At 46.9% G+C, this 121,896-nt stretch overlaps 3 protein-coding genes and 1 pseudogene across 9 annotated transcripts; 3 read left to right on the top strand and 1 right to left on the bottom strand.

Moving 5' to 3' along the window:
- The first annotated feature begins 679 nt into the window (after window positions 1–679).
- Window positions 680–6,353, top strand: HSBP1L1 (heat shock factor binding protein 1 like 1). The gene is made up of 4 exons (XM_008013701.3): window positions 680–884; window positions 2,652–2,718; window positions 4,167–4,261; window positions 6,004–6,353. The coding sequence occupies exons 1-4, from the start codon at window positions 834–836 to the stop codon at window positions 6,013–6,015; spliced, it is 225 nt and encodes a 74-aa protein (XP_008011892.1). The 5' UTR covers window positions 680–833; the 3' UTR covers window positions 6,016–6,353.
- Window positions 6,354–8,894: 2,541 nt separating this feature from the next.
- Window positions 8,895–61,102, bottom strand: TXNL4A (thioredoxin like 4A). 3 transcript variants are annotated; one of them, XM_073006228.1, is made up of 4 exons: window positions 61,024–61,102; window positions 59,860–59,951; window positions 13,430–13,533; window positions 8,895–9,342 (listed from the first exon to the last, which is right to left on the bottom strand). In XM_073006228.1, exons 3-4 carry the CDS (start codon window positions 13,471–13,473, stop codon window positions 9,171–9,173), a joined length of 216 nt encoding a protein of 71 aa, XP_072862329.1. In that variant the 5' UTR covers window positions 13,474–13,533; window positions 59,860–59,951; window positions 61,024–61,102; the 3' UTR covers window positions 8,895–9,170. The 3 variants fall into 3 exon arrangements, with proteins under 3 accessions (XP_072862329.1, XP_008011891.1, XP_072862328.1); XM_008013700.3 differs by lacking the exons at window positions 59,860–59,951; window positions 61,024–61,102 and adding an exon at window positions 23,835–24,174; XM_073006227.1 differs by lacking the exons at window positions 59,860–59,951; window positions 61,024–61,102 and adding an exon at window positions 22,200–22,340.
- Window positions 41,507–43,706, top strand: LOC103244012 (INO80 complex subunit C pseudogene; annotated as a pseudogene).
- A 319-nt stretch (window positions 61,103–61,421) lies between the features above and the next one.
- Window positions 61,422–73,100, top strand: RBFA (ribosome binding factor A). Of its 5 annotated transcripts, none has more exons than XM_037988034.2 (7): window positions 61,422–61,636; window positions 63,627–63,669; window positions 64,294–64,470; window positions 65,422–65,561; window positions 68,824–68,908; window positions 70,898–70,986; window positions 72,469–73,100. In XM_037988034.2, exons 1-7 carry the CDS (start codon window positions 61,479–61,481, stop codon window positions 72,848–72,850), a joined length of 1,074 nt encoding a protein of 357 aa, XP_037843962.2. In that variant the 5' UTR covers window positions 61,422–61,478; the 3' UTR covers window positions 72,851–73,100. The 5 variants fall into 5 exon arrangements, with proteins under 5 accessions (XP_037843962.2, XP_008011886.3, XP_037843963.2 ...); XM_008013695.3 differs by having other exon boundaries at window positions 61,423–61,636; window positions 65,449–65,561; window positions 70,898–70,971; XM_037988035.2 differs by having other exon boundaries at window positions 61,423–61,636; window positions 70,898–70,971.
- Window positions 73,101–121,896: the final 48,796 nt, after the last annotated feature.

Genomic DNA, 121,896 nt, shown 5'->3' with positions numbered 1-121,896 from the left:
GTGTGGTCACTGGGCTGGGCCCTGGGGATGCTGGGGTAACCCAGACACAGCCCTGCTCCCACAGCGCTGCACAGGGGCACAGACACCGCAACAAGACCGGTAACCCTAAAACACTGTCCGGGGAGGGGAGGTCACAAGGTGACTCATGCGCCACAACTCAGGTGTGAAAGAGGCCAGGGAAGGCCGGGCGCGGTGGCCCAGCGCTGTGGGAGGCCGAGGCGGAAGGATCACTTGAGCCCAGGAATTCGAGACCAGCCTGGGCAACATAGTAAGATCCGGTCTTTACAAAAAATAAAAAAGATTAGCCGGACCCGGTGGCGCGCGCCCGTGGTCCCAGCTGCTGGGCAGGCCGAGGCAGGAGGATCGCTTGGGCCCGAGAAGTCGAGGCTGTGGGGAGCCGTGGTCGCCCCTGCACTCCAGCCTGGGCCACAGAGCGAACCCCGTCTCTGAAAAACGCAGCAGCGGTGACCGAGGCCCATGCATCGCCCGTGCGGAGCGTTTTGGGGGTGTCGGTGGCGCCCACGGGCCCTCCGGAGTCACGCGGCTCGGTCCGGGCCGTCCCGGGGCCTCGGCTCGGTTCGGCTCGGGAAGGCGCGGAGCCTGGGGGCGCGGACGAGTCCTCCCAGGCGGCCCCTCAGTGACATTGAGTCCCGGCAGGTGCAGCGCCCGCCTCCCCGCTCCGGCTCCGCCTCCGCCTCCGCCCTGGAACGCAGCGCGCTCCGCCCGAGGCCTCCCGGCGACCCGCACAGGAATCGCGGAGCTCAGCTGCCGCCACCTCGCGCCGGGTCCGCGCGGCCCACGGGACCCCGCTGAAGCTCCCGGCCACGGTCCACATGGACGCGCGGGGCCCTGAAGCCCCCGGCGGGCGCGCGCTGCGGGATGCGGTGAGCCCCTCCCCCACTCCTGCTCCTCCCTGGCTGGGGGCGCCCCTGCAGTTCTGGAGGGTTTTGAGGTCCTGGTAGGGGAGCCTGCGGTGCTGGGGGTGCCCTGCGGTCTTCCTGGGGCCCTGAGGTCCTGGGGAGGCTGCGGTCCTGACCAGTCCTGTGGTCCTGAGGAGTCCTGAGTGCCTGGGAGGCCCGTGGTCCCGCGGGGGGAGCTGAAGACGTGGGGGACCCTGCGGTCTTGGGGGGTCCTGAGGTCCTGGGGGGAGCCCTGCAGTTCTGGGGGGCATTGAGGTCGGGGTCGGTGGGGAAACAGCTGGGCAAAGGGTGCCCGAAGGCCCCTTCAGAGGCGACCCACGAGTGTCGCAGCGCCCAGGGCTCCAGCCTCTTCCCGGAAATCCTCCCGCCCCCCGGGCTTTCCTACTTGCCAAGAGAGTTCCAGGCCCACAAGAAGACTGGCTATGAGGAAGAGAGCTGGAATTTGCAGGAATGCGTTGGGCGTTGTGCAAACCCTCACGTAAATTTCCTGACAAGGGTAGAAAGCCCTGGCATGGTTCAGAGGTGGCGCCTCTTCCTATGTCCACGGGATTCTAGATTCACACCGCGGTACGTGGGGCTCCCTGGGATCTTGAACCCCCAGCTGGGAGAATTTTGTGCTTCTCAGCCTCACTGTTCTCATCTCACCCCGGACACAGTCGCAGGGTGTGAGGAGTGGATTACACCGTGAATGGTGTGGGACACCAGTCTGTAAACTACAAATCGGTATATAAACAGGAAACGCTTTAAGTAGCAAGGGTGATATTTCTGTATAACCTGGTAAGTGATTTTAGAAGAATTCTTAAGCGCAGGGTCACGAGATTTTCACCTGCGTCCTCCTCTGCATGCTTTATGGTCTGGCTCTGGGCCAAGGTGTGATCCTCCTGCATTCATGGTGTGTGGGGTGAGGAGGGGGATGGGTCCCTGCCCAGTCTGCACCTGGCCCTCATGATTCCGGCGCTACTTTTTGAAAAGACTTTCCGGCCGGGCGCGGTAGCTCACGCCTGTAACCCCAGCACTTTGGGAGGCCGAGACGGGCGGATCACGAGGTCAGGAAATCGAGACCATCCTGGTTAACACGGTGAAACCCCGTCTCTACTACAAATACAAAAAAAATTAGCCGGGCGCGGTGGCGGCGCCTGTGGTCCCAGCTACTCGGGAGGCTGAGGCAGGAGAATGGCAGGAACCCGGGAGGCGGAGCTTGCAGTGAGCCGAGATTGCACCACTGCACTCCAGCCTGGGAAACAGAGCAAGACTCTGTCTCAAAAAAAAAAAAAAAAAAAAAAGACTTGCCCTCTGAATCCAAAGACCTTGGCACCTTTGTCTGAAGTCAACAGATTTATGGAAGGGTTTATCCCATGATATTTAAAATGTCATATGTGGGCCGGGTGTGGTGGCTTATGCCTGTGATCCCAGCACTTTGGGAGGTCAAGGTAGGCAGATCACCTGAGGTCATGAGTTCAAGAACAGCCTGGTCAACATGGTGAAACTCCGTCTCTACTAAAAGTACAAAAATCAGCTGGGTGTGGTGGCACACGCTTGTAATCCCAGCTACTCGGGAGGCTGAAGTGGGAGAATCACTTGAATCCAGGAGGCGGAGGTTGTAGTGAGCTAAGATCGCACCATTGCACTCCAACCTGGGCAACAGAGCAAGACCTCGTCTCAAAAAAAAAAAAAAAAGGTCATATGCCAATAGTAAATATTTATTCAATCGTCTTATGGTTTATTTTTCAGGCAGAAAATCTGTTTCAGGAACTTCAGGAACATTTTCAAGCTCTGACTGCAACATTAAACCTCAGAAATATCCTTTTCTACCTTTAACAAATGCCTTGACTCTTTCGGACCGGTAGATGGTCATGGAGTATCTTTTTGTTGTCTGCTAGTAGTAGGTAATAGTTTACTTACAGGATTTCCCAGTATTTACTTCTGTACTTTGATGGTGGCTTCCTGATGTGTTAATTACCCCTCACCTGTAGCCAAAGCTCTGCCTCCGGCTGCGGTGGCTCACGCCTGCAATCCCAGCACTTGGGGAGGCCGAGGCGGGCAGATCACGAGGTCAGGAGATCGAGACCATCCTGGCCAACATGGTGAAACCCCGTCTGTACTAAAAATACAAAAAAATTAGCCGGGCGTGGTGGTGGCCTGTAGTCCCAGCTACTCGGGAGGCTGAGGCAGGAGAATGGCGGGAACCCGGAAGGCAGAGCTTGCAGTGAGCCAAGATCACGCCACTGCACTCCAGCCTGGGCGACAGAGTGAGAGTCCCTCTAAAAAAAAAGCTTTACCTCCTGCTTGACTGGCAACACAGGGTGTCTTGTGTGGCAGGTATAAAGGACAAGAACCCAAACAGGCAACACTTCCCAGTGGGGCTTCCATCAGTCCCCAGTCGGACAGTGCACCCTAGACCACAGGCCCTCAGACGGAATCAGACCCCACAGAGGGTAACACTGAAGGCTCCAGGGCAGGATCCGAGATACGGCTCTCCCGAGCTTAGTTTCGTTTAGTGTAACTTCATCAACTCACTGTTTTGTCTTAGAAACATGAAATCAAACAGAATGAGAATAGATTTTTTTTTGGAGTTGGAGCAAATCTAGACTAAAGGTAACAACTGCCCCAAGACTCGCCCAATTTGAGCTCATGCTACACAACTAAATGTATTCCTTCAATATTGTGTGCTTGTGACTTTTGATTTTGTAAATGGGTTCCCACAGAACAAAAATGAGTCTTAAACATAAAATTAAACCATATGAATGCTAGTTTTTTCAAGAGTTAATTTCAGCTGGGTGGTAGTCTGTAGTCCCAGCTACTCAAGAGGCTGAGGCAGAAGGATCGCTTGAGCCCAGGAGTTCAGGGCTGCAGTGAGCTGTGATCACACCACTGCACTCCAGCCTAGGGACAGGGCAAGACCCTATGAACAGACAAAAAAGAGTTAATTTCCATTATATTTATTTTTACACACCCAGAGTTTGACTAAAATATACCGATCTCCTGTCCCCAAATCCATGTCCAAGCAAAGGGAGCCACGTTTTCTAAGCTCACGGTTTAAAGGTTAAAGGGACACACCGAGGAAAACTCAGGGAAAGAAGCTGATTTGCAGACACTAGGCCTGTCATTGATTCCCTCGTTTTAAAAGTTGCATCTGCTGTGGCTTTGCCATGAGCATGGTGACGGCAGGTGCCATGGGAGGCGGGGTCTCTGAGGACATCCTGGCTGTGCCCCCATGGCTCTACACAGAACTCCTTAACACTGCACTGGAAGAAATGGGAAACCGCATCGAGGACTTACAGAAGAATGTCAGTGACTTAATGGTGCAAGCTGGCATTGAAAATTCTATTAAACAACAAATGGTAAGGTTATTAGGAAACTATGTCAACCTTTTGCATATCTTTTGACTGCTTTCATTTTGAAACATACAATTCCGTATTTGTTCACTATGGGAATTGCTGCCTCTGTGCTGCATGAAAACTGCCAGGAATAAATTTCCAAATGCTCTTTTCTTTTTTTGAGGTGGAGTCTTGCTCTGTCACCCAGGCTGGATTGCAATGGCATGACTTTGGCTCACTGCAACCTCCACCTCCCGGGTTCAAGCCATTCTCCTGCCTCAGCCTCCCAGGTAGCTGGGACGACAGACATGCGCCACCACACCCAGCTAATTTTTGCATTTTTAGTACAGACGGGGGTTTCACTATGTTGGCCAGGCTGATCTCAAACTCCCAACCTCGGGTGATCTACCCGCTTTGGCCTCCCAGTGCTGGGATTACAGGCGTGAGCCACCATGCCAGGCCACACCCAGCTAATTTTTGTATTTTTAGTAGAGACGGAGTTTTACCACATTGGCCAGGCTGGTCTTGAACTCCTGATCTCAGGTGATCCACCCGCCTCGGCCTCCCAAAGTGCCTCCTCTGCAGTGCATCTCAGGCCACCCAGTGCAACCGGAACCTCATGAGGGCACTGCAGACATTCTCACAGCTTCTGATGCTGAATGTAAACATGCCACAAAAGAAGGCTAGGATCAGAGGTATGTTTAAAGCCATTAGTAAAAACGACAGGAAAAACGATTCAGAATAGCGCCCACGGAGAACAGGTCCTCCCACCTGTGCCCACGCGGATCTTCCCCAGGGACGCTCTGAACCTCCAGGTCAGAAAGCTGGTGAGCCATGACTTCACCCTGCATTGTAATTTTTGGGTGTGGTCTGTTCAGGTGGGCAGAGATGGCAGTGCTCTGATTCTGCTGGTGGACTGAAGTCCTCATCCCTTCTCTGCGAGCTCAGAGCAGACGCAGTGTTCCCCCAGACACCTAACCAGGTTTCCTGCAGACACACTGGCATCTTAACCTTCAGACGTTTGTTCTGAAAGTCTTAAAGCAGTGTGACAGCGGCCGCACACTCTATGTAGCCTTCTGCCCCTTGCTTTTTGGTTCAGTACTGAGATTCACGTCGACATGTGTGGCTCTAGGTCAGTGGCTAACTGCTGCCTAACAGTCCTCTCATGATTTACTTTGTATTTGACTAGTATTGTTTTCAAACAATGCTGCACTACTCTTGTCTACTTCTTTGTGTACACATTGCCAGTTTCTCTAGGGGACTTGGTTATTCTGTACCTAGGGGCTTGTCGCCTGCATTAGCTGCCACAGTAATTTCTGGACTTTGCCTAGACGCCATCCTGGGAAGATGGGACATAGAATTCACTAGGTACCCAGAGAGCCGCGAGTTAATCCAACTTGATTAAAGCACCACAGTGCCACAGAGAAGGCAAAGCTTGGCAGCCATGCAGGCCTAGGTTTCAAATTCTTAGCCTCTGTTGCTGGCTGTAACCTGGGGAAATCTAAGCTTTGGTTTTCTTCTCCGCAAAATATCTACCTGGTAGGTGGTTGTAAGGATTTAAGAAAACTGCTTGCAAAGCACTTAGGTCAGGGCAAGGTATACAGTAGGTACATAATGAGACAAACTTGAAATACAGAGTTCAAATCATGATTTCAACTGCACTGCAGCCACAAAGCACCAATGAGAAAGTTATTAAAATCAAGGGTGAACATACTTACTACACCTGATAGGAGTTACGGACTGAACATCTATGTCTCCCTAAACAGCTGAAGACCTAACTGCAGCATGACTGTGTTTGGAGATGGGGACTCTACAGAAGTCATTAAGGTTACAGGGGTCCTGAGGGTGGGGCCCTCATCCAACAGGATTCGTCTTTCTGAGAAGACATGCCAGGGGCTCACCTGCTCTCCCCCTGTCCCTGCCCCAGAGAAGGCGGCCATTGGCAAGCCAACGAGAGCCCTCCCCAGAAATCACACGGACCGGCACCTTGATCTGGGACTTCCAGAAAACAACTGTGTTGTTTAAACCACCCAATCTGAAGTCTTGTTATGGCAGTCCTGGGCAGACTAATACAATACGCAACACATTTATAATAAATACACAATAAACTTACAAATGTGGGATGTAATTGTTTTATCTTTTTCTGGTAACAGCCAATAAAGCTGTTATCAACAAGAGACAGAACTCACACATCATGCACCAACTACGCCATTGACAGAACTGTACCATTACCACCGTCTTAGGGCACGTCTTCTGCCTGCTCTGCTGATGTAAGTACGTTTTCATGATGTCAAAACTGAAACTGCCCATTAGCTGTCCCCTCCTATTTCCCCCCACTCCCAGTCTTAAGCAACCACTCAACTGCCTCTCTGGATTTGCCTAGTCTAGAAATTCCGTATAAATGGAATTGCACAATATATAGTAACTGGCTTTTCTCTTAACCTAATGATTTCAATGTTCACCCATGTTGTAGCACGTGTCAGTACTTCATTGTGTTTATGACCGAATAATATTCCGTTCTACGGATGGACATTTTGTTTAACCATTCATCTGTTGAAGGACACTTGGTTTCCACATTTTGGCTTCTGTGTACGGGTTTCTGTGTGGACACACGCGTTCAATTCTCCTGGGTATGAAACTGCTGGGTCAAACGGTAACACCATGTTTATCTTGTCTTTTTTTTGAGACAGGGTCTTGCTCAGTTGCCCAGGCTGGAGTGCAGTGGCACAACCATGGCTCACTGCAGCCTTGACCTCCTGGGTTTAAGTGATCCTCCTGCCTCAGCCTCCCAAGTAGCTAGGACCACAGGCAGGTACCACCATGCCCAGCTAATTGTTTTGTAGTTTTTGTAGAGACAGGATCTCACCAGGTTGCCCAGGCTGGTCATGAACTCCTGGGCTCAAGCAATCTGCCTGCCTCAGCCTTCCAAAGTGCTGGGATTACGGGCTTCAGACACCTGCACCCAGTCTGTTTAACTTTTTGACGACCGACCTGCCTGTTATCACTTTCCCACCAGCAGTGTGTGAGGGCTCCAATTTCTCCACATCCTTGCAAACGCTTATTGTGATCTACGTTTTGTATCTAGCCGAACTCGTGGGTGTGAAGTGGCGTCTCACTGTGGTTTTGATTTGCACTTCCTTAACAAGCAGGGATGTTGTCATTCTGTGTGCTTCCTGGCCGTCTGTTTCACCTGCTCTGGAGAAATATCCGGAGTATAATACTGAGTGTCTGTTACATGCCAGGAACTCGAGGTCACATACATGTTCTCCCTAGCCCCTCACTCTGATATGGTGTTAACCCTCTCCTCCTTTATACATGCAAAAATCAGCACATGGGAGACTAGAGATTTGCATTTGAATTTTAAATCCATTTAAAAAGCACACACTCATTTGTAGTGTATGGAAAAAATGTGCTTCATTCTGTAAGTAACCTCCTGTTTTCACAACAGCAATCAATCTCCCACAGCAGCGAGCCCTGTGCACCACTCCCGTGCCCCGCGGGCACCATGTGCTCCCGTGTTCACATCTGTGTGCAGGGCAGACACTATTATCCGCCTTTACCATGAAGAAAATGGAAGCTCAGAGAAGGTGCCCAAGGTCACCTGGTGGGGCAGAGCCTGGGTCTGAGGTCAGAGGGCCCAGGGTGTGCTCAGGTGCCCCCATCCCCGCCCTTCCTCACTTTCACTTCAGAGCGTTGAGTGCGCTGAGATGGGACATGAAGCTCCCAACCAACCATCCACACTGCTAGCAGAGAGGGCAAGAGAAAGCTGAGACTGTAACAAGGACATTTTCTCTTTTCTTTTTTTGAGACGGGGTCTTGCTCTGTTGCCCAGGCTGGAGTGCAGTGGCATGATCTCGGCTCACTGAAATCTCCACTTCCCGGGTTCAAACAATTCTCCTGCCTCAGTCTTCCAAGTAGCTGGGATTACAGGCATGAGCCACCGTGCCCGGTCAATAAAGAAATTTTCTAACTATATGAACTGAAGGGCCACGGCTTCTACAGAAAATATGTTTACATCAAATACAATCTTGGGAAGAATAAAAAATAGCTCTTCTATTCCTTACAGGGAAGGCTCTAAACAATATTTTATTGTACTGTTTTTATAACCAGAGTAAGAGTAAGCCTTTGGGTTCTGCCATGGACTGAACTGTGTAACCCCAAAATTTATATAATGAAGTGCTAACCCCCAGCACCTCAGACTGTGACTTTTGTAGACATAAGATCCTTGCAAATGGAATCAGTTAAGATGAGGCCACGCTGGAGCAGGGTGGGCCCCAATCCAACACAGACGGTGTCATTACGAAAGGGAAATTTTGGAGACCAGCACACAGGGAGGACACAGGTGAAGGCAGAGATGGGGAGAAGTATCCACACACCAAGGAACTGACAAGACCACCGGCAGCCCCCAGAAGCCAGGGAGAGGCCTGAGCAGATTCCCCTCACGGCCTCAGTAGTAACCTACCCTGCGACGCCCGATCTCGGACCCAGCCCCACAAAGCTGATACGCCCGATCTCGGACCCAGCCCTGCAAAGCTGTGACACCCAATTGGACCCAGCCCTGCAAAGCTGTGAGAGCTTCTCTGTTAAGGCCCAGCTCCTGGCACACTGTCACCGCAGCCCCAGCAAACTAATCAAGTACGCAAAATGCACAACCTCACAGGATAAACACCTTCGTTTTACTCCAAGGATAGGAATTAACTTTGACTAGGAAAAATCAGTCATCTATTCATCAAGATTCCTGAGAACAAACAAGTAGGCCTGCTCCTCTCACCACGTGCTTGTTTATTTTGGTGAGTTAAGACCATGTAATCAATTCCATCTCAGAGGTCCTCCAGCCCTCGAGCTTCCTGTATTTTCCAAAGGCTTTAAATAGCTTAAAACATTTCCACACAAAAAGGGCTCCAGGACGTTTATCCGCGCAGACTGAGGTGCCTCAGTAGCGGTACTTGGTGGAGTAGTCCTTGGGGGACACCACCAGGCCGCGGCCTTTGCGGGCCCCGCGGTACACAGTCTCTATGATGTCCACCATCTCCTGCTTGTCCTCCATGGCCCAGTTAATCTTGTTGTTGTTGCCAGTCCCCAAGTCAATCATGATGTGCTTGTTCCTGCAAAGAGAAACAAGGGCATCCATTCTCATAAAAATCCCTTTAAAAAAGAATTCCTTGAAAACAATGCTGTATTTTTCCCACTGTTACAAATTCTTGTTAACATCACTGAAGAACGCATAAAATCAAAAGTGTCTGCCATGATGCAGGAGAACACAGGAAGCACCTAAACGTGCTTTTTAAGAATGCAATGCATCGTCCACCATGCTTTTCCCTGCATGTTTCTGTATTTATTTAGGACAAATATTCTAAGGGGAAATTAAAAGGTCAAAGGAGGGCAGGCGCAGTGGCTCAAGCTTGTAATCCCAACACTTTGGGAGGCTGAGGCAGGAGGATCACTTGAGGCCCGGAGTCTGAGACCAACATGGATAACAAAATGAGAGCCCACCTAATTTGTACTAATTCACCTGATAAAAACAATGTGTTTTTCATGGTGCTCTTCTGAGCACTGACATAAACTGTATTAAAAGCCCTTCAAACTATGAAATGAAGATGACATTTTGCATGTTTATGGTGAGGGAAGCAGATGATTCTTTACTTATCTTTCAAGAGATTAGTTCTTTTTCTTATGAATACTTATGTGCACTTTACAAGATAATGATATTAGCCCTTTGTTGTACTGGCATAAATTTGTCCTGGTTTGTTGAAGTTTCTTTCTGAGACGGGGTCTCACTGTCATCCAGGCTAGGGCACGGCAGCAAAATCAACCTCCCGGCCCAAATGATCCTTCCACCACAGTCCTCTACGTAACAGGGACTGCAGGCATGAGCCCCCACACCCAGCTAATTTCTAGTTTTTTGTAGAGATGGGGTATCCCTATGTTGCCCAAGCTGGTCTCAAATTCACGGCCTCAAGTGATCCTCCCACCTTGGCCTCCCAAAGTGCTGGGATTACAGGTGTGAGCCACTGCGCCCGACCTGATTATTTTTCTTAGCGATGAGGTCTATGTTGCTAAGGCCAGACTTGAACCCCAGCCTGCAGTGGCTGGGCGGCAGGCATGCCCCACCTGAAGACTGTTTTTTAACGTTCGCTTCCACAAGATCATGCATTTGGCTTCCACCTACTATTCCACAGAAAGCGTTCCCAGTGAAGTCTCTGGTTCAGGAAAGGCAAATCTGATCGGGGTCTGGAGCCCACCTCTGGCCGCCCTCTCATTCTCCATGCTGCAGGCCGGCGCTCCACGCAGCACGCACCAAGATCCTTCTACACGGACTGGGGCTGCCCGTAGCACCCTCCCTGTAGCCCTATCTGACTTGGGGGTACTTCTTCAGTATTTACATCTCATAAACACCTGCCTCCTTTCACTTCTTCAGTACTCCCTGCTAATTTACTCAGCTGTTTCTTCTATCAGACAAAGTCCTGTGAGAGTGGGAATCCTGTCTTATCTGACATTAGGCCCCACCACTGGACCACAGACCTGGTGGGGGCTCAAGATACATGTTTAGTGCATAAGGGTTTTTTTTGTTTTGTTTTGTTTTGTTTTTTTGTTTTTTTTTTGAGACGGAGTCTTGCTCTGTCACCCGGGCTGGAGTGCAGTGGCCGGATCTCAGCTCACTGCAAGCTCCACCTCCCGGGTTTACGCCATTCTCCTGCCTCAGCCTCCCGAGTAGCGGGGATTACAGGCGCCCGCCACCTCGCCCGGCTAGTTTTTTGTGTTTTTAGTAGAGACGGGGTTTCACTGTGTTAGCCAGGATGGTCTCGATCTCCTGACCTCGTGATCCGCCCGTCTCAGCCTCCCAAAGTGCTGGGATTACAGGCTTGAGCCACCGCGCCCGGCCGTGCATAAGGTAACTAAAGTACCGTTTGTCTTAATATTCTGAATCACAGAAACAACAGCAGAAGGAAGTTTCATCTCCTTTTCTGAGTACAGCATCAGTCCTAAGATTATCAAACTACACTAAGTAGGCTACAGCCTCCATCCAAGGCTGTTCCCTGCAGCCTCCTTGCCCCTCACAGCATCTCCAGCCCCAGGCCGGCCTCCGCCGCATGCTGTGGGGGACAGAGACCTAAGACGGCCCTCCCTGTTCTCACCTGAAGAATTAGAAAAGGCCTCTATTGCCTCAAACAGGCTGTTAACAGAAATATGGACTTTAGGAATGCCTGGTGTGGGCTCGGAAGGAAGTGAGGAGTGCGTTACTGGGAAACGGAGAAAAGGGGACCCCATTATAGAGTGGCCGAGGAACAGGGACACAGGGTCCTCAGTTATGGGAGATCAGAGCTCAAAAACAACACACTTGGGGTATTTAGCTGCGGAAACTTCCAAACAAAGTCTCGGAGGTGCTGCCTTCAAGAGAGGAAACAGGCAAATTGGTGTAAGAACTGTTAACAAAAGGAATAAATTCTTGAGCCTCTCCGGATGGCCAAAGGTGCTGAAATTCAGAAATGGCTGCTGAACGCACAGCAGAGGAAAGGATGAGGGTCCGCCATGCAACCTTTGCTGAAACCTATGAAAGATCAAAAGTTCACAAGAAATGCAGGTGCACCTCACAGATCTTCTCCCCAAACAGGAGGTGCTAGGAAGCCTAAGGGCATGTCCAGGTGCACCTCACAGATCTTCTCCCCAAACAGGAGGTGCCTAGGAAGCCTAAGGCATGTCCAGGGGAGCGTATCCCGATGCCCAGAACCGCGGCAGTGCCTCACACTTTGGCAGCCTGAGGCGGGAGGATGGCTTGAAGCCAGGAGTTCAAGGATGCTGTGATGGCACCACTGCCCTCCACCTTGGGTGACAGAGTGAGACTTCATCTCAATAAATCAATAAAACAAGGTGATCATCCTGGATTATTTAAGCAAGTCTAATCTAATCACAGTCCTCTAAAACCAGAGCATTTTCTCAGGCAGAACTTTTCTGGAAGTCAGAGAACTTGTGTGAAAATACCTCACCCTGCCGGCATGCCGGCACTGGCTTTGAGGCTGATGAGGTCTCTAGCGGCAGCGTGGCCTCAGGTAACAGCAGCAAGGAAGCAGATCTCAGACTCTCCACCACGAAGAGCTGGATTCCCACAACCCAAACAAGCCCCTCGGACACTCCAGAGAAGCACCTGGCCCATGGTTCAGACCTTGGGAGACCCTGAGCAGGAATCCAGCAGGCCCTGCCTGGATGTCTGACTTACAGAGCTGTGAGCTCTGAAAAGGGGGGTGATTTAAGCTGCTCAATGTGTGCTAATTTGTTACAAAGACTATGAAACTAATACACACCCTGTACAACCCACCTGACCAAGCAGGAGGCTCCACTTTTGGAAAACGGTTAATGTTCATGTAGCTAATTCACCAACCTCTATGGTAACTAAATAGCAAAAACAGCATCAGATGGTGATTTCCTTCCCCATTAAATTTCCATAATGAAATTTTTGAGCTGATAAAATAATATTGTATTTATAAGCAAAGTAATTCAGTTCAGGTGTTCCTCTTATATATAAAAAAGGACACTAAAGTCGATATCGTATTTAATAAATTAGGTTTTTTTTTTTTTTTTTTTTTGAGACGGAGTTTTGCTCTTGTTGCCTAGGCAGAGTGCAATGGCGCGATCTCGGCTCACTGCAACCTCCACCTCCCAGGTTCAAGCGATTCTCCTGCCTCAGCCTCCTAGTAGCTGAAATTACAGGCATGCGCCACCACGCCTGGCTAATTTTGTATTTTTAGTAGAGACAAGGTTTCACCATCTTAGCCTGGTTGGTCTCGAACTCCTAACCTTGTGATCCACCCACCTCGGCCTCCCAAAGTGCTGGGATTGTAGGCGTGAGCCACCGTACCCGGCCTAAATTCGTGATTTTACAACACATTTTTGATGAACAGATTAGTTCAAGGTATCTAAAATGTCAGTAAGAATGTCTTTCATTGAATTACACTTCACCTAGTTTCCCAGCAAAGTTATTTCAAAAGGATAATTTGTTATTAAGTAAATACTAAAACTAGAATTGTTACTTTGAAAATTATTTAAAAGATTCACACTGATTGCCTGGTGATACAAATGATATTGGGATATGACTGTAGAACCAACTTCCTTCAAAATAAAATAAAGAGATCTTGGTTACATTAAACTTCCAAACTGACAATATTCAATTTCAGTAACGACTTTAAGATAACATACCTGAAGAAAAACATGACAGTACACGGATCGTATAACTCATACATTTTGTTGAAGTCAGGTACTTCTGTAATATCCACAAGATAAATAACTGCAAAATTTTTAACCTAAAAGGAGATTAAAAAAAAAAACAAACTGAAATAACAGAACACTTTGGTTTTCACTTTATAAAAGCACATTTATAAAAACAAAACCAAGAATTTGTGTGGATCAGGGCAACTTTTGTTTTGTTTTTTTTGAGACAGGGTCTCACTCTGCCGTCCACAGAGCACAGTGGTGCAATCATAGCCGGGACCTTGGCCACCGGCTCCTTCCACCTCACGCCACCGTTTCCCAGAACACTTCAGGAACTGGCCACTGGCTCCTTCTGCCTCATGCCACCATTTCCCAGAATTGCGTAGGAATTAAATTTCACTCAGGTGACAAGTTATGAAAGTCCTGCAGAAAACGTCCACAGATATATCATCTATACGAACCTTTACATCTATACGAATCTTTACATCTATACGAATCTTGCAGTGGTAAGATCTTGGCTCACTGCAACCTCTGCCTCCTGGGCTCAAGCGATCCTCCCATCTCAGCCTCCCAAGTAGCTGGGACTACAGGTACCTACCATCACACCTGGCTAATTTTTGTATTTTTTGTAGAGACAGGGTTTTGCCATGTTGCCCAGACTAGTCTTGAACTCCTGGACTCAAGTGATATGCCTGCCTTGGCTTCCCAAAGTGCTGCAATTACAGGCGTGAGCCACCGCGCCTTGCACTATTTTTACTATATTCTTTCCCCCCTTTCTTATGGATATATTTTAATTTGTTTATACTATTTCTGTTCAGACATAGCAAAATGTGGTCATATTGCGATCGTACAATATTTTGTATCCTGCTTTAATTATGAGCTTTCTTTTCTTTTTTTTTTTTTTGAGACAGAGTCTCGCTCTGTCGCCCAGGCTGGAGTGTAGTGGCCGGATCTCAGCTCACTGCAAGCTCCGCCTCCCGGGTTCATGCCATTCTCCTGCCTCAGCCTCCCGAGTAGCTGGGACTACAGGCGCCCGTCACCTCATTTATACATATCATTTATGCTGATCTAGTAATCATCTATACGAACCTTTACATAGTTACATGCATCTCACAGCTGCTCTAAAATATGCCTGTAGAATCCTGCCATCATTTTCCCGCAGTTAGGTTTGAACACTTGCAAATACTAATAATACCCCAATAAAACACATTTCCTGTTATTTCTTCTTTAATTGCAAGTTTATCAGAGATTTAGAAAAGCCAGAAAAATAAAAAGAAAATAAAATCACCTCCAATCCCAACACCCAGGGGTGATTGCTGTTATCTTTTTTTTGGAGACAGGGTCTGGCTCTGCTGCCCAGGCTGGAGTGCTGTAGAATCCTGCCATCAAAAAACCCGGCTAGTTTTTTGTATTTTTTAGTAGAGAAAGGGTTTCACCGTGTTAGCCAGGATGGTCTCGATCTCCTGGCCTCATGATCTGCCCGCCTCGGCCTCCCAAAGTGCTGGGATAACAGGCTTGAGCCACCGCGCCCGGCCGAGCTTTCTTTTTTTTGAGACAGAGTCTCGATCTGTCACCCAGTCTGGAGTGCAGTGGCACGATCTTGGCTCACTGCAACCTCCACCTCCTGGGTTCAAGCTATTCTCCAGCCTCAGCCTCCCATCTAGCTGGGATTACAGGTGTGTGCTAGTGCATCTGGCTAATTTTTGTATTTTTAGTAGAGATGAGGTTTCACCATATTGGCCAGGCTGATCTCAAACTCCTGACAGGTGATCCACCCACCTCAGCCTCTCAAAGTGCTGGAATCACAGGCGTGAGCCACCCTGCCGGTCAATTATGAGCATCTCTTACATACATGACCTACTTTCCAAAAACGGAAAACTTTTGTGGCTGCATGATTCATCGAGTGGCTATGCCATTACTTCACCATTTGATATAGCTTGGAGATTTGTCCCTACCCAAATCTCAGGTTGAAACCCAACTCCCAGGGTTGCAGGTGGGGCCTGGTGGGAGGGGACTGGATCATGGGATGGATTTCTCATCAATGGTTGAGCGTCATCCTCTTGGTGATGTCCTTGGGGTAATGAGCTGAGGTTGTTTAAGTGTGTGACATTCCACCCCAGCTTTCACCGTGCGACGTCCCTGTTCCCCTTTGCCTTCTGCCATGATTGGAAGGTCCTGAGGCCTCCCGAGAAGCAAATGCCAGTACCACACTTCCTGTACAGCCTGCAGAACTGTGAGCCAATTAAACCTCTTTTCTCATAAGTTACCCGGTCTCATGTATTTCTTTATAGCAATGCGAGAAGAGCCTCCTACACCATTCTTCTGTTACTCTCTGATTTTTCATTAATATCAGTTATTCACCTGTGAATATTTTCCCCCTTAAATTTGTATACATACTTCATTATTTCCTAAGGACAAATTCCTAAAATTCTGGAACAAAGGATATGACATTTTAAAGGCTCTTTATAAATACTAATTCAATGCCCTTTAGAAGCTTGTAGTCACTTATATGTGTTACGAGTTAAACTATGTCCCCAAAACAGTTGAAGTCCTAAACCCAGTACTGACAGCATGGCTAATTTGGAAACGGTAAGCGATGAGGTCATACTGGAGTAGGGGGGCCCCTAATCTGGTGTGACTGGTGTCCTTACAGGAAAATGGCGCCATGAAGACACAGGGACAGGAGGCCCTGGTGGCACCGAGGACTGTAGAGGCGTCTACAAGCCTAGGAGCTGCAAGAGGCTGCTGGCAGCACCAGAAACTGCAGGAAATACGAGGACTCTCCTTGGCGGGTTCAGAGAGAGCCCAGCATGGAAAACACCTCGATTCTGGGCTCTGGTGCACGGACTGTGAGACAAGCTCGATTTTGGGCTCTGGTGCACGGACTGTGAGACAAGCTTGATTCTGGGCTCTGGTGCACAGACTGTGAGACAAGCTCCTGTTGTTTAAAGTCCCTCGGCTTGCAGCGTCCTGTCACAGCAGTCACAGGAAACCAATGGGATATGCACAGCATTTCCTCATACAAAACTAATTCTGACAACCTGACTGTAACTTGCAGGTGAAATAATGATATCCGGGATTTGCATGAAACATGCAGCCTAAAAAAATGAGGGGTTAGAAAACACAAGACCAGCAAAATACCAGCAATTGTTGAAGTCAAACAATAGGAACAGAGGGTTCACTCTATTCTCTACTTTAGGAAATATTTTTAAAACATTAAGATGGAAATGTAAACCATGGAGCAGGGTGGGGAGACGGGCAGTGAGAAAGCCCACACTTCACACGGACTCCACCGCCCTTCAGCTTTGGTGAAGAAAACCGTTTCAGAACTCCGGCCCACGGCCCACTGCAGGAGCGTGCACCTTGCCGTCCATGTGCTTTCAAAATGCCAAAGTGACGCCTGCATTAGACACGGGCCCCTCTGAGTACAGTCACTCTGACATCGCCCATTTCTGAAACTCTGGTTTCCTGCAGTGCCCAGGTGAGAACGTGTTGGTCAGGTTGCCAGAAACCGGCTTTATTTTCATGGTAAACTAATAAACTGTCTTTTGGTTTGACTTAAAATACTTCCCTACAGAAGCTAAAATAAATACACCAACAAAATAAACAGTCACAGGCATTAGGAAAGTCAAAATAATATTTCATTTTTATCCCTTCAATGCCTTGCTCAGGGACAGATACAGTAAATACCAGTAACATTACATTAACTTATGGAATCACCATGCAAATAATAAATATCATTTGGACAGGGTTGTAAATTGTGTACTTTAGAAAAAAGAAAGGTCACAACAAATTTTTATCATCTCTTTTCTTGCACATAAAAAATAGTAAATATTGTAACCATCTGTGGTTTTTAATAATTTGTAGGCATTTAATAAGCAGAGCACAGGGCCGGGCGTGGTGGCTCACGCCTGTAATCCCAGCACCTTGGGAGGCTGAGGCAGGCGGATCACCTGAGGTCAGGAGTTCGAGACCAACCTGGCCACCACGGTGCAACCCTGTCTCTACTAAAAATACAAAAATTAGCTGGGTGTGGCGGTGCATGCCTGTAATCCCAGCTACTTGGGAGGCTGAGACAGGAGAATCACTGGAATCCAGGATGTGGAGATTACAGTGAGCTGAGATTATGCCGCTGCACTCCAGCCTGAAGGACAGAGCGGGACTCCTTCTCAAAATAACAACAAAAACAATAATCATCGAGGGCAACTGAGTAAACGTAACTTTAAACCTTTAAAGATACAAATGTGACTCTCCTTTTGCCTTCAGGCTCCGGCCCACTGCATCTAACCCCGAGAATTCTAACAGAAGCAAACTACCACATAAAGCTCATGTGCCATGAGAATTTGAATATCCCCTGATTTCACCACAGACCAGTTTCATGAACATTTACTTGAGAATCCACTATGTAGGAGGCACTTCTCACTCATGGATTCTACACCTCTAAATAGACGTCACTGATGGTTTAGGCAATGGAATTCAGGCTCAGAAAGGTCACGTGAGTGATGCCCAACCACTGCATGGGGAAGGGGCAGAGCTAAGATGCACCCTGTCTGGCTCCAAAGCCTGAACTCCGGATGACAGATCCTCCACCAAGCCATGACAGAATTAGCCTACCCACAGGAGACGGGGCAGTGGCATGGTTATGGGGTGGCAGGGAAAATACGTCCTCAGAGAATTCCATGTGTAAAGAGAAAGACACAAGAACAGCAGCCAGGTCTCAGATCTGGCACCAGGGCAAGGCAGCAGAGGTGCAGGACGGTGGGGACAGATGCGCAGGTGGACTGGCCCACAGAGGACCTTTACTGCTTGGGATTCTGGGCCATGTATTTACTTCTAAGAAAGCAGGGATTGAAGGGTTCAGTTTTGTACACACTGAGTTTGAGAAAACTAAGGGACATCCAGAGAAAAAGGCCCTCCAGGGAGTGACTGGCCTGGAGCTGCACAAAGGAGTCTGGGCTGGAGAGAGCTACCTTACCGCCGCCACCTACATCCAGCAGTGACCCCAGCCAGGGCGGCAGGTGCCAGGAAAGGCCTGGGAGTGAGCACAGATGCCCGCTGTAGAGTTGGGGGCAGGAAAGGGATGCCAAGGAGGCAGCCTCAGAAACTAAGGCAGGAGACTCCCGGAAGCTGTGCCGAGTGCCCCAGAGAGGTTGCCAGAGGGGACGGGATGGGACGGGGATACTGAAGGGCTGAAGGACTGAGGAACAGAGGTCTTCAGTGTGGACAGCTTTCAAGAGGCGTGGCTATGGAGAGAGAGGGATGTTGCTGTGGGACTCGGGAGGTGAGACAGGAGAGGCTGGAAGGGGCAGGTAGAGGGGAGCTCCCCGGCCCTCACCCCCTCTTTTCTTGGTGAAATGGCATTTGTGGCGTGACTGGAGGAGCACGCGCTGAGGGCAAACATCAGCAAACATCCAGCAGCACCTGCTGGTGGCGACATTTCCACGGTAGTCAAGCACTTGGAGGAGCTGGGTGAGTGCAGCCACACTGCTCTGCCAAGTCATCCTGTGACTTCCTCAACAAAGGCAGCTTTTTCTTTTCTTTTTTAGACGGGGCTCACTTCGTCACCCAGGCTGGAGTGCAGTGGCATGATCTTGGCTCACTGCAACCTCTGTGTCCCAGCCTCAAGAGATCCTCCCACCTCAGCCTCCCGAGTAGCTGGGATTACAGGCGCCCACCACCACATCCGGTTAAGTTTTGTATTTTTAGTAGAGATGGGGTTTTGCCATGTTGCCCAAGCTGGTCTCAAACTCCTGACCTCAGATGATCCGCCTGCCTCGGCCTCCCAAACTGCTGGGATTACAGGTGTGAGCCCCCGCGCTGGCCTCAAATTATTTTTAAATTCTTTGATTCCCTATAATTGTAAGTATCTTTTCCAACTCTCTTGCCTACACACCTCGTAAGCTTCTTCTTTAGGCAAGTCAGCAATTAAAGTGCTCGGCAGTTCTTTCACATGCCTCTAAGGCCCCCTGCCAAGTTACAACGAAATAACTCCACAAAACACACGGCTAAAGGCTGGCACAGGACACCAACCACTGCTCTACACTTTGGTATGGAGTCCCTCAACCAGCTAAGAAAATACCTAAAGTTCTGGAAAAAGTGTTCTGGGTAGTTGTTAGCACAACAAATTTTCAAAGTGTTGATTTTTACATTTTTAGGTAATTCATGTCAAAGCCATAAAAAACCTGAATAACTTGATTTTCTAAAATTAATGTTTGCCTTAATCAGCTCTCACAATAACTCTTGCAAACGTAGTAATGTGAGAGAAGTAATCATAGTAGTAACAGTGGCATTACTGCCTATGTGACAGGAGTGCTCTAGAAACCTTTATTAATCCACTACAACCCAATGAGTTAGGCGCGAGTATCCCCTCTACACAGGTAAGACGACACGCAGAGCCAAGTTCGTAACGCTCATGCAGTTATGAAGTGCCAAGAGCCTAGCTAGAGTCTGCACCCTCAACCACCGCTCATTACCACCCCTCATACTTTGTTACTAGCTACAAGGCTGTTTTTTTTTGTTTGTTTTTGTTTTTTTACAAGGCTGTTTTTTATCCAGAGACAAAAATCCAGAGGAAACACCAAAAATGTCCATTCTGTTTGTTTCTACAAGATTCCTCATCTAGCTGAGTGTTGACTCTCACTGGTTCAATGGGCATTCTGTGATCCTTAATGTGATACTTAAGATAGACCCCCTAATATGGCTCCTATGAAGTTCCATAAATATACATCTGCCTGATACACAATTTATTTGAATATACTATCATGGGCCAGGCATGGTGGCTCACACTTGCAATCCCAGAATTTTGGGAGGCTAAGGTGACTGGCTCACTTGAGGCCAGTAGTTTGAGACCAGCCTGGCCAATATGGCAAAACCCCATCTCTACTAAAAATACAAAAATTAGCAGGGTGTGGTGGTGGTGGTGCAGGCTTGTAGTCCCAGCTACTCAGGAGGCTGAGGTTGCAGTGAGCCAAGATCGTGCCACTGCACTCCGGCCTGGACAACACAAAAAGACTCTTGTTTCAAAAAAAAAAAAAAAGTACTATCATGAGTCAATATTACTGAGGAATTTTTTTGTTTTGTTTTTAGAGATGGGGTCTCGCTCTGTCACCCAGGGTGGCACGATGATAGCTTACCGCAGCCTTGACCTCCTGAGCTCATCTCCCCTCTGAGCTTCCTGAGTAGCTGGGGTTACAGGCACGTGCCACAGTGCCCAGCTCACTGACGCTACTTTAAACTCTATCTGCGTGGGCTTTTTAACACAAAACTTAAATATCCCATTCAGTTTTCTCACCCATCATGGGATTTAGGTGACCGTGAACCCCAAAGCACTGCTGTGACAGTGTCCCTACAAAATGGAAAGACAGCTCAAAGGTACGCGAAATTGTCTGGCTTCAAAACTGCATAAAATCAGCTGCTAAATAGAAAACTCTTTTTTTTTTTTGAGACAGGGTCTCGCTCTGTCACCCAGGCTGGCATGCAGTGGCGCGATCACAGCTTATCACAGCCTTGAACTCCTGGACTCACACCCTTCCGTCTTGCCCTACTGAGTAGCTGAGACCACAGGCGCAGTCCACCACGCCCAGCTAACGTTTGCACTTTTTGCACAGACAAGGTTTCACCATGTCGCCCAGGCTGTTCTCAAACTCCTGGGCTCAAGGGAACCACCCACCTCAGCCTCCCAAAGTGCTAGGACCACAGGCGTGCGACACAGTGCCCAGATGAAAACTTTCTTTATTATGATCACTTTATCAAATGAATTGCCCCACACTTATTAGCAAACTCTAGGCACCTGTGAAATATTTAAGTGTAGCTGTGTTTCCAGACTAACTTTCTTCCGGAAGTTTACAGCTCAACTCTAACCCAGCATGAGGCCAGTGGGCCTTGTGGAAGCAGCAGATCAATATAACACATCTAGGAAAAATCGTATCAAGTCCAGCCGAACATCTGCAACTCTTACTCACTTTAAAACAGCTGGGATATCCAGACAGGACTCATAACAACATAAGGAAGATTCTCCATTATCTGCCATTTCTGCACAGGGAAATTTTTAAATAGTTATATTGTTCTTTATACTAAAATCTTACATTTCAAAAATTTCTGTTGAGTTTCCCCAAAAAGAGCTTCCAGAATTAGAAAGTCATATTTTGCCCATATACTAAGAAGAAAATAAAACATGAATAGTCTTTTAATGCATTTCAGGTTTGCACTTATTTTTGGAGAAAGGGTCTCACTCCTGTTGCCCAGGCTGGAGTTCAGTGGTATAATCATGGCTCACTGCAGCCTTGACTTCCCGGGCTCAGGTGATTCTCCCACCTCAGCCTCCCAAGTAGCTGGGACTACACGCACGTGCCATCACGTCTGGCATTTGTACTTTTAGTAGAGAACGGGTTTCACGATATTGTCCAGGCTGGTCTCGAATTCCTGGGCTCAAGTGATCTGCCTACACTAGCCTCCCAACCAAAGTGCTGGGATTACAGACATGAACCACCGTGCCTGGCCTAGGTTTGCGCTTTTGATAATTATACTATAATATTTGCATTAAAAGTTTATTAATAAAGCAATCCAAATTTTTGGACAAAAACAAAAATCAAACTATTTTAAAAGATAAAAAAAAAAATACCCCAAAGTGAGCCCATTTCAACTGTCCTTAAGTGCGTGTCCACTAGTGATACAGTGATTCATTCGGTAATAACAAAGAAACTGGACATAAAGGAATTGGAAAAAAAGAGCAAATCTGGCAAAGACCCTAAACACTTACATTAACACATAAAATCTGTTTCCTAGCTAAGAGCATCTTGCTGGGCTCTGCCTGGATGTGATGAGACAAAGGCCCTCACATCGCCAGCCATCCTAGCCTCGAGCTGCCGGCAGCAGGATCTGAACACCAGCTGATGTTTATGCCACCACCTGCAAGGTAGAACAGTGAAAGATTCTAGAACTCGTAACTCAAAGTCAATGATTTACAAGCAGTGATTTACTTATTTGGAAACTGCTCTTCGTCAATTCTTCGCTGGATTTCCAGTATCTGCCCTTGTCCACTACAAGTCAAGCAATGAAAAGCTGATGTGCTGGCACTGCCTCGCTCATCATCTCTAATCCCTGGCTGGCAGAAGCCCCAGTGTGAGAGAACTGCTGCTCTCCTGATTCCCTAGGCAGCTCAAGTCCTCAGTGTCCTGGTGTCCAAGAGGAAGAGGCTGGGAGATGGCTGGTAATAAAGCACTCCGCCTCTGTCCCTGACCCCCATGGAAGGGTTTCTGAGTGTGTGGTTCAAGGTCAGGTCACATCAGAATTCCCTGAGGGGCTTCTTTAAAAAGCCATTGCTGGACTTCACCCCACACCCATAGACTCAGAATCACAGATGCATTTTAGCACTCCAAGAGATTCTTGTAATAACTAAAATATAACAACAGTTCCTAACATCACGCCTCTCCTACTAAATAAGAAATAGCAAGAATTAATAAATGGCAAGTCAGTCTTTCCTTTTCCTCAATATAAAATGTCTTTATATCTGTTACTCTTTACTCAAAGGAGTTATTTTAACCCAGCCTACTTTAGCATCTGTGAAAGAAAAGATAGCTTGAATGTCACTTTTACTCTTCATTAAAATGAATAACCGCTCAAATTACTTACGGGAAATTAATATGGCAAATACTTTATTAACACCCTAGTATTTGTGCCCTTTGCCCTATTGTTACAGCTGCGAAACCTAAATAAACGCCATCCTAAAATTGCTGTGAGGAACCACAGAAAAAGAATGAAACCTGGTTATAAAATAGTGTCCCACAACTTTTATTGTCAGCAAGTAAGTGCCAAGATCACTCAATGTACTAATATTAGAAATTCAGAAAACTAGTTCCAACAAAGCATATTTCTATTTTCTCCCGATGTTTTCTGCATCTTAATCACTCTAAGCTATAAATCACCTGACTTACAAAAAGCGTGGTGGAAGAAAACGACACCAACAAAAAACAGGATTTCTTATGCTATTAACATGAAAGTTCTGCTTTACACATACAACAAACAAACAAGGTACCAAAAAAAGGCATCCTTTTAAATTAAGGATCCGCGCTCTCAAAACCTGCAAGTGGATTTTGTCCACTGCACTGTAAGTTTGGGAAAAACGCCTATATCAACAGAAATAATGAATTCCTTTGAGGGGAGGGGGATCATAAACCCTTTAAAATGTGAACTACAGGAGCTCCCTGCAGAAAAAGGCGCCAAACGCCGGCACAGTCCCCGAGAGCGCTCGCCCGCAGCGCGGGAAGGAATCGCCCGGACGACCGCGCCGCGGCCCCTCCTCGGGGAACGGCATCCCCAGGCGAGGCCGGCGGGGCAGAGGCGCGGGGCCGCTGCGGAAGCACAGCCAGCAGGGCGGGAGGGCCCGGCGCGCTACCTTCTCGGCGATGCTGTACAGGACCTCGTCCATCTTCATGCAGGTGGGGTCCCAGTCGTGGCCGAAGCGGATGACGACCACGCGGTCCTCCTCCGAGAGGATGGCCTGGTCCACCTGCCAGCCGTTGTGCAGGTGCGGGAGCATGTACGACATGGCGACCCGAGCGCTCGCCGCCGCCCGAGGCCGGGCGCCAGGGAGGGCCCAACGAGGTGGTGGGCTCAGCCGGCCCCTCACTCCGCGGCCCCCGCCGCCCCCGGGCCCACAGACGAAACCCGGTCCCACCCGCACCCGCAAGCTCCGCTGGCACTGCCGCCGCGCGGAACCTCTGGGCGCGCACGTACCGACGCCGTGCGTGCTGACGTCCTGCGCACAGGCTGGCGCCGTGCGTGCTGACGTCACGCGCGCACAGGCGCCGCGCTAGCTTGTCGTTGGCCGGCCGGAGCGGCGGCGACCTGGCCACAGCGGAGCGCGGTCGGTGCCCTCCTAGCAGGCGTCGGAGTGGGGATTCCTCCCCAGCGTCCAGGCGGCCTGGCGGTCCTGGGAAGCCCCGGGCTCGCCGTACCCTGCCCCGACGCACCCGCCCCGAGGCCGCCCGCCGCCGCCCGGGCTGTCCTCCAGCCACGGATGGGGACGTCTTCAGAAAGGCCCGGAATGCCCGCCCGGCACTGCGGCTCGTTTTTTTCCTTTCTGGTGTCTGCTTCGGGTCATCGTTTGTGCTGTGTGTTAGCGAGACGGTTCGTGTGAAACTTGACCATAAAAACGTGTCGTTGTTGCCATACCCAGCCACAGCAGAGCCGAGCAGCGGGGTGGGGGAAGCACTAGCCAGGCCGTCCTTGAGGAACGTCACCATCAGGCCGGCTGCTGAGCTGCCTGTTGTAACCCGAAACCAGAGTTTTTGTCTTTTTATAAAGAAAAAAAAAATTTTTTTTTTTTTTTTTTTTTTTTTTGAGACGTTGTCTCGTTCTGTCGCCCAGGCTGGAGTGCAGTGGCGTGATCTCGGCCCACTGCAGCCTCCGCCTCCCGGGTTCAAGCGCTTCTCCTGCCTCAGCCTCCCCGTAAGCTGGGACTACAGGCGCCAGCCCGGCTAGTGTTTTTTGTACTTAGCAGAGACGGGGTTTAACCATGTTGGCCAGGCTGGTTTCGAACCCCTGACCTCAAGTGATCCGCCCGCTTCGGCCTCCCAAAGCGCTGAAATTACTGGAGGAAGCCACCGCGCCCGACCTGAAGCCAGTTTTATTCCATAGCTTCAGCATAACTTGCACCTCCAGGACTGATCTGGCTCCCCTGGCTTCGCTCCCCAGTCAGAGCTCCCCAGACCCTTACTAGTGCCTATGAACTTTCTCCAAGAGAAATAAGTTAATATTTCTCTTTTTAAAATAAAACCTCTAATCTCTGTTCTTCTGAGAGAGCCCTTTGGGTTCATGTTAGAGACTCCCCCTGGTTTGCAAACTGACATTGACAGTAAAACTCTTGTCTACTATCTAGCCATCCTGGTGGTCCTTTGGATGACAAATTTACAACAAATCATGCCCGGGCGCGGTGGCTCAGGCCTGTAATCCCGGCACTTTGGGAAGCCGAGGCCGGTGGATCGGCTGTGGTCGGGAGTTCAAGACCAGTCTGACCAACATGGTGAAACCCCGTCTCTACTAAAAATACAAAAAATTACCCGGGCGTGGTGCCGCGCGCCTATAATCCCAGCTACTCGGGAGGCTGAACCCGGGGGATGGAGTGAGCTGAGATCGCACCACTTCACTCCAGCCTGGGGGACTGAGTGAGACTCCATCTCAAAAACAATGACAACAAAAAATCACTATGCAGATGCTGTGGTGTCTCAGATGGGCTGTGGCATGGTGACAACTGCAGTCTGAGGAGCCTGCTGGCCTGGGGATTGAAATGGGTTCCATGTTTGGTTTCCTCTGGGACACAGCACTATAAGGTGCTTTGATAATACGCACCCACAATTTAAATAGAATCACAAGTGCAGCTCACTGCCAGATTAAACTTTTTACATAATACAGAATATTTCCCAATTATATACGAAATGCTTTCTTGTAATGAAACAAGAAGTTCAGGTTAGTAGGATATTAGAGATCATCTAAATCCCTTTCATTTTATAATTAAGTAAAGCAGAGAGGCACAGAATATAAGCATAGTGGTTAACAGTGAGGGTTTTAGTTACATAACGGTGTGTTCAGGTTCCTCTGTGCCTTGCATAAGTTATCTCAATAAACTTCAGTTTCCTCATCCGTGAGATGGGACGAAAAAACAAAATATCCTGTACTTCATTGGCACAAGGTACACGCCAGAGAAATCTGAACCCTTATTAAGGTCAGGCTATTGACTTCTAAAAAATTCCTTACCGTCATTTTGGAAGTCACTCATGTCAGATATAAACACAGTTGCTTAACACATCACAAGCATTTTATTCACAGGAGAGTTGTTCCAAGCTGAGGCATAAGACACAAATGTCCCCAAATAATTTATTGAAACTCATTTTTTATTGTTATTTATAACAAGATTTATCACCTTAATGTTTAAGGACATTAAGTATATTCATACTATGCAACCATCACCACTCTCCATCTCCAGATAAATCTTTCTTCAATAAAAGTTTTTGTTGAGATCTAATCCATGTGCTATAAAATTCACCAGTTTAAGGTGAGGTGGTTTTTCAGTGTTGTGGAACCAATACCACAATCTAATTTTAGGAGAATGTTACCATCCCGAAAAGAAACCCTATACCCATAAAGAGTCATTTCCCACTTCCATTCCCTCAGACCCTGGCAACCACTAATCTATTTTCTGCCTCTATAGATTTACCTGTTCTAGACGTTTCGTATGGATGGAAACACAAAACATGGAGTCATTTGTGACTGCTTTCATTTAACAATGTTCTCAAGGTCCACATTAGAGCAGACAGCAGCAGCTAGTTCTTTTTTATTGCTGATGAATATTTCATTAAATAAATAAAACAAAAAAATTAAAAACTATTCCATTATATGGATATACTACATTTTATCCATCAGTTGATTGACATTTGGGTTGTTTGCATTTTTTGACTATTATGAGTGATGCTGCTATGAACATTCATTTACAAGCTTTTTTGTGGACTTCAGCTTTCATGTGGTTTAACATTTTTAAGTATTGCCAAATTGTTTTCCAAAGTGGCTACACCATTTTACATTCTCACCAGCAATGAGGGTTTCAATTTTTCCACATTCTTGCCCTTACTTGTTATTTATGTACCTCGTGAACCCCGAAAATCTGAGACAGGTCTCAATTTAGAAAGTTTATTTTTCCAAGGTTGAGGATGCACCCGTGACACTGCCCCAGGAGGTCCTGATAACATGCACCCGAGGTGGTCGGGCACAGCTTCATTTTATACATTTTAGGGAGACATGAGACATCAATCAGTATATGTAAGAAGAACATTGGTTCGGTCTGGAAAGGCGGGACAACTTGAAGCAAGGGCAGGAAGACTCAAAGGGAAGGGGGCCTCCAGGTCACACATAGGTGAGAGATGAACAGTTGCATTCTTGTGAGTTTCTGATCAGCCTTTCCAAAGGAGGCAGTCAGCTGTGCATCTGTCTCAGTGAGCAGAGGGATGACTTTGATGAGAATGGGAGGCAGGTTGAAGGGACCCCAGATACCTTCCTCTCACAGCCTTGTATTATGGTCATCCTGGTAGGTATAAAATGATATTGTGGTTTTGATTTGCATTTTCCTAATGGTTAGTGATTGTTCCTCAGTGGCCAGGCCTATACAAATCTGCCCCAAAGTCAGAGGAAGCTGAGAGGCCAAAGAGGCTGGCAAATCTAGTTCTTTAGAGAGAAACATTTAATAGGGACTTATGAACAGAAGCCACATCTGTGTGTCTGGCAGTGGTGAGACAAGATGGTGGATTCCTAACCATCACCCCCAGGCCCAGGGCCCCCCCAGACCCAGGGCTCCCCCAGACCCAGGGCTTACATACTGTGAAAGGAAAGTAAATCTTGCCACCCCAAACTCATTAAGCCAAAGGGAAAAGTTAAGCTGGGAAGTGGGTCAGGCAAACCTGCCTCCCCTTTTGGTTCCTAAATAAGAGGGCTACAAGATGAAGATACACACCTCCCCCATATTTTGCCCACAAGGAAATTCCTGGTGAGCGCCAAGATTTCTCCCCTAAGGTGTTTCTGTTAACATTTTGCCATGGTAATGTAAATAGCTTATCTTTACAGATGCAGTCATCCCCTGCCTACCGGATTCAAATGCATATCTGATTGTTCCCCTGCCCTTTTGTTATGTTTTGTCTATGTTACCTTATGTAATAATGCAGATTCCTCTGCCCCATTTGTCTGTCATCTTATGTTAAAAAAAAAAATGCAGATTCACTGAACCAGACGAAGAAAATGGCTATTTTCCCCTACCCTCCTCTTATTTGAAATTTGTGTACTTCTCAATATCCCACCCTTTCCCCTTTACATTTGGAGCCCTCAAAATAATCTTTGGAGAAAGGTATAGACCTGTCTCCCAGGCACGAGTCCTTACCTTTGGCAAATAAGCCTCCTAAAATGATTGAGACTGGTCTCATCATTTTTCTCGATTGACATCTGGTAACCACTAAGGGAACCTGAGTGAAGGTGGCCCAGCCTGTCGCAGCTCTCCCATTGGTGCTTGGCACTGGTCTGGGCACCTTGTAGCCTAAACCAATAGGACAATTTGCTGAAGTCTGGGACCTCTTTTTTCCAGGGATCCCTGATCTTCCAGTGTTTTTCAGTTGGGGGTCAGAGGTTTATTTGCTCTTCAAAAAAAAAAAAAAAATCTCCTTTTTTCCTGGGAGTTTCCACTCGCTTCCATCAAGGAAGGCAGCCTGTCTGCTTCTGCATCTGTGGAGAGCACTGTTCAGCTTGGGCTCCTATCACTAGGTAAGGAACTGGTTTGGGATTTTGTCTTACAAATTCTTTTTAAATGACTAAAGTTAGCATTAACAACCCGCTGTTGTTAATTTCTGCTTACACTTGAGTGCTCAGAAATCATGTAAGTTGTGTGATCATTGTTAGTTTTGCTTAGCTGTTTTGTTGTTTCCATCTTGTTGAGTTGTGTGTGTGTTTCAATCCTTTCCGCTACCGGATTTGACCAATTCCAAACCCTCTAGCTTATGAGTGTGGAATTTTCTAAGGAAATAAGAGCACTTTACTCCCCTCAGCCCTTCAGGGCATTCTCAGGTGACTGAGAATCATGTGAAGGTGTCTGGGAGGAAAGCTCCTTAGGACGTGCAGCAGCTTTGAGCCGGTTCCCCTCAGAAGACCGTACTTAAGGTCTAATCTCATCTGGTTACCCTCAGAAGACCCTACTTAAGGTCTAATCTCATCTGGTTTCCCTCAGAAGAACGTATTTAAGGTCTAATCTCATCTGGTTTCCCTCAGAAGAACGTATTTAAGGTCTAATCTCATCTGGTTTCCCCTCAGAAGAACGTACTTAAGGTCTAATCTCATCTGGTTCCCTCAGAAGAACGTACTTAAGGTCTAATTGCATCTGATTTCCCTCAGAAGAACGTACTTAAGGTCTAATCTCATCTGGTTCCCCTCAGAAGAATGTATTTAAGGTCTAATCTCATCTGGTTCCCTCAGAAGAACGTACTTAAGGTCTAATCTCATCTGGTTCCCTCAGAAGAAGTACTTAAGGTCTAAGCTCATCTGGTGGGTCCATATAAGGAGCTGACCCCTCCCACACCTGGAGCCCCTGACATACTTTACCAGGTAGCTGCGACAAGAGTGAGCTGAACTGATTCAAGGAATAATGATTCAAGGAATAATGGCCCTGAAAAGCCAGGTCCCCAAGCAACACACTTTGGGTCTCACACACTTCCCAACTTGATTGAATCCGAAGGGGAACCTTAAATTATAGGGAATGAGGCCTCTAAATTAGCTAAAACCCCAGCAGCTGAGGAACATGAAGTTCCACCTTTAGAAACTCCTGCAGAGTACACGCAAAATACTTATGGCAAATCGTCATGCAAATATTTAACCAAGTGGACCACTATAACCAAAGTAGATTCCAAGTTACAAAGGCCTAAATGGGGCTCTCTTGAGATGCCCAATTTAGTGTGCCCACAAACCAGAATGGAAAACGTGGGCACAAAAACTAAGAAACCAGAATGGGAGAGCTACTTTCATGGTACCTGGAGAATACCAAATCTCTCTATGCATACCTAAAGGATCTTCCCCCCACTTGCTACTCTCTAGGTACCATGAAAGTAGCTACAGGAAGCCAGCAAATAACTTAAACTGCCAAATAAGAACTCTCTATCATCTTTTATCTCTCTTAAAGAAATCCTCCAAATCCCTTCCCCCTTAGTGCCTCCCCTACCTCCACCTACACCCCCACTCTACCCTTACCCCTCTGAACTTCCTGGATCAGACCTCTCCCCTCCTTTTCCTTCAGGTTCCAATCTACCATATTCTCCTCCTTGCCTGCCACTCACTGAACCGAAGGCAGGAGGGACTCTAACTTCCAAGACCCTACTTCCTGCCGATTCTCTGGTAACCCCACTGGCAGCCTCTTATCTGGAAGATGTGGAAAAGGGGGACACCATAGGGACTTCACTCATGATCAACCTGTTTCGGGAACAACCGTTAACAGGGGAACCCCCGTGATTGTCTATGAACCCTGGTCAACGGCTGAGTTGCGAAGCACAATTTCCTGCCTCCTGTAAGATCCAATTGGGTTTGCTCAAGAGTTTGAGCTGATTATCAGAACCTATGACCCAGGTCATTCAGACCTTTATCAGCTGGTCCACATACTGGTCTCAGAAGCTAAAGCTAAGTGGCTGGAAAAACACAGTGGTCAGACATTGTAGCAGACCTGACCCCTAAAGGGCCAGGAAGACCAAAAGAACCAGCCTCCCAGAATCCTGAAGACAGGAGCAAAGATGCTCAGGAACTAACTACTGTTCTGTTAAATATCATTCCTTCAGTGTCCCAAAGGGCTGTGGATTGGAATAAAATACAACAATGCTGCCAGAACCCAAATGAATCAGTTTTAGATTATTTCACACGTTTTGATAAAACTTTTAGACAATATTGCGGGATGTCAGCTGATTGCTATGAAAACAATACAAATGCTACATTATTAAATGCAAATTTCTTAGACTAGGTGATGATTTAGCCACCCTTATAAAAATGCAACATGATAAATTGGGCCACAGCCAGAACTAATGAACTAGTTAACTTAGCTGACCAATTATCCTGCACTGTGATAAAAAGGAAAAACTAATAAAGATTGCCCAAGTTATGCATTACAGTTAAAGCAATTAACTTTTCAAACATCTCAGGCCCAGAAAGATTTTAAGCTCTTAGGTCTGAGGACTCTTCCCTCCCAGTCTGTTACTACTGTAAAAGACCAGGACACCTTAACAGGGATCGCATTAGGTTGAAATGAAAGAAAAGGCAAGAAAATGTGACTCAGGAAGACTAGGGATGCTCCCAGGAAGTACAGGGGTTTCACTGCTCCAAATATTCTACCCTGACAAATTGGGAGAGATTTATATGTTTATCTTTATTATAGATATTATGTTTTATATTATATATATTATAAAAAAACATGTTTATCATTGTTAACATAATGATAAACCATGAGCTTACAACTGCCTGAATTGACACAGGCAGTGACTATATCTATTATAAATCCCACCTAATTTAGAAACCCCATACCTCAGAGTAATGAAAGAATGAACAAGGTGGTGTGTCTATAAAACTATCTCATGTTTTACGTCTAAACCTAAACCTTCCCGTTTCTTTGGGTTCAGATCCCCCGCCCTGGGCTCCAAGTGTGACATGCTCAGTTGGTCCCTTGTGTTTCTAATGTGCCTGCAGCCCCTGTCAGTCTTTTGGGCTGTGATCTCCTCAACATCCATAATGCTCATATCTCTTTTTCATCGAAAGGTGAACTTTTTCTAGAATTGGAGCCAGGGACTAACAATATCAAATTAAAAAACATCCTGACAGCCAGACACAGTCGCTCATGCCTGTAACCCCAGCACTTTGGGAGGCCAAGGCAGGTGGCTCACATGAGGTTAGGAGATCAGCCAGGCCAACATGGTGAGACCTCGTCTTTAGTGAAAATACAAAACTTAGCTGGGTGTGGTAGCGCATGCCTGTAATCCCAGCTACTTGGGAGGCTGAGGCAGGAAAATCACTTGAACTTGGGAGGTGGAGGTTGCAGTGAGCCAAAGTTGTGCCACTGAACTCCAGCCTGGGCGACAGCAGGAGACTCCATCTCGAAAAGAAAAAACAAGTCCTGACAATGCACCACGATTTAGTACTAGTAATGTTAAGACACCATCTTGTGACTGGGAAAGGGAAATGAGAGAGAAGGAAATACTAGAAGAGAAGAGAGAACATTGGAATACAGAGCAGAAAACAGTAAAACTTAGCTTCCCCAGTCTTCCTGTTAACTCCAGAAGTGAAGCATTTGCTTAAGGATGTCCCTTCCCACTTACAGTCTCAGTCAAATACAGATACAGGGAAAATATTCTCAGCCACTCCAATAAAGGTAGCGATAAACCCGAAGAAACCCCTCCCCAACCTTAAACAGTATCCTCTATGACAGGAAGTTATAGATGGAATCGCCCCTACCATACAAGATTAACTGAGAAGGAGACTCACTATTCCCTGCACAAGCCCCACAACAGCCCTATATTCCCTGTAAAAACAAAAACAAAATAAACAAGCCAGAGGGGATGGACATTTGTACAGGACTTGAGGACAGTAGGTAATATCGCAATACCCAGACACCCAATAATCCCCAACCCACATATCCTTCTATTCAGCTACACCCACTGCCAGCCAGTATTTCTCAGCTGCAGATCTCTGCCGTGCCTTCTTTAGTATTCCTGTAGATCCAGACAGCCGGTATTTGTTTACCTTTACTTGGAAAGAAGGGCAATATATGTGGACTGTACTGAATCAAGGGTATACAGAAAGTCCCACTTACTTTTCCCAAATATTAAAAGCCGATTTAGAGGATTTAATTTTTCCCCAGGGCTCAACACTCATTCAGTATGTAGATGACCTTCTCCTTTGTTCAGACACACCATCTTCCTCCCATGAAGATAGTCTATTTACTCAAACAGCCACCAAGGGACACAAAGTGTCCAAAGACAAACTTCAGCTATGCTTGCTGCAAGTTAAGTATTTGGGGGCATATTATCTCAGTCAAAGGACTGAGTATTAACCCTGACAGAGTGAGAGGAATTTTAGCTTTCCCAATGCCTGTCACAAACAACTTAGAGGATTCTGGGTCCTGCCTGGCTATTGTAGAAACTGGATACCAGTGGCTGGGCGCGGTGGCTCACGCCTGTAATCCCAGCACTTTGGGAGGCCGAGGTGGGCGGATCACAAGGTCAGGAGATTGAAACCATCTTGGCTAACACAGTGAAACCCCGTCTCTACTAAAAATACAAACAAACTAGCCAGGCATGGTGGTGGGCACCTGTAGTCCCAGCTACTCAGGAGGCTGAGGCAGGAGAATGGTGTGGACCCAGGAGGTGGAGCTTGCAGTGAACTGGGATCGCACCACTGTACTCCAGCCTGAGCGACAGAGCAAGACTCCATCTCAAAACAAACAAACAAACAAACAAACAAAAACTGGATACCAAATTTCTTCCTTATGGCTCAATCTCTGTATGCATACCTAAAAAATGTACAACCTGATCCTTTCTTGTGGAGTCCTGAGGGACAATCAGCTGTACAACAAATAAAGGAAATTCTAACTAATGCCCCAGCCTTAGGGCACCCAAACTACAAACTGCCTTTCTCCCTTTTCACACAAGAAACTGGAGGTACTGCCTCCAGGGTACCGATCCAGAAGCATGGTCATCATCAGAGACCTCTAGGCTATTACAGCCAACACCCGGACCCGGTGGCGCGAGGGTTGCCTCCTTGTGTGAGACAATAGCAACCATGGCCCTTCCGTACAAGTCTGTTGGAGAAATAATTATGGGTTCGCCCCTTACCATTTCTGTGCCACATTCTCTTGAGACCCTTCTAAACTCTCATCATACTCAACGTGTGTCTGTCAACCGGTTAGCTTCTTATCAAATTTTGCTTGTACCATCTTCCAATATTACTACTTCCCAGTATAATAATCTTAATCCGGCCACTCTCTTGCCAGGCCCTTCCCACAAGACCCCTCGTGACTGTGTTCTGATGACTGACTGACTTCTCACCTCCAGGACAGACCTACAAGAGATGCCACTGGATAATGCGAAACTAGAATGGTATACAGATCGCTCTTATTGAAGAGGAGAGGATGGAAATTTTGGAGCAGGATATGCTGTGGTTTCCTCACATGATTAACATAATCACAGGAGTTCAAGACCAGCCTGGCCCACATGGTGAAACCCCATCTCCACTAAAAATACAAAAATAGCCGGGTGTGGTGGCAGGCGCCTGTAATCCCAGCTACTTGGGAGGCTGAGGCAGGAGAACTGCTTGTACCTGGGAGGTGGAGGTTGCAGTGAGCTGAGATTGTGCCACTGCACTCCAGCCTGGGTGACAAGAGTGAGACTCCATCTCAAAAAAAAAAAACCTATTCAAAAACCAAAATAGTTGGCAACCATAAAAATCCCACGTCACTGTAAATTAAACAACACAGAAGGTCAGGGTAACCAATTGGCTGACACCACAGCTAAAAGAGCAGCATTTGAACCAGCCCCAATCCAGAAATGACCATAAAACCCAAAATGCTTAAAAACACGTGATAAGGTTTGGCTGTGTCCCACCCAAATCTTATCTGAAATTGTAGCTCCCATAACTCACATGTTGTGGGAGGGACCCAGTGGGAGATAATTGAATCATGGGGGCAGAGTCTCCCATGCTGTTCTCATGGTAGTGAATAAGTCTCATGAGATCTGATGACTTTATAAGGGAAACCCCTTTTGCTTGTCTCTCATTCTCTCTTGTCTGCTGTCATGTAAGATGTGCCTTTCCCGTTGCACCATGATTGTGAGGCCTCCCCAGCCATGTGAAACTGTGAGTCCATTAAACCTCTTTTTCTTGATAAATTACCCAGTCTTAGGTATGTCTTTATCAGTAGTGTGAAAACGGAGTAATACAGTAAATTGGTACCAGTAGAGTGAGGTGTTGTTGTAAATATACCCAAAAATGTGGAAGTAACTTTGGAACTGGGTAACAGGCAGAGGTTGGAAGAGTTTGGAAAGCTCAGAAGAAGACAGGAAAATGTGGGAAAGTTTGGAACTCCCTAGAGACTTGTTGAATGGATTTGACCAAAATGCTGATAATGATGGGGACAATGAAATCCAGGCTGAGGTGGTCTCAGATGGAGATAAGGAACTTGTTGGGAACTAGAATAAAGGTGACTCTTGCTATGTTTTAGCAAAGAGACTGGTGGCATTTTGCCCTTGCCCTAGACATCTGTGAAACTTCGAACTTGAGGGAGATGATTTAGCTATCTGGCAGGAAATTTCTAAGCAAAAAAAAGCATTCAAGAGGTGGCTTGGGTGCTGTTAAAAGGATTAAGTTTTTGAAGAAAAACAGGGTGTAAAAGTTCAGAAAATATGTAGTCTGACGATGAGATAGAAAAGGAAAACCCGGCTGGGTGTGGTAACTCACGCCTGTAATCCCAGCACTTTGGGAGGCCAAGGTGGGCAGATCATGAGGTCAGGAGATCGAGACCACAGTGAAACCCTGTCTCTACTAAGAAACACAAACAATTAGCTGGGCGCGGTGGCGGGCGCCTGTAGTCCCAGCTACTTGGGAGGCTGAGGCAGGAGAATGGCGTGAACCCAGGAGGCGGAGCTTCCAGTGAGCCAAGATCATGCCACTGCATTCCAGCTTGGGTGACAGAGCGAGACTCCGTCTCAAAAAAAAAAAAGGAAAACCCATTTTCTGTGGAGAAATTCAAGTCAGTTGCAGAAATCTGCATAAGTAATAAGGAGTCAAATTTTTTGTTTGTTTGTTTGTTTTTTGAGACGGAGTCTCCCTCTGTCACCCAGGCTGGAATGCAGTGGCCATGATCTCGGCTCACTGCAACCTCCCCTCCTGGGTTCAAGTGATTCTCCTGCCTCAGCCTCCTGAGTGTCTGGGATTACAGGTGCCCGACTCCACTCCCAGCTAATTTTTGTATTTTTAGTAGAGACGGGGTTTCACCATGTTGGCCACGATGGTCTCGAACTCCTGACCTCAAGTGATCTGCCTGCCTCAGCCTCCCAAAGTGCTGGAATTACAGGCGTGAGCAAGGAGCCAAACGTTAGTCATCAAGACAATGAGAAAATGTCTCTAGGGCATGTCAGAGACTTTTGTGGCAGCCCCTCCCATCACAGGCCTGGAGGCCTAGTAGGAAAAAATGTGTTTTTTTGGTGCCTGGCCCAGGGCCCCCCTGCTGTGTGCAGTCTAGGTAAGGACTTGGTGCCCTGTGTCCCAGCCACTCCAGCCATGGCTAAAAGGGGCCAAGGTACAGCTTGGGTTGTGGCTTCAAAGAATGCAAGCCCTAAGCCTTGGCAGCTTCCATGTGATGTGGAGCCTCTGGGTGCACAGAGGTCAAGAATTGAGGTTTGGGAACCTCTGCCTAGATTTCAGAGGATGTATGGAAATGCCTGGATGTCCAGGCAGGAGTTTGCTGCAGGGGTAGGGCCCTCATGGAGAACCTCTGCTAGGGCAGAGCAGAAGAAAAATGTGAGGTTTAAGCCCCCACACAGAGTCCTCACTAGGGCACTGCCTAGTGGAGTTGTGAGAAAAAGGCCACTGTCCTCCAGACCCCAGACTGGTAGATCCATCAACAGCTTGCTCTATGGCCCTGGAAGAGCCACAGACACTCAACTCCAGCCCATGAAAGCAGCCAAGAGTGGGGTATACCCTGCAAAGCCACAGGGCAGAGCCCAAGGCCATGGAAGCCCACTTTTGCATCAGTGTGACCTGGATGTGAGACATGGTGTCAAAGGAGATCATTTTGGAACTTCAAGGTTTAATGACTGCCCCACTGGATTTCAGACTTGCATGGGCCCTTAGTCCCTTCATTTTGGCTAATTTCTCTAATTTCGAATGGCTGTATTTACCCAATCACTATACCCCCATTGTATCTAGGAAGTAACTAACTTACTTTTGATTTTACAGACTCATAGGCAGAAGGGACTTGCTGTGTCTCAGATGAGACTTTGGACTGTGGACTTTTGAGTTAATGCTGAAAGGACTTTGGGGGACTGTTGGGAAGGCATTATTGCTTTTGAAATATGAGGACATGAGATTTGGGAGGGGCCAGGGATGGAATGGTATTGTTTGGCTGTGTCCCCACCCAAATCTCATCTTGAATTATAGCTGTCATAATTTCCATATGTTTTGGGAGGGATCTGGAGATAACTGAATCATGGGGGCAGTTTTTCCCCATACTTTTCTCCTGGTAGTGAATAAATCTCACAAGAGCTGATGGTTTTAGAACTGGAAACCCTTTCATGTGGCTCTCATTCTCTCTTACCTGCCACCATGTGACTGGAGAAGCCTCATAAAACATGCAAACAGTGCAGATTTCAACAATCCTGAACCAGCAAACAGATGGTCAAGGAATCTGCAAACCCTGTGGCACATCTTAATCTGTTAGGTCCTCGTGTCTAGCTGCATGCTGATGAGAATACTTTCCACCAAATCCGGGCTGCCCTCCTAGAGTGATGGGAAAGCAGAGGGGTTATGTATGGCACAACCTGCAGTTCAGTTCACCAGGTAAGGATGTGAGTAAAATGCTAGAAACAGAAAAGCCACTGAAGAGTTGCCTATAGAGTCCAAACTCACGTAGAAAAGGCCTTGTCCCTCAAGGCTTTCATTGTCAGCAACAAATCTGGTATTGAGATTGCCAAGAATGATTACTCAACCATTAATTTTGCAGAGTAAGAGGAACCAATTTTTAAAATGAGGCTGGGTGTATGGCAGCTCTGAGCATGCCCACATTTAGTATGAAAATGAATGGCACCCCCATTCTAGGAGACCTCCGCTTTTCCCTAGAATACCACATGATTATGAAAATGGATGGCACCCCCATTCTAGGAGACCTCTGCCTTTTCCCTAGAAAACCACATAATTATGAAAATGAATGGCACCCCTATTCTAGGAGACCTCCGCTTTTCCCTAGAATACCACGATTATGAAAATGGATGGCACCCCCATTCTAGGGAACCTCCACCTTTTCCCTAGAAAACCACATGATTCTTCCACCCCCTAATTAGAAGAGCACGTAAAGTTAGAAACCCAAATTCCTTTGGGCACGACTTCTGTCCTAAGTGTGTGCTTTCGCTTTGCAATAAAAGCTTCTGTCTTTTCACTTCATTGACTCAGCCCTGAATTCTTTCTCACCATGGTGCCAAAAACCCTGGACACCAGCTGTGGCTGGCATCTCACAGGCATCGGTAGACCTTCTTGAACCCTCCAGCAATAGGTGAGGGACAGGAAGATGGCAGGGAGGGAGGCCAGGATGTCCTCAGGGGAGTCCAAGTAGGAATGCCCACTGCTGGGAAGGGGGCCTATTGTCCAGTTGGTCACCCCTGAGCTGTCCTGGGAGATGGACATGTCTGTTCCGCTTCAGCCTGGCCAGGCTCGCGCACTGAGTGCTGCTTTCTTTGCTGTCTTGCCCCCCGGGTGGTCGTCATCATATTTCATTCTCTATGGAGGACATTTCCTCAAGTCCAGCGCTGGGTGGCCTGGGATAGGCCTAGGACGTCCATCCAGTTGGCTATAGCACCCCTCAAAAGCCTATGGGCCCAGCAAGGGTCTGAGGGGCACGTCAAGGTGTGTCTAGCACAGGTCCTGTGTAGTGTGACACCCCACCAGGTGACTTCAGGGTGTATGCCGGCTGCCTGGACCCTGAGGGCAAGCATGCGAAATCACAACTCTCTTTGGGAACAAAAGGAGAAGCAGTTTTGGCATGACTTAGTTCCCAAGCTTAATTTTCCGTTTGGCATTGTGAGTTTGGGGTCTTGAGATTATATTTTCCTTCCACAGCTTCTCTTTCCTCTTCCTTGTCTCTTCAGTTATAATTTTTTTATTGTTAATATTAACTGTCAGGAATTTCTGTTTCCAGAACTTGGCTGATTACATGGTCAGTGATTTCTAGGGCAGCAGGAGAAATATTTTAAAAGTTACTTTTAAGAAGCATTATTTTATTGGAGGTGGTGTATTAGTTCATTCTCATGCTGCTATGAAGAAACACCTGAGAAGAGGTAATTCATAAAGGAAAGAGGTTTAAGTGACTCTTAAGAGGTTTCAGTTCCACATTGCTGGGGAGGCCTCAGGAAACTTACAATCAAGGCAGAAGGCAGGTCCCCTCTCCATAGGGCGGCAGGATGGAATGAATGCAAGCAGGGGAAATGCCAGACACAAAACCATCAGATCCCATGAGACTCACTCACTATCACAAGAACAGCGTGGGGGAAAACCACGCCCATGATCCAGTCACCTCCACTCGGTCCTGCTCTTGACACACGGGGATTACAATCAAGATGAAATTTCGGGTGGGGACACAGCCAAACCATGTCAGATGGGTCACTGGTCTCAAAGTCCTGGCTTCAAGAAATCCTTCCTCCTCATCCTCCAATATTTCTGGGATCACAGGCACGAGCCACCATAAGCTACTTAAAAAAAAAAAAAAAAAGGCTTGGCAGTGTTGGCAGGAAAGTTAAGGGATTCCTTGGGGGCAGGGTTGGCAGGTAAGTAGAGGAATTCCGAGGCTTACGTTTCCCCCAGGGCTGTTGCCTGCCAGGGGTTTGATGTGCCTGCCCTGAGGGCAGCCTGAGGCCTGACACCACCACCCAAAGCCTGGACTCTTGGCGTGTGGCATGAACTCAGGGGCTCTGGGAGGGTGGCTCTCAGTACACGAACTCAGGGAAACCCTCCCTTCAGAGAAAGGTGGGTAGAGGTGGGTGCCTGCTCCCACCTTACCTGTGGATGGGAAGGGGGCTGCATCTCTCAAGCCAGAAACCTGAAGTGGGCACCGGGTGCTCCCTGTCTCAGCCTGGGTGGAAGGGCAGAGACGTGTTCCTGAGAATTCCCAGCGATCTGGGGGAGGGATCTGCACTTCCTCTCAGTGGGAGCTCTGAGTTACTTTGCTGGTTGAAGAAAAAAGGAAGTGCCAGGCCCTTGGCTTCGGCTTCGTGAAAGGGGTGGGTGGGCAGGTCAAGGTGGGCTGTGGAATTCTTCTGTGTACACATTGAATTTAGAACTTTAGTTTTGACCCATGCAGAAGTGAATGTGCATGCTCTGAGAACTCATGAGAAAATCACCAGAGAAAATGAGCCTTGAGCAGAGTCCCAAGAAACCACAAACAAAACATCGAGTGCACAGCGGCTGCCGGTCCTGAGATGATGAGACACAGAATAGGAATATGTCTGTGTTTAAAGGAATGAAAAGCAGTAAGGAGGAGAAAGCATCAGAACTGTTAGAGAGTACAGAACAGAAGCCAGTGAAACTCCCAGAAATGAAAATCCGGATAACTAACATTAGAAACAGGATGAATTGGCTAAAAAGGTTAGACATAGCAAAGAGCTGCAGTGATAAGAGGGCTGGACTGAATGATCCCACTTACGTGAAGTTCAAACAAAGGCAAAGCCAAATGTGACCTAGAGACACAGACGTGCAGTAGAACTGTGAGGAAGGGCAAGGGACGGTTAACACGAGAGTCTCATGAGATTGTGATGATCTCCTGGGGACCAGCATGCAGTGGGAAGGCCCTGGTGACACGTGAGGCCAGTGGGGCATTCTGGACTCGAAGGGTGTTGAGCAGCGGCCCTGGCCTCCACCCACCAGATGCCAGTGGTGGCCCCTCCCTGTGGTGATGACCCAGGCTGTCTGTGGACTTGGCAAGTTCCCCCGGGGGGAGAAAAATTGCCCCCAGATGACAGCCATTGAATTAGAGGTTAAGAGTGTTTCAATTGCTTATACTGTCTTTCTTAGGGTGGGCAGTGCATATGTAGGTATTAACTTTTTATTATTTAAAATGTCTACATATGCACCCTGTATTTTATGACACATTTTTCAGGAATAAAAATATACATTCTCTGGCCTAGTAACAGAATCCTACTGGATAAATGAATATGGAAAATAGTTTTCCTGGGAGCTTATAGCGGGGCTTCTCAATGTTATTTGTTATTTAAATCTGTATTGAAAAATGTTGGCCGGGCACAGTGGCTCACATCTGTAATCCCAACACTTTGGGAGGCTGAAGCGGGCAGATCACTTGAGGTCAGAAGTTCAAGACCAGCCTGGGCAACATGGCAAAACCCTGTCTCTACTAAAAGTACAAGAATTAGCCAGCATGATGGTGTGTGCCTGTAATCCCAGCTACTTGGGAGGCTGAGGCAGGAGTACTACTTGAACCAGGAGGCAGAGGTTGCAGTTAGCCGAGATTGCACCACTGCACTCCAGCCTGGGAGACAGAGCAAGATTCTGTCTCAAAAAAGAAAAAAGAAAAAGAATAAGAAAAAAGAAAACTATCTAGGAAGAAGAACTTTCCAAAAACAGCTTTATCTAGTGTGGAGACACACTTTTGTAGTCCCAACAACTCAGGAGGCTGAGGCAGGAGGACCACTTGACCTTGGGGGTTTGAGGCCAGCCTGGGCAACATAGACCTTGTCTCTGAAAAATAAACAACAAGGCCAGGCACGGTGGCTCATGCCTGTAATCCCAGCACTTCGGGAGGCTAAGGCGGGTGGATCATGAGGTCAGGAGTTCGAGACCAGACTGGCTAATATGGTGAAACCCTGTCTCCACTAAAAGTACAAAAATTAGCCCGGTGTGGTAGTGTGCGCCTGGAGTCCCAGCTACTTGGGAGGCTGAGGCAGGAGAATCACTTGAACCCAGGAGGCAGAGGTTGCAGTGAGCCAAGATCATGCCATTGCACTCCAGCCTGGGCGATAGAGTGAAACTCTGTCTCAAAATAAAAAAAAAAAAGGGAAGTATATTAGGAAGAACGCTGCAAAAGAGTGCAGCGTGGCACCTGAGACAGGACTGAGCGCCCGGTGGTGGATTTTCCTTAGGAGCATTTATGGACCTTAAGGTTGGAGCTCAGAGTTGTAAACTGAGTTTCAGCATGGTATTCCAGAGATGTTTAGGAATTTTATTTACTTATAAAAGTTCAAAGAGGCCTGGAATTGAAGCGGTGTCATTTGTCTGCGGTAATACCCGAGGTTTGTTGCCTCACACCAAGGAAATTGAGGACGTAGACATACAATGAGTGAGTTTAAGAGCGGCAGTTTTATAGGCAAAAGAGAAAAGTTCCCTTATGCAGAGTGAGGGGGTTTCCCGCTTCACAACGAGATGGTTTCATAGATGAGCTTGAGAAGGCGGTGTCTGGTTTACACAGGCCACAGAGGATTGGCTGGACCAGGTGTGTGGTCTACACAGCACTGGAAGCAGCCGGCCAACTCATCCTTTTATTATGCAAATCGTTTATGCAAACGGAGTCTCCACCTAGGGGCACCACCTTGCCTGCTTTTTTACTGCACTTGTGAGGACAAAGAAATGGAAAGGGGGGAAAGAAGTTCCAGGGCCCGCGCTGGGAAAGGGGTGGGGGGACCAGGGGAAGACTCAGGGTGCGATGGCGGCGCAAATTCCAGTTGTGGCACCACTTCCACTCCCGGAACAGTCCAAACAGCAAGAAGAGGCCGGCCAGCCCTTCCCACGCCGGCAGCAGCCAGTAGAAGAAAACAGTGTCCGCCTCCAGCTTTGTGCAGGGTATCAGCATGGAAGCCAGGAGTGAGAATAAAGTGGTGCCCTCTGAGTTTAGCACAGGACCTGTGGAAAAAGCTGCCAAACCTTTGCCATTTAAGGATCCCAACTTTGTGCACTCTGGCCACGGTGGCGCAGTAGCTGCCAAGAACACGACCTGGAAGAATCTGAAACAAATCCTCTCTTCCCAAAGGGCATTGCCGTGGCAACTGAACGATCCCAAGTACTTCAGTACTGATGCTCCTCCACCCTTTAAGCCAGCTAAGAAGTATTCTGATGTTCCAGGTCTGCTCGCCAACCACACAGACCCCCAGAGCAAACTGCGGCTCGGCACCGTTGAAGAGTTTTCCTACATTTGGAGGCTGCCCTCTGAGGTCGCCACCGGCCACCTGGCCCCGAGGAAGGCCTCGAGCATCCTTCCCTGAGCCCGAGAAAGGGAGATGAAGTGGAAAGCTGTTTCAAAAACAGACTCTGGACTCGTGATTTTGTTTCACGGAAACAAACTCGTTCTGCTGTCAATCTGAAAATGCCAGTGCTGTGCCTTGGAAAGAATGTTTGGCTTTAATTTAATGGTTTTTTTGAGTGTGTGTTTTCCCTCCAAGTGTGATATTTCCCGCTGAATTAAATTATATGTCAATTGTTGCCTCAAGTAAAGGTGTTTGACAAGAAAATACAATAAAACTATTCATTTAAAAAAAAGAAAAAAGAAAAGGTAAGGGGAACTTGCATGTTGAACATACCCGGCTTCCAGCTATTCCTTTTCTATTGGCACAGCTGCCAGCATTCGCCTATGCAGGCTTCCAGCTGGCTTATCCATGTCTGCAGCTCGATTTTACAGGCTGCTCTTTGTTAGAAAAGAAATAATTTGGGGGCTGCTTTTTGTTAAAAGGAAAGCCTTACTGAGGACTCTCTTACCCTAACTGCCTAAATGATTTATTTTTAGTCCCTGTATCAGAATCAGATGCTGTCTTTAGATACTAGGGAAGTTCGATTACTTCTGAATTCCCCATATATAATGAATTTTGCCTCCAGATACCCTGTTTGATGGTCACCAGGTGGTCTTTGCTCCCTTCTGAATTGCTCAGGTAAGAAGATTTGTCTCTGGAGCCTGTTCAATGGTCACCAGGTGATTTTCGCCCTCCTCACAGCCTGGGCAACATAGTGAGAACCCCATCTCTACAAAAAATACAAAATGGGCCGGGCATGGCAGTGCACACCTGTGGTCCCAGCTACTAGAGGGGCTAAGACAGGAGGATCACTTGAACCCAGGAGGTCTAGGTTGTAATGAACCGTGATTGCACCTCTGCACTCCAGCCTGGGAGATGGAGTCTCAAAAAAAAAAAAAAAAAAAAAAAATTTTTCCGTGTGTTACGAATGTGCTCTCCAGCTGCAGTGTGACTGTTCGTTGGAGACTTGGGTATCCAAATTGTTTTCCAGATGTAAATGCTAGTAGCTCTCATGCATGGAAGTTTATGGTCCGCTCTTTAAGTTCTATGGGGTTATCTTCACATCTGTGGCACAAGGCTGGTTAGTTTTACATTTGAGAAAAGTGCGTCTGGGGAAGTGCCGCTGCCATCCATCCCACAGCAGGCAAGCAGCCTCCTCCACACTCTCCTCTTCCTCTTCTCAGGCCTGGTCCTCTCCTTTTGCCATCTTTTCTTCCCTCACCCCATCTTTATTGTATCTGTCTGTCTCTAAACTAAACAATATTTTAATTGGTTGCATTTTGTTTTTACATTGCCTGTTTTTAATATTCGTGACGTTCCCTTCCTCTCCCCCTTCCTGTCTTCTCCGCATTAAGTTCATCCTCTTTGTACTTTTACCCAAGTGCTTCCCCCACCCCACCCCACTTCAGGCAATTCTGAGTGGTGCAGAGGTGTCACGTCCATCTCCTGGGACTGTATAAGAGTCTGCCTCACTTTCTTTTGAAGGAAGCAGTTGGAAGTTCATTCTACTTTCTTTTTTTTTTGTTGAGATGGAGTCTCGCTCTGTCACCCAGGCTGGGGTGCAGGGGCACCATCTGGGCTCACTGCAACCTCTGCCTCTCAAGTTCAAGCGGTTCTTCTGCCTCAGCCTCCCAAGTAGCTGGGATTACAGGCATGCGCCACCACACCTGGATTTTTTTTTCTTTGTATTTATAGTAGAGATGGGGTTTCACCATGTTGGTCAGGCTGGTCTCGAACTCCTGACCTCGTGATCCACCCGCCTCAGTCTCCCAAAGTGCTGGGATTACAGGCGTGAGCCACCGCGCCCGGCCTGCTTCTGTTAAATATTATATAAGGGTCCCGGATTTCATGTGTGGGCATCTTTGGGAAGGACTGTATTAGTTCGTTTTCATGCTGCTGATAAAGATGTACCTGAAACCAGGAACAACAACTACAAAAAAGGCTTAGTTAGACTTCCATTTCCACATAGCTGGGCAGGTCTCAGGAACAGGGAAGGAGGTGAAAGACACTTCTTACATGGGGGCAGCAAGAGAAAATGAGGAAGAAGCAAAAGCAGAAGCCCCTGATAAACCCATCAGATCTCAAGAGACTCATTCACTGTCATGAGACTAGCACAGGAAAGACCAGCCTCCATGATTCAATCACCTCCCCCTGGGTCCTTCCCACAACATGTGGGAATTCTGGGAGATACAATTCGAGATTTCAGTGGGGACACAGCCAAGCCCTATCATTCCTCCCCCGGCCCCTCCAAATCTCATGTCCTCACATTTCAAAACCAACCATGCCTTCCCAACAGTCCCCCAGAGTCTGAACTCATTTCAGCGTTAACCCAGAAGTCCACAGTCCAAAGTCTCATCGGAGACACAGCAAGTCCCTTCTACCTATGAGCCTGTAAAATCAAAGCAAGCTAGTCACTTCCTCGATACAATGGGGTACAGGTATTGGGTAAATACAGCCATTCCAAATGGGAGAAACTGGCCAAAACAAAGGGGTTACAGGGCCCATGCAAGTCTGAAATCCAGCCGGGCAGTCAAATTTTAAAGCTCCAAAATGATCTCCTTTGACTCCAAGTCTCACATCCAGTCACGCTGATGCAAGAGGTGGGTTCCCATGGTCTTGGGCAGCTCTGTCCCTGTGGCTTTGCAGGGTACAGCCTCTCTCCAGGCTGCTTTCATGGGCTGGCATTGAGTGTCTGCTAAACGCCATGTTTAGTTTTCCAGGTGCACGGTACAAACTGTCAGTGGATCTACCATTCTGGGGTCTGGAGGATTGTGGCCCTCTTCTCACCGTCCCACTAGGCAGTGCCCCAGCAGGGACTCTGTGTGGGGGCCCTGATCCCACATTTCCCTCTGCAGAGGTTCTCCATGAGGACGCTGCCCCTGTAGCAAACTTTTGTCTGGGCATCCACGCATTTCCATACATCTTTTGAAATCTAGGCAGAGGTTCCCAAACTTCAGTTCTTGACTTCTGTGTGCTCACAGGCTCAACACCACATGGAAACTGCCAAGGTTTGTGGCTTCCAGCCTCTGAAGTCACAGCCCAAGCTGTATGTTGGCCCCTTTCTGCCACAGCGGGAGTGGCTGGGACACAGGGCACCAAGTCCCTAGGCCTGCACACAGCAAGGAGACCGTGGGCCCAGCCCTCAAAACCATTTTTTCCTCCTAGGCTTCTGGGTCTGTGATGGGAGGGGCCACCATGAAGACTTATGACATGCCCTGGAGACATTTTCCCCATTGTCTTGAGGACTGACATTTGGCTCCTTGTTACTTATGCAGATTTCTGCAGCCAGCGTGAATATCTCCTCAAAAAAATGGATTTTTTCTTTTCTACTTCATTGTCAGGCTGCAAATTTTCTGAACTTTTGTGCTGTTTCCTTTTAAAACAAAATGCTTTTAACAGCACCTGTCACTTTTTGAATGCTTTGCTGCTTGGAAATTTCTTCCACCAGATACCCTAAATCATCTCTCGAGTTAAAAGTTCCACAATTCTCTAGGGCAGGGGCAAAATGCCACCAGTCTCTTTGCTAAAACATAACAAGAGTCACCTCTGCTCCAGTTCCCTACAAATTCCTCATCTTCATCTGAAATCACCTCTGCCTGAATTTTATTCTCCCTTCTACCTTCAGAATTACCCAGGGCTCCTGGATAGTAACGGCAGTCGGAACCACTGGAGCCAGGGAATTGATCCCTGGGACCCGTTAGTCCACTTGGGAGACTGGTTCTGGACCCAGTGATCTATGTCTCCGGGAACAGTTTGACTTCCAGTGGTTTCCACCACAGGCTGGACAGGCTTGAGGTGGCCGCTTCTTGATGTCTGGGCAATCCCTTTTGAAGTGCCTTGGTTTGCCACATTGGTAGCAATTAGCAGATGCACTTTGAGGGTTCTGGATTTTATAGGCCTGTAATGCAGCCACTAAAACCTCTGTTTTGTCTTATAAAACCTCTGTTTGTGTCTTATAAAACCTCTGTTGTGTTTTATAAAACCTCTGTTTTGTCTTATAGTTCCTCTCCTTCTCCTGGGCCTCCTCCAGGGTTTTATTGTAAAGGCTGAAGTAGCCGCTTTGAAGAGGTTCTTTAGAAGAGGTTCTATTTGAACCTGTGGCCAGTTTTTGCAATTTTCTTTCGATATTAGGGGCTGCCTGAGTAACAAATTTGTTTTTTAACATTAACTGTCTGTTAACAGAATCAGGAGGTAGGGAGGTGTTTTATAAGCCTTTTCGTATGCACATCAGAAAGCATTTCCCCCCCCTGTTCATTTATAGAATTGTTGGGATTCCAATTGGAATTTTCAAGGGGTACTGCCTCCCTCCCTATTGGGAATGGAGGTTCTGCTATCTGCTCACCCTTCTTTCTTTTACACTTCTTCCTTTAAGACTTTTAGACTAGTTATAGGCGATGTGGTTATCTCCAAATGTTTCTGCTGCCTGTAAGACTGCTTTTTTTCCCCCACCAACAGTTCGGTTTTGGCTTAAAAGTAGCATAGCATCTTTTTAAGTTAGATTAAACACTTGCACTAAATTTTGGAAAGCCTCTATATATTAATTAGGGTTATTAGAGAACCTCCCCATGTCCCTCTTTATTTGTTTAAGGTCCTGCAATGAGCAGGAAACTTGAACTCTAGTAGCACCATTGGGCATTTCCTGCAGGGGCAACAGCAAATTTGGGAATTTCTTGAGGGGCACTACCAGAGGAGCTAATGATCCGGCTATTGTGGGGCAGGTAGGGCACCCAGAAGTTGTGTTTGAGGGTTCCCCAAGGGTTTGTTTTCTTAACTCTGGGGAACCATCCTTTGCAGGCTTGCCTGACGTGGCTGCCAAGAGGGCAGGGTTAACTGTATAATGCTTATAAAGATTTAGGTTATCTTGCAAGGCAAAGAAAACCTGTACACTGGGAACCTTGGACCATTTGCCCTTTTGCCTACAGAAAAGTTTTGGTTGTTGATAGTACAGAAATCAAGACTTTCCTTGGGCCAAGTTTGTTTGTTCCCAAGATGGTAACAAGGCCACGCCCTGTGTAACAGAATATACACCACTTTCTCTTTAGAGTCTTAGGGTTAAAGGAGTTCCAGTGATTTAGAATACATTCAAGGGGAGTACAGAATGCAGATGGTTTGTTACCCATCTAGAAAGAGTGGGAGACAAGGCATTCCTTAGTCCCCTTCCTCCCTTTGGCGTGACCAAGGGTGGAAGGAATAGAGAAAAGGCATTTCCCTTTTGCCCTTCTCTTTCCTCCTCTCCTCTGGGTCCTGGCAACCATTATAGGTGCCACCCCATGGATACAAGTGTGACCTTTACTCATGGATCCAGAGGAGGTAGTAGGCAGGACTAGTCACACTTACCTGTGCAAGACCCTAGCTTTCCGCCCTGTTGGATTCTTAGACCCACTCAGCCCAAAGCCTCCCAAGGTATCCAATAGGCCTGGGAGAGATTATGTAGTAGTTAGACCTGGGCAAGACTCTTTAATGGAGAAAGTGTTTTAATGCCCTATTTGGCTTCCCTTGCTATGTCTCCAGTGAAAAATTGGAATCCCACAGAATGGGACTGATTAACCTCAAATGCAAAATTCTTTTTTGTTTAAATCCCAATGTCACTGAATGCAGAACAGGCGCCTTAAAAGAACACAAGAACTGAATGGCTGCCCTTCCTTTGATGGGGACGGTATTGAAGCTAAAACCTGTTTTATTAGGATAGCTTCCTCCTGGCAGTTGAAAGTGGAGTTTTTTTGTTTACAAATAGGACATGTTGCCTGATCACTGATAGAGGGATGTAAAAGGAAAAATAATTAGGAAACTAGAAGTATGGCAAACAGGGCTCCCCACGGAGGAAAATCCTATTCCACTAGGTGGCGCTATAGGGTTGCAAATGTTAGGTAAAAACTTGACTCCAAATTCTTTTCAGGCAAAAGTTAGAGAGGTTTGCGGTTTGATAGGATGTCTCCATAGCATGCTCCCCACCCCCCATGCAACCAGCATAAGAAAATTACCTTGTCTTATAAAGGAACTGTTTAAAGTTATTGAATAATGCTGAAATTTTATATGAGGGAAAAAAGAACCAAATGGAGAAGAGGATATTCACTCACGTTGAAATATCCTCCCATATGTTACCATGAATATTTACTGTTGAGGGATAGAAGGGACCTTACTAGGTAAAAATTTAGACTAAAATATTGAATTCCCTGCTTCTAGGAAGTTACAAAAACAATAACTTTTTGAATTACATTCCTGATTACGAAGACACTGACTACCCAGCAAGATCTCAGCATTCTGTGCTTCTCAATATCCCACCCTTTCCCCTTTAAATTTGGAGCCCTCAAACTCATCTTTGGAGAAAGGCATAGGCCTGTCTCCTGGGCACATCCTTAACTTTGACAAATAAATCTTCTAAAATGATTGAGATTTGTCTTGTCACTTTTTTTTTGAGACAGAATCTCGCTCTGTCGCCCAGGCTGGAGTGCTGTGGCATGATCTCGGCTCACTGCAAGCTCCGCTTCCCGGGTTCCCGCCATTCTCCTGCCTCAGCCTCCCGAGTAGCTGGGACTACAGGCGCCCGCCACCACACCCGGCTAATTTTTTGTATTTTTAGTAGAGACGGGGTTTCACCGTGTTCGCCAGGATGGTCTCGATCTCCTGACCTCGTGATCTGCCCACCTCGGCCTCCCAAAGTGCTGGGATTACAGGCGTGAGCCACCGTGCCCGGCCTGTCTTGTCACTTTTTTTGATTGACATCTGGTAACCACAAAGGGACCTGAGTGAAAGTGGCCGGGCCTGGGGCAGTTTTGCCTTTCAGTACTTGGTACTGGCTCAGGCACCTTGTAGCCCGAATCAACAGGACAATCTCCGGAAGTCTGGGACCTCTTTCCTCCAGGGATCCCTGATCTTCCAATGTTTCTCAGTTGGGGGGGGGGGGGGGTCTGAGGTTTATTTGCTGTTAAAAAAAAATTCCCTTTTTGTGGGAATTTCTCCACTGGCTTCCATTATGGAAGGTGAGTTCATCTGCTTCTGCATTGGCAGAGAGCACTCTCCAGCTAGGGCCCCATCCCTGGGTGAGAAACTGGCTTGGAATTCTGTCTTGCAAATTTAAATGATGAAATGATGAAAATTAGCACTAACAACCAGCTGGTGCTAACTTCCAACTTACACTTGGAGTGCTCAGCAATTGTATATTTTGTGGATCGTTGTTAGTTTGGCTTAACTATTTTTGTTGCTTGTCTCTGCTTTGTGTGCGCGTGTATGTGTGTATGTTTCGGTCCTTTCCCTGATCAGATTTGACCAACTCTGAACCCTCTGGCTCATGAGTGTGGAATCTTCCATGCTGAAGTAGAGCACCTTGCTCCCCTCAGCCTCTCAGGGCATTCTCAGGCAACTGAGAATCACCTGAGGGGGTGTGGGAGAAACACTCCCTAAGACGTGCAGCAGCTCCAAATAGGTCTCCTCTTTCAGAAGAGCATATTTAGGGTCTCATCTCAGCCAGCAGGTGCATATAAGGAACCGACCCCTCCTGCAACTTGAGCCCCTGACACACTTGTGCCAGGTAGCCGTGACACGGGTAGACCAAACCCGTTCAGGAGGTAACGGCCTGGAAAAGCTAGGTCTGCAATCAGCACATTTTGGGGCAGACACACGTCCTGACTTCATCAAATCTGAAGAGGAGCTCTAAATTATGGGGAACAAGTCCTCTAAGACCCCAGCAGCTGCAGAACACAAAATTCCCCTTTTAGAAACTCTGGACGGCTATATGCAAAATACTTATGGCAAATCATCATGCAAATATTTAAATAAGTGGGTTGCTATAACTAAAGCAGATTCTAAGTTACAGTGACCTAAATGGGGATCTTTTGAGATGCCCGAATTAGTGTAACCGAGAACTAGGGTGGAAAATGCAGGCACAACAAATAAGCAACCAGAATGGGAGAGTTATTTTCAGTGGTATCTGGAGAGTAGCAAAAGGAGTGAAGACCACGTCATCTCCCTAACGGAGGCAAACAAGCAACTTAGAAATGCTAATCAAGAACCCTCTAATCTTTCCCCTCTCTTAAAGAAATCCTTGAAATCCCTTATTCCTAGCTGGCAACTCCACCTACACTCCCACTCTACCCTGACCCCTCTGAACTTCCCCAGACCAGGTCTGTCCCACTTTCCTCCTGCATGTTTAACACTCGCCCAGCAAGGCAGTCAGGACTCGGACTTCAAGGGCCCCAGCCGCTGCTGATTCCCCGACAGCCCCAGTGGCAGCGTCTCACCTGGAAGATGTGGAAAAGGGGACCCTGCGGGGACTTCTCTCATGATCGCCCCATTCTGGGAACAACTGGTGACAGGTAGGGGAGCCCCAGTGATTGTCTACCAACCTTGGTCAAAGGCTGAATTATGAGGTATAAAGAATTTCCTGACCCCCAGAAAGATCCAATCAGGTTTGCCCAAGAGTTTGAGCTCATTATTAGAACCCAGGACCCAAGTCATTCAGACCTTTATCAGCTGGTCCACATGTTGGTCTCAGAAGCTACAGCGAAAGAACAGCTAGAAAAAGCACAACGGTCAGACCCTGTAACAGATTTGACCCCTGAATGCTCCGTACAGCCACAACAACCAGCCCCCACCAAATCCAGAAGACAGGCGTAAAGATGCATGGGAACGAGCAATGACTGTTAAATACTATTCCTTCAGTGTTCCAAAGGGTTGTGGATTGGAAAAAAATCCAGCAATGCTGCCAGAACCCAGATGCATTCGTTTTAGATTGTTTCACATGTTTTGATAAAACTTTTAGACGGCCGGGCGCGGTGGCTCAAGCCTGTAGTCCCAGCACTTTGGGAGGCCGAGACAGGTGGATTACGAGGTCAGGAGAGCGAGACCATCCTGGCTAACACGGTGAAACCCCGTCTCTACTGAAAATACAAAAAACTAGCCGGGCGAGGTGGCGGCGCCTGTAGTCCCAGCTACTCAGGAGGCTGAGGCAGGAGAATGATGTAAACCCAGGAGGTGGAGCTTGCAGTGAGCTGAGATCCGGTCACTACACTCCAGCCTGGGCGGCAGAGCGAGACTCCGTCTCAAAAAAAGAAAAAAAAACAAAAAACAATTTTTAAACAATATTGTGGGATGTCAGCTGATTGCTTTGAAAACAATAAAAATGATACCTTATTAAATGCAAATTTATTAAACAGACTAGATGATGATTTAGCCATGCTTGTAAAATGCCACATGATAGATTGAGCCATAGCTAGAACTAACGAACTAGTTAACTTAGCCGACCAGTTATCCCACACTGTGATAAAAAAGGAAAAACAGAAGATTGCTAGATTTATGCATGTACAGCTAAAGCAATTAACTTCTAAACCTATCAGCCCCAGAAAGATTTTTAAGCTCTCTAGATCTGAGAACCCTTCCCTCCCAGTCTGTTGCTGCTGCAAAAGTCCAGGACCCCTTAAAAGGGATTGCCTTAGCCTGAAATGAAAGAAAAGGCAGGAAAATGCAACTCAGGAAGACTAGGGATGCTCCGAGGAAGTACAGGAGTTTTATGTTTCCAAATATTCTACCCTGACAAAAAAAAATTGCGGGAGATTAATATAGTAACCATGAGCTGACAACTGCCTTTATTGACACAGGCATGACTATATCTCTGATAAATCCCAGCTTATTTAGAAACCCCATTCCTCGGAGTAATAAAAAAGTTAACAGGGTAGGCATGTCTAGTAAAACAATCTTACGTTTTAAGTACAAACCTGTACCTTCCCGTTTCACTGGGTTCCGCTCCCCCACCACAGATCTAAGTGTGGCACACTCAGGAGGACCTACATGCTTCTTATACGCCCTACAGCCCTTGTCAATCTTTTGGGCCATGATCTCCTCAACATCCATAACGCCTTTCTCATCATAGATCTTTTTCATCAAAAGGTGAACTCTGATTAAGAATTGGAGCCAGAGGACCAAAAATACCACATTAAAAAAATGTCCTGACAGTGTACCACAATTTACTACCAGTAATGTTAAAACATCATCTTGGGACCAGGAAAATGAAATGGAGAAAGAGGAAGAAATATAAAGGGAGAAGAGAAGACATTGGAATAAAGAGTAGGAAATGATAAACCTCCTCTTAGCTTCCCCAATTTTCCTGTTAACACCAGAAGCAGAACACTTGCTCAACAATGTCCCTTCCACTTACAGTCTAGTCAAATACAGACATAGAGGAAATATTCTCAGCCACTCCAGTAAAGGTAGAGATAAACCCGAGAGACCAAGAAACCCCTACTCAACCTCCAACAGTATCCTCTATCATACTACAGAGGAAGCCATAGACGGAATCGCCCCTATCATATAAGATTGTCTGAAAAGGGGCCTCACTGTTCCCTGCACGAGCCCTATAGTCCCTGTAAAGAAACCAAGTGGGAGAGGACGGAGATTTGTACAGGACCTGAGGGCAATCAATAATATCATAATACCCAGACACCCAGTAGTCCCAACCCACATGTCCTATCAGCTATACCCGCTACCAGCCAGTATTTCTCAGCTGCAGATCTCTGCTGTGCCTTCTTTAGTATTCCTGTAGATCCAGACAGCCGGTATTTGTTTACCTTTACTTGGAAAGAAGGGCAATATATGTGGACTGTAGTGCCTCAGGGGCATACAGAAAGTCCCACTTACTTTTCCCACATATTAAAAGCTGATTTAGAGCCAGGCATGGTGGCTTATGGCTGTAATCCCAGCACTTTGGGAGGCTGAGGCGGACAGATCACCTGAGGTTGGGAGTTCAAGACCAGCCTAACATGGAGAAACCCCATCTCTACTAAAAATACAAAATTAGCTGGGTGTGGTGGCACATGCCTGTAATCCCAGCTACTAGGGAGGCTGAGGCAGGAGATTCACTTGAACCCGAGAGGTGGAGGTTGCTGTGAGCCGAGATTGTGCCATTGCACTCCAGCCTGGGCAACAAGAGCAAAACTCTGTCTCAAAAAAAAAAAAAAAAGGCTGATTTAGAGGATTTAATTTTTCCCCAGGGCTCAACACCCATTCAGTATGTAGATGACCTTCTCCTTTGTTCAGACACACCAACTTCCTCCCATGAAGATAAGTCTATATTTACTCAAACAGCCACCAAGGGACACAAAGTGTCCAAAGACAAACTTCAGCTATGCTTGCTGCAAGTTAAGTATTTGGGGGCATATTATCTCAGTCAAAGGACTGAGTATTAACCCTGACAGAGTGAGAGGAATTTTAGCTTTCCCAATGCCTGTCACTAATAAACAATTTAGAGGACTTTGGGTCCTGGCTGGCTATTGTAGAAACTGGATACCAAATTCTTTATGACTCAAACTCTGTAGGCATCCTTAAAAAATAAACAACTCGATCCTGTCTTGTGGAGTCCTGAGGGACAATCAGCTGTACAACAAATAAAGGAAATTCTAACTAATGCCCCAGCCTTAGGGCACCCAAACTACAAACTGCCTTTCTCCCTTTTCACACAAGAAACTGGAGGTACTGCCTCCAGGGTACCGATCCAGAAGCATGGTCATCATCAGAGACCTCTAGGCTATTACAGCCAACACCCGGACCCGGTGGCGCGAGGGTTGCCTCCTTGTGTGAGACAATAGCAACCATGGCCCTTCCGTACAAGTCTGTTGGAGAAATAATTATGGGTTCGCCCCTTACCATTTCTGTGCCACATTCTCTTGAGACCCTTCTAAACTCTCATCATACTCAACGTGTGTCTGTCAACCGGTTAGCTTCTTATCAAATTTTGCTTGTACCATCTTCCAATATTACTACTTCCCAGTATAATAATCTTAATCCGGCCACTCTCTTGCCAGGCCCTTCCCACAAGACCCCTCGTGACTGTGTTCTGATGACTGACTGACTTCTCACCTCCAGGACAGACCTACAAGAGATGCCACTGGATAATGCGAAACTAGAATGGTATACAGATCGCTCTTATTGAAGAGGAGAGGATGGAAATTTTGGAGTAGGATATGCTGTGGTTTCCTTACTAGAGGTAATTAAAGCTGGTCCTCTTCCCCAGATCAGATAATCTCAAGTGGCCGAGTTGATTGCCCTGACCCAAGCTTGTCAACTGGCAAAATACAAAGCTGCAAACATTTACACTGACAGCTGCTATGCTTTTGGGGTTTGCATGACTTTGGGATGCTATGGAAAGACAGAGGATATTTAGCCTCCTCAGGCCAACCCATAAAAAATGTACAGTAAGTATCAGAGCTGTTAGAAGCTATTCTAAAACCCAAATGTTTGGCAATTATAAAAATCCCAGTCACTCAAAATTAGACACCACAGAAAGGGTAACAATCGGCTGATGCCACAGCTAAAAGAGCCGCTCCCGAGCCACCAGCCCCGATCCAGGAAACGGCCATAAAACCCGAAACACTTAGAAACATGGTGAAAGAAACCCAGAGCATAGCTCCTACAAAAGAGAAATCTGCTTGGAAACGGTCAGGGAGATACTTTTCTCCTGAAACTGAAATATGGTGTGGACCTAATAACCCATTATTCCAGTGGGATGCCAGGTGACCCTTATGGAATATGTCCATAATCTAACCCATTGTAATCCAGATAAAATGATATCCCGCTATAAATAGTATTACTGGAAACCGCCCTTCACTGTGGTATAAACGGTATTACTGGAAACCGCCCTTCACTGTGGTATAAACAACATTACTGGAAACCGCCCTTCACTGTGGTATAAACAGTATTACTGGAAACCGCCCTTCACTGTGGTATAAACGGTATTACTGGAAACCGCCCTTCACTGTGGTATAAACAGTATTACTGGAAACCGCCCTTCACTGTGGTATAAACAACATTACTGGAAACCGCCCTTCACTGTGGTATAAACAGTATTACTGGAAACCGCCCTTCACTGTGGTATAAACAACATTACTGGAAACCGCCCTTCACTGTGGTATAAACAGTATTACTGGAAACCGCCCTTCACTGTGGTATAAACGGTATTACTGGAAACCGCCCTTCACTGTGGTATAAACGGTATTACTGGAAACCGCCCCCACTGTGGTATAAACGGTATTACTGGAAACCGCCCTTCACTGTGGTATAAACAGTATTACTGGAAACCGCCCTTCACTGTGGTATAAACGGTATTACTGGAAACCGCCCTTCACTGTGGTATAAACGGTGTTACTGGAAGCCACCCTTCACTGTGGTATAAACGGTATTACTGGAAACCGCCCTTCACTGTGGTATAAATGGTATTACTGGAAACCGCCCTTCGCTGGGGCACAAAAGTTTTACTCCTGATGTGTTATTTGTCCCAAATATAAAGGAAAGCCACCCAGGGTCATTTTCCCCTTCCAGCTGGACCTTTTGAGGTATGGCAGCTTGGTTTTATTTGGCTGCTATCACCTCAAGATTACAAGTATGTTTTAGTAATGCTCTGTGTGTTTTCCCATTGGGTTAAAAAGCTTTCTCTGCAGGCAAGCAACAGCTGTAGCAGTTGGAAAATCCTATGAGAAAAAACTATCCCACTATGGCAAGTCCCTTGTGAACTTCACAGCAACAGGGGAACTTACTTTCCTGGCCAGGTTATTCAAAATATTTGTAAAATTTGGCCCATATTTTAACATTTCCATTGTGCCTACTATCCCCAGTCCTCAGGCCTAGTGGAGAGGCACAACTGGCTAAATTCGCCTCCAGCATTTCACCTCCCCTAGACCAAAGCACTCCCCCTAGTGCTGCTTAAACTCCAATCCACCCCTTTTGGAAAACGCCTGTGTTCTTAAGAAATAATAATGGAGGCCCACGTGTATGGGAACAAACGTAACCCAACTTTCCTCAAGGGAGATATATTGCAATATTGTGAGGGACTTATCGCCTTAAAAAAAAGCCAAGATTTGGTAAAGAATTCCTTTCATAGTGTGCTCCATGAAGATAGGGTGCCTGGTCACAATCTGCAACCCAGAGGTTTTGTCTATTGGAAAAGCCATGTAATACAGAATTCCCTTCAACCCCAGTGGAAGAGCCCATACCAGGTACTATTGACTAATCTACATCCCATAAAATTAGAGGGTGTAGACTCATGGATTCACATCTCTCATCTTAAGGCCCAACCTCCTGAGTGGACTGTAACTCCCACCAAAGACCTTGGCCTCCATTTCACTAAACATTGACCTTCAACCCAGGATGAGAAGCAGACAACACCTGTTGTGGACTGCTTAAACCCAAGACACAGGACCAGGCCTGTACACAAAGAAATGCCTATGTTTACTGTACAATAACCATTACAATTATTGTCCTAGATATACCGTCATCTGCTGTCTAATAAAGAACAGGGCACTTGCCTTGTCTGATTTAACACCTTTTAGTGACTAAGATGAATTTCAAAACCTTGCTATTAATCATGTATCCCTTCACCTTCTTGCCACTGCCACCCATGAAACAAACCTATTTCTACAACGGGCTCAGGATTATGCAGACAGATTACATAACACCTGCTGGATATGTGGACTCATGCCTCTTTCCAGTGGCTCCAGCCTCCCATGGAGGGTATCCTCCTTCCAAGGTCAGGACTGGATAGAATACCAAAAATTTATTACATCACAAACACAGTCTGGTATTCCTTGTGCTGGCATAACAAAAGGCAATATATATAGTCAGCCCACTAAAAACACTCTTGGCCAGGCACAATGGCTCACGCCTGTTATCCCAGCACTTTAGGAGGCTGAGGCGGGTGGATCATTTGAGATCAGGAGTTTCAGACCAGACCTGGCAAATGTGGTGAAACCCTGACTCTACTAAAAATACAAAAATTAGCCAGGTGTGGTGGCGGCGCCTGTAATCACAGCTACTTGGCAGGCTGAGGCAGGAGAATTGCTTGAACCCGGGAGTTGGAGGTTGCAGTGAGCCAAGATCACGCCACTGCACTCCAGCCTGGGCGATGGAGTGAGACTCCATGTCAAAACAAATGAATACATAAAAACACTCTTAAGAACAAGGGACATGGGAAAAGTTTTTCAATGGAAAGGACCAGCTCATTAGCTCTCACTTTAGCATTTCCCCAACTAAAAGTGGTGACCATGCCCCAAATAAGGCCTTTTCAAAATGGAATAATGCAAACTTGGGATGGATTTATCTGGTTCACTCCTTCGTTTGGCCAACCAGCCAAAATGCTCCTTTGTGCTGGGAGCAAAGAAATCCCACCCAAGACCTGTGGCCAAACAGTAGGAAGAGATACGTGGTGGACAGCTGGAGAATGTTGTGACTACATTACCGTATTACGAGACACTGCCTAGCATGCAAGTATTTACTGGCTAGCTCCAAATGGGACATATTGGCTATGTGGCACTAACTTATGGCCGTGGTCACCTCCAGGGTGGTTGAGACGACGCTCCCTAGGTTACGCTTGGGCACAAGGATGAGTAATGCAGACCCTGCCAAAAACAGCAAACCTTTTTCATTTACAATCTCATTGGACACATTCAGTATTCCAACGGTATGATCATTTAACTTCAATCTTTGTACCACAGATCGCTATTGAAGATGTTATATGGGATACAGAAGCCTTAACAAATTGCACCCAAAAGGCCCTAAACAATGGGGTCATGCTTATGAGGAAAGCTGTGCTGCAAAATCATACGGCTTTAGATACATTAACAGCAGCACAAGGGGGCACATGCGCCATCATAACAACGGAATGTTGTGTGTATATTCCAGATATCGAAGAACATAACCCGGCTATGACTGATAGGAAAACCCAGATAATCAACCTGTCAGATCCAAAACCCTCACTGATTGGTTGAGCAGTTGGTTTGGATTCTGGGGAACTTGGTACTTATAAGAATAATTTCTGATCTGTCCTTTTTTAGCTTATAATGTTGTTATGGTATATGTTTGCAAATAAGCCCACATGTAGCTGAAAGGGCTAGGATAATGATTGCCCAGAGAATTGCTGTAGTTGAGGAGGTAGTAATATAGCCTGACCCAGCTTCCAGTTTTGCCCTCCTTTTGTTGCTATAGGTCTGGCCTAGGTCCCTATACATTTTTCTTTTTTTCCTCTTTCTTTTTTCCTTTTCTCTCTGTTTTTTATCTTCGTGGGACGTGACCTCCTAGGAATGAGAATTCCTAGTGATGTAGGACCTGAACTTCTAGGAATAAACCATCCTAGCAACGACAAACCAGCAGGTGGAAAAAAAGAAGGAAGCAGCAACCTGAGGCCAGGAACCCAATTCGTTTTTAAAATGCTTTTCTCCAAAAGACTTTAAAGAAAAAAAGGGGCCGGGCGCGGTGGCTCACGCCTGTAATCCCAGCACTTTGGGAGGCCGAGGCGGGCGGATCACAAGGTCAGGAGATCGAGACCATGGTGAAACACCATCTCTACTAAAAAATACAAAAAATTAGCCGGGCGCGGTGGCGGCGCCTTTAGTCCCAGCTACTCGGGAGGCTGAGGCAGGAGAATGGCGTGAACCCGGGAGGCGGAGCTTGCAGTGAGCCGAGATTGCGCCACTGCACTCCAGCCTGGGCGACAGAGCGAGACTCCATCTCAAAAAAAAAAAAAAAAGGAGGGGGGGGAAATGTGAAAGGAAATTAAATTTTGGGACCCCAAACTCATTTAGCCAAAGGAAAAAGTCAAGCTGGGAACTGGGTCACGCAAACCTACCTGCCTCCCCCTTTTGGTTCCTAAATAAGATGGCTACAAGATGAAAGGCTACACGCCTCCCCCATATTTTGCCCACAAGGAGATGCCTGGTGAGCTGTTCAAATTTCACCATGGTGGCCGGGCGCCGTGGCTCACGCCTGTAATCCCAGCACTTTGGCAGGCCGAGGCGGGCGGATCACTTGAGGTCAGGAGTTTGAGACCAGCTTGGCCAACATGGGGAAACCCCAACTCTACTAAAAACACAAATATTAGCAGGGTGTGGTGGCACTCACCTGGAATCCCAGCTACTCAGGAGGCTGAGGCAGGAGAACTGTTTGAACCCGGAAGGTGGAGGTTGCAGTGAGCGGACATCACGCCCTCCAGCCTGGGCGACAGAGGGAGACTCCATTTCAAAAAAATGAAAACAAAAATAAAACGTAACCATGGCAATGCACATTGATAGCTTATTTTTACAGGTGCAGTCACCCTAGCCCACCTGATTGTTCCCCTACCCCACTTTGTCTGCGTTATCTTACGTAAAATGCAGATTCCCCACATTTCTCCTCTGCCCCCTTTTGTTTGTGAAAAATCTATGCTTCTCAATACTCCGCCCTTTCCCCTTTAAATTTGAAGCCCTCAAAATCTTATCTTTGGAGAAAGGCATAGACTTGTCTCCTGGGTGCGTCCTTAACTTTGGCAAATAAATCTCCTAAAATGATTAGAGACTTGTCTCGTCGTTTTCTTCGATTGACAATATATACACACATACACATACAATAGATACACACGTACACACACGTATATACGCGCACACACATACACGTACATACATATACACATACGCACACATACACATGCACGCCTCCACACGCGCCCACACACACACACAGACGTGTCTCACACCACAGCAGCCGCCTCGGGACGTCACAGCCCACACATCCCCAGCGCTGCGGTCGCGCTCACTTCTCTGTCCCCACCCGGGGGGAGCAGCTTCCCCGCCTGGCCACGCTGACTCCGGGGAAGCGGACGGGGCGAAACCACTTCTGGGGAGGACGCCCAATCTGGGGTTTTTCTCTGGGTGCCCGGGGAGGAGGCGGCGCAGGAGCAAAGACCTGGAGGGCCTAGAGGCGGAAACAGGGACGCCTCGCAGCCTCCCGCCGACAGCGGCCCTGCCCAGGTCTCCAGGCTTCGATGCCTTCGTTGCTTTGTGCAGAGAACCCGACTACGTCAGTTCCCAGCATTTAAACAAAACGCGTTCCCTAGCTCCGCAGTGCCAGGCAACCGAGCGGTCCCCGCGCTTCCCCGCGGCGCACACCCTCCGCGCAGCCCGTGGAGCCTCCCCACGCCCAGCTCCCGCCGGCCCCGCCTCGCGTCCCGCCCCCTTTGCCGCCCGCCCCGTCTCCCGTCTAGCACTTGTCGCCCCGCCCCACGCCGTCCCCCGCCCGCACACTGCCCACCTGGGGTTGTCTTCACGCCCCGCGAACACGCCGCCCGCCTCGCTCCGGTAGTCGCCCACCTCACGCTGTCCTTCTCTCTTCAGTCTTCGCCCCGCCCATTCACCGCCCGCCTCGCGTCCGTCTTCGCCCCGCCCACCTGCCGCCCGCCTCCGGCCTTCGCCCCGCCCACCTACCGCCCGCCTCCGGCCTTCGCCCCTCCGCCGCCGTAGCCCCGCCCGCCATGTACCCAGTCTTCGCCCCGCCCCGGGCTGTGGCCCCGCCCACACGCCGTCTACTTCGCGTCTGTCCTCGCCCTGCCCTGCACCATCGCCCCGCCCACACGCCGCCTGCCCGGCGTATGTCGTCCTTGCGCTCCGCGCCGTCGCCCCGCCCACACGCCGCCAGCCTCGCGTCTGTCGTCGCTCCGCGCCTGCGCCCGTTGTCTCCCTGGTTGCGCCGGGTCTTCGCGCCGCGCCATGTGGGCTGTGGCGGGCGGGCTGTGGGGCTCCCGCGCGGGTCTCCGGGGCCTGCTCCGTTGCCGTGATGCTGCGCTTCTTCCAGGCTGCGCGCGGGGAGTGCACGGCTCTGCTGTCTTCTGCAAGAACTGGCTCAAGAAATTTGCCTCGAAAACCAAGTAATGCGGCGGGGTTTGGTGTCCTCGGGCGCGGTGTTCCCTGGGGGGCGGTGTCCCCGGGTTGTGGTGTCCGCCCACCCGCGTTCTTGCGCCCACGCGGCTTGGGTCGCCAGTTCCTGACTCCTGGGGTCTGCAGCAGTTCGGCTCTCACTGTCAACATTCACAGTTTTTCTGTTCGTGGACTTGTGTCGGGTTAAAAAAACAAAGTGACAATGTGTGTTTATTTTGATTCTTGTCACCGGACGTATTTTTCAGGAGATTAGTTTCAGGAAATGAGGAAAAATGAAAAAATATAAGAATTTCGTTGCTAATGTTGACTTTCTGTGTGGAGTTAATTTGAAGACTAAAGCTTGTCGTGATAATTAGTATTTTTAAATGATGAAAGATAAGTACAATAAAATATAATGACTTTTCACGCTGCTTTTAGTTCTTCTAAGTATGGTAGATGGGTGTATGTTTTCTACTTTAATACACTACTTTTAAGACAGTTTTAGACCCTGCAGAAAAATTGCAAAAATAGTACCGAGATCATGTGTCCTGGCACCCAGCTCCCCCTGTATTAACGTCGGACTTTAGCTTCTCCAGTTAAAGAGCCGACACTGATAGATTGTTGCTAACTGAAGCCCGTACTTTATTCACTTTTCCTTGGTTCTGCCTGCCGTCCCTTCCTGTCCCAGGTCCCCACCCAAGGTCCACGTTACATTGAATTGTCTTGTTTCCTTAGGCTGGAGTAGTGTGCCAGACTGCCCCTGTTTTTGATGGCTGTGCCAGTTTGGAGGGGTACTGGTCAGGTGCTTTGCAGGATGTCCCTCTGTTGGAATGTGCCTGTTTTTTTAATGCTTAGATGTGGATTATGGATTTTGGGGAGGAAGACTAGAGGTAAAGGCCATTCTCATCGCACCGTATCCACGGTCCACGTTGGCCGTGATCCCCTGCGTGAGGTGCTTGCCAGGTTTCTCTACCGTAAAGTTACTCTTTGCCCCCTTTCTGTACTCTAGGAGAAAGTCGCTGTGTGCAGCCCATGCCTAAGGAGTGGGGAATTTTGTCCTAAGTGATTTGCATTCTGCAGAGAGGATGTGTCTCTTCACCCCATTTATTAATTCATTCATATCACCAAGAACTCGTGGGTTATAATCCTGTGTTACTTAGTTTTGTTCAAATGTTTCCAGCTCTGGCCCTTAGCAGCTCTCTAAGCTCCTATGTGCTGTTACCATACCCTTGTCATTATGGCATTTTGCTGGGTTTTTGTGTGTGTTAAACACTTTCCTGCTTTCTGGCACTACAAGATGCTCCAGGCTCATCTTGTGTGTTTCCTACCGCAGCCCTAAAATCAGCCATTTCTCCAAGGAGCCCTCATTCCTTTTATTGGAGAGAGAGATTAGAAACCATGGGTGCTGGGTGTGTTCATTGCTTCTGGGGTGTCTGTCTTCAGGCCATCTCATCTGATGAAAGGATATATGTGTTCCTGTTCACCCTCGTGTAAATATGCACCTATAAACATTTCTATGTATAACCATTTGTCTCCAACTCCAGAACGTACTGTGTGGATCATTCTAGCCTCCCCTCCTTGCTTATCTGTAAGTCCCACTCCAGTAGTGAGCGTGGCTGCCACCTTTCATTTGCTTAACTGTTCGGTCTCAGTCCATGCCTGTGACAGCATCCGAACCCTTTACCTGAACTTCCATGGGAAACGTCTTTATCGATTAGACTCTAGTGTCTCTGTGCAGCTTGGCAGGTGTCTTTCTCTCAAACCTTGGGACTAGAAGTAGAATTTAGGTGAAAATATGAGGTTGAATTAAAACCATCTTCAGCCTCTTCCCCACAACCCATGTTGTTACCAATTAAATACTGAAATTTTTTAAGATGGCCAGTAACGTAACGTCTAAGTTTAGCCCTTTACAAACCGTTATGGTATCATAACCTCTTAAATTAGCTTATGTAACTTTTTGACTTTGCCATCACTAACATAATGCTTATTTTCTCCCCAAAGAAAAAAGTTTTGGTATGAAGGTCCTTCCTTGGGCTCTCACTTGGTGAGTATAAGCCATGAGCCACTTTATAATCTTGATGGGAGTGAGGGTTTAAAAGTTGGCAAAATTCTTACCTGGAGGTCTTTCCGTTTCTGTATTGGAGGGGACAGTGTCTGTGTGGATGTGGCTGGATGCCATTGGCAACATGGAGTTTTTACCTTTTCAAAAAAAAAATGTACCAACATTAATGTTCTCTGGAAAGTCATATCTTTTATCAAACTATAATATGGTAATATCCATTTAGTTTTTAGTGTATGTACCATAAAAGTTTATGCAATATATGGCTCCCATTCTGAAAAATAAATACATCACTTATACTAAAAATTACTGAATTATTCCCTTTAGCAGGGTGAACTTTATGGTATGTGAATTATATCTCAACACAAACTTTTTTTGAGAAAATATTTACTTGCAGTACTTTTAATCTTGGTGGGTTACCAGGTAAAAATCTAAAAGGATCCCAGTTTATCCAACTTTATCTTAATGAAAGCTGAGGCAGCGAAGAGTGATTAGCTGCTCATCCAGCTGAAAGGTTGCCCGTCCAGCCCTCCCCAGCCCCTGTTGTGTGAGTTGGTGAGTTTGGAGTTGTAACGCTGACCTTGGCATGTGCTCTTCTTCTTGATGGAGACTCACAAACCATCCAAGATGGAATTCCTCGTGAAGACCACCTCAAAGAAAACCAGGAAGGAAGACCATGTGCGCGTGAGGGCCCTGAACGGTCTCCTCTATAAGGCACTGACAGACCTGCTGTGCACTCCGGAAGTGAGTCAGGAGCTGTATGACCTTAACGTGGAGCTCTCCAAGGTAGGCTACATGGCCAAAGAGAAGAAATGGGTTGAGACAGCAGGCCTGGCACTCACTTTACCTGGCCCAGTCTTGCCTGACAATTAAAAAAAGACGCTTTAGGCTGGGCACGGTGGCTCACGCCTGTAATCCCAGCACTTTGGGAGGCCGAGACGGGTGGATCATGAGGTCAGGAGATAAAGACCATCCTGGCTAATACAGTAAAACCCCGTCTCTACTAAGAATACAAAAAATTAGCCCGGCGTGGTGGCGGCGCCTGTAGTCCCAGTTACTCGGGAGGCTGAGGCTTGAACCTGGGAGGCAGAGGTTGCCGTGAGCCGAGACCGCGCCACTGCACTCCAGCCTGGGCGACAGAGCGAGACTCCGTCTCAAAAAAAAAAAAAAAAAGCCACTTTAGCACTTACAAAGTCTTAGTTCTGGGTTGCAGAGGTGATACTCAGTCTGGTCATTGGAGCCCTGAAGACAGATGGTGGGTGTCTGCTGTGCAGAGGCAGATGTCTCACTGGAAGGCGAGAGTCCTGTGACCAAACAGCACCTGGCATGTTGTCAGATAGTAGAAGGTCTAAGCCTGCCTTGGGAAGAGGATGCATCTGCCTGTACCTCAGTACAGAGTTACAGGAGATGACTTCCTCTGGCCCACTCTGAGTTGTGAGGAGAAAAGGCAGCATCAAGCATTTTTGATTAGCGTCCCAGGGCAAGTGGCTGTGAAGCAAGCGTGGGGTCAGGATTCCGGTTTGGTTCTGCAAACCAGGTGGTTTGGTTTGCAGGACCTGGTGAAGAGGGGAGGGAGGTTTTGGGTTCTGGGGCCCTACTTCACGTGGGGGCGTGTGCGGCAGCAGGTGGTGGCCTCCAGCAACGTGCCAGAGCCCTGCCTTGGGTGGGAGGGGCGTCTGCAGCTGTGGTTTTCATCTCCTGGATGTTGTTTGTCTTGAAAACCCACGTAAACTAAAGAGTGACCTGTGCGGGGTGGGGTGTCAGGTTTCCCTGACTCCGGACTTCTCAGCCTGCCGAGTGTACTGGAAGACAACGCTCTCTGCCGAGCAGAACGCACACGTGGAGGCTGTCCTGCAGAGAAGTGCCGCGTCCATGAGGTGACGACCTTTGCTTTCTGAATGTACTTGCTTTTTGCTCACACCCTCCGTGTCTCAGCTGTTTCTCTTGTAGGTGGACTTTAACTTTTCATTGAGTATTTTTTCTTTTAAAGAAAATTTTGGAAGCATTTTCTTGAAGTTCATAGTATAATTTCCTTTCTCATATAAGCCGTAATGTAGGTTAGCATTTCTCAAAGTGTGCCAGGATCCCTAGGGATCTGGAGATCCTGTGAGGGAGTTCATTAGGGTGAGACGTTGTTTCACCTCTCCTGCTGTGTTGACAATTTGCCCTGAGGATGCAGGAACCGTGAGGGAAGACTGCTGGTGCCATGCTGCCAGCCAGGGCTGTGGGGCGCCACGCCACAAGCCTAGAGTAAAAGACAATGTCACTTTTACTTAAGAATATCCCAGATGAGACTCGACATGGTGCCTCTCACCTGTAATCCCCGCAGCTTGGGATGCCGAGGCGGGAGGATCCCTTGAGGCCAGGAGTTCAGGACCAGTTTGGGCAAGATGGCGAGACCCCGTTTCTACAAAAAATTTAAAAATTAACCAGGCGCAGTGGCAGCACACACACGTAGTCCCGCCTGCTCGGGAGGCTGAGGTGGGAAGTATCCCCTGGATTCCTGTCACCCCAGGAATTTGTGGTGGCAGGAGGATCACTGGAGCCCAGGAGGTGGAGGTTGCTGTGAGCCGTGATGAGGTACCTGCTTTCCAGCCTGGACAGTGGAGCAAGACCCTGTTTCTCAAAGAAAAATTAAAATCCGAGACAGTTTGTAAAACATTATTAATTGTATTAAATCTTGACCCTTGAGCATGTCTTTTTAATATTTTTGTAATAGGAAGTACATGTAAATGACTTGCTGTCTGGAGAGTGCTGAACAGAAAAGCATAGTGAGCAGACCGTTCAGGTGTGGGTGTCTGTCAGACATTCTTTCAGAAATGAGTGAGTGAACCCACCACTCCAGAGCCAACAACGGACCATATCTGTTGCCAGTGATACAATTTAAGCTTTCAAGTGAAAATCAGAATTTTAGGGAACTTGTATTCACCACTGTGAGCCTGGCAACGTCTAGATACTTGAGACTCCTCTGATGAGATTGCCAGCCACCGACCTTAACAAATGTGCTGTCGTGTGGTAAACCGCGTCAACGCTTTTAAAATCTGCATAACTAGGTGAACTGTTGTTTTCCAAATGACCAGTGCATGAGGTTACAAAACCGCACGCGGAGAGGTCGATTCACAGTGTGAGCCCGATGGTGAGTTTTAATGTAGCAGAGTGCGACAGGTTCATTGGTGTGGTTTCAGATTCCTCATTGCAGCTGTTTATATATTTATTTATTTGAGATGGAGTCTTGCTGTGTTGCCCAGGCTGGAGGGCAGTGGAGTGATAGTGGCTCACTGCAACCTCTGCCTCCTGGGTTCAAGCGATTCTCATGCCTCAGCCTCCTGAGTAGCTGGGATTACAGACGCCCGCCACCATGCCCAGCTAATCTTTGTGTTTTTAGTAGAGATGAGGTTTCACTGTGTTGGCCAGGCTGGAACAACTGACCTTTAATAAAGTACTTTTGTTGAATTTTTGTGACAAAGAAGATTCATACTTTTCTCAGAGCTGTTAAATTCTCTCTTCCCAACACATATCTGGGAGGCCTGATTTTTTTTTTTTTTTTTTTTTTTTTTTTGCTTTTTTTGAGACAGGATCTCATTCTATCTCCAGGCTGGAGTGCAGGGACATAGTCTTGGCTCACTGCAGCCTCAACCTCCCAGGCTCAAGCGATCTTCTTGCCTCAGCCTCCCATACAGCGGGAGCACAGGTGCGTGCCACCATGCTTGGCTCATTTTGTATTTTTTGTAGAGATGGGCTCTCCCTATGTTGCCTAGGCTGGTCTCCAACTCCTGGGCTTAAGCGATCCTCTGGCCTGAGCTTCCCAAAGTGCTGAGATTACAGGCATGAGCTACTGTGCTGGCTCTTCTTATATTTCAGTGAGAGGAGGGACAGAGTGCAGAAGCAGCAGTGAGATCCCAGCTGTCTTCTGTGAAGCTGGCCTTGGAGAATGTGCAAATATGTAAACAATGCCATGTTTCTCATTGATTTTGTGGGGGGAGTATATACTTTTTGTTTTTGTTAAAAATGTCTATGTAAGCATTTAGTGGGTTTTTAAGCGACTTTAAAAGGACATAGCTTTTAGATTTCTCAGTTTTAGTTTCTAGTATGGTAAATATTGGTAGATAGAACCCTAGTAAAGTAAATATTGGTAGATAGAACCCACATAAGCAAACGCTCTTTGGGATCTTCAATAATTTTTAAGACTGTAAAGGATCCTGGGACCAACAATTTTGGGAATTGCTGAGCTGGGTGATGATAAAGAAATTATTCAGTTTCCTCCTCAGTTTAAAAAGTGCAGAAATCCAGCTCACTGACCAGCTCTCTCAGAACTGGAATTCCTCCTTTCTGCCTCCCTTCTCATCATGCCCCATGTTTGGGGGGGGACAGACATAGACAAGGTGGCCACGTGTGGGCTTCGTTCCCGGCACCCTGCCTGGCTTCCCTGCATCGTTACCACGCATGATGATGCCCAGGGCTCTGTGAAACTGCATATCAGAGAACGTTCATTTCATTTCTTACTGTTTAACAAAACCAAGAAAATGGAGATTATCGACAAGTGTTGAGACAGCATTGTTTGCCGATTTTTAGGTATCAGAAAATTCAGTTGAGCTGAATGTCGCTCTTCCCAACTCCTGTGGGTCACCCAAGATTTAGGGTCAAGGTTTTCCATAGCTGTGTACCAAAGATCTGTGGTCACGGCTTTCACTGGTTATATGTGCCGTGCCTACATTGGCCTTAGGTCTGTATTATGTAATGTGCGTGATACAAATATCACTTCTGTGTCTAATATCTGGGAACCTGATGGTCGTGTCGTGCCAGGCGTGTGCACTGAGCGCGGGAGGACAGGCTGTTAGTGCACAGACACTGGAGCCCACGGCCATGGTGATGAGTTCAGATCGGGTGATTTATACAGATCTCACAAGTTGCATTGAGATAAGTAAAGGAAATTGCAGTTAGGATGCATTTTGCATCCCTTTTGTGATGTGGTAGTTGGTTAAAGATGACTCTTCTGGGCTGATGTTTTCATTTTTGAGTAATACAATAAATCTCACTCCTGCCTCTTAGTGACATCTTGAATCTTGTGTTCAGCACCGTCACACCTCTCCACTGAGCATCACGGCACAGCTGTGAGGCTCTGTGCATTCTCTCTCCCAGGCACCTCTTGATGTCCCAGCAGACCGTGAGGAATGTGCCACCGATAGTGTTTGTTAAAGACAAGAAAAGTGCAGCTCTCGCTGAGGTAAGGTTTCAAAAAAACTTTTTAAACTTTTAAAATTTTTATTTTTTTTAATTGGAGACAGGGTCTTGCTGTATTGTCCAGGCTAGTCTTCAACTCCTGGCCTGAAGTGATCCTTCTGCCTCGGCCTCCCAAAGTGGTGGGATTTATAGGTGTGAGCCACTGGGCCCAGATAATAATTAACTTTTTATAACATAAATGCTTATATGAATAAAATTTTAAGTTTAAATTTTAAATCCTGAAAAGAGAATGCACAGGTAAAAAAGAGAAGAGGCAGGGTGCAGTGGCTCAAGCCTGTAATCTCAGCACTTTGGGAGGCCGAGGCAGGTGGATCACGAGGTCAGGAGTTTGAGACTAGCCTGGCCAATTCGGCAAAACCCCGTCTCTACTAAAAATACAAAAAAATTAGCCGGTCATAGTGGCGCGTGCCTGTAGTCTCAGCTGCGCGGGAGGCCGAGGCAGAAGAATCAATTGGACTGGGGAGGCGGAGGTTGCCGTGAGCCGAGATTGCACCACTGCACTCCAGCCTGGGCGACACAGTGAGAGACTCCGTGTCAAAAAAAAAAAAAAAAAGAGAAGAAACCACTGAGAAGGGAACAAATGAAAAGTCATGAAAGAAGGGTGCAAATGAAAAGGCTTTCCCTTGCTCCTGTGCCCCTGTTCCCAGCCCAGGTCCCCAGAGGTAATTGCTCTTTCCGGTTTTAATTTTTTAATGCTTATCACTGTAGCTCTAACTAGGGTATAAATTTGACACGGCCAAAGTTTCCCTCCCACACCTGTCTCTCCCTCCCACCTCTCGACATGGATCAGTCCACTCTCGTTTCACACCATCAGGGCTTGTGAGACTTAGGTCTGTCCTATAACTGTAAGTGCTTTTATCATTTTCCTTGCTTTAGAGTTGGGTTAGCTGTAAAGATTAAAAACACGTAAATATATACTTCCCTGGCTGTTGGTTATCTGGTAGTTATTAAGGTATGTTATACCTTCAAAAACTCCGTCAAAAATCAGCGAATAGCGTTTGCAGTATTATAGGTAACTGTTATTCAGTATAGGACCAGACAGTATTTGGATCCCCCGAAGAAAAAGATGCAGTTTGACATTTTTGGTTTTTCTTAATCAGTGTATAGGTAACACTAAAAACTTTGTACAAGTAATAAGCTTGACAGATATGTGATTTCCCTTGCTAGCAAAAGAAATGAAGGAGTGAAGTTATAGTCCCTGCTGTAAGGAATCAAGGACAGTGCTGCGAGGGCATCAGCAAGGCATTCCCTGGAGAGGATGTGCCAGTCTCTCTGAGCTCAGACCCCAGGCTCCTGTCTCTGGGAGGGAGGTCCCATCAGGTGTTGCGGGTTCACTTCCAGAATAGTCACTGGACAGGGGAGGGTGCATGCTGTGCTTGGAGCAGGATGAGGACACCCCCAGAGGCAGGGGACGGGCAGGCCAGGGTTCGGGTGGAATGCAGTGTCCAGCAGGGCTTGTGGGCCATTGCCGTGGTGTGGATGGCATCCCATGAGCCTGGCTGAGGAGCAGTTTTCTCTTGTAGTTTAGGCTCCTGGCTTCGTGACTGTCCCCATCATCTTTTACCTTGTCTTGCTTGGAGGCTTTTTTCCCCCCAAGCACACAAATTCTGTGGCAAAACTGAAGCATTTTGCAAAACTACCTTGGAAACCAGATAATGGTTAGTTATTTAATTCAACTAATGCTTAACTGGTTTCTTCATAAATTTGAGTAACATTTACAAGTCTAAAATGTAGTTTTTAAAAAGCCTCGCTTTGTTATCAGAGGAAACGTGTTATGTAAAAGTAACAGTAAGGTATTTGAAAGCACAGGCTACTGAACAGATCCTAGTATTTGGGAAGAGTCAATAGAAGAAATTGTGCAAAGTCTGATCCAAAGCTCTGCAGTTACCAACACTGGTGTTACATGGAGCCCGGCTGTAAGTATGGCGGTGGGGATGTGGCTAACTGGTTTGCCCTCTGTGTTCCTCTGTAGCTTGACAAGTTACTGGCAGTCGCAGACTTTGGACCCCGGGAGGAAAGAGACGACTTTGTACAAAATGATTTCAGGTGGTGCATGTGGACGTATGTTTTGATTCCCTGGGGTGGATCCCTGGGTGTGGAATTGCCGTTTTCCCAGCAGCCGCACAGCTCCACATCCCTAGTAGCCTGCGTGGACCCCGTGGCACTCGCCCCCAGAGCCGGCAGCCCATATTCATAGACCTGTGCTGTGGCCTGGCCACGTTTACACAGTGGAGGCCTCAGGGGCTACCAGAGGTGTCTGCTATAACTCCTTCAGTGAGGAGAGGGCCTCTTGTCCTCTTCATTCATTCAACATGTTGTTATTGAGTGCCGCCTGTATGCCAAGCCCTGGTCTAGCATTTAGGATGCAGCTGTCTTTGGAACCTGCCTTTCACTAGGGGAAGCTGACGGGAAGCTGTAAACATCATAGATGGGTCAGTCGTGTGTGAGGAGGGAGGTAGAGGGAGGTGGGGCTCGGGAGAGCAGGCTGGGGGCACAGAAGTTTGGCCTGTGCGTGTGCACCCACATATACATCTTTTCCAAACTTGTAGTGCCTGACAGAGCCTGCGGGTACTGGGGTGTTTGTGGAGGGCCTCATTGCAAGCATGCAGCTGCTAGAGCAGGCCTTGCCTGTGGGCCTTAGACAGCAGCGTCAACATCGCCTGGGCACCTGCCAGAGTTAGGTTTAACCAGCCTGCCAGGTGCATCCCTGAGCTGGAAGCAAAGCTCCATACTGTAGCAGGCCTGGCCTGAGTGGGTCAGCAAGGGGCAGTGTGGGGGTGGCAGGTCAGGGAGCTGAGCCCAGGGTTTGGAGACTTTCCAGAGTGGAGCCCTGGAGGATACAGGGGCCGTGACATGGCCTTGATTAGGTGCTGTTCACCAAGAATAGACTCTTCATGAAGGCTAATAAGTGGCAGATCTGATATACCTCACCTGTAATTCTACTAGTTTAACTGGCCCGAGGCCCTGGCCATGCTTAGAGAAAACAGTTGCAAATGCATTTTTTTTTTTTTTTTCTGGAGACAGAGTCTCAGTCTGTTGCCCAGGCTGGAGTACAGTGGCGTGATCTTGGCTCACTGCAACCTCTGCCTCTTGGGTTAAGGCGATTCTCCTGCCTCAGCCTCCCGAATAGCTGGGATTACAGGTGCCTGCTACCACGCCCAGCTAATTTTTGTATTTTTAGTGAAGACGGGGTTTCACCATATTGGCCAGGCGGGTCTTGAACTCCTGACCTCGTGATCTGCCCACCTCAGCCTCCCAAAGTGGTGGGATTACGGATCTGAGCCACCGTGCCTGGCGCAAATGCATTTATTGCATACAGGATGGTGCATCTAGACTGTGCTGGCCAAATGCTTCTGATGCTGGAGAACGCTGAAACCACAGCCCACCTTCCTTCACTCCTGTCTCCAGTTACCTCAGACAGACGTTGGGAGGGTTCTCAGGCGAGTAGAGTAGGAAGTGTGATGTGCTGTTGTGTTGTGGCGATGACACTGTGGATTGGGGGCTCCGTTTGTGCTTGGTGTGAAGGCTCCTCTTCCTTCCCAGGGACGCCGATGCCCCGCAATCCTGTGGCACCGCAGAGCCGGCCACGAGCTCCAGCGTGTGTGGTATCAATCATGAGGCGCTCAACAAGCAGATTATGGAGTACAAAAGGAGGAAAGATAAAGGGCTCGGGGGCCTGGTGTGGCAGGGGCAGGCGGCTGAGCTGACAACGCAGATGAAAAAGGGAAGGAAGAGGGCCAGGCCCCGCCTGGAGCAGGACAGCTCCCTCAAGAGTTACCTGTCGGGCGAGGAGGTGGAAGATGAGCCGGACCTCGTTGGTGCCCCGGAGTACGAATGCTACGCCCTGGACACAGAGGAGTTGGAGGCAGAGGAAGGAGGTGGCACAACGGAGGACAGCCACGGCTGCAATGCAAGCAGGGAGTAGATGGAGAGGCGTCAGCTCTGCCCATCCCACGTTCGCAGGGAAAAGCATTGGCACGTGCTGCCGCATGTGGCTTTGTTGAGGCAGTTGATGGAGTTAAAACCATCTGCTCTTCTGTTACGTCGACGTTTTCTAGCTTTTCCGTGTATCTAAACACAGTTTGCTGCAGAAGTCACTGTTGTTTTTTTCCATACACTGTGTGTAATGTAAAAAATAAATGGCCATCTTACCACAGATTCTCACAAAAAGAAAATGGTAAAATTGTGTCTCTGAGATGCTGGCGTGGCCACCTCCACCTGCAGAGCCCTGCCAGGTGCCAGTGAGTGCTTGGCCCGAGGGGTCAGGCCACAGCAGTGGCTGGGGTGAGAACTGAACCTGCAAACCTGGGGAGAGCAGAGGGTCCCCAGGGCCTCCCAACCCCCTGGAGCTGCTGAGTAGGCACTTGGACTTCGTCCGCGACTGGCCTCTTTAGCACGGCTTTGTGCAACGGGTTCCACCCTCTGGTTCAGGCCAAGGTTGGGCAGAAAGTGAGTTGCTGGGTTTACTGGGGCTTCCTGGGTGACCCTGGCTCTGGCCGTGGTTCCATCACACCTGAAGCAGTAACACTTCCCCTGGTGCCTGTGGCCACCTAGTGTATTTTCTAATCCATCCCAATGTGCAGCAGACTTGGTCTTTGCCTTCTGAAGAGTGTGTGACTCGGTTATACTGAATTCTTTGTGTCACCTCTGACACAGGGATTTATCAGAGGAGAAAACAGAATCTATACCTCGTCAGCTACTATTTAGTTCGGCTTCCCCCTTAATGCCCCAGGCCCCTGTCAGCAGTCAGGTTCTAAATTCAGAAGTCAGGTTCTGCACTATGAGTCAGTGCCATCCCATCCACCGGCTTTCTGCCGGTGCAGCAGGGCTGTGAGAATCAAGACGGCACAGGGAAGGCGTCTGTCCCAGCATTTGCACATGACAGGTGCCCATGGTGCAGGAGCAGAATCTGGAAGCAGCAGGGGCTTTAGGTGCTGTGCCCTGCCAGCCTCCTCCCCAAAAGGAGAAATGCCCTAGGGATGGCAGACCTGCAGCACTGAGCAGCCTGCCGTGCTGACCACCGGATCCAGGCCACGTGCCGCAGACAGTGGCTGTGGGTGAGTGATGAGGCCACCACCCAGAAAGCTGCATGTGCACTGTGCGGAGAACGACTGTAGGAGATGCTGCTGCAGGAAGCTGACTGCCTTGTTTTTCTTTTCATTTGTGCTCTGGGACTAAGCTGTGTATGAGTCATCAAATGGCAGAAGCAAGATTTTTTTCAGATCTAGGAAATTATTTGTTTACACTCCACATCAGAATGGAGAGGCCACTGCCTCAGGCCAGTTAAACTAAGAAGGAAGGATTTAAGACAATTTGTAAGGACAGATAAAATCCCACATGATGGTATGAGTAGGAGAGAGAGAAAAAAAGGGAGCCAGAAATTAGGCTACAAAGTGTCCACCACACATAAAGGCTCATGCCTCCATTACACCGTGAGCCAGATGTTTAGCTCCAGAGTTTCTGGTAGCCAGTTAAGGGGTGTACGTGTCTGTGGTTAATCATCATGTAGGTCAGGATAATGAGGTGAAACTGCAGTGACAAACGGCACATCTCCCTGACTTCCAACAACCAGTTTGCTGCTTACTCTTGCTGGGCGACCGTCATGGGCTGGGGTCAGGCCAAGGCCTTCTGTATCTGGTGTTACTGGAACATGGTTGTGTGAATTCGTTTATGTGCAGGAGACCTCCCCATCCTGATGTGGGAAATGCATGGTGATGATTTACAAGCACAACATCCTAAACGTTTTTGTATTTTCCTAGTGAGATAACTTCAGGTTACAAGGCTCTGGTACTTGACCATGATGACTCCATGAGAAAACAGCAGAATGCCAGCTCTGCAGGTGTCTCCACGGCACTGCCGGGCAGGGAACAGAGCCAGTGCTGTGCCAGCGCCTGAGGGGCCATGTCAGCAGGATGCCAGCTCTGCAGGTACCTCCACGGCACTGCCGGGCGGGGAACAGGGCCAGTGCTTGTGCCAGCGCCTGAGGGGACCATGTGAGGGCTTCACATTGCAGCACCACCCGTGGACGTCAGGCCCTGGAGCACCCAAACTGAAATGAAGACTCAAAATGAAGACTGAGCCCGGCACGTCACGTGGGAGGCTGGGGTGGGAGGATTACTTGTGTTGAGACACTTGGGGCCAGCCTGGGAAACATAGCAAGACCCCGTCTCTTAAGAAAAAGGAGATTGACTCCAAATAATAATAATGTATTAAAAGTATACAAATAGCTCTTATTTGAAGATCTCAACAAAGACAAACCTATAATCTCATTTACATTTATATCACTTCTGAAAAATATACACAGGTCTGCAGTCCCTTATCTGAAATCCTGGGGGTCTGGGCAGCATGCTGTATCAAAAACCTTAATATTTATGCAGGTAAATAGTGAGCGGCTTAATTAAAGAAGGCCCTTGAGGAAAAGGAGACAATGCTAAGAAGAATGGTGGTAAAAACTACTGCGTGCCAGTGTGTGCCGGGTGCCAGACACTGTTGGGCCTGTCTGTGCAGACTCATCCTCACAGCCACCCTGTGAGGTGGGTACTGGCAACCCCATTCTGTAAATGAAGTTGCCAGGGCTTGGGGGGACTCAGGAACTTGGCCGAGGTGCTCAGGACCGGGACTGTCTGTCGTTACGATGAAGGTTCCACTGTTCTCCATGCACTCCTTGGGGTCTGAGGCTCTATGGCATGGAGGAGACTGGTCACCCACTTCTTCCTTGCTAACCGAAATCCAGTTGGGCAGCAAATGTTCACGGACCTGGTAGACACAAGGTCCTCCCTCAAAGCAAAGGCATCAGGGTACCTCCATTCTTTTTGTTTTTGAGAGAGGGTTTTTTTGTTTTGAGACAGGTCTGTTGCCCAGGCTGGAGTGCAGTGGCCCACTGCAGCCTCAACCTCCTGGTCTCATGCCATCCTCCCACCTCAGGCTCCTGAGTTCTTGCCAACACCGGCTGTAGAAATGGGCACTTTGGCCTGCAAGAAGCGACTGCCGCTTTTCCTGCCTCTCAATACTTGCTTCAAGGTGTGCCAGCGAGGTGTGAGATGGCAGAGAAAGCCGGGCGTGGTGCCAGTGAGGTGTGAGACGGCAGAGAAAGCCAGGCGTGATGCCAGCGAGGTGTGAGGCAGCAGAGAAAGCCGGGCCTGGTTCCAGTGAGGTGTGAGACGGCTTTTGCCGGGCCTGGTGCCAGTGAGGTGTGAGACGGCAGAGGAAGCCAGGCCTGGTGCCAGCGAGGTGTGAGACGATCTCCTGCCCCTTTTCTTCTCTTGGGTGGGATGATGAGGGTCTTCGTTGTTAAAGATAAGTTCACTCAGTCCTTTTGTTAGTTGCAGGCAAAGCATCCTGACAGATAAAATCACTGAGAATTCCCCAATTCAAATCCAGATGTGGCAGGATGGGTATCAGGTTAACTCTACTAGACATTAACACCTCAATGGTAGTGAGTTTATCAGAGAACAGCCTGTCACCTTGGAAGACAGAGACTGAGGCAGGTGCACAGGGGCCACAGCAGAGTAAAGACAGAGTCTGCCATGCAGTACTGCTTCACAGGTCAGGCACTGCTCTGAGTGCTTTGTGTTAACCCACCCCACGCCCCCCAACTTGGGAAAGGTGTTAAACAAGGAGAGAATGCCCTCAATGGTGTGTCCTTTGCATGCATCTGATGTTCCCAGGCTGTGTTTTATTGTTTTTAGCAACTTATTGTTACAAAACAGGTTGTTGCCATCAATTTGTCTCAGGTCCCTTCTAGCACATCTGACAGGGACTAGTGTCTACAGCTGTGAGGACAGAGACCAGAAGGGACAAAAAGGAGTGGGCAGAGGGAGTGGAAGGTAGAGTTAGGCCCAGAGAGCGCCAGGCTGCTGCCCAGACCTCCATACCTGTGCCAGATGTGGTATTGGCATCCCTAGCAGTCTCACAAAGTTGTTCCTAGTTTTCAAATAAGGAAACTGAGGCCCAGGGAGAGGTGAAGTGCCTGCAGGGAATCCAACCAGGCGTCGGCTCAGTGCCTCCTAGAAAGTGGAGTGTGGGCACATTTCAGAGAGAACTGGCTTAGGCCTCCAAATTAGGAACACGGAAGCTCACCCCCTCCTGAATGGGCCCAGTCTTGGGGATTTCCGCAGCTCCCTGGATGACATGCACGCACACTGAACACCCAGAAGTTTGGGAGGCACCGATCCAGTGGAGTCCTCAGCTCAACCTTGTGAGCTTTTACAAGTACCTGTCAAGGTGAAACTGCTGATGAAACATGAAATGACTTCACAGGTTTTCAATCTGAGAAGCTCTCCTGAGTCACTGTCTCTTACCTTGTTAGTGTAGGTCAATGGATCTCAAACCTCAGGGCACATCCCCTGGGGGCTCCTGAAACCCAACTGTTGGCCACTTCAAGCTTCTGGTTCACTGTTCCTTGGTAATGCAGATGGCCCAGCAAGCAACTCTACAAACATTAGAACATTTTGAGGTAGACAGGGGAACGTAATCACCCCTTGTAGGCGCCCAGAAGACCGGACTCAACATCCAGCACAACGCCTGTCAGCCTTGGCTACGCATCTGAAACACCTGCCGTTGGAAGACACCTGGGCCTGGAGACGGGCCAGAGCCCCCTTGGTGGTCTGAGGATGAGGCCAGCATTAGAACCTCTGCTCTACAGGTGACTTCCCTGGGTTGATTTTTTCCAGTGTTATGCTTGGTACAGAATCTCTAGCTCTAAGGGCCTGAGACCCTCTCGCAGGAATAGAAGTCCAGTTTTCTTCCCCATTCCATTTGTCCAGAAGGAAAACCTGGTTTTACATCAGAAACTTCAGGTACTTTGAAAATTTGCTACCTTGAAGGAGAGAGGGCTTGAGTGTATTTTGGGGGAAGAATGAGGGGACAGAGGGGTAGGGAGACGGCCGGAGCTAGAGGAAGGACAGGCCGGTGCCGCCCAGGCCACGGTAAGGGGAGCAGACACCTTTTGGTTCCTGGCTTGTGACATGGGAAAGGAGGGAACTGGGGAGGAAGGGTCATGATCAGTGTTTCCTGATTATAATTTTTTAAAATTTATTTTTATTTTTTATTTTTTTTGAGACGGAGTCTCGCTCTGTCACCCAGGCTGGAGTGCAGTGGCGCGGTCTCGGCTCACTGCAAGCTCCGCCTCCCGGGTTCACACCATTCTCCTGCCTCAGCCTCCTCAGTAGCTGGGACTACAGGTGCCCACCACCAGCCTGGCTAATTTTTTGTATTTTTTGGTAGAGACGGGGTTTCACTGTGTTAGTCAGGGTGGTTTCGATCTCCTGACTTCATGATCGACCGGCCTCGGCCTCCCAGAGTGCTGGGATTACAGGCGTGAGCCACCATGCCTGGTCGATTTGTTTTTATTTTAAATTATCATGGGCACATAGTAGGTGTATTTATTTAGGGGTACATGAGATGTTTTGATATAGACATGTGAAAAAGCACATCATAGAGACTGGGGCACCCGTCCCCTCAAGCATTTATCCTTTGTGTCACAAACAATCCAGTTATATTTCTTTTAGTTATTTTTAAATATACAATTAAATTATTATTGACTGTAGTCACCCTTCTGTGCTGCTCCTCTACTGTGGACTCAAAGATCATAAATACATGTGGACGCTGGCAAGATACTGAAATAAATTCACTCTGTATTTCTAAAAATGATTTCATACTTTTTTTTTACAGAAGGAATATGTATTGTTTGTTGAAAAATGTAAAACAGATGCCAACAGAATGAAGGAAACAAAAGCCCCCTGTAGTCTCAGCTCCCAGAGACACCCACTGTTAAATTTTGGTGCAGTGTCAGGTACAGTGGCACGTGCTGTTGGTGCTCAGGAGACTGAGACGGGAGGATCACTGGAGTCTGGGATTTGAGGCTGCAAGCACAGTGATTGCACCCATGGATGGTCGCTGCACTCCGTTCTGGGCCACAGTGAGGCCTTGTCTCAAAAAAAAGATGGTAACAACGGAATGTTAACCGAGCATGAGACCCCCATGCCCACATGGCAGCATGCTTGGGAAGCCAGCCCTGATGTCAGTTCATCCTCAGGCCTCTTTGAGGTGTGCCATTTGCCCCAAGGGTGTCCTTTATGGCAAAGGGTCTGTTGCAGAGGCAGTTGTTATGTTTACCGGTCGCCCTCAATGCCATGGCCTGGAGCAGCTCTTGGGCTTCCTTGAGACTTCATGGCCCTAATTTTGAGGAGTACAGCCGTTATTTTGTGGAACGTTCTTCAGTTCGGGCTTGTCTGGTGTTTCCTCATGATCACATTTAGGACTTGCTTTTTTTTTTTTCTTGAGACAGAGTCTTGCTCTGTCACCCAGGCTGGAGTGCAGGGGCGCCATCTCGGTTCACTGCGAGCTCTGCCTCCCGGGTTCACGCCATTCTCCTGCCTCAGCTTCACGAGTAGCTGGGACTACAGGCACCGCCACCTCTCCCGGTTAATTTTTTGTGTTTTTAGTAGAGACAGGGTTTCGCCGTGTTAGCCAGGATGGTCTCAATCTCCTGACCTCGTGATCTGCCCGTCTCGGCCTCCCAGGACTTGCTTTGTTTGGCAGGAACATCACAGCAGTGATGCTGTGCTCTCAGTGTTGGATTGTACGTTCCCGGTGATGTCCACAATGTCAGTGATGCTGTACTGTCAGTGTAGGGTTTTACGTTCCCGGTGATGTCCACAATGTCAGTGATGCTATGCTCTCAGTGTTGGGTTGTACGTTCCCGGTGATGTCCACAATGTCAGTGATGCTGTGCTGTCAGTGTTGGGTTGTACGTTCCTGGTGATGTCCACAATGTCAGTGATGCTGTGCTCTCAGTGTTGGGTTGTACGTTCCTGGTGATGTCCACAATGATGAGCTGAAGAAAGGGGTGTCTGTTGGGCTTCTACCTGTGAACTTACTCTTAAGTATTTATTTTTTGAAACAAATGAAAACAGAGACACAAGACACCAAAATCTCTGGGATACAATAAAAGCAGTGCTAAAAGGAAAGCTTATACCATTAAATGCCTACATTAAACATACAGAAAGATCACAAATTGCCGGGCGCGGTGGCTCAAGCCTGTAATCCCAGCACTTTGGGAGGCCGAGACAGGCGGATCACGAGGTCAGGAGATCGAGACCATCCTGGCTAACACGGTGAAACCCCGTCTCTACTAAAAATACAAAAAACTAGCCGGGTGAGGTGGCGGGCGCCTGTAGTCCCAGCTACTCCGGAGGCTGAGGCAGGAGAATGGCGTAAACCCGGGAGGCGGAGCTTGCAGTGAGCCGAGATCTGGTCACTGCACTCCAGTCCGGGCTACAGAGCAAGACTCCGTCTCAAAAAAAAAAAAAAAAAAAAAAAAAAAAGAAAGATCACAAATTAACAACCTAACATTGCACCTCAAGGAACTAGAAAAATAAGAACAAATCAAAGTCAAAGCTAGCAGAAGAAATAACAGATATGAGGACAGAACTAAATGAAGTTGAGACTAAAAGAAAAATATAAGGATCAATGAAATGAAAAGTTGGTTTTTTGAAAAAGTAAGCAAAATTGACAAACCGATAGCTAGATTAAGCAAGAAACAAAAGAAGATGCAAATAAACACAGTCAGAAGTAAAAATGGAGGCACTACAACCAACACCACAGAAATGCAAAAGATCCTCAGAGACTACTGTGAATACCTCTACGTTCACAGAGTAGAAACCCTAGAGGAAATGGGTAAGGCCTGGAAACATACAGACTCCTAAGGTTGAACCAGGAAGAAACAGAAATCCTGAACAGACCAATAGTGAGTGCTGAGCTTGAATCAGTAATAAAAAGAATCTCCCAACAACAAAAAAGCCCAGGGCTAGACAGAATCACAGCCAAGTTCTACTAGACGTGCAAAGAATTGGTACCAATCCTACTGAAACTGTTCCAAAAAATCAAAGAGGAGGAAATCCTCCCTAACTCAGCCTACAAAGCCAGTATCACCCTGATACCAAAGCTAGGCACACAACCAAACAACAACTACAGGCCAATATCCCTGATGAACATAGGTGCAAAAGTCCTGAACGAAATACTAGCAAACCAAATCCAATAGCACATCAAAAAGATAACACCCCACAATCAAGTGAGTTTTATTTTTCAGGGATGTAAGGATGATTTAACATACACAAATGAATAAATGTGATTCACCACATTCACAATTAAAAACAAAAATCATGGCTGGGCACAGTGGCTCATGCCTGTAATCCCAGCAATTTGGGAGGCCGAGGCAGGTGGATCGCCTGTGGTCAGGAGTATAAGACCAGCCTGGCCAACATGGGGAAGCCCTGTCTCTACTAAAAATGCAAAAATTAGCCGGGCATGGTGGCACATGCCTGCAATCCCAGCTACTCGGGAGGCTGAGGCAGGAGAATCGCTTGAACCCGGGAGGTGGAGGTTGCAGTGAGCTGAGATCTTGCTGCTGCACTCCAACCTGGGCAACAGAGCAAGATGCTATCAAAACAAACAAACAAAAACCATATGATCATTTCAAATGATGTGGAATTGCCCTTCATGATAAAAACCCTCAACAAACTAGACATGGAAGAAACATACCTCAAAATAATAAAAGCCATGTACAACAAACCCATAGCCAACATCATACTGAATGGGGAAAAGTTGAAAACATTCTCCCTAAGAACTGGAACAAGACAGGGATGCCCATTTTGACCACTCTTATTCGACATTGTTTTGGAAGTTCTAGTTAGAGCAGCCAGGCAAGTAAAAGAAATAAAAGGCATCTAGCCAGGCACAGTGGTTCATGCCTGTTATCTCAGCACTTTGAGAGGCTGAGGTGGGTGGATCGCTTGAGCCCAGGAGTTTGAGACCAACCTGGGCAACATGATGAAACCCTGTCTGTACAAAAAAATACAAAAATTAGTCGGGCATGGTGGCATGTGCCTGTAGTCCCAACTGCTTGGATGGCCGAGGTGGGAAGGTCACTTGAGCCCCAGAGGTTGAGGCTGCAGTGAGGCGTGAGTGTGCCACTGCACTCCAGCCTGAATGACAAAGCAAGACCTTGTCTCAAAAACAAACACAATCTAAATTGGAAAAGAGAACGTTAAATTATCTGTTTGCTGATGATACGATCTTATATCTAGAAAACCCTGAAGACTCCTCCAAAGGACTCCTAGATTTGATAAATTATTTCAGTAAAGTTTCAGGATGGAAAATCAATGAACAAAAAGAAGTAGCATTTCTATACACCAATAATGATCAAGCTAAGAACCAAATCAAGAACTCAATTCCATTTACAATAATTATAAACAAACAAAATCCTAGGAATACGTTTGACTAAGGAGGTGAAAGACCTCTACAAGGAGAATTTCAAAACACTGATGAAAGAAATCATAGATGATGCAAACAAATGGGAAAACATCTCATGCCCATGGCTTGGAAAAATCAGTATCATTAAAATGACCATACTGCCTAAAGCAATCTACAGATTCAGTGCAATTCCTATCAAATTACCAATGACATTTTTCACAGAATTAGAAAAAAAAATCCTAAAATTCATATGGGACCATAAAAGAGCCCAAATAGCCAAAACATCCTAAGCAAAAAGAGGAAAGCGGGAGGCATTGCATTACCTGACTTCAAATTATACTACAAGGCTATAGTAACCAAAACAGCATGGTACTAGTATAGAAATAGAAACACAGATCAATGGAACACAATAAAGAACCCAGATAAAGCCACATACCTACAACCAACTATCTTTGGCAAAGTTGACAAAAATATATACTGGGGAAAGGGCACTATTCAATAAATGATGCTGGAAAAATTGGATAGCCATGTGTAGAAGAATGAAACTGGACCCTATCGCTCACCACATGAAAAATTAACTCAAGATGTATTAAAGACAAATGTAAGACCTCAAACTATAAACGTTGTAGAAGAAAACCTAGGAAAAATTCTTCTGGTCATTGGTCTAGGCAAAAATTTAAGACTTCAAAAGCAAATGCAGCAAAACCAAAAATGTACAAATGGGACTCTAAAAAGCTTCTGCACGGCAAAAGAAATACTCAGTGAAGTAAACAGACAACCTGTGGAATGGGAGAAAGTATTTGCAAACTATGCACCTGACAAAGGACTAATATTCAGAATTTACAAGGAACTCAACAAGAAAAAAAAAAACCAAATAACCTCATTAAACAGTGGGCAAATGACACGAACAGAAGTTTTTCAACATATAGGCAGCCAATGAAATATGAAAATAAGGCTCAACTTCACTAATAGAGAAATGCAAATTAATACCACAATGATATGCCATCTTATACCAGTCAGAATGGCTACTATTACAAAGTCAAGAAACAACTGATGTTGGTGAGGAGAAAAGGGAATGCTTGTAATCTGTTGATGAGAATGTAAAATTAGTACAACCCAAAGAACTAAAAATAGAATTACCATTCAAGTCAGCAATCCTACTACTACCCAAAGGAAAAGCAACCACTGTATTAAAAAGACAGTTTCACTTGTGTGTTTATTGCAGCACTATCACAATAGCAAAGTCATGGGCTCAAGTTAGGTGTCCCTCCACTGATGATTGGATAAATAAAATGTGGTTTATATAAAAATGCTAAAAAAATTTAGGATGTATGTATACACACACACACGCACCCTGGAATACTATAAGAATGAAATGTTTTTTGCAGCAACATGGATGTAACTGGAGGCAGAAACAGAAAGCCATGTTCTCACTTATTAGTGTGAGCCAAACAATGTCTACATATGGACATAGACAATGGAATAACAGACATTGAAGACTCCAAAAGGTGGTTGGGTAGGAGGGGCATGAAAGATGAGAAATTACCTGTTGGTTACAATGTAAACCATTTGGGTGATGGTTACACCAAAAGCTCAGACTTCATCACTGTGGATATATCCAGGTAACAAAAATGCACTTGTACCCCTAAATCTACTTTTCTAAGTATTTCTGTGGAGGTAGTTACAGACTATGTACATGTCATGTCCCTTATCAAACTTTCATTTTATTTAACTGTGTAATCAACCTGATGCCAAGGTTTCCTCTTTGAATAGTTATATTCTGTTACTATGTTAATTAATTACTTTTTTAGAGATGGGGTCTTGCTCTGTTACTTAGGCTGGTCTCAAACTCTTGAGCTCAAGCAATCCTCCTGCCTCAGCCTCCCAAGTAGCTGGGACTGCAGGTGCACACTGCCATGCCCAACTAGTTTATTTATCTTCATGCTTAAATCGTCCTCAGTTTGGCACAGGAGAAACTGTATTAGTTTCCTGTAGGTGCTAATTACCACAAGCTCGGTGGCTGAAAACAGAAGTTTGCTGCCTCACACTTCTGAAGGCCAGATGTCCAAGATGAAGATGTCAGCAGGGCTGCATTCTCACCTAAGGCGCTAGAGGAAACTCTTTCCTTGTTCCTGCCAGCTTCTGGTAGCCTCAGGCATTTCTTGGTTTGCGAATGTTGTCGTTTTTGGAAATATAAGCAAATATGTGTATGTGTTTGTATTTCCTTCCTGTAGTGCAGCACGTTATGCATATTGTTCTGAATGCTGCTCTTTGCACTTTGCATTATATCCTGAGTCTCAATATCAGCAGAAAGTGTCCTTTGAGTTACCGTATGGAGTCATTTCCTTAGCCCAGTACACCTTTGCTCACACCCTTTTCCTTTGTACCATTAAATTGTCAAGTATATTGCATTTCTATACATTATAGGCTCAACAATACATTGTTTTGTACAATTGCATTTTGAATCAGTTATGTGCTGAGAGAAGAAAATATGGATTTATACTGTATTTTGTAATTACATGATTACCTTTACTGGTGCTCTTTGTGTGGTCTCAGATTTTCATCTCTAGGGTGGACCCACAGCCCTCTTTTAGCCTGAAGAGCTTCTTTTAGTATTTTTGTAAGGCAGGTCTACTAGCAGTGAATCTCTCAGTTTTTGTTTATCTAGGAAAGTCTTTATTTCACTTCTATTTTTGAAAGATAGCTTTGCTGAATGTAGGATTCTTGAGTGACAGGTGTTTTTTCTTTGAGCACTTTGACTATGTTATCCCACTGCCTTCTGGCCTCCATTATTTCTGCTGAGAAGTCAGCTGTTAATCTTATTGAGGGTTCCTGCCTTATTTTTCTCTTGCTGTTTTCAAGACTTTCTCCTTGCCTTTGCCTTTTGGCATTTTTATTGTGATGTGTCTTTGGAGTTTTTCATGGTATATAGATTACTGAGTTTTTGTTGTTAATTTTGGGAAATTTTAGGCTATCATTTCTTTGAATATTTCTCTTCTCCTTTCTCTTTCCTCTCCTTCTTTCTGTCATATGTATGCTGGTGCGTTTAATCATGTCCCACATTTCTCTGAGGCATCATTCATTTTTCTATTCTTCTGATTGCGTAATCTCTATTGATCTATTTTCTTTTTTATTTTATTTATTTATTTAGAGACCGGGTCTCTGTCACCCAGGCTGGAGTACAGTGGCATGATCATAGCTTACTACAACCTCAATCTCATGGGCTCAAGTGACCTTCCTGCCTCAGCGTTCAAAGTAGCTGAGACTACAGGCATGCACCACCACACCTGACTCACCCTTTAATTTTTTGCTGAGACAGGGTTTTGCTATTAATGTGGTTTGCTTCTGTGTCCCCACCCAAATCTCACCTTGAATTGTAATAATCCCCACATGTCAAGGGACAGGAGAAGATGGAGATAATTGAATTATGGGGGTGGTTTCTCCCATACTGTTCTTGTGATAGTGAGTTCTCATGAGATCTGATGCTTTTATAAGGGACTTCCTTCTTTGCTCGGTTCTCATTCTCTCTCCTGCCGCCCTGTGAAGAGGTGCCTTCTGCCATGATTGTAAGTTTCCCAAGGCCTCCCCTGCCATGTGGAACTGTGAATCAACTAAACCTCTTTTCTTTATAAGTTACCCAGTCTTGGGTATTTCTTTATAGCAGCGTGAGAATGGACTAATACAGCTATGTTGCCCAGACTGATCTTGAACTCCTGGCCTAAAGTGATCCTCCCACCTTGCCTCCCAAAATGCTGGGATTACAGGCACGAGCCACCATGCCTGGCCTGATCTATTTCCAAATTTGCTAGTTCTTTCCTTGGCCAGGTGAAATGTATTGTTGAGCCCTTCAAGTGAGGTTTTTACTTAGACTATTATAATTTCCATCTCCAGACTTTCCGTTTGGTACTGTTTTATACTTTCTGTGTCATTATTTGTATTCTGTATTTGATTCAGTGTTGTCATCTCATCTTCTTTTATCCTGATTTCTTTTAGTTCTTTCAACAAATTGTAGTGGCTACTTTGAAGGCTTTTTCTATTAAGTCTGACATCTCTCAGAGACAGTTTCTGTTGTCTGTTTTATTTCTGGTTTAGAGGTCATGCTTTGCTGTTTCTTTGTATGTGCTGTGATCTTTTTGGAAACTGGACATTTTAGATCGGGGTCCTCAACCCCCGGGCTGTGGGCTGGTACCCATCTGTGGCCTGTAAGGAACGGGGCAGCACAGCAGGAGGTGAGTGGCAGGTGCGCAGACAACATTACTGCCTGAGCTCCGCCTCCTGTCTGATCAGTGGCAGCATGAGGTTCTCATAGGAGCATGAACCCTTTTGTAAACCGTGCGTGGGAGGGACCTAGGTTGCATGCTCCTTATGAGAATCTAATGCCCAATAATCTAAGGTGGAATAGTTTCATTCCCAAAGCATCCCCCAAGCCCTTCGCAGTCTTTTGGAAAAAAATATCTTCCATGAAACCAGTCCCTGGTGCCCAAAAGGTTGGGTACTGCTGTTTTAGATGATATACGTAGCAACTCTGGGTATGGACCCTTCTCTCTAGGCTTGTTACTGTGATTTACTTGTTTATTTGTTTAGTGACTGGCTGGCTTATTTTACTGGAGTCTACCTACGCCCAACCCCAGATTCCCAGTGTTAAGTATCTAATGTTGTTCCTCAGGGAACTCAGCCTTGGCCGTGTCCATAGTCACCCTGGGATTTAGTAGGAGTTCTCCTTTGATCAGGGCATGGCTCACTTTGACTCTCTTTTCCTGGCCGTACCCAGCTGTCTAATCCACTAATCGCTCTGTTGTTTTAACAACACTCTGGAGCATAAATCACTCCACATCCTAAAGAATCAAATTCAGGATCCTTTGAAGAGTAGTTCCTGAGGCCTGTGTTTGAGATTTGTTCTGCCTTCAGGCAGGCTCCTCGGAGCTCTTTTACCAGTTTTCCTAGGCAGACTAGCAGATGTGTGGCCAAGTCTGCATCTGCTCCTTTCGCTTTAGCCATCACCTTCACTGTTTTTTGAGAGCGCCGTTAGGCTTGTACCTCCCCACACTTTGTTTCAGTGAAATCAGCTCCTTTGGGAAGAGATTCGGAGTTATCTGTTTTACAGTCTTCTACCTCCAGGCAAAATTCCTGGAGCGTGGTGGGTGGTGGGGAGGGAACCCTGGCAAATTTCCTTTTGGGTGACACCCATCATCACCCACCTAGGAGTTGAGATTGGGGGGCAGGCAGTAGCCTGAGGTCTTCTCGGCTTGCCTCTCCTGTGGTGAAACCACCACCAGGACCCCAGTATTTTCAGTGCCAGGTGCCCAAGAGCCTTTGTCCCACAGAGGCCAGTGTGGAAGGGGGTCCTGCCCTTCCCAGGAGGGAGCGCCCTTGTGGCCAGGGAGAGGGTGTCGTGCGGCTGAGGAGGAAATGCAAGGCTCTGTGCACATCCCTGTGTTTCTAAAACAGCACGAGTGCCCACCTCTCCGTAGGTGCACGGTTGGGACCCGAGACCGGGACAGGGAGACCGGACATCCCTCCTTGGGGGGAGTCTTGAGGTGGGGTGGGTCACTGGCCTCTCCAGGGTTCTCTGCACATCCCAGAGTGTGGGGGTCATAGCTCACTGAGCCCTGCCCCCTGGCTCTGCAGAGCAGACCTGCAGCCCTCAGCCCCATGCGTGGACCCCTGCGGGTGTGACCAGGAGAGACAAGAGCTGTGTGACCCACATTTTATAGGAAATTGTCTTCACCTTTTCCAGTGCATTTGCCAAAACCACAGCTTTATCCACACCCAAAGCATGGCACCACCAAAACAAGAAAGAAAGCCACCTGGTCCCCTGGAATCCCCCATGGGCCTGCACCCCACCCTCCCGAGGCACTCAGGGCTTTTCCTGGGAGGCTCAGGGCTGCCCTTGGAGACTCAGCTCCTTCCCAGCTTCCCCAGGCGTGCAGTGCTGAGGGCTGGACCATGGATGATTCGGGTTTTCTGGGATTTTAGAAATTCTTAAATGTGGCCTAATGGGAAAGGGAGAAACTAACCCATTGTGAGAACGCCTGGTTTCTCTTTCAGCAGCTGTTCAAGTGGTGTTTGCAATGTTTTTTATTCACTGTGCAGTGTTTCTAAGAATATGCTTCTCATGTGCAGCTTCTGACAAACAGTCAGAGATAAACGTTCATGGGTGTCTGGTCTGCATGAAGGGTGTCCTGCAGGAAGAGGGGGCTGTGGGGCCCTGTTTCTGCAGGTGGCCGGGGGCTCCCTGGCTCCAGGCAGGAGACAGGGTGGTGACTTGAGATGTGTTTTAGAGTTAAGTATTATAATTTATTTTTATTATTTGTGTTTCATGGTGCTTACTCAGCATTGGGCAGCATAGATACAGCCGGTAAACTCTAAGTGTCAGCAAACCCAGTGTCTTATTTTTAAGCAAATGTGTTACAGGAAAGGGGTCCTGATCCAGACCCCAAGAGAGGGTTCTTGGATCTCGGGCAAAAAAGAATTCAGGGCGAGTCTATAGGGTAAAGTGAAAGCGAGTTTATTAGGAAAGTAAAGGAATAAAGAATGGCTTCTCCATAGACAGAACAGCCCCAAAGGCTGCTGGTTGCCCATTTTTATGGTTATTTCTTGATTATTTACTAAACGGGGTGGATTATTCATCCCTTCCCTTTGTAGACCGTATAGAGTAACTTCCTATATGGAAACCCCTATTTAAGATGGAAATGCTCTGGTTCAAATGCCTCTGACATTTCCCCCCTCCCTTTTACAAGAGAACCCTTAATCCTAAGACTTGCAGAGGGACAAAGATCCATCTTCTGTAACTACTTCAGGCTGGATAAAGGTGATGATATTCCTGCCTTCAGGGCATTCAGGGTGGAGAGGCGCTCAGTCAGAAAGCTCCAGTATGGTGAGAGTCATTCATAACTCCAAGTTCTGGCAAATTTAAGAATTTAAGAAATTTAAGAAAACATTCAGTAAGCTTATCCTGCAACCCTACACAGAGCACGACAGCAATATATTCCACAACAGTAAAGCAAAATAAGTAAAATTATCCCAAGTAAACTAAATTAGAAGGCTTTCCATGAACTGGGCAACTGCTGGAACCAAGATCATAGCGGGTCGCTAGCTGATTCCAATGTGCCTAGGATTAGGATATCGATTCAGATTTTTACATTACCCATCCCTCTTGTTTCTTCTGAGCAGCAGCCAGAGTTCACTGGTTGGTTCACAGGAATAAGCAGGGTTATTCTAAATTGCAGGAAAATATTATTAAAAACAACGGATGAGACTAGAATCTAAAAATAGATGTACCGTAGTTTTCTAAACATAATTTCTCTCTCTCCAGTACCCCATTTTCACTAAGGACAAATCATTGTAAGACTGATGTGCTTTATTACACTTGGCCTGATTATTTGTATAAAGTGCAGCACGAATAATTATTTTTCATATAGACTTTTAAAATAGGCTTTGATGGAACTGTGTTCCATAGAAGGAATCTCAGATAAGACTTTTTTTCTTTTATTATTATTATTATTATTATTATTATTTATTATTATTATACTTTAAGTTTTAGGGCACATGTGCACAACATGCAGGTTTGTTACATATGTATATATGTGCCATGTTGGTGTGCTGCACCCATTAACTCGTCATTGACGCTAGGTATTTCTCCTAATGCTATCCTTCCCCCTTTCCCCCACCCCATGACAATCCCCTGTGTGTGATGTTCCCCGCCCTGTGTCCAAGTGATCTCATTGTTCAGTTCCCACCTATAAGTGAGAACATGCAGTGTTTGGTTTTCTGTTCCTGTGATAGTTTGCTGAGAATGATGGTTTCCAGCTGCATCCATGTCCCTGCAAAGGACATGAACTCATCCTTTTAATGGCTGCATAGTATTCCATGGTGTATATGTGCCACATTTTCTTAATCCAGTCTATCATTGGTGGACATTTGGGTTGGTTTCAAGTTTTTGCTATTGTGAATAGTGCCTCAATAAACATATGTGTCCATGTGTCTTTATACTAGCATGATTTATAATCCTTTGGGTATATACCCAGTAATGGGATGGCTGGGTCAAATGGTATTTCTAGTTCCAGATCCTTGAGAACTCACCACACTGTCTTCCACAATGGTTGAACTAGTTTATACTCCCACCAACAGTGTAAAAGTTTTCCTATTTCTTCACATCCTCTCCAGCATCTGTTGTTTCCTGACTTTTTAATGATTGCCATTCTAGCTAATGTGAGATGGTGTCTCCTTGTGGTTTTGATTTGCATTTGTCTATTGACCAGTGATGATGAGCATTTTTTCATGTGTCTGTTGGCTGCATAAATGGATAAGACTTTTTTAAAATAACTGAGCCCAGCTATGGGTTTGTGCCCTCAAATACCTATGAGTTAGGTAAATTCCTCTCCTCTTGAGGTCCCAAGATAACTTGGGGCTCCTGAGCCTGTCATAAATGACATTTCTTACTTACCACAGGTCAGGCCCCCTATCCAGGGACCATATAGACAAGGTATGTTTTCCTGAGGGGCTTTTATTGACTCTGCAAGTCAAATTTGATTCCTTAAAGGAAAACATACCATTCCAGTCAAATCCTTGGTAAAATAACCAATTTGGTAAAATAACCATTCCAGTCAAATCCTTGGTAAAATAACCAATCCAATTGTGTCCTGTTACAAATGAAAACAGATTCTTATTGCACTTATGCAAACAACTATATTGCCACGAATTAAGAATACTCACAAATAGTTTCCAAATTCTGGAGAAATCAAGTACAGAGAAACAAATATGCACAAAATTTTGTTCACAGGAATATGCTTTACTCAATTTTTTTTTTTTTTTTTTGAGTCAGAGTCTCGCTCTGTCACCCAGGCTGGAGTGCAGTGATGTGATCTTGGCTCATTGCAAGCTCTGCCTCCCAGGTTCATGCCATTCTCCTGCCTCAGCCTCCCGAGAAGCTGGTACTACAGGCACCTGCCACCATGCCCAGGTAATTTTTTGTGTGTTGTTGGTTTTTTTTAGTAGAGACGGGGTTTCACTGTGTTAGCCAGGATGGTCTCAATCTCCTGACCTCGTGATCCGCCCGCCTCAGCCTCCCAAAGTGCTGGGATTACAGATATGAGCCACCACGCCCGGCCCCTAAGGTAAGATTCTTATACCTTTTATAACCCTTTACAATTTTTTTGTTAAAGAGCAGATTATAAGTAGGATTTTGCTTTAAGAAAAGCCTGTTGTGTTTTTATTCCAATGTTTAATTTACAGGAAAACAGAATAATACCTCTTTAACTTTAGCCAATGTCCATACACAGAATTTCTTGTACAATTAATTTTTTACAAACCTTCCACAACTTGTTCAAACCTTTAGCTTGATCCTAACTTAAAACAATTCTTTAACTCTTTAATCCAGGCAGAAATATCCACATTCCCATGACTTCTTAAAATCTTTTTACCAAAAGTATATTCCACTTTCCTTTTCGCCTTGGGTGTAGAACTATTTCTTGAGTAGTCTCAAATACAATGTTAACTCTTAGCAACTTTTGCTTTGGTGAAAATCTTGGTAAGTAAGGGATTTTAATTATGTCCCAGGTGTGGAGCCTAGCCTAGGACCCACCAGACAGAAGTGCAGATAAGGGCAGACTCTCCAGCATAGCTCAGGTGTGGCTCTCCACATGTCCCCAGGTGTTATCTAGAATCTAATGTCCACAAGGTAGGTAAATTGAACAATTTTCAAAAGTCAAAGAAGCAGTTTATGACCTTAAAGCATTTAGTAAACTTAATATCTGACCTGTGTAATTTAGACCAAATGTCTTTATTTTACCAATAATCTTTAAAACTGTTTTTATTTCCCAAAGATTACTTAAGTCACATGAGCTAAATAAAAGTTATTACACTTTTTACTTTTCTGACAAAATATTTGATTTAAGCTGTTATTGTTATTAGACCAATTAATCAAAACTCTTTTATATGACACACACAACACATATAAATAGAAGACAAAGGACTCATCCCTGAAGACAGGAATTGGGCCCTAAACCCAGGCTGCCATTGTGAAAAAAGAAAGCACAGCCACATGGTTACAAGTTCAAGCTCCCAAGGACATGCAAGACAAGAGGGAAACCTCATCCAGTTTTGTTTTTTTCAGGGACCTGCAGCAACGTTTATAACCGACCAGTTTGCCAGGCCATCTTGAACAGTGGGCTTATGGGAGTCTCGCTCTCCATGGTGGTTCCCATATCCACTCAGGGGTGTTTGGGTTCTCAGGGACACCTGCTCCTCACTGGGCACCAAGGCCTGGACTCACCACCTGGCCTCGGGTTCAGGCCATGGACATCCGCCCTGAAGTAACCTGTGGGGACTGTCACACCACAGTAAATGTCCTGGGTCCTTGGCATCAAGCCTGTAAAGCTGTCTTTACTTTCTCAACAGCACTGGGTGGGAGGTGGCTGGGCCTCGGCGAGTGTTGCCTGTCTCTGTCGTCACCACTAGGATGTCGGTGGGAAGTGGCGTTCTCTCCACACAGGTGCTGCTTTGCCTGTGGATTATGTTTTTCTTCTCCCTATTGACCAGCACACAGCACAAATTTGAGTTGGGTTTTTGTGGACTTGGTGTACTCGATCTGTAATGGGAAGGATATTTATAAAATAGGATCACTCCAAGTGTTCTAAACTACACCTTTGCTTTTAGATTGCGCCAAGTGTAGGTATTGGTGTCTGTGTGTGAATGTCTTGCTTTTGTTTTTCTAAGGGGATGAAGCAACAGGATTCATCTCCCTCGGACATTCCTGTTTCACAAACACAGTACGTGAGGCATCTGGTGAAATAACAGGATTCATCTCCCTCAGACATTCCTGTTTCACAAACACAGTACTTGAGGCATCTGGTGAAACACTGCGTGACTGCCGAGATGTGCACATTGACCACTTCCCATTAAGGGGTCATCACGGCTAAGTTGCTTATTTTTTTATTTTTAATTTAATTTTATTTTATTTTGAGATGGAGTCTTGCTCTGTCACCAAGGCTAGAGTGCAGTGGCGTGATCTCAGCTCACTGCAACCTCTGTCTCCCAGGTTCAAGTGATTCTCCTGCCTTGCCTCCGTAGTAGCTGGGATTACAGGCACCCGCCACTCCACCCAGCTAATTTCTGTATTTTTAGTAGAAACAAGAGTTTCACCATCTTGGCCAGGCTGGTCTCGAACCCCTGACCTTGTGATCCACCTCCCTCCGCCTCCCAAAGTGCTGGGATTACAAGCGTGAACCACTGGGCCCAGGCTATTTTTAAATTAAATTAACAGTAAGTTATACTGATAAACATCACATTATAAATAATACAATAAATTACAAATAATACATTAATAAATTAATAATACAATTAATTTTTTTAATTTTAATTTTTGACATGTTAGGCATTGAGGTAATTATACTGGATTAACACCCATTGTGCACAGAAAAAAGGAATGAGGAAGGCACGTTTGCCACACGTCTGCGCCCTCCCCTGGGAGCCCTGCGTGTTCCTTGTGGTTTAATCTTCCAGAACTCTGACGGGGGCATTACTGTGAGTTCTGCTTGTCCAGAAGGCTTCTTATTAAAGCTTTCTGAGCACTGGTACTCACAAAACTCCCCGGTGAAATGAAAACACACACAGGCAGGAAGTGAACCAGTTCTCACCTTGAGTGGTTTCTCCCCAGTGCATGCTTTTTAAAACTTCCAGTGTGTTCTAATCAGATCTGGGTAATACTGTGGCATCACCTCCCACATCTACTTTTACCTTCCCCATCCTGTTCTTCATCCTAAAAAAGGCTGTGGGACCAGCCAGTCTCAGAGCCCGGGCGGAGCCTCAGTCCCCTGGGACGTGTGCTCTTCGGAGGGTGCTGCCTGGCAGGGCCTGCATCAGGGTCCCCCTGGCCAGACCAGAGCCTCGGAGGTCCCTGGGCTGCAGTGAGGGAGATCAGAGGTCGTGGGCTGGGGCCAGCCACGAGGAGTAGGGGCAGCGGGGCGTGCGGCCTGGCCCTGGACATTTCCACCTGCTTGTCTGCTCCACAGGACAGCGGTCAGGGGGGCCCAGGAGTGAGTGTGCAGGGTCCTGGGTGGGCTCCACATGCATCCCGTGGGGCAGCAGGACCCTGATGAGGGCACCCACGGGGTGGGAGGGTGGAGTGCTCCGCTGACCAAGATGAGGAGGCCCGGGTCACGGCCGGCGCTGCCTCCGAGGCCGCGTCCAGCAGCCGCTGGCTTCGCCGTGTGAGCTCGTGGAAGCCCGTGCAGTGTGTGCCCTTCTGGTTGTATCTCGTGAGGCCTTTTACGGGGATGAGTTTGGACCTGAGTTTCAGTCAGCGGAAAAAGAAGTTTCTGGAGGACTTGATTCTTTTCAGGGCATTCAGTTCTGTGTTTAGCCCGTACCCAAGATGAGATTTCTAATACAATGATGTGTTTAAAATTAACCATATCTCCAGGACAGCATCCAGCTGTGAGCCTTGGTGAAGAAGGTCCTAGAGACGGGCGTGAATGGGGTGGGGCCATCCCTGGACCCAACAAGAGGTTTGTAGGCCCTGGGGATGTGTCCATGGGTGCTGAGGAGACGAGGGGTGCACGCTGTCTGGGTTCTCTTCTCTCCACTCCATCTCTTGCGAGGTAAGGAGGGGTCTGCTGTTGATTCCTGTCTTGCCGGTGGTGCTGAAGCTACCCTCAAGCTGGGCTTTCTCATCAGAGAGAGTTTCTTCATTGCTTGTACAACTTTATGCTTCCCTGGTGTGGTCTGAGCAGATTGCTCCCCAAGGGACATGAGCGCCGAGGCCGTGTTTTTAGAGACAAGAAGCAGCCCCAGGGACTTCGCTTCTTAATGAATTATTTCACAAATCTCAGTAGCTCCCTGCGATTAGTCAAGGTATGTAGAGCTGATGGCAGGGAGGACACGAGGTGGCTCGAAGGGAGCTAAGCTTTGTGTGTGAATTTAGGATGTGAGGCTAAGAGCCCTACAGGCAGGCAGAGGAAGGTGTCGGAGGGAGGAGAGGCCGGTATGGGACCTTCGCCTCGAAGAAAGCATGCAGGTAAGACTGGGAAGTGTTGGGAGAGAGCTTTAGTTAATCTTTTTGTTTTTGGATGTTTTCTGATGGTCCTCTCTGACTTTGGAAAATGGAGAGAAGACAGAGAGGCACAGGCACTGAAGGCAGCAGCTGCAACTGAGAATTGCGACGCCTGTTGCAGGTGCTCACCTGCCCAGGCCTGGGTGAGGAGGTGCCGGGGCCTGGGTGCACGTTCCTGCTCCGGAACTCAGTTGGGGGCTTGGAGCAGGGCAGCAGCAGAAGCTGCACATGGTGAGTGTGTGGGGTGCAGAAGGCCGTCTGCTGAGGTTCCACGCCACGCAGAAAGTAGCCAGTGAAAGACAATGAGGTGTCCCGGGAGTGGAAGGGCTGGGGCCTGGAGAGAGGGGAGATGGGAGGAGTTGGGGGCTACCGAAGACACCACCCCTGGAGCTGGCAAGCATGGCAGGAAGGGGAGAGTTGAGCCGAGAAGGGCGGCCGGGGCAGGAAGATGACCTGGAGTGGGGGCCCCAGAGGTCCTGCTCAGGGGCCTGCAGACCAGTATGCCTGGAAGATTCTGCAGGCCAATTATGAGGCCCACCAAAGTAGGCGGCCCCCTTCCAGGGCCGTCCTTCAAGCTTGACAATTGTATTGGAACGAGCAAGGCCTGTTTGGTGTGTCCAGTTCTGCTCTTGCTGCAATTCTGAAAGTCGACCATTTAAAGACTATTTTTTAAACATATCTTATAATGAGAAATACTTCCCTTTTGTTGTTTTTTTGAACTCTTGACTTAGTGTAATATAGGATCTGGAAATAAGAAACCTGGGTATCTTGGAATAGAAATATAACAGCTTGTCTGTTTTCTTCTGTTGCACAACTTAAATATGCTAGAGTTAAGTGGGTCAAAATCTACCTGGAGGTGAAAGCTGGGTGGATGTGGGTCCATTCCTCTGTGAACTGGGGATGGCAACGCAGTCTCCAAAGGGTAAAAGCAAATGGACAGACCTGGAGGGGGACCCCGCTCAGATGCATCCACTGGGCTTTGGCTGTTTTTATGGCACATACAAAGGTCTGGGAGGAGCACAGAACCCTCCCTGAGGCTGAGGTTATGGAGGTTGTAGGGTTATGGAGGCTCAGGTGCTGCCTTATATACTTACATGTAGTGTGAATTTTTTCAAGAAAGATATTGTTTTTATAATGTAAAAAAAGATTCCATATTGAGGAGAGTAAGTAGACCTGACAGGTGTACAGCCTTAGGCATTAGTTATTAAATTAAATACATATTCATTTAATTAAAACTCAAAATTTAAATGTTTTCCTCCTCTTATTAGAATATGCCATTCCAAAAAATCCACCATATTATTCTCTCCCCCAAGAACTCCGTCCTCAGTGCGGCTCCTGGCAGAATGAGGGTGAGGCGTTGGAACGCGTACCGTGGCATCACTGTAAAAGTTCCATGTGGCAAATATAGTTTTTAATCCCTGCTTTTCTTTCATTTTCTTAGTTATTAGCATCATTCTCCCTGATGCTTCCTCGATCACAGAAGTGGCCACTGTGTTACTGGATTAGGCTCTAATCCCCATGCCCTTGGCCGAGTCACATTTACCCTCCGGGTTCACTGGTGCCTGCTGGGATGGTCCTGCCCTGGATCTGTGGAATGAGCAGCCGCTCCTGTTTCTCTGGCACCAGCCGAAATCCTCTCTTCTGCTTGAAATTTTTGGCAGCCTCGCCGGCAGCTCAGAATGAGGCTCAGTTAGGACGGGGAGCTCATGAACCCCGGGGTGCAAGTCCTGGGCATGGTCCTAACTAGCAAGGGCTCCAGAAAGGGACACAGTGAAAGAAAAGGAAAAGGAGTTGTTTGTCTGCTATTGGATGGGTGATGCATACAATGTTTGGAAGCAGCGTTGTTGTGACATGCCCTTCTGCATTGCTGGTGGGTGGGGTGCCCTCCCTAGGGGAGTGGCCAGCGGTGTCTGCTGGAATCCCAAACACATTCGCCCTTTGACCCAGCCGTACCTTTGAGGGGACCTGCCCTGCACCCCGTTCTCTGCGGGAGCACAGTGGGAATGAGGAAAAGTCCCGGTTGTAACCAGAGCAGTATTGTGAAGATGAGCCTTTTAAACAAAATTCTAAACTATTAAAATCCATATGAATACTCTGTAACTTCAGAGAATCAGGTCTAGAATAACATTAATAAGAGCGAATATCTAGTAAGGGCTGAATTCTCTGGGGGCCCCATATGGACTTAGTTGTGTCCCGCTCGGCTAGATAGACCCAGTACAGGACGTTTCTTTCTTTATGAGCCTTTTAAACATCAGAACGGCATGTTTTTCTTAAATGGGCAGATCCTTCTATTCTCAAATTGCAAAGCAAAATGTAGATGAAATGAAAAATCCGTAAGGGGGACAAACAGCATTCTGGTCATACCTCTTTTATTTTATTTTCGTTTTTATTTTTATGATTATTGTTTTTATTAGAGACAGGGTCTCTCTGTGTTGCCCAGGCTGATCTTCAATTCCTGGCCTTAAGCAGTCCACCCGCCTCAGCCTCCCAAAGTGCTGGGATTACAGGCGTGAGCCACCACAACCGCACCCAGCCTGTCTCTTTTATGTTGAATGCTAGGTTAGGTGGCATTTGTAAATACCATGGGTAAATTCCTTTCTCTTTCTCTCGTTCAAGGTGGATGAAGAGCTGATCATTGAAGTCACCAGTTATTTTTCTCAAGAATATGAATAACAATGGGATTTGCACTCATTATGTTTTCAGAATGGCTTCGCATAATTTTCAGTGAGTACTTTGGACTCTTCGTATATCGACTTTTTGCCTTAACAGCCTGGTTTGACTTAAGCCTGCACTGACTTTTTCTTTGATTTTGCTTGGGAATGGTTTGAAAAAGGAAAATGGATGATCGTATAAAATAAAACTCAACATGGAATAAATAGTAACTAGAAGTGAGCAAAATACTTCTATAGAAATAAACATCTTAAGATGACTTTTTAAAAAATTATCAAGAGTATCAAAAAATATAGCAGTACATTAGGTAATTTGGAATAGTTTTTCTATGAACCCATGATTACGTAAAATTATTGAAACCTCTAAAGAAATGTCCTATTTTTAGGCCGCATACAGTGGCTCACGCCTGTAATCCCAGCACTTTGGGAGGCCAAGGCATGCGAATTATGAGGTCAGGAGTTCGAGACCAGCCTGACCAACATGGTGAAACCCCGTGTCTACTAAAAATACAAAAATTAGCCATGCGTGGTGGCATGCACTGTAGTCCCAGCTACTCAGGAGGCTGAGGCAGGAGAATTGTTTGAACCCGGGAGGGGGAGGTTGCAGTGAGCCGAGATCGTGCCACTGCACTCCAGCCTGGGTAACAGAGTGAGACTCTGTCTCCAAAAAAAAAATTTAAAAAAAAAATCAATTAATTTTTAAAAAGAAATGTCCTATTTGGAAACCAGATTTTCTTTTTGGAAGGCCCCCATCTTGTGTTCAGTCAAAAATTAGTTGGCAAGACAGGGACTTCTAAGCAAGTTATTTTTGTAGTTGTGCTCCGAATATCTGTGGAATATTAGCTGACACAAAGCAGATTTTTCATGTTAGATATTGGAATAAAGAGAGTTGCTCCTTACCACAAATGTATAATGTTTCTCTACTGGCATCACGTTGTGCTAAACCCACTGTTGGGTTAAATATATAAACTTTGGTGTTGTCTTTATTTATAACTCAAATACTTCAAAAGGACAGCTCTAGAGAAGGTAAAATTTCACAAGACTAAACCTTGGGATACCCAAAGTATTACAATACAAAGACTTACATTTAAATGGAAAAGCAAGAAGTGTGGACTGAAAGCTCTGAATATATCACCAGCAGCAGCACTGTAGGTGGATCCAGGGTTTGCAGCTTTGATCTTGAGGTGAGGGGCAGCCAGTCATGGACGAAGCCTGCATTTGTGTTCATCGCTGCCACACTAGCCTCTGTTGGTCACTCCCAGGAGGGTGCACGGTGCTGCCTGAACCACTGTGCACACCGAGGGCTCACTGTGCTGCCTACACCCCTGTGCAAACCTGCAGGCCGGCACCCGGCGGCAAGCCCCTGCTCACCTACCCTGAGTGCTGTTCTGCTTGCCGGCACATTCGAGGGATATTCTGCAGACTCTGGGCTGTTGAGAAGTTTGTGATCCAGTGGCAGATGTCCCATTTATGGATCCAGTTGGACCTTTTTGTGGACTGGCTTTAAGGTTTCGAAACACATTAAATGCCGCCTTGCCAGAGTTGAAACTATCTTTCGGGGTGGGAGTAGCCTTACATCCTAGCCACCCTTTCTTTGTACAGAAAGTAATCCCAAGTGGCCCTGAAGCTGGCTGGTGTCCAAGTGTAAGGAGAGCCCAGGGCCTGTGTGCTTCACCTTTGACACGAGTGAGGCTCTGTGCACGTGAGAAAGCAGCCTGTGGACCTGTCCAGGAGGACCCGGGTGCCAGCAGGGATGGCCAGGGTGCTGTGGGATCACCATTGCTGCCAGCTAGTCTCTCAGAGTAAAATGGGAACAAAACCAAGACAGGGATTGGAGCTGGTACTTTTGTTGTTGTTGTTGAAGACAGGGTCTGGTGCTGTCACCCGGGTTGAAGTGCAGCGGTGCAATCATGGCTCACTGCAGCTTTGACCTCCTGGGCTCAGTTAGTCCTCTCACCTGAGCCTCCCAAGTAGCTGGGACGACAGGTGTGCACCACCATGCCTGGCTAACGTTTTTTTTTTTTTTTTTTTTTTTTTTTTAGAAACGGGTCTTGCTGTGTTGCCGAGGCTGGTCTCCAACTCTTGGCCTCAAGTGATCCTCCCACCTCGGCCTCCCACGGCGCTGGGACTACAGGAGTGAGCGGTGGTGCCCAGCCTGGAGCTGCTGGTCTGACAGGAACACACCGCTCCTGTCTCCTTTAAGATGGGCTGACAGGGAAACGGTAGCTCATGTAATTTTCTCGGCATTGGAGGCTGATACCTGTTGTCACAGAAGTGTGGGGGATTTTGTACATAAATGTTCTTTATTTTGAAGCAGTCCCAAATGTGGAGCGTTGCCTAGGGTGTTCCCAAGTGACCATTACGTGAGGGCTGCGCTCTGGTATTTCTCAGTGAAAACTGGTTCATTAAGATCATAACTGGAGTGAAGTAAGTACGTGTGGAAGTTTTGTGTCTGACTGGGGAGAGTATCACTAAAATTAGACGTTTTGTGGTGTAGACTCTGTGAACAAGGACATTGTCATGAGTGTCTCCCGGTAACGCACTGCAGCCTACCGTGGCTTTCGGTTAGCATCCCTGAGTGGAAACGTCTCTGCACTGCACAGATGCTCCTCCACTTACATGGCGTCTACGCTGACAGGACCCCCCTGTAAGACCCCTGGTAAGGGGGGGCGTTACTGAATGCAGATGGCTTTCATGCTGTCCTAAAGCTGACCCGTGGTGAGTCGGGCTGTTGAGAGTCGGGCCTGTCCGTGCGCTGTGCTGTGTCCTCAGTCCTGGGTCCACTCTGCCGTGTGCGATTCCGGAGTCCGGAGCACTGCCACTCCTCCTCTGCGGTGTCCAGCAGCGGCTGCCTCCCTCCTTTTCTGATGGAATGCTGTGGAGCAGGGGCTCCTAACCAAGCGCTGCTACGCGTCCGTGGCCTGTTAGGAACTGGGCTGCACAGCAGGAGGTGAGCAGTGGGAGAGTGAGTGAAGCTTCCTCTGTATTTGCAGCCGCTCCCATCACTGGTGCTGCTGTCTGAGCTCTGCCTCCTGTCGTGTCTGTGGTGCGGTGGATTCTCGTAGGAGCGTGAACCGTGTCGTGAACTGTGCCTGCGAGGATCTAGGTTGCATTCCCCTCCTGATAATCTAATGCCTGATGATCGTCACTGTCTCCCATCACCCCCAGATGGGACCGTCTAGGTGCAGGGAAACGAGCTCAAGGTTCCCACTGAGTCTACGTAATGGTGAGTTGTAGAATTATTTTATTATCTATTATAATGTAATAACAAAGAAATAAAGTGTATAATAAATGTAATGCACTTGAATCACCCCAAAACCATCCCCCTGTCCCTGCTGTCAGTGGAAAAATTGTCTTCCACAAAACCCATCTCTGGTGCCAAAGAGGCCGGGGACCGCTGCTCTGGAGGCTCCCTTCCTGTCTTCCTCAGTCCTGCAGCCTGGCCTTTACGTGACTGTGAAAGCTTTGTAATAAGAATGTCAATAGAAAGAACACCACGAGGCCCGGCGCGGGGGCTCACGCCTGTAATCCCAGCACTTTGGGAGGCTGAGACGGGCGGATCACGAGGTCAGGAGATCGAGACCATCCTGGCTAACACGTGAAACCCCGTCTCTACTAAAAAAAATACAAAAACCTAGCTGGGCGAGGTGGCGGGCGCCTGTAGTCCCAGCTACTTGGGAGGCTGAGGCAGGAGAATGGCGTGAACCCGGGAGGCGGAGCTTGCAGTGAGCTGAGATCCAGCCACTGCACTCCAGCCTGGGCCACAGAGCGAGACTCCGTCTCAAAAACAAAACAGAAAGAAAGAAAGAAAGACAGAGAGAGAGAGAGAGAGAGAGAAAGAAAGAGAGAGAAAGGAAAAGAAAGGAAAAGAAAGGAAAAGAAAGGAAAGGAAAAGAAAGGAAAAGAAAGGAAAGGAAAAGAAAAGAAAAGAAAGAAGAAAGAAAGAACTCCACAGTTGAGTGGATTGTACTTGGGCTTCTGTCTCGGTCTGTTGATGCTGTTATATTATAATGAAATATCTGAGACTGGATAACTTATAAAAAGCACACATTTATTTCTCACAGTTCTGGAGGCTGGAAGACTGTGATCAGGGCCCCGCAGCTCTGAGGTCTGGGGAGGGCTGCTCTCTGCCTCCAAGATGGCCGCTTGTTGCTGTGTCCTCCGTGGGGAAGGGATGCTGTGTCCTCACATGGTAGAAAGCGGACGGGAAAAGGACCTGCCTAGTTCCCACCAGCCCTTTCATAAGGTAACAAATCCCATTCCTGAAGGCTCTGCCCTCGTGGCCCCGTCACCCCTAAAGGCCCCACCTGTCAATACCATCACTTTGCCACTCACGTTCCAACACATGCATCTGGGGGGACATTTGGACCATCTGGGGGGACATTTGGACCATGGTGGGGGGACATTTGGACCATCGGGGGGGACATTTGGACCACAGTGGGGGGACATTTGGACCATCGGGGGGGACATTTGGACCACAGTGGGGGGACATTTGGACCATTTGGGGGGACATTTGGACCACGGTGGGGGGACATTTGGACCATCTGGGGGGACATTTGGACCATTTGGGGGGACATTTGGACCACCTGGGGGGACATTTGGACCATTTGGGGGGACATTTGGACCACCTGGGGGGACATTTGGACCACGGTGGGGGGACATTTGGACCATCTGGGGGGGACATTTGGACCACGGTGGGGGGACATTTGGACCATCGGGGGGGACATTTGGACCACAGTGGGGGGACATTTGGACCATCGGGGGGGACATTTGGACCACGGTGGGGGGACATTTGGACCATCTGGGGGGACATTTGGACCACCTGGGGGGACATTTGGACCATTTGGGGGGACATTTGGACCACCTGGGGGGACATTTGGACCATTTGGGGGGACATTTGGACCACCTGGGGGGACATTTGGACCATTTGGGGGGACATTTGGACCACAGTGGGGGGACATTTGGACCATCTGGGGGGACATTTGGACCACGGTGGGGGGACATTTGGACCATCGGGGGGGACATTTGGACCACGGTGGGGGGACATTTGGACCATCGGGGGGGACATTTGGACCACGGTGGGGGGACATTTGGACCATCTGGGGGGACATTTGGACCACGGTGGGGGGACATTTGGACCATCGGGGGGGACATTTGGACCACAGTGGGGGGACATTTGGACCATCGGGGGGGACATTTGGACCACGGTGGAGGGACATTTGGACCATCTGGGGGGACATTTGGACCATCTGGGGGGACATTTGGACCACGGTGGGGGGACATTTGGACCACGGTGGCATTTGTCTTTTTATTGCTTACAGACTGTGTTCTGAAAAAATGGAAAATGATTTTGACACAAACCAATGCTTTTGAAATATTCGAATATGTTTATCTGGAATATGCCTCTTAAAGAAAACTGAAGGGCCAGGTGTGGTGGTTCATGCCTGTAATCTGAGCACTTTGGGAGGCTGAGGCAGAGAATTACTTGAGGTCAGTCAGGAGGTGGCCACCAGCCGAGGCAACATACCCAATCTTCAAAAAAAAAAAAAAAAAAATAGCTGGGCCAATGGCACACGCCTGTAGTCCCAGCTATTTGGGAGACTGAGGCAGGAAAATTGCTTGAGTCGCAGAGTTCAAGGCAGCCGTGAGCTGTGATTGCACTACTGCACTCCAGCCTGGGCAACAGCAACCCTGTCTCTAAAAAACAAACAAAAAGTCTGAAATGTTTAGCTTTTCGTTGATTTTCATGATTTTTCCTGGTGACCTCAGACCTTCTCCTTTTGTCATGAGGGGCGATTTTTTGGCGTGGTGCTCCCGGGGCTTTGTGCTTCCTCTGAGTGGCCCGGCTGTCTCTGGTTCTTGGTCACGAGGGATCAAGGATCGTTTCACAGGCTCACTTGTGAGCTGTTCCCTGGAGGGGCGTGGACAGGCACACGTGGCTTTGGAGGTACTTGGTGGGCAGCCTGGCCTCCAGCGGCCGGTGCCACCTCCCTTTGCTTCCTGTACCCCCAGGATTTTGCCAGACCCGCCTGGCAGCCAATGTCAGGAAGTTGGGCACAGAGCCGAGTCCTGAGGCCTGGGACACTGCCTGGTGAAGGTCACCCAGTCTGACGGGCTCCAGAGCCTCCAGGGCTTCGACATCTCTGTGCAGGGCACCCATCATCTCCCAGCCACCTGTCTCAGCATGAAGAATTCAGCCAAGGGCGAGCTCCCGGATGCCAAGAGCATGCCCGTGGTGGGGAGCTGGATGACCACTGTGGCCGCAGCTCCCACCCCTTCCACATGGCGTGGCAGACGATGACGCAGCCTGGGCTCAGAGGAGCTCACATCACGTATATGGCACCCTCGGCTGTTGGGGAAGACCTTTAAAGACGAGGGGACAAGGCCTTCTTCCAGGGCACTGGGCCAGCGTCCTCAGAGGCCGGGGGCCCCTCGTGCTGGTCCTGTGCGAGGAGCTGAAAGGTCATCAAAGGGCCTCGGCCTCCTCCAGACACCAAGGGAACCAAGAGAACCACACAGAATCCTCAGCTGTGCAGACCATTGACCTTCGAGAAATTCCGATCATCTTTTTCCTGCCGGATCCTGCCTGTAGAGGGCTGGGAAAGGCTCTAGAAAAGGGATGTCTTGTGATCCAACTGTAGCTCCAGTTCCATATCTTGATCACTGCAGGGAGGGAATCCGGGGGTCCTTGCGGGCCCACAGGAGACGCACTCCGCTACTCAGACCTAGAGTCCAGATGCTTGTAGGACCTGAGCAATGTTTAAGTATTTACTTAAAACAAAAGAATCGTGTTTCCCATCTGTACTTAGGCACTAACTGCTCTTTTGCACCACCGAGTACTTGCAATTATGTTCTACGGTGGGGATCTGCCACAAAACAATAAAAACAGGATGCAGAACACCGGGGGAAAAAATGGAGTTGTTGAACAGTGGAGTTACTAGGACAGGACAAAGAAATTGAGTACAGGGGCCCTTCTTGGCTGTGAAAGAGTTGAGAAGTGGAGAAGGAAGGAGGGAGGGGCTGAGCCGAGAGGAAGGCACCCACACTGCGCCCCACCCGGGGGTCTTCCAAGGCTGGCCTCACCGATTTCCTCTGTACCTTGAGAACAAAGGCAGCTAGTGCCCAAGGGCACAATTAGCTCTTTTAACAGCGAGAGCAAGGCTCTGGGGTTTTTAAGTTGACACTTGGATACACGGTTATCATTTACGTAGCTGGAGAGAGGAAGAAAGCCCGTGATTTTGGTCGGATGTGGTCGCCTGACCCAGCATGTATCAGAGCTGACACAAAAATAGGGATTCATTCTCAACCATGGGCTGCTCCTCGCACCACACCCTTCAGAGTGTTCCCCAGCCCCTCAGGCAGCTATCAAGGGACAGCTGATCCCAGAATGGCTAAAGAGCAGCCCTGATCCAAAACCACACACAGACAAAACAGAGTCGGTTTGTATTTATTGGTGAGCACTAGCCGTGTACCAGTGCCCCTCCAAATCCCTCCTCCAGTTTGTGTGAGAGTTTGTCAGGAGCCTGGTTTTTGCTCTGCCATGCCTGGCCACGCCGGGCCCTGTTTTGGTGCTGAAGTCTGGTGTTGGAAGGCTGTGGCACTTGTAGAGTAAGACCCCTGTCTCCCAATCTTCTTGGTCTCGCTGAGCTGCAATTTCCTTATCTGTAGAATGAGACAATGACAGATCTTGGATCAGTTGAGCAATTTGTTTCTCAGATTGTTCAACTGAAGAATTTGTTCCTAGATATTTGTACTAAAACATACTAAAACTAAAGTGAGAACATCATATTTGTTAACAGGAAATTGTTCTGACATATGCAGTAAAAGGGAATTGAAAGCATTCTTTCCAAATTGCACCACACATTCAGCCAAAATCCGAGTCTGCCATCTTGTGATGAGAGCCTTCCTTGGTCTTGCACTTTGCTTAGTGTTTGTTCCCATAGGAGTTGACATTTTGGGTGTGTATGCCAAGAGGTGACACGAAACAGAAGTTGGGATCATTGTGGCTAACCTGAGCATGTTGGAAACCAAGGAGAGGCTGATGTTAATGTTGGATTTTTGTGAAAAAAGTTCCTTTCAAAGAAAGACCTGTGACAATTGGTAATTACAGCTAATGTGTTTCCATCAACAGCCATTTTGCGTTGGCATCACACCATCCGCCATCAGCGTTGCTGATGGTAGCAGTGTTCAGGAGCCGTGGACAGTGGATTGCGCTGCTTCAGGAGCCTGGTGGCTGGAAGGTTTGCAGGCTACCAGGGGCCTCAGCTGAAGACCTGGATCCACAGGACCCACAGAGGCAAATTGTTCAATTGATCACACAGTGTGAGAATGAAACATTAATTCCCCTTCTCTACCGCATATGAGAAATGCGAATTGTCTTTTTTAAATTTGGGAATCTGAGTTATAGTATGTATGAGTCAATTTTTTAAACAATGACCTTTTTTGGGGCTCAAAATGTTTTGTTTTGTTTTGTGGTAGAGGTGAGGTCTTGCTATGTTGCCCAGGCTGGTCTCAAACTTCTGGACTCAAGAAATCCCCCTTCCTTGGCCTCCCAAAACACTGAACCTACAGGTGTATTCACCTTAAAAAAATTTAAAGACCACTAGGAGGTCAGTAATCTCAAATGTTTCACTAGTTCTTCATCAAGGTAGGAATGAATCTGATTAAAACAACTTAGAAGACTGTATTCTGGAGAACCAGAGAAAACAGGAGGGAATCACCAGAAATACAAAGGAAATCTGAGTGGGGCTGGGATGAGGCTTAGCACGAGCCACTCTGCCCCTGGACACCAGGTTGTGTGGGACTGGAGGGCTCTGGCTGTTTTCTATGTGCCCTCCTTGTCACTTTGCTTCTCTGTGGAGCAAAATGGAGGCAGATGCAGTTGATTCTTGTGATTTGCCACCGTTAGTTCTATAAAGTCACCTAAACACTGAATTTGTGAATATAGAGCCCTTGCTTCTGGAGAAATACAGGGCTGGGTTCCTGCGAGCCTCTGGTCACAACATTTTCATCAACCAATCAGTACATAACCTTGCTTATGCGTGTTCCTGTTTAAAGACACCTTCTTGAATAGATGTTGGTGATCCCACTAACACTGTGTCCATGGCCAGCAGCACTGGAACTCACCCCTGAATAAAGCTATCTCACACGCATTTCTCTGTGAGGCACATCACAGCCTCTTGCTCTTAGAATGCTAGACAGTATGTCAGCACTGGGCTTGGGGTCATTTTAAACAGCAAAATCACTAAGAAAAAGCATAGAAGTGTGAAGAATATGGCGCTATGTGGGCCGTGAAAAGAGCACTTGTTTGTGGCATGAGCTGAAATGAAATGGCAGAGCATCACCTGTGCGACCTCAGCCAGGCTGTGGCCTGTGGCTGACATGGGGGCAGCACAGTGCAGGCAGGCGGGGCACACTTAAGGATGAGCTGTTATTATCAAAGGGTGTGAAATTTCCAGACAACCACTGACTTGACGAATCCTCTTGGGCACCAGAGCACATGCTGCGTCTGAATTGCTGGTTGGGGAGCCCAGGCAGTCGAGGGGAGGGGAGCACTCACTGTCTTACTGGCAACAAGCTGTCTGGAGAACAACCTGTTTTTATTCTCCTTTTGCAAGCAAAACACTCCCACTAAGGTAAAACTGCACGGGCAACACTGACTGAGCTCTGCTTTTCTAAATCTGTTTGTTCTCTTGACCTCGAGCCTGTCCCAGGCTGCTTCTACTCTACACGTTGCAATTCACTCTTAGCTGCTATTCACGAGGTAGGGGTGAATTACCACCTTGGTGTCTCTAGGCTGTGAGTGTCCTGCCTGCAGTTAGCTTCTCCCATCTAAGCCATCCGTGCTGCGCTCTGAAACACCAGACCGTCTTGGAACCTTTCTCCTTCCCCTCTTCTCTGAATGACTCTGTACTTCCCCTTTGAAAGGGATGAGTACAGCAATAATTATATCTTTCCCACTATGTCTAATTTGTTCACATAGGGTCTCTTCATTTTACTACCTTTCTAAAAAGGATCAGATGTTATACTGGCTTTGAAAGTACTAAATCAAACAAAATACGAATTGACACGTTAAAAAGGTGTTTTTAAAAAAATTGCAGAACTTCTCTGAGTTTCTAAGGGAAACGTATTGCAAATCTCCAAGAGAAGCCCCACGAAGATCCCCTGAGGGATGAGGGGCCCTTTGGGGTTGTCCAGATAACTCCCCATAGAGTGGAAACAGAAAGTGGTAATGGGAACATAAATGAGGTGAAGGAGCCAGAAAGGAGAGCTCAAAGCTAGAAACATTCTTACTTTCTCTTAAAAGAGACAGGGTTTTGCTGTCTCACCCAGGCTGGAGTACAGTGGCATGATCATGGCTCACTGCAGCCTCAAACTCCTGGGCTCAAGCAATCCTCCCACCTCAGACTCCTGAGTAGCTGGGATTATAACTGCATGCCACCATGCCCACCTAGAAACTTTTTTGAGAGTAATAAGAGCAGGAAAAGGGGCTTAAAATGGAAATAGTAAAGTGCCCTAGAGAGACTGGAACCTTGGAAGTGCTGATGGGGAAATGACTCAATGCCCTTTACCTGAAAATCCCTAGGCATGGATTTCTTGTGTGCAGGGTCCTAAGGATGCCTGCTAGGTCAGTGGAACTTTCCTTTTTTTTTTTTTTTTTTTTTTTGAGATGGAGTCTCGCTCTGTCCCCCAGGCTGGAGTGCAGTGGCTGTGATCTCAGCTCACTGCAAGCTCCGCCTCTCGGGTTCCCGCCATTCTCCTGCCTCAGCCTCCCGAGTAGCTGGGACTACAGGTGCCCGCCACAGCGTCCGGCTAATCTTTTGTATTTTTTTAGTAGAGACGGGGTTTCACCGTGTTAGCCAGGATGGTCTCGATCTCCTGACCTCGTAATCCGCCCGTCTCGGCCTCCCAAAGTGCTGGGATTACAGGCTTGAGCCACCGCGCCCGGCCTGGTGGAACTTTCATAAACTGTTCTGATTCGGAGTGAAAGGCAAGCAGGCTAGGCCCCAAACTGGAAAGCCATTTCTCTGTGTTCCAGACCCAATTTTATCCTTCTGGGTGTTAGAGAACAACACAAACTGATATCACAGCCTTTCCAGGCATTTTACTGGAAAGTTAGGACATTGATTGGAAAAGAGCAGGGCTCTAAGAGTTGGAATGGGAATCACTGGGTGTATTGTGGTGCAAATGAGAAACTGGAACCTCAAATTCCACATCATCTTCCTTTTGCTGTTAGAAGCCAATGCTCTTTTCCCACCTGAGTGGATCAACCTGCCCTTGTGGAAGACTTTGTCATGTTCTCATTGAGACAATTAGCTTGCAAGAGCAGGTCGTTCTCAAAGCAAACCCCAAACCTCTTGCTGCCTCCAGACCCATCACCACAGTCAGATCCCTGCACACCAAGGGGGATGAATGCAAAATCTGACTGGGGGAAAGAGGCTTACGCAACATTTTTTCCTGGCCAGGTGCATTGGCTCATGCCTATAATCCTAGCACTTTGGGAGGCTGAGGGGGAAGATTGCTTGGGCCCAGAAATTAAAGACAAGCCAGAGGAACATAGATCCCATCTCTACATGTAATTTAAAAATTAGTCGGGTGTGGTGGTGCACACCTGTAGTTCCAGCTACTCAGGAGGCTGAGGCAGGAGGATTGCCTGAGCCTGGGAGGTCGAGGCTGCAATGAGCCGTGATCATGCCACTGCACTCCAACGTGGGTGACAGAGCAAGACCCTGTCTCAAAAAACAAAAAACAAAAAAAATGATTTGTCCTAGTTATCAGTAGAAACATGAGTAAAGTGTGTAAAAATGAATTTTATTGGTATTAGAGAAGGAGGAAAACTGCTAGATTGGGCTGAATTTACTGATACAGGTGTTCTTGGCAGATGTTCTGGACTCCATGTGTTAGTGTGAGTAGCTGGGAATGTCTGTGTTTGCTTCGTTAGTTGATGGGCCTAGAGATATGGTTTGGATCTGTGTTTCTGTCCAAATCTCATGTTGAATTTTAATCCCCAGTGTTGGAGGTGAGGACTAGTGGGAGATGATTGGATCTTTCTCATGAATGGTTTAGCACCATCCCCTCAGCACTCACGATGGTGAGTTCTCATGAGATCTTGTTTAAAAGTGTACAGCACCTCCCCTCTCGCTCTCTCCCTTGCTCCTGCTCTGTAAGACGTTCCTGCTCCCCCTTCACCTTCCACCATGATTGTAAGTTTTCTGAGACCTCCCCAGAAGCCAAGCAAATGTCAGTATCATGCTTCCTGTACAGCCTGCAGAACTGTGAGGCAATTAAACTTATTTTCTTTATAAATTATCCAGTCTCAGGTATTTCTTTAGAGCAATGTGAGAAAGTATGAATACACCTGGCATCCTTTGTTCTTGGCAGCTCTGCTCCTAAAGACCTAGGACTCCTCCTGGGAGTAGGGGCTCCCATCCATCTGCTTAGGAAAAGCAATGGGTCAGGCCCTCGCTCACTCTCTAGAACAGACCACAAACATGCAAATTAGGATTCTTTTAGAAAAATATAGCTGGAGTAGTTTGTGGCCAACATTAAATGAAGTTGAGATCCATAACTTGATTTAATGTAGAGGAAATAATTTAAAGGCTTAAGGAGATATAAATGATGTTGATTTATCAAGTGAGTCCTGCTCAAGCATCTTCTCACTAGGTTCTCCTAAGAGAGTATTAAGCACCATCTTTATGAAAGCATGGAGAAACATATTGATATGGTTTGGCTGTGTGTCCCCACCCACATTTCATGTTACATTGTAATCCCCAGTGTTAGGGGAGGGACCTGGTGGGAGGTGACTGGATCATGAGGGCAGATTTCCCCCTTGCCATTCTCATGATAGTGAGTGAGTTCTCATGAAAGCTGGTTGTTTAAAAATGCATAGGGTTTCCCTCTTTGCTCTTCCTCCTGTTGTCATGTGAAGACGTGCTTGCTTCCCCTTCGCCTTCTGCCATGATTGCAAGTTTCCTGAGGCCCCCACCCCAGCCATGCCTCCTGTACAGCCTGGGGAACTGTGAGTCAATTAAACCTTTTTTCTTTATAAACTAGCCAGTTTCAGGTAGTTCTTTATAGCAATGTGAGAACAGACTAATTCACATATTAATGAAGGGAGCACTAGTATCCTTGCAGAACTCATATAAACCACTTCTACTTCATAAGGGACTACTGTTGCACATGCCCAATTTGACACTTCTCCTGCCCCAGCCTGCAGGTGGTTCTCTGGTGGGCATCCCTGATCCAGCATTCCAGAGCAAAGCCTAGTTAGTGCTTCCTGATTGAGTATGAAGAGCTCTGGAGAAAGGTAACTCATTTCATGTGTAACTAAAGCTTCTCTGCACACATGAAATGAAGAAAAAAATAACATTTCTTTGAGATGCAAGTGAACTGCCAGCAATTCTAAGGAATGTGTGTGTGTAGCCATAGACAGCAGCATACCTGTCTTTACATATGCTAACCCTTTGCCTTGAAGGCATTTATTCTAGTCTGATGGTCTAAAGCCCTATTTCTTTTTCAAGATTCAAGTCAGGTCTCATCTTCTCTAGGAAAAGTTTTCCTATATTTTCCCCCTCCCCATCCTGCTTCTCCTAGAAGATCCAGTATAAACATCTATTGCTTGCTGTCAGCATGAATTATCTTGTCTGTCCTCACTGACTGCCTTCTCTATAACAAGGAGCAGTGATGCTCAGTAATTGTGAGTTGAATGCTTAACAAGATGTGACAAAATCTCTATTAGAAAAAGGTGAATATGTCAGCATAAAAGGCATTGTTTTTGTTTCACTTTACTATTTGGATGAAATGTTCAGATATAAACTATCTGAAAGATTACATAATCTATTAGGAGCTAATAAACAAGGATTACTGCAAAGGGGATAAAAAGGGATAAAAAGAAAATAAAGTAAAAAGAAAATTTCTATTTTGTTCCATTTTAAATCTTCTAATCTGCTTCCCTACTCTGACCTAATTTATGGTAATGTAGCCTCAGCATAAAGACAATCATATCAAAATTTGAATTTGCTCTTTAGCGTAGAAAAATTTTATGAGCAATGTAAAAGTAATGTACCTTCTTTTCTATTACCATATTTAATTTCTATAATAAACTTGCCAGCATTGGTAGAGACAGCGGACTGATCAAAGTCTCACTTTTCCAACCTCTCATATGAGCAGTATTTCCTTCCATCAAAAAATTAGCAAGTGGGAAAGCAACAGCATAATTTTAGTTTAAATACAGTTTTTTTCCTTATTGACAATCATTCTACATGGACTTCAATCACATGCAGAAACTGTAGACGCAAGGAAATGCTTGTTTCTGCTTGACACTATACTGAATTCTGAGTGCAAAGCACATTAGAAATATTAGAAATAAAGGCAGCATGTAGATTCAAAGGCCCAAATGAATCATTATATATATATTTTTACCAGTAGCCAACTGATCTAAAGAACAGATATTTATTATTTATTCAAAACTTAATGGTAAGTCTGTACTTGAGAATAATTTATGTTCTGTTGTGGGATGGAGTATTTTCTATGTGTCTGTTAGGTCTAATTCGTCTATAGTGTTTAAATTCTATTTTTTATTGATTGTCAGTCTAGATATTCCACTCATTATTGAAAATGGGGTATTGAAATTTCTAATTATTATTGTAGAACTGTTTCTCCCTTCAATTCTGTCAATGTCTGCTTCATATATTTTGGAGCTCCATTGTTTGATGCATATATGCTTATATTTATAATTGTTGTATTTTATTGATGACTTGGCCCTTTTATCAATGTATAACATCCTATTTTTTCTCATAACTATTTTTTACTTAAATCTGTTTGCTATGATATTTATATAGCCATTCCAGCTCTTTTGATTGCTCTTTGTGTGGAATTTTTTCCATCATTTCACTTTTAACTTTTGTCTTGGGTGTAAAGTGAGTCTCTTGTGGGCAGCATATACTTGGATCATGTTTTAAAATTTATATTGCCGGCCTCTGCCCTTTAATTGGTGAATTTAATCCATTTACATTTAACGTGATTACTGATAATGAAGAATTTACTTCTGCCATTTTGCTATTTGTTTTCTATATTTCCTTAATTGTATTCCTTAATTCCTCCAATATTGCCTCCTTTTGTGCTTGAACAATTTTGATTTTCCCCTTTTTTCTTTTCCATATAGTTATTTTCTTTGTGGTTATTATTAGGATTAGAGTTGAATCCTAAATTTATACCAATCTAGTTTAAATTGATACAAACATAGCTTCAACAGCATACATTAATTCTACTCCTATCCAGATTCATCCCCTACTTTACATTGTTGCTGCCATTAATTACATATTTATATGTGTGTGACCATTAGCATAGATGGATTTATAATTATTGTTTTATGCATTTGTCTTTTGAGTCACATAGGAAACAAAAATTGGAGTTACAATCCAACAATACAATAATACTAGCTTTTATATTTACTTACATATTTACTTTTACTAGAGATCTTTATTTGTTTGCATAACATTGAGTTGCCATCTAGATTTCTTTTGTTTGACCTTGTGTTTGCTGTAGCATTTTTTGTAGCTAAGGTCTACTAGTGATAAATTGTTAGCTTCTGTTTGTCTGGGAATATCTTGAGTTCTACTTCATTTTTGAAGAATAGTTTGCCAGATATAAAATTGCTACTTGACGGTTTTTTTTCTTTCAGTAATGTAAAACATATCATCCCACTGCTTCTGGCTTCCATAGTTTCTGGTGATAAATTGGCTGTTAATCTTATTAAAGATCACTTGTATGTTACAAGTTGCTTTTCTCTGGCTGCATTCAAGATTTTCTCGTTATCTTTGGCTTTTGGTATTTTGATTGTAATGTGTCTCATTGTGAATCTCTTTGAGTTTATCCTGTTTGGAGTTCATTGAGCTTCTTGGATATGTAGATTCATGTCTTTCATCAAATTTGAGAAGTTTTTTGGCCATTATTTTCTCTTTCCTTTTTTTTATTGAGATGGAGTCTTGCTTTGTTGCCCAGGGTGGAGTGCAGTGGCATGATCTCAGCTCACTGCAAGCTCCACCTCCTGGGTTCACAGCATTCTCCTGCCTCAGCCTCCCAAGTAGCTAGGGCTAGGACTACAGGTGCCTGCCACCATGCTCAGCTAATTTTTTGTATTTTTAGTAGAGACGGAGTTTCACCGTGTTAGCCAGGATGGTCTTGATCTCCTGACCTCATCTACCTCAGCCTCCCAAAGTGCTGGGATTACAGGCATGAGCCACCATACCTGGCCCCCATTTTTTTATTTCCTTTGTAGAGACAGGATATTGCTCTGTTGTCCATGCTGGAGTGCAGTGGCACAATCATAGCTCACTGTAACCTCAAACTCCTGGGCTCAAGTGATCCACCCACCTCAGCTTCCTGAATATGTAGGACTATAGCTGCATGCCACCATGCCCAGCTAATTTACTTTTTAATTTTTTGTAGAGATAGGGCCTCACTCTGTTGCTCTGGCTAGTCTCAAACTCCAGGCCTCAAATGATCATCTGACCTTGACCTCCTAAAGTGCTGGAATTATAGGCATGAGCCACTGCACCTGGCCTCATTTTTCTTTATTCTGTTTTCTTTCTGCTTCTCTGACTGGATAATTTCAATTGCCCTATATTCAAGTTTGCTGATCCTTTCATCTGCTTAATCAAATCTGCTGTTGTGCCTCTCTGTTGAATTTTTCATTTTCGTGATTGTACTTTTTGGCTTCAGAACTTTTATTTGCTTGTTTGTGCTTGACACACAACTATATATTTATTAATATTTATTTATATATATTTATTATCTATTTATTAGTATTCCCTACAGTTCATGCATCATTGTCCCAACTGCCCTTAGTTCTTTGTCCATGGTTTCCTTCGCATCTTGAGCACAGTGCTGTGCTTTCTAAACGTGGTGTTCGTCATAGTAAGGACAAGCATGAGGGGCACAAGGGTCAGCCTCACAGACAGGCGAGTCTGCAGCTCTTACCGGACCCTTGTTCACATCCACGAACTTGGCTGTGGATCACCAGGGAAACTGGGCGAGATTCTGCTGTCCAGGGGTTTTGTCCTGAGAACTTGGCTTTTAGAACATTCTCTCTGGTTTTCTGCTTGAGGGTGGGGGTCTGGTGCCGGGTCCTGGGTCTGTTTTTGGAGGAAGCCGGCTCACAGGCTGGGGACCTCAGACACACTGTGCACTGGCATGACACGCCTGCCGCCTGTCACCAGCTCGCAGGGCATCCACGGTTGAATCCTCTGCTCTTCCAGCAAAGACTTATGCTTCTCATGGTCCCAATTCTCATGCTGATCTTTCTAAATGGCAAAACTTCACCAAGGGTGACTTGGGTCTTCAATGGCAACTCTGGGAACATTTGGCTTGAAAAACATTGTTCATTTCAGAGATTCTTTATAGAAGAGAATGAATAAGATTCCCCAGGCCTAAATGCAGAGGCCTCCAAATGAATTTGTGAATAAAAAAGTATTTAGCTAAGAGATTGTCTGGCCAATGCTAATGACTGACTTGACAAACAGCCCCTCACCCACCTGCGCTCCGTGTGCCCCTAGGTCTAGCCCTCCTCCTCCCCCTTGTCCTCTCCTGTTTCTCTCCTTCCACACCTCCATCAACTCCTTCCTCCTCTCCCCTGTGTCCAAATGCCCTACCTTTTTCCAATAACTCTTCTACCATACTGTAACCTAAACTTCCCCCATATTCCTTGAAGCCAGAAACAAAGGGCTGACCCCAGTCTTTGAAGGCCTTGGATCCAAAGGCCTCCTCATGCACTTCACTAGCTCTTGATCCTCTTGTTCTGCCAGTAAAGAAACCAAATGGATGAGGATGTCGATTTTTCAAGGTCTGAAGGCCATCAAGAAAATTGTCATCTCTTGCTTCCCAGTGGCTCCTAACCCAAACCCCTTCCTGCTGTCAACTCCTCCTGAAGCCACTTGCCGTCATGATAGAGATTCTTTGTCTTTTTCAGTGTGCCCCCGCATAGAGACATTCAGTACCCTTCGTCCTCACCTAGGTAGGACAAGAGTATACCTGGGCAGTTATGCCTTAGAGTCTCAATGAAGCTCCCTCCTATTTTTTGCAGGTCTTCAATCAAGACTTAAAAGATGGCCATGTGCAGTGACTCATGCTTGTAATCCCAGCACTTTGGGAGGCTCAGGTGGGAGGATCACTTGAGTCCAGGAGGTTGAGGCTGCAGTGAGCTATGACTGCATCACTGCGTTCCAGCCTGAAATACTCAGGGTGACAGAGTGAAACCCTGTCTCAAAAAAAAAAAAAAAAAAAAAAAAAAAAAAGAAAAAATCAAAATATAAAAGATCTAAATTTCCATGGATTTTGTTCTGATACTATATATAGATAATTTCCTACATTTCTCAGAGAACAAAGAAGCCTGCGAAAAAGATTCTGTTGACTTTCTCTCAGCCTTGGTAGAAAAGGGACATAATGTTTCAGAAGACATGTTACCTTTTTGCCATAACATAGTTTATTATTCAGGACATGCCCTGTCTAAGGAGACTATCCAAGTTTATTCCAGATCTCTCACAGAATGACAATTGAGAGGATTTCTAGGTTTAATTGGATACTGCAATAAGTGCCAAATTTTTCTAAAATTACTACACTTTTTTTGTGAATTGACTAAGGACTCAGTAAGAGATCCTTTGTTTTGGGAGCATAAACATGCACAGGCCTCTGGGTGTCCGGAGCTGCGCGCCCCGGCCATAGCGAGTAATTATTGACGATTAGATGCCTGAGCTCTATTCATTTCCACCTCTCACCTCCTTCCCAGATTTGTCTTTTTCCCTGTATTAAATACCTTGCACAAGATGGTGCTCTTCCTGCTTCTTCACCCATCTTTCCCGCGCGCGCGAAAATTGTTACTTGGTAGCAAAATTGTTACTTCCTAGCGCAGGCGCAACATGACGACCGACCGTTGAAACCGAAACCTGCCTGGCCGCGCCCTCTGAAATGAGATCATTTCCACCTTGGCCCAACCCCTTCCTCTCCAAGTGTATATAAGGCACTGCATTACTGCCATTAAACGAGACTTGATCAGAGCACTGTCTTGTCTCCATTTCTCGTGTCTCTTGTTCCCCAAATTCCCACTCCCTCCTCCAGGGCCTGCTTCGACGATCCCGCGGGCCGGGATACGTGGCGCCTGAACAGGGACCTGGAAATGAGGGACTCCGTGAGGAAGAGGACGCCAAAGGACGGTCGACCGCTAACGAAGACAAAAGAAAGTGAACTCTTCCGATCACCGCGGGAACCTGCCGCATCAGGATCGAAGGTAAGTGACGCGTCCAAAATGGGACAAGAATTAAGCCAACATCAGATCTATGTAGGACAATTAAAAGAGGCTTTAAAGATATGAGGAGTAAAGGTTAAAGGTAATGATTTGTTTAAATTTTTTGATTTTGTAAAAGACACTTGCCCTTGGTTCCCACAGGAAGGAACTATTGATATTAAAAGATGGCGTAGAGTAGGGGATTGTCTTCAGGACTATTATAATACTTTTGGGCCAGAAAAAATTCCTGTGCCTGCCTTCTCTTATTGGAACCTCATTAGAGATTTAATAGATAAGAAGGAGGCCGATCCGCAAGTCATGGCTGCGGTCGCTCAGACAGAGCATATTTTAAAGGTTAGCTCCCGCTCTAACCTTACAAAGCCTCCGCAAGATACGGAGGAGGATCTCATTTCCCTCGAAAGTGATCATGAGGAAATCAAGTCTCCTTCTGTAACAGATAAAGAAATGCCACACGAAAACAAACCAAAAAAATACCCAATTTTACAGATGCTTCAAAAAGAGGAGGAAATTAATAAGCCTAATCAATCAGACATAAATTGGGATGATTTAGAGGAAGAGGCGGCTAAATATCACAACCCTGATTTGCCTCCCTTTACTTCATACCCGCCCCCATATAATAAGACACATAATGAGGCTTCTGCGCCCATTGTTATGGCAGCAATAGATCCCAAAGAAGAATTAAAATAAAAAATTGCTCAACTAGAGGAACAAATTAAACTTGAAGAGTTACATCAATCATTGATAATTAGGCTCCAAAAGCTAAAGACAGGAAATGAAAAGATACCCAACTCAGACGCTATGGAGGGTTCCTTGCGCCCACCTCAGCGGCCTGGACAACATGTTCCAAAAGGGGGGTTAGTTGTTAGCCGACATAGAGAAGACTCCTCCCCCAAAGACGTTTTTCTGGTCACTGAAACCATAGATGAACGGGGACAGGCTTGGAGGCATCATACTGGATTTGACTTTACTATTATAAAAGAGTTAAAGACTGCTGCCTCTCAGTATGGGGCTACTGCTCCATATACTCTTGCTATAGTGGAATCTGTAGCTGAGAATTGGCTCACTCCTACAGACTGGAATACCTTAGTTAGGGCAGTCCTTTCTGGGGGAGACCATTTAATTTGGAAGTCAGAGTTCTTTGAAAATTGTAGAGACACGGCTAAAAGAAATCAACAGGCAGGAAACGGTTGGGATTTTGATATGTTAACTGGTTTAGGTAATTATGCAGACACTCAGGCCCAAATGCAATATGATCCTGGATTGTTCTCGCAAATCCAGGCTGCCGCTACAAAAGCCTGGAGAAAACTTCCCGTTAAAGGAGATCCAGGGGCCTCGCTCACAGCGGTTAAACAAGGACCCGATGAGCCATTTTCAGACTTTGTGCATAGGCTTATGACCACGGCAGGTAGAATCTTTGGAAATGCAGAAACGGGTGTAGATTATGTTAAACAGTTAGCTTATGAAAACGCTAACCCCGCCTGCCAAGCGGCAATCAGACCTTATCGAAAGAAAACAGATTTAACAGGATACATTCGCCTTTGTTCAGATATTGGGCCCTCATATCAACAAGGCCTAGCAATGGCCGCCGCTTTTAGCAGCCAAACAGTAAGAGACTTCCTCATTAACAAAGGTAGAGATAAAGGGGGATGTTTTAGATGCGGTAAAAGGGGACACTTTGCAAAAGATTGCCATGAAAACCAAAATAAAAATCCAGAAGCAAAAATTCCAGGCCTTTGCCCAAGGTGTAAAAGAGGAAGGCACTGGGCAAACGAATGTAAATCTAAAACTGACAGTCAAGGGAATCCTTTATCCCCTAGGCAGGGAAACGGGATGAGGGGCCAGCCTCAGGCCCCGAAACAAGCATATGGGGCAGTCAGCTTTGTTCCAGCCAGCAACAGCAATCCATTTCAAAACTTAGTAGAGCAACCCCAGGAAGTGCAGGAGTGGACCTCAGTTCCACCTCCCACACAGTACTAACACCTGAAATGGGACCACAGGCCTTAAATACTGGAATATATGGACCTTTACCACCTAACACCTTTGGGCTGCTTTTGGGAAGAAGTAGTGTCACCATGAGAGGCTTACAAGTCCTCCCTGGAGTTATCGATAATGATTATGAAGGAGAAATTAAAATTATGGCCAGAGCTATTGATAGTATTATTACTGTCCCTCAAGGAGTTAGAATAGCTCAGTTAATCCTGCTACCTTTGGTCAAAACAAATAATAATATCCAACACTCTAATAGAAATATAAAAGGTTTCGGATCATCAGACATATATTGGGTGCAACCAATTACAAATCAAAAACCCTCTCTAACCTTATAGTTAGACGGGAAGGCATTCACTGGACTAATAGACACAGGAGCCACAGGCCTAGGGGTCTCACTAACCCAATATACTAAATTATCCAACCAATTAATTTCAGATGTACAGACCTTATCCAGTACTATACAAGATTTACAAGACCAAGTAGACTCATTAGCTGAAGTAGTTCTCCAAAATAGAAGAGGTCTAGATTTATTAACAGCAGAACAGGGAGGGATCTGTTTGGCTTTACAGGAAAAGTGCTGTTTTTACGCCAACAAATCCGGAATTGTCAGAGATAAGATAAAGACTTTACAAGAAGAACTAGAAAAGCGCAGAAAGGGCCTGGCCGCCAATCCATTGTGGATGGGACTCGATGGACTTCTCCCCTATCTCCTGCCATTTCTTGGTCCTTTACTTACTCTTCTACTCTTCCTCACTCTCGGGCCTATAATCCTTAATAAGCTTATGGCATTCGTCAGACAACAAATCGAGGCCTTCCAGGCCAAACCTATACAGGTCCATTATCATCGCCTTGAGATGACTGAAAATGGTGAGTCTTATTTACCTCAATAAGACCACCTCCCCTGTGTGCTGAACTGGACAGTCAATGACGGGTAAGAGGACACTATCTCCACCGGAGCCTAAGACAGGAGGGCCGCCTTTGCTGCTGCCTTATCCCATGACGGGCCTAGAAGGTGGGGATGAGTTGACCCAACCTAAGACAGGCACAGTTCCCGGGGGGGTCGTTTTCTTGTCATAAAACAATAAAAAGGGGGACCTGTCCGGAGCTGCGCGCCCCGGCCATAGCGAGTAATTATTGACGATTAGATGCCTGAGCTCTATTCATTTCCACCTCTCACCTCCTTCCCAGATTTGTCTTTTTCCCTGTATTAAATACCTTGCACAAGATGGTGCTCTTCCTGCTTCTTCACCCATCTTTCCCGCGCGCGCGAAAATTGTTACTTCGTAGCAAAATTGTTACTTCCTAGCGCAGGCGCAACATGACGACCGACCGTTGAAACCGAAACCTGCCTGGCCGCGCCCTCTGAAATGAGATCATTTCCTTTTTTTTTTTTTTTTTTTTTTTTTTGAGACGGAGTCTTGCTCTGTCGCCCAGGCTGGGGTGCAGTGGCCGGATCTCAGCTCACTGCAAGCTCCGCCTCCCGGGTTTACGCCATTCTCCTGCCTCAGCCTCCCGAGTAGCGGGGACTATAGGCGCCCGCCACCTCGCCCGGCTAGTTTTTTGTACTTTTTAGTAGAGACGGGGTTTCACCGTGTTAGCCAGGATGGTCTCGATCTCCTGACCTCGTGATCCGCCCGTCTCGGCCTCCCAAAGTGCTGGGATTACAGGCTTGAGCCACCGCGCCCGGCAATGAGATCATTTCCACCTTGGCCCAACCCCTTCCTCTCCAAGTGTATATAAGGCACTGCATTACTGCCATTAAACGAGACTTGATCAGAGCACTGTCTTGTCTCCATTTCTCGTGTCTCTTGTTCCCCAAATTCCCACTCCCTCCTCCAGGGCCTGCTTCGACGATCCCGCGGGCCGGGATATCTGGAACCTGAAGAAGGCTCTTCAATGGCCTCTTCCCTTGGCATCCCTAACTGCAAAGGTTCCCATGGTCGGTTTTGCATGAGCAATCTGTGCAAGTGCTTGGGGTTTTTACTCAACTTCCTGGGAACCATCAAAGACCCTGGACTCACTATCGCTTTACCCTTGATCTGGGTGCAGAGGCTTATTCTCCCTGTCTTAGGACAATAGCTGACACTGAAAACTTTTTGAGGCTTCTGATGAACCGGTTTGTATTAGTCCATTTTCACACTGCTATAAAGATACTACCTGCGACTGGTGATTTATAATGAGGTTTAATTGACTCACAGTTCCACATGGCTGGGGAGGTCTCAGGAAGCTTACAATCATGGCAGAAGGTGAAGGAGAAGCAAGGAACCTCTAATATAGTGGCAGGAGAGAGAGAACCCAGTGGAAACTGCCACTTTTAAACCATCAGATCTTGTGAGAACTCCCTCACTATCACAAGAACAACACGGGAAACCACCCCCATGATCCAATCACCTCCCACCAGGTTCCTCCCGTGACACATGAGGATTACAATTTGAGATGAGATTTGGGTGGGGACACAGAGCTAAACCATATCACAGTTCTTGTCTCCCCATTTGACCTCCTTGTTCCTGCTTCCATGCAGACATTGCTGCTGTCTGAAAATGCATACTTCCCAGCCAGCCAATTAGCCTTTTAGGAGATTCTGTTCCTCTCCCCTCACTGTTCACACTGCAATGCCCTGAATCCTGCTGCTCTCATGCCTCTGCCAAGGAAAGGGAGCCTGAAGGGAGTGCTACCTCAGCCAGGGACCTTCTGTAACTTTTTAGGTT

This window comes from Chlorocebus sabaeus, chromosome 18 (assembly GCF_047675955.1).
Source record: "Chlorocebus sabaeus isolate Y175 chromosome 18, mChlSab1.0.hap1, whole genome shotgun sequence".
Classification (NCBI taxonomy): domain Eukaryota; kingdom Metazoa; phylum Chordata; class Mammalia; order Primates; family Cercopithecidae; genus Chlorocebus; species Chlorocebus sabaeus.
The sequence above is the reverse complement of the archived record's forward strand: the minus strand, read 5'-3'. Positions and strand labels throughout refer to the sequence as shown.

Coding starts and splice junctions, on each gene's coding strand:
- RBFA (XM_037988034.2), top strand. CDS start 61,479: ATGTGGGCTGTGGCGGGCGGGCTGTGGGGCTCCCGCGCGGGTCTCCGG. Junction 61,637..63,626: donor AAATTTGCCTCGAAAACCAA/GTAATGCGGCGG, acceptor TTCTCCCCAAAG/AAAAAAGTTTTGGTATGAAG. Junction 70,987..72,468: donor TTCAGGTGGTGCATGTGGAC/GTATGTTTTGAT, acceptor CTTCCTTCCCAG/GGACGCCGATGCCCCGCAAT.
- TXNL4A (XM_008013700.3), bottom strand. CDS start 23,987: ATGTCGTACATGCTCCCGCACCTGCACAACGGCTGGCAGGTGGACCAG. Junction 13,534..23,834: donor TGTACAGCATCGCCGAGAAG/GTAGCGCGCCGG, acceptor ATCTCCTTTTAG/GTTAAAAATTTTGCAGTTAT. Junction 9,343..13,429: donor ACTGTCATGTTTTTCTTCAG/GTATGTTATCTT, acceptor TTCTCTTTGCAG/GAACAAGCACATCATGATTG.
- HSBP1L1 (XM_008013701.3), top strand. CDS start 834: ATGGACGCGCGGGGCCCTGAAGCCCCCGGCGGGCGCGCGCTGCGGGAT. Junction 885..2,651: donor GGCGCGCGCTGCGGGATGCG/GTGAGCCCCTCC, acceptor TTTATTTTTCAG/GCAGAAAATCTGTTTCAGGA. Junction 2,719..4,166: donor TGCAACATTAAACCTCAGAA/ATATCCTTTTCT, acceptor TTAACACTGCAC/TGGAAGAAATGGGAAACCGC.